This window comes from Miniopterus schreibersii (assembly GCF_964146895.1).
Source record: "Miniopterus schreibersii genome assembly, chromosome: X".
In the NCBI taxonomy this organism is placed as follows: Eukaryota; Metazoa; Chordata; class Mammalia; order Chiroptera; family Miniopteridae; genus Miniopterus; species Miniopterus schreibersii.
The window spans coordinates 8,273,932-8,418,110 of record NC_138104.1 but is presented as its reverse complement, the minus strand read 5'-3'; the positions used below and the strand labels follow the sequence as shown (position 1 = coordinate 8,418,110).

Sequence of the window (144,179 nt, the reverse complement as noted above, 5' to 3'; positions counted from 1 at the left end):
TTCCCTCACACAACAGAGGACATCTTTCTCAGGTAGATATTTACCATCCAAGCAGCTTTTGCCTGGGGTTGAAGCAATTGCCCCACATTATTAGAAAACCCCTTGCCCCACCCTGTGGAGTTTCTACAGCCTGAAGCTCATTAAGAGACTGAATAACAATCAGCCTCTGGGTGCTTTGAGTCTTTGCCTGATTTGCTTCTGGACCCAGGACTTGGAAAAGCAGACCTTGGTGGGAATGTACCCAGCCCCAGCAGAGGGAACCACAAGCTGTGGAGGGCAGAAACCTTCAAAGGGGTACTCAAGGCCAGTCACAAACAGTGTCTGACATTGGCCAGCACCAGAGACCATCCAAAAGACTGAGAGTCCTAGCAGATCTACCTACTACATAGAAACAAATCTGTTACCTACAAACGAGCTCTCATCAGAAACTCTACAGGCCAGAAAGAAGAGAATGGCATGAAGTATTCAAGGCAATGAAAAGCAAAGATCTGAAACCAAGACTACTCTATCCAGCAAGGCTATCATTCAAAACAGACGGTGAAATAAAGAGCTTCCCAGACAAAAAAAGGGTAAATGAGTTTATCACCACCAAACCAGTATTGCAGAAATGTTAAAGGGACTGCTGTAATAAGTTGAAATAAAGAGAATGAGAAACATAGGAATAAAGAAATAAAATGGCAATAGATAATTACTTATCAATAATAACCTTAAATATAAATGGATTAAATGTTCCAATCAAAAGACATAGGGTAGCTGAATGGATAAGAAAACAAGACCCAAATATATGCTGTCTAGATATCCACCAGAGAACAAAAGATTCATACAGGCTGGAAAAAAACCCAAAATAATTTCTGGAGGACTTTAAGAGAGAGATGACAGCAATATAGTCACAGTAGGGAACTTTAACACCCCACTGACTTTACTGGATAGATTGTACAGACCAAAAAAAAAAAAAATCAGCAAGGAAACAGTGACTCTAAATGACACACTAGATCAGATGGATTTAATTGACATTTACAGAACATTTCACCCCAAAGCTGCAGAATAGGCATTCTCCTCAAGTGCACATAGGACATTCTAAAGATAGAGCACATGTGAAAATACAATACAAGTCTCTACAAGTTCAAGAAGACTGAAATCATATCAAGCATCTTCTCGGACATTTACACCATGGAATACTATGCAGCTGTAAAAACAAAGGATCCCTTACCCTTTGAGACAGCATGGTGGGACCTGGAGAATATTATGCTAAGTGTAATAAGGCAGTCAGAGAAAGACAACTTTCACATGATTTTACTCATATGTGGAATCTAATGTACAAAATAAACCCATGAACAAAATAGACCAGAGACATAGAAGCACGGAACAGACTGATGGATCTCAGAGGGAAGGCAGGAGTGGGTGCGTGGGTAGGTGGGGAGAGAATAACCTAAGAACCTATATGCATATATATAAACCCATGGACACAGACAATAGTGTGGTGAAGACCTGGAGGGGGCGTGCAGGGTGGAGGAGATCAATGGGAGAACAAAAGGGGACATTTGTAATACTTTCAACAATAAAGATCAATTAAAACATAAAAAAAAATACATAAATAAAATAAAATGCCTATTAAATTCTGTGTGTGGGGTGTGTGTGTTTGAAATCCTCTTCTGTAGAAATTACCATGATTTATAACAAAAACTGACTGATACAAATTTGCACATTAAAGTGGGTTGAAAAGAGATCTTGTGTGCAGATTTCCTTTGAGGAAACAAGAGTGAGAGACTTAAAATATGCCAAAAATATAGGTGAGGAAACACTTCTAACTACAGGGTGGGAGGGCAGCCATTTCGGTTCATGCTGGCATAATCTGTATAACTGCCCAGGTCTTGCTGCCTCTGCTCAAAGTCAGAAGATAGTAGAAGTGCAATCTGGGTTCTCCCTCTCCTGCTTGGAATAATGATACTGAGTATGACATGTCCTCCAAAGTGCCTTCCCATTTGATCTGCTCCTCCATAAAACCCCTTGTAATTCCCATTTTATACATGAGGACACAGAGGCTCAGCTGAAGTTAGAGAGGTCACACAGCCACAAACTCATGTTGCCTGGCACCTGACCCTTATCTCTATGAAGACTGGACCTGAATGTCTTGGTTATTTACTGCAGGCCCTCTAACTAGGCATGAGGTTTCAAGCTATTTCAGTCTAGCCTTCAACTATGACAAGACAGGTCTCCTTAACAAGCCTGACTCTGGTTCTTAAAAATTATACCTGGAATGTGCCACTCTCCACCACTCGAAGTACCAACAACCTTTACCTCTGCTTTTACCAGCTTGTTGCCTGACTGGAAAGGGGAAAGCCATTGCTACCGGGCTGGGAACTGTGTGTGTTTTAAGACTTTAAACCACTAGAAGGCTAGAGAGCCCCTTAAAGAGGTCACACTCTAATAATTGGTACCTGGTAGTCCAATAATGTCTTTGTGTGGTGGCGCTTTGCTTACTCTAGTTTCCTGATTTGCTAAGCAAAAGAGAGAGAGTATGGTATTGTCAGAAGTAATTGAGTAGGCGACCTGTATGTCCTGTAGGTGCTCCCTATGTTTTTATTCTCGGCATTATGGAAAAGATATTCATTACTCTTTCTAGAGCTGAACACAAGGAAGCAAACATGTCGGGAATGTCAAAATGTCAGGGAAAATCCTGCCTTTTTAACCAAAAGGATGTTTGGAGAAGAGTGAACAGAGTCTGCTTTGTTTCTCCCCATCCCCTGCCCCCTTGGCTGGTTTCATAAAGGAAAAGAGGGAAGAGACAAGTCTGTTAGGATTTCTCAAATGAAAAACATGTCCACACTGACAGAAATAGACTGTTTTCTATTAAGAAATCTGGTCATGGTAACAATTATATTTTTGAATTTATCATTGTGTTTATAATATGATACTCAAGAAAAGATTAGAAGACAAGATTTTGTGAACGAATCCCTCCAGCCCAGTTCTCTTTGGGAATGCTTCAATAAGCAACATTAGCCACACAGCTGATGTTTTTGTTGAACTTTGATAGGGAGATTTTACAATTGCTGGAAATAGAAAAAAAAGGAGGGGGGTCATCCTCTATTTTCCAATTTGTGATATCAGTGTTTTCTATTTATTAAGTTATCCATGCCACCTAGTGTTTATCTAAAGAAATAACCAGATTCTTAGCAAGTACCCCCAATCCTGCACAGGACTTCAAGTTCATATTGTAACTCTGTTTCACATAATACATAGACATGCCGTGTGAGACATCCTAATTGAATGAAAACTTTGCAATAATCTTCAGAATTTCACAGTTCAATATTAACACAAATGATGAAATTCTTCTTTCTAAAGAAAACATTGACTTTTTTTGTTCTATGGGATACACTGAAATAATAATAATTTAAAAATCCTAGAATGGTCATGTTGGAAGAGACTTTACAGACCTCTAATCTACACCCACCACACTCTTGTACCAGGGAGCCCTTGTCTAGAATGCAGTGTTTCACAAAAGCTTCTCCATAACTTCAACTTTAAAGGAAATGACATGGCAAAAAAGCCAGGAGGGGCCTGAAAACCACTCAGAATCTCTGTGTTTGCCTCCATGTGGTGGCAGTGGGCACCAGGAAGTAGTGGGCAAAGAAAGCCCAAGAAAGAAAGGGACTGCCTTTGCTCTGGCAGATGTTGGCCCAGCCCCAGAATCCAGATCTTGTGGCTGGAAGGGCTTGATCAAATTTCTCCTCGTTCTTCCTATTCCCATCCAAAAACAACAAGCTCTAGCAAACAATGCCCATAATGTTGGCAACAACAAAGCTGTCCTTTTCAAAATCTGTGTTCTATCATTTGCTTTCAGTGATTACAAAGGCTTTCTAAATGCTACCAAAAGTTGAGTGAGGACTGGAGAGGTATGGAGATGGGGAACAGAGCTGTTGGAACTAAAACCAGGTTTCCAAGAGACCCTGGAAATCCTGCAGAGGCTCTTCTCTAGGTTCACAGAAAATAGTGGTTGTCATAATTTTGGCAAACACATGTCCTGTATTTTATACAACAGTCCCAATTTCAAATATTCCCTCTTGTCGTACATGTAAGCACATTTGGCCTGGTCACATCATGGGTCCTGCTTTCTTTCTTTTTTAAAATTTATCTTTATTGTTGAAAGTATTACAGATGTCCCCTTTTCTCCCCACATTGACCCCCTCCACCCCGCATTTGACCCCTCCCCCAGGCCTTCACTGCACTATTGTCTGTGTCCATGGGTTATGCATATATGCACACAAGTTCTTTGGTTAATCTCTTCCTGCCCCCTTTTCCTTTGAGAATCCTCAGTCTGTTGCATGTTTCCATGTCTCTGGATCTATTTTGACGGTTTATTTTGTTCATTAGATTTCACATATAAGTGAGATCATGCCATATGTGCCTTTTTATGACTGGCTTATTTCACTTAGCATAATACTCTACAGGCCCTTCCATGTTGTCTCAAAGGGTAAAAGATCCTTCTTTTTTATAGCTGCATAGTATTCCATGGTGTAAATGTCCCACAGCTTTTTATCCACTCATCTACTTATGGGCACTTAGGGTGTTTTCAAATATTACCTATTGTAAATAATGTGGCTATGAACATAAGGGTGCATATATTCTTTCTGATTGGTGTTTCAGGCTTCTTAGGATATATTCTTAGAAGTGGGATCACTGGGTCAAATGTCAGTTTCATTTTTAATTTTTTGAGGAAACCCCACACTATTTTCCATAGTGGCTGCACCACTCTGCACTCTCACCAGCAGTGTACTAGGGTGCCCTTTTCTCCACACCCTCGCCAGCACTTGCTTATTGATGGTAGCCATTCTGACAGGTGTGAGGTGGTACCTCTTGTAGTTTCAATTTGCATCTCTCTAATGATTAGTGACTTTGAGCATTTTTTATATGTCTCTTGGCCATTTGTATGTCCTCTTTGGAGAAGTGTCTATTTAGGACCTCTGCCCATTTTGTAATTGGATTGTTTGTCTTCCTGATGTTGAGTTGTATAAGGTTTTTATATATTTTGGAAATTAACCCCTTATCAGATGTATCATTGGCAAATATGTTCTCCCGTTCAGTGGGTTCCCTTTTCATTTTGATGCTGGTTTCTTTTGCTGTGCAGAAGCTTTTTAGTTTGATGTAGTCTCATTTGTTAATTTTTTCCTTTGTTTTTCTTGCCCTACGTGACAGGCATGTACACAAAGCAGGTGCTAGGCAGTGTGATGAGTGCTGTAAGAGAAGGCAGGCAGTGAGCAGGCAGCCCATTCCTCTTGGACAATCATAGGAGGTGTGGCCATTGGGTGGCTGACTCAAAGACAGGCAGGTATTTGTCTGGGGAAAGGCCAGTCTAGGCCTTCGAGACCACACCATTCAAAACCTGCCACCTAGCTCAAATAATACCATGAAATATAAGTGAGGGGGAGTCCTTTAAAGACCCTTTGAAAACAGTTGTTAAAATAACTAAACATCAGGGAATGCTAAAGCCCTAAAGCTTATTATATGCATAGACAAAGTGATCTAAAGCAGAGATGGGGTATGCCAAGCCCCACAAGCTGGCTCCAAGGTTTTCATACAGTTGTTAGGTTTAGCTTAACACAATCATTACATAAAACTCCTTGGAGGATCTGCTGAATGAGTAAGAATGATTTTTAATCAGCATATTATTTCTTTATGTCAGTGTATAGGTCTTCAGTGCTTGAAGGGGGTTGAGACATTTGTTTTCTTTAATTCATCCAGGCATGTGGGTTTATACTATTAATTTGTTCAGTAAACCATTTACTTATAGCTAGAGCAAAAGAAGCCTAAACTGCACCTTTGTCTGAAATTCAAATGGATGGGGTTTAGAGGGTCGAGCATTCAGTCAAGATATTTATCTAGTCAACTCTTCATTAGCCCTCTAAGAAGGGAAGTGTTCACAGAGTGCTAAAAGTACTTTGCTTTCTTTCAGGGATACAGTCAGTCAGTGAATTTTTCTCATAATTATTTCATTTGCCTTTCCTCCTCATTTGTTTTTACGTAAAAAAGAAAACCAGTTTGCAGTCCCAGAGTTCCTTGGTGGCTAGAACAAGATGAAAATAGCCCAGTTCCAAAGCCTAACATTTCCCAGGGGCTACAATGCAGCTACTATTGCTCACAGAAACCCTGGGATCTCCTTGCTGCCTCAGACACTTCCAGGTCTGGCAAGAGAACACCAGCTCCCAAGCTACAGTGCAACATTATTTCCAAGAACAAATTGTTCAGGGACTCTGAAGTCAGGGGCAGCTCTACTTCAGTGTGGAGCTCTACCTCAGTAATTCCAGGCCCCTGGGAGTTGGCCCCCAGCATCTTGATTTAGGAAGTATTGTAACGTTGTGAGAAGCATGATCTTTGAGCCAGTCCTTCTGGATCCAGCTCTGCCATTTGCCAGTTGTGTGACCTGGGATAAGTCACTTAACTCCTCTGTGCCTGAGTCTCCTCATCTGTGAAATGGGCATAATGATTATTATGTGGATTTAATGAATTCATATATGTAAAGTGTTAGGCTAATTTTAAAGTGCTCCATGTATGTTAGTTCTTTATTAGCTCGTTCCATTGAATCAGCTCAGCACCTCCAGGCCTCCCCAAGAGCTTCATGGACAGTTAAACCCTCTGGAGGCTATGCAGCCATGGAGACACTTGTTACATGGGATTGCACTATTAATCTGTCTGCCTTCCCCTCTAGATTGTGGGCGTCTTGATGGCAGGTCCACTTCTTATTTAAAGCTATATGCTTAACACCTAGTATAGTCCTTGGGGGGGAAAAAAAGCATTTCAGTGAAAGTCTTTTAATTAAGTTCTTTTGAGGTTCTGTTAATTCTGAGCTCAGCAGCAGCCTAAGCAGGGTCCCCAATTGGCTGATTTCTGAAGTCAATGACCATGTCTCACTGTCAGGGTCCTCTGTGAGCAGTAAGGGAGAGTCATGGAGAATAGCACTATTGTCTCATATGATATTTCCACTAGAGGTTCACCAAGTACCAAGAAGAAAACATAAATAGTTACAGATGGTGAACATCCATTTTTCTGTAAGGTACTTGAGAAAGAGATGGTTTAATGGAGACCAGGCATGAAAGGCTACATAATGCCCCCTCCAAAGATGCCCATTTCCTGATCCCCAGAGCCTGTTACCTTATACAACACAAGGGATGTGGTTAGGGATCCTGAGTTGGGGAGATTATCATAGATTATACAGGTAGACCCAATGTCATCACAAGCTCCTATAAGTGGAAGGCATGAGGATCAGAGTCAGAGAAGGGGATATGACAAGGGAAGCAGAGGTCAGAGAAAGGCTTGAAAATGGTGCACTTCCAACTTTGAAGGTAGAGGAAGGTGCTGTCCATTAAAACATGCAAGCAGCCTCTAGAAGCTGGAAAAGGAAATAGATTCTTCAGTGAAGCCTCCAGAAGGAACACAGCCTTGTTTTACCCAGCCTCTCCTACGCTCTTCCTTAAATAGCATAGCTCATCTCGTCATTCTCTCGTTCTCCTCCTCAAAATCGCTCAATGGTTCCCCATCACCTACAACTTTCCATTCAAACAGCTGGACCTAAATTGCCTTTTTGGTTTCATCTTTCACTGTTTCAATCCTCCACACCCTATGTTCCAATTGCACAGAGCTTCCTGCTCTTCCATGCTCTTGCTCTGTGTGGTTTTATGTACCACCACCATCACCACACCCTGCTGCCATTGTTGCTTAGGCTATTTCCAGGCAGGGGAGGGGGGATTATTATCTCTCCACTTTCTCACATTAAGCTGAGGCACTGGATCCTCCAGTAGGTTGCCAATACCTCCCTTGAGCCCCTTTACATTCTAGCTCTTTCCATATTTACCCATTTGCCTATCACCCTAGAGCATAAACACAATGAGGGCAGGGACAATATCATAAATTTTTTGAATATCTCTTCTCTTTTACCTCTCACCACCACCATTTCCCCTACACACACACACACACACACACACACACACACACACACACACACACAGAACCATACACATAGTAGGCATACACAGTCATACATATAGTAATCACTCAGTAAATGCTGAAAGAATGAATGTGTTTTGGGGTTAAACATGACAGGGCTGCAATAGATCAGTATCTACATTTCTCAAATGTTCTTCCACTCTGCTAAGGAGGAAAGGTGACAGGAGCCATGATTAGGAGTTGGACAGGTCTGCACTCAAATACATGTTCTGACACATACTAGCTGTATGACTTTAGGCAAGGTACTAGACATCTCTTTGCTACAGTTTCCTCATTTATAAAATGGGAAGAAGAATACCTTCCCTCATAGGACTGTGGTTAGTGTAATGACAAAATATGTTCAAAGCCCTTCGCACTATATGTGTCAGATATTATTGGTAATAGATGATGATGATGATGATGATGATGATGATGATGATGATAAAATGATGAGCGTATTATTAACACCATATTTACTATATAAATCTTGTCAGGTAAAGTGTCTAATCTCTTCACCTTCTAGTGGCCTTAGTTTCCTCATCTCACCATCATAACAGCCCATACCTCTCATGTTACTTCCAGGGTTACACTTTATTTAAATATGTAAAAAATTACTCTAAAGTGTTTATAGACTGTAAAGTATTAGGCAAATGTTAGGCAGTCCCACTCTAGTTCTGATATTACTTTACCTCATGCCTCTCCCCAGTACACACACTCCCCCATCACCAATATGGGATCTCCTCAAGTTAATAAAAATTTATGATGACAATTTCTAAATAAAAATAAATTTCTAAATAAAAACTTTCTAAATAATAATTTCTAAATATTTTTCTTACACTGTGTATCCTTATAAGAATACTCATTTTGTAGCATAGGAAATATAGTCAATAATATTGTGATAACTATGTATGGTGCCAGTTGAGGGAATGGAAATATGGAGAACACTGTGTAAAGTATATGATTGTCTAACCACTAAGCTGTACACCCAAAAACAATGCATAAAAAATAAATAAAAAGAATACCCATTTTGTGAAGAGCCCACGAGTTGCTGGTTTTTTAAAACATGGGATTTGATATCAGGCTCAAAATTGAGACAGGGTGGAAACGTTGTCAAGTTCAAGTCATCTCTGCAGCACCACTGCTTTGCTCCATTTTTAATGAGCTGATGTCCTCCTTTGGAGACAGACTGAAGTGAACTTGGATTAGACCCTTAGTCCTGAAACAATGTGCTCTACCTTTGTTGAAGCCCAAAGAGCTTTTCTGTGCAAAGGCCAGATTGTCTTAACAAATGGCATTCCACACATTTTCTCGGGCAGCGGCTCCAGCCTCAGCGGGATTCCACTGCATTCTTGGCAGTCCAGCTCCTCTCCTCTGGCAGGGGGTCAGCCTGGGGTCACTGGGGTCAAGGAACCTCCACAGGCTGCCCATGCTTCCAAGGCAGACAATGCAAGCCCCCACCGCAGTGCTTCCTGCTTCAGCAGCTTGGGCTCATGTGCACAACTGCCCAGAGAGAGGGGCTCCCAGCCTGCAGAGAAAGGGCCAGCCTCAGGCTGCACTGGCTATGGCAAGAAGGAAGCAGAGTGGGACAGTCTCAATTTGATTTCATGTGTTTACGGGCGGGATCCTGTGGGAAAGGGCTGGGAGGGTTACACTTGCAAGAACCTGTGCTGTGGGAAATGCACTGAAGGAGCATTACTGGGCCCAATCACAGCTGGACCTCCTTGCAAGTGTATGTAGCCCATCAAAAGGCCTCCAGCAGGAAGGAAATACTAGGAGCAGTGCCTATGTTTAGGTAGAGGGATTGTGGGTGAGTTTCCTTTTCTTCCTTATAGTCAGTGTATGTTCTCATTTACTTTAACAATGACTATTCATGCTCCTGTAATAGCGTTTAACAACCGCACCCTTAAGGCAGCTTCCCACTGCCCAAGCCCCCAGTGTGTAAAATTTCCCACAGTCAAGAGCTGGGATAAGCTCTGATTTCCAGAAAGCCTGTTAAAATGCATGAGTGTATGTGGAGCGAGCTGCAGTAGATATGTAGGGGGTTCACATGTGAACCCATTACCACCCATTAACAGCTGACCAGGGGTTGGATTGTCTGGTCTGTAAGTCTGGAAGCCTGAACCCTGGGAAACTGGCCACAGGATAGAGTATTTTGGTTTGTGTGGGGCTTGGAAGGTGGTGGTGAAGAGTATGGAAAGTAAGAGGCAAAGCATATGAGCAAATGCTACATGTGTGCCTGTAATACATGAGTGTACCTGTCTGTCTGCCTGCCTGCCTGACTCTCAAAGTAAGAGAACAGTCATATCATAAAGGAAGAGATAAGAGCTAGGAGAAGAATCCCAAGTTTTTTGGGGAAAGTTTAGGTAGGCAGGCCAGAAACTGTAACCTCAGAGCATGGCCTTATTTCCTCATTTGAAAAGTGCCAAGGTGAGAGCAGCACAGCCCAATAGAATTCCCACTGGCCACATGTGGCTATTGAAAACTGGAAATGTAGCTAGTCTGGATGGAGATGTGTGGTGAGTATAAAATACACCTCAGATTTCAGAGACTTAATATGAAAAAAAAAATGCAAACTATCTCACTTGTAAGTTTTTTAAAATACTGATTACATGTTGAAATGATAACATTTTGGCCTATATTGTGTTAAAGAAAATGTACTACTAAAATTAAGTTCACCTATTCCTTTTTCTTCTTTTTTTATGTGACTACTAGATAATTTCAATTACACATGTGGTGCACATTGTGTTTCTATCAGACAGCACTGGGTTGCACAGTTTTCTTAGAGTTTCGTAAATCTTCCCATTGAAATATCACTCAAAGCTTATACAAGTGCCACTGAAGTGAGTGGGGGAGGCTGGTCAGAGCAGAATCTGAAGCAGCCTGCCATAAACAGGGACTTTCTTTGAAATCTCATGTTTTCAGTTGTAAAGTGCAGATGTGCTTGCTTGAACATAAAAATAACAGGTCTAAAAGAAAAAGAGTTCTCTCCCTGACTCCATACTCTAATCAATATCTTTTTAAAAATTGATTTTTAGAGAGAGAGGGAGAGGGAGAGAGAGATAGAAACATCAAGATGAGAGTCATTGATTGGCTGCCTCCTGCATGCCCCCTACTGGGGATCGAGCCCACAACCTGGGCTTGTGCCCTGACCCAGAATCGAAATCAGTGAAATCAGTGACTTCTTGGTTCCTAGGTTGATGCTCAATCACTAAGCCACACCAGCCGGGCTCTAATCAATATCTTTTAGTAAAAAGACAATGTTTGCCCTGTGGTTTCAAGCCCCACCCCAGCCCAGCACACTGTCTTGGAGTCCTGGGGGGGTCTGTGGACCTCAGTTTGGGAAGCACAGGTAGTGGTCTCTAAAAGGGTCTCTTCATCTTTCAGTGTCTATAGGAGGCTCCTGAGTTCCTAACTGCCACCTGTATCCCTTCCTTCTGAGGTTCTTACCTTTGCTCCCCACCCTTTAAAGTTCCAGAGGCCCTGGAAGTAGATTTGGCCAAGTGGAAAGGACAGGGACAACTCTTGTTTGTCACCCCACAGAGCTATGCACACAGGTGCCCATAAATATATGTTGTATTGAATAGTTCAGTAACAAGAATTGGGGGTCCTGTCCTTTTTCCACAGCAGGGTTGGCTCCTATGGCTGCTAGCAGCATGAAAATGTCTTACAACATGGTCCTGCTTGGAAACTTAACTAGGGAAGAAGTTGCCTCTAGTCCTTTGGGAGAAGCAGATGGGGTAGAAACCAGAAATAAGCAAATGAAGAAATCAATTTGGAACCAGCACAATTCAGAAAATCATGTGATGTTCCATCATCAAACTCGAAGGTAACCTGTGTCTACATTACTCCCCAATCAGTGGGGTAAGGTAGGATTGATGGCTTGCTGAGCAGATTTCACATTTTCTCTCTCTTAACTCCAGATGAGCTCTCCAATGAACTTGGCCACCTCAGTGTGAAACCTTTTTCCTCTTTACTATTCCCTCCTTAGACTATTGATTCTAACTGCCCTTCACTCTCAAAGATACAGCAGAGTCCAGCTGTGGGCCACTTGCCAGACTGCAGCCTCCCCAGGCCTTGGTGCAGGGGGATCCCATAACACATCCTCAAACCAAACCCTTGAAAGTTACAAATATATTTTTCTGAATGACTTGATGACTGGTCTGAATAAGCCTCCACATAGGGTGCAGTTAAACCACCAGCACCAAACGGTGTCCTTGTACCCTCAAGGAATCTGCTTAGATCACTGTGCCCTCCTCCACCTCCCAGCCAAGGAAAAAATCGGGGCTGGGAGCTGGTGCCTGGCTTGGGGGAAGAGTCCAGGACTGCTTGTCCTGTGTATGTCACAGGCCTTTATGGTCCTCACTCTTCCTTGGGAGTTCCAGGGAGCTAGTGCTGAATACAGAGTTGGACTTAACTTGAGGCTCGGATAAGGAAACCCCTGTGAGCATGCTCCCTGGGTCAGAAAAAACCTGCTCAGCTGCTCATCAGTTCTGGAAACTGTGATGGGCTGCCCTTTGGTTTAATGAGCTCTAGCCAGCTCACACTGCCTGAGCAGGTAGGAGTTCAACATTCACTCAGCTGGCTCCCTTGGGGAACACAAACTGAAATGACTCTTGGTTGATGTTGTCCCTTTCCTTTGAACAGAAAGAAAACTTGCAATTCACAAGGAAACCCAAGTTCTATCAATGCACAATGATTGGACAAAGGCAGTTGCCTTTCTCTTGCAGTCAAGGAAGATTATTTAATAGTATAATGTAGGAAGTGTCATAGCATTCCCGTAACAAATAATTTCCATGAATCTATCTAAGGTTACTCTTGGTCAAATTTCTGGGAAATTGAGTGCTTCTTCTCTAAACACAGAATATGTGAACTGGAAGGGGATTTTGTTAGCAAAAGGCCTAATCCCTTCATTGCATGTGTTAAGAAATAGCAGCTTAGAAACAGAAATACTTTGCGTCTCTCACAGCGAGTTAGTGGCACAGGCAGGGTGAGAATCCAGCTCTCTCAGCTCAGCAAATATTTTAGAGCACTTGGGGTATGTGCTTCCCACTGTTCATAGGCATTGGGGAGATAGCAGTGAATATGGTAGATGTGTTCTCTGCTCTCTTGTACCTTCCCATCTATTTATTACAGCTTTGAAATGGAGCATATACTAATTCCATCAAGCCTGGCAGAATAGTCAGAGCCCTATTTCACTAGCAGGTGGGAACTAAAATTAGTCTTGCTACCCTGTGGCTTGGACCAGTCCCTGAGCATAGGCATGCCTGCTGAGGTGCAGCTTCCATTCAACTTCCCACCATTGATAATCAATATTATTTTTTAAAAAACAAAAACATTTTAAACAATTTATTTGTTCAAATCATAATCAAACTAAAATTCATTCATCATAACTAGTCAATACATTTCTTAAGCCATTTTAAATCTAGAGGTCCCCCTTTCCTCTTTCTTTCTCTCCTTTTCCCCTCTTGTGTGTATCTTGTCCAGTTGTCCACTGTCTGGATTTTAATAAATGGGCATATGCCCTTTTTCCCTAGATTTCCTGTCTATTGGAAGTTAGAATTAGAAGCTTGACCAAGTTCAGGTTCAATGATTTTGGCCAAATTACTTCATAGGTGGTGGTGTGTAAGGTCATCAGGAAGCACACATTGTGTGACTGTCACTCTTCTTATGATATTAATACGACTGATGATCAATGCTTAGATCCACTGATTTATATGAGGGGATGCGAAATGTTGGCATCCCAATCCTTCAGTCTTTCTGCATTTATTAGCTAGAATGCTTTCAATAAAATGAATCTTCCCCTCTTAATATATTTGGTTCCCCTCCGGGTATGGTTTATATAGCAAAGAAAGATAAATGCTTGGTTCTCTCCTTTTATTCACCACTTTTCAAATGAGTTTCTTCAAAGTGACCAATTATTTTATTAATTTTTCATTCTTGTTTTGTTCTTTAAGTAATGTTATAATACTGTTTATTGTCATGGATTTAAACAAATAATTCTGGATCTCCTACTCTGTGTAAGGCATTGTTCTAGGCACTTGGGGCCACAATCATGAACAAAACAGACATGGGCCATTCCCTCCTGGAGTTTACAATTCAGGGCTCATTCCACACAACTCTCTACTATGCTGCTTAAACAGGAGATATTGCATCAGATGCTAACATATCACCGTCCACATGCAGAACTCTGTAAATAAGCCAATTCCACTGTCATAGGGATATCCTCAGGCTTTTTTCACCACACTCCCCTGAGCCTGAAGCTGGTAGGTACAAGACCCTTAGGCACCCAAAAGCCATTGGCTAACTTGCTGCCCATCAGACATTTAGGAGAGTAGCTTTTCCTCTCTTTAGTAGGCCTGGCTTGGGTCGCAACCTTAGCTGAGATGAAATAGGTTGAAGGGGTTGCTGACTGCAGTGAACAGGTGATCATTTAATTATTTATTTTGGGTCCCATGTATGCTCAGTGCTTCACTGCAAGGTCAAAGCAAAAGCCCACACAAAAGTTGGCTAAACATGCAAGAGATGGAAAATGTTGATGGTGGTAACTAAATATAGATGCACATATGGGTGGATTCCGGAAACTGCAAAGCAGTAAACCTGACACTGAGTCCCAACAATATTCTGGACCACATTATCAAACAGGTGGCTTTTGCATATTTAGAAAAGAATGTGGAGCCCACACTATTGGGCTTAGAAAGGTTAAAGAGGAAATGTCTGAGCAACTCCAGTCAAGGAGAGATTTTTGATGATGGGAAACAAGAAGGGTCATAGTATTCTTATTTCTATGGCAATACCTGGAAGTATTGTCATAAAGATATAATGGAAACCACTGAGAATGACTGAACCTACAGCACAGATTAGATTTTGCAACACTATAAACAAAAATACAAACGACATCTTAGAATAGCTTATGGTGCATTTCTGATACTGATCTCTAATCCCTTCCTTACTTACAAAACAGTGAAGCCCTTTCTCCAAATGTTTTGGTCCAGTAAGTACCCTTATTTACCTGCCTGTTCTAATTTGTGCTGATCTTTTGTGTGTTCTAAACAATATTGTTTTTGATGATAGTCTCATCAATAAAATGATGATGAGTGGGCTGGTTGATAATGCTTAAGGAAGTTTGCACCTGGTAAACAAAGTATTCCTAGGGCATTGATTAATGGAGGCTCCAGAACTTCAGAGCCCCAGCCCTGTGCTGATGAACATTGTTTGGCAAGGGAAGATGCAAGACAGTCTCTGGATCTAATTTGTTCCTGACCCCAAGTAGAGAGGGCAGGCTTGTCCAATTCTATACACTTTAATACACACAAACGCTTACCCCAAACCCTAAAACACTGGAGTATCAAGAACTGGGAGAATTGACCTACTCACATTCCTGCTCTGAAGGGGAGTCCCTCCTGGTTGAAGATTCCTCACTCTTATCTGGTTGACCTCTCCTCTAAAGAAAAAGCACACACTTCTATAGCCCCTCTGTTCTCCCTCCAGTTAAGCCCTGGGAGAAAACAATAGTGGACAGGTATCCATTTCACTCAAAGCTCCTGGGAAAATGAAATTCTTCATAGAGATCATTACATATTAAAGTTGTACATACCATACATTAGGTCTGAAGGAAGTCAGTGTAACAAAATACAATTTGAGCACAAATCTTACCATTCCTACTAATTATTTGTTCAATAACAAGGTGTTTCTCTCAGGAAATTCTTTGGCTCAATCCTGTCATTGATAAATCCAGGTAAAGGAGGCAGGTAAAGGAAGACAAAGGAACTATAATGCAAAATGCTGGCTTCTATAAAAAGGCCTCTCCTTCAGGGATGATCCAACCCAAATGCTCTAGGTTTAGACAATTTAGATATTACATTCCTCCTTTGTTTTAGCTACTTCAATGCCATCGATAAATATCCTTGAAGCTTTGGCCTGCTTAGCACTTATCAGAGAACATTCAGGCAACTCATTCACTTTACTTTTGCAAACCAGTCCATGAACAATGCCCACCCAAACCAAGGAGAATTGGCCAGTGCTTGGTAGCAACCTCTAGCTAAAAAAGCAGCAAATGTTATGAATATATTGAATGGGACTCACCCATTTTTAGTAACTTAGGTCATTTGGACTAGGAAAGTTCTTGGGTTGAATACACAGGAACACACACATTCTCCTCTCTTCTTCCTCCCCTCTGCAACTCCTTATTGAACAGGTGGTTATATTTTTGTTCCTGTATCTTATCAGCACCTTATTTGCCATGGAATGAAGGCAGCATTTGTTCATACATTTTTTGTATATACTGATCAGTTACAAGGAAAGTTGTGCCTTAAAATACTCTGCCAGGAAAACACTTTCTAAGTCCAAAATGAGATTGGCCTCAATTTAAATTCTAGCTTAAAATTGGGAAGGAAAAAACCAGTGTATCCTGTTTTGAAAGAAGAAAATCTAATAAACTTGGTAAATGCAGATCTTCATTTCTCTTTTCAATTCAGGAAAAAAACTGAAACACATGTACTGTGCCTATAGCTGATGTTTTTTCTACCCTTTCTTTTTACTCTTTATTTCTGGAAATTTTCACCTACAAAGATGATTAATTTCTCCTGGATTTAAAAATGAATGACTAAGTATATGGGAATTTCAACAAACCATATTATAAACCAGGAAATGTTTCAAGTTGTCTTTATTTAGTTCCTTACTTAGGTTACTTTTCTGAGTTCATGGTAGAGAATGCAAATCCACAGTACGTATTATTTTTACACACACTAAAAGGTAGATGAAGCTCCTCCCACCCCAATTTTCCTCCCTCTGGTCACATATAGTGTACACTAACTTCAGATCTTTGGTCCTCCCTTAATCAGGAGTTGTCCTCTAAGAACCATTGTGGGTGTGTTTCACATGAGAGTCCATTGAAAGATTTATGACAGTGGTCAAAATCCCCCCTCCATCAGTCACTGATGAGGAGTGGGACATTTCAGTTAATGGGTATCAGAGAACATGGCCAAAGAATCATCCCCTAGGGGAAACTGGATAGCACCTTTGCAGTATTCAAGTGAGAAAATCAAGTACAGCCCTCAAGAAACATCTATAAGAGCATGAGTCCTCAGCTAGAACAAAGTGGAATTTGAAGCAATTACCCAACTAACTCAGCAACAAAATTAAAAACACCCATTCAGGCAGTGCCCTCGGCGGTCCCGGATCTGTCTCTTGCTTCAACAGTGTTTGGACAAAACAGACCCAGGGATGCCACTTCTTCCAGCCTCCGACCACCCTCCAACATCTTCTCCAGTCACCACCTTTGGAACCACCTCAGCCATCCTCAGGCTCCGAGACCAGCCAACACCGTTTTTTAACCTTAACTCCTAACTGCTGAGCAATGAGCTCCCAAATTCATCAGAATTACACCACTGAGGTGGAGGCTGCCGCCAACCGCCTGGCCAACCTGCATCTGCAGGCCTCCTACACTTACCTCTCTCTGGGCTTCTATTTCGACTGCGACAATGTGGCTCTGGGGGGCTCGGGCCACTTCTTCCCCAAGTTGGCGGAGAAGAAGCGCGAGGGCGCTGAGCATCTCTTAAGGATGCAAAACCAGCTCAGTGGCCGCATTATCTTCCAGGAGCTGCTGAAGCCTTCCCAGGATGAGTTGGGTAAACTCAGGACTTTATGGAAGCCGCCATGGCCTTGGAGAGGAACCTGAACCAGGCCCTTTTGGACCTGCAGGCCCTGGGTTCTACACACACACACCCTCATCTCTGTGACTTCCTGGAGAACCACTTCCTGGATGAGGAGGTGAAACTCATCAAGAAGATGGGCGACCTCCTGACTCACCTCCGCAGGCTGGCTGCCGGCTGGCTGGGCTGGGCGAGTATCTCTTCGAAAGGCTCACCCTCAAGCACGACTAGCAGCATTGGAGCCCAGAGGCCTCTCAGGGCCCCTCTGCAATCCCCTGGTGTCTAGCTTTAACCTGAGCCCCTCCCAGAAACCCAAAGCCATTCTTTTAACCACCCTGGAGCCCTCTCGGATGCACTGGACCAAATAAAAACAATAAAGCTTTTAGCAGCCAAAAAAAAAAAAAAAAGACCCATTCAGTTTCAAGAGTGTTTAAGACCACAAAATGGTCATAAATTAAACAGCCTCTAATCTCAGATCAACGTTAGCTAAATAGCTATGCTCTACAACTTTAGGCTCAGACCCACAGACTGCAGAGAGACAGAGAGGCTGCTGGGCATTTTATATATATCTTTATTGATTTCAGAGAGAGGAAGGGAGAGGGAGAGAGAGAGAAACATCGATGATGAGAGAGTCATCGATCAGCTGCCTCCTGCATGCCCCCGACTGGGGATCAAGCCCGCAATCCTGGGCATGTGCCCTGACCGGGAATCGAACCATGATCTCCTGGATCCTAGGCCAATGCTCAACCACTGAGCCACGCCTGGCCGGGCTGCTGGGCATTTTGATGGAAACCAGAAAGCCACAGCATGTTCCTCCTATTTTTACATGAATCAAAGTACTAAGTTTGAACTACACAGATTTGGAATTGAATTCAGAGAACTGCCTACCTGGCTGCTGGATACCCAGCAAATACCCGTAAATTCACCAGGATTTGTACATGTCAATGATTCTGTATTTGTTGCATTCAAGTAAGTATTTGAGACCAATTAACTACATAAAATCTTACAGGCAATTTTGCTAGTAATTCCATTCATCCCAACAGATAGCCAAATGTGGCCCAACACACTGAAAAATTTTGTGGTAAATTTATTTTCTTCATTATACTCAAAGCCTTTTAAAATAACCATAATCAAAAGCGATGCTAACAGTAAGGATTACTCAAATTTTTAAAAATTAAAGTGTAGCTGGCATACATTATTGTATTAGTTTCAGATGTACAACACAGTGGTTCGACATTTATATACCTTACAATGTGATCACCATGATACGTCTAATAACCATTTGTCACTGTGCAAATTTATTATGATATTGACATATTCTCTGTGCTGTATACTACATACCCATGGCTTATGTATTTTATATCTGGAAGTTCGTACCTCAATAAGGTCCACTCAAGCTCTTGGCCATCCTCTCCCAACTATGCAGAAGTGTAATTCATTGAGTTGTCTTCAAATCACTATAATTTAGGGCAGGTAGAAACTTTAGAAATCATATTAAAACACTCAAACATGCCCAGCCGGGCGTGGCTCAGCAGTTGAGCATCGACCTAGGATCCAGGAGATCGTGGTTTGATTCCCGGTCAGGGCACATGCCTGGGTTGTGGGCTCGATCCCCAGTCAGGGCGTGCAGGAGGCAGCCGATCAATGACTCTCTCATCATTGATGTTTCTATCTCTCTCTCTCTCTCCTTCTCCCTTCCTCTCTCTGAAATCAATAAAGACATATTTTTAAAAACAAACAAAAACACTCAAGCATTACCTAAAACTAACTGTCCTTTTGATCCAAGTGAGATTTCCAGAGTGAGTTGGTGACCTGTCTGAGCCCTACCTCCACATTCATGGAACCAGCACATCCCCTTATGTTGACCAGTTGCAATCCATATACAAAGGTGAGTGTTGTTTCTTCAAAGAAAATAAGATATTAAAAAATTAGGTCACTTAGGCTAGCAGAGGGTATTATGACTTATTTGGAAATAGAGATGAAATAAACTTTCTGTTTATAAGTAGCAACACTTGGACAGATCGCTTTCTGACTTATTCTGGATACATTTGAAAGTAAATACACTACAGAATAAAGATGAGAGTAGGGTCTGTAGAGAAAAAACAAAGGAAATGCATTATTTAAATAATAACCAGCCCTGCCCTGGTTGGTGTAGCTCAGTTGGTTGAGTGTTGTCCTGTGAAGTGAGGGGTCAGGGCACATGCCCAGGTTGCGGGCTCAATCTCTGATAGGCTTGCAGGAGGTAGCCAATAGATGACTCTCTCACATCAATGTTTCTCTCTCTCTCCTTTCCTCTCTTTCTAAAATCAATAAAAACATATTTAATTTAAAAATTTAAATAATAATTAGCCCTCACTTAAAAAAATAACCCCTACTCTTATCTGATTGACATCTCTCTCCATGGAAGAAGAGTTTATAAAAGGAATGAATAAATACACCAAGGAATGCATCATTTCCAAATGAATCAATCCTATTTGGAAAACACCCCCATTACACTATAGCAAGCTTCCAGAGAACTGTCTGAGAAAACCTACTTGGTATCATTTGTTTGGCAGTTGTGTTACCTTCTACTGTTATCACTTGCAGTACATCTTAAGTCTTCCATTAGCATGTAAGATCCAGCTTTATCTCTCCCCCATGCCAACACTATGCCTGGCATACAGTTGGGGCTCAAAGTAATTTTTGCAGCTTCTTAGTAACTTGCCCCGAGCAACCTGGGGTCACACGAGTTGACTGACAAGGCAGAACTTGAGCTTCCTGCTGCTCCTAAAGGCAGTCCCCATTTCTTTTCCTGCTCTTCACCATTATGCAAGGACTGCAATTCGACATCATATCCTTGGTGACCTTCATGGAGTCCCTTCGGAACAGAGGCTGAAACAGGCCTTGTCCTTAGTGGAGATCCCACAGCAGGCTGAGACTTTGGATCCAGAAATGCATTGTGGGCCTCAGATGATCCATTTCAGAGAGTAGGCAAAAGCCCAAACACCACCTGTTTTCAATATGAATGTCTCCATTACCAAACACACATTTTTACTTAGGCCTCAAATTAGGTCAAATGCTGAACCAGCCTCCAATTCCACAGCAGCCCAGCCCTCCCCAGAGCAGGGTTCTGCCTGTATAATCAGCTTGCCTGAGCCCTGGTGGCCTGGCTGGCATCCACTCATGATGCCCTCCAATCTTAGTGCTCACTCAGCTTATCTGCTATCCACATAACCACCATACAAGTCTTGCCATGTCACCAGACAGGCTCCTGCTTGTTATTAAAGCAGCGAATGGGACAAGCCATGCCTTCCCTCAGGGGAAGAGCCAAAAGTGTAGACTAAATGGAAACCATCTTCCCCTTAGCCAGTCATGACAAGGTTCTGGAGACCATCTTGGTGGCACGTTCTCTTGAGGATGTGAAACAGTCCAGCAGCTGGTGTTTTTCAGAGCTAATGAGTGATTTGGGAAACTTGGAAGCAGCCTCCCGCACCCTGCCCTTCCTCTCTACCCTTGCCTCAAATCCCTAAATGACAATGTCATTACTTTGGCTGAAAACTTTGCTTCCCGTAAAAAAAAAAACACAACAACTGCAGATGATCCAGAGGGAAAGCATACCATAAGCCTCTGGGCCTCAGGGAGTAGATCATAGGAAGAGTCTCATATCTGGGAGGCTGAGGGAACGGGGAACAAACCACGCGGCTTTCCTCACATTTTCCCCCCCACAGTTTTAGAATCTGTCAGTGGGAGATCACAGGTTGTGGCTCTGATTGGTCTGAACATGCCAGTTTTGACTGCTGGAGAAGCATGTCATGGGTGATAGTATGACAGAGCCCAACCTTTAAAGGAAGCTGGATAAGAGCTGATGAGGATTGCCACTAGGCTGATAGGACTTCCCAATACAGCCTGGCATCAGCCACTATGCGTTCATACAGTCACGAAGCTGATGGCTTTTAACAAAAGAGCAGAACTTGCCCTTCCAAACAGTGCTGGCTCCTTCCAAGTTCACAGGTTCCTTGGGAAGCCATCAGCTAGCTCCAGCAATATTGTCACACTCTTGTGATGTGACGCACTGTACACATGACCTGCCTTTGGAACCCATTCCTAAGCCATGTGAGAAAATTCCTCTCCTTTCATATCGCATCTCATTTCTGAGCAAAATTACTTACCTTGAGGCTGAGGGAATCCCATGAGAACTTGGCTTCTTGGAAACTACATTACATGCAAAAGGATATGGTTGGTGACAGAACCCTTTGGCAGGTGCCTCAGATGTAGCCTTTACTAATGTTTATCTACTTAAAAAATTATTTTCATCAGAGGCAAGAGATATGTCCCAAAGTGGTGGTGACTCCAAGTGTGCTGCAAGCCCAGAAGGCATTTCCTACTGAGTTGCAGGGGCAGTGACTAACCTCTTGAGGGAACCACCTAAACAGACACCATCGTAAAATGAGGGCAAATCTGTTAAAGGAGAAGAAAGGTAAAGTGTGACTATTGGGAAGTGGAAGCAATTTTCTGAAGGGTGATTCTACAGGCTATGTCAAGCACTTGGCCACTACTAGAAAAGTATGCATCTGCATTAACCATAGTCCTACAAAGCCAAAACCAAATCCAAAGTCCATGTCTAAATATGGTTTAGCCAGGCCCAAAGAAGGGAGATGGAGGGGGGTGAAGCTGCCTCAAGGATAGTGTCTTCAGAATTGGTGACAGAGGAAGGGAAGATGAATCAGGAAAGTGGTGAAAGGAGGGAGTGGCATTATAGGTGAAATCAACCTTGAAATAAAAAGTAATATGTTTCTGACGATGCAAAAAATGATCCGCCAATGCAGGCATACTTATAGGCACTCCTTCCAGCTGGTAATAGAAAAAAAAAATTTTTTTCTTCCATAGCATCATACTGAGATTTGAACACAATTGACTAGTATCTATGATTCTGGTGAACCTGGGCAACTCATTTTGGTCTTGTCAGGCAGTGGAGATCCACATAGTCACAGAAAAGTAGAGTCACTGGGACACAAATGGTCCCTTGATCTCTACCCTATGTCCTTGCTGGGATACTGCCCCCAATCCCCACCTACTGCAACACAGCACACAATGCTACCAAGCCCCGGAACTGTCTCTGCCATGGTGGGGAGCCAGTGGTACCCCTCATTCATCTGGATTCATATGAACACACCAAATACACCATCCTACTCTCACTGTGTGAGGTGGCACCATGGGAAATGATCCCCTCCTCCCACAGAGACAAGCAGGAATTCAGCTAGGCTTCCCTAATCTAACTGAAGGAGCAACATGGGGCCCGTATACAATGACTACTTTCAAAGTTAATACCACAAGGCATTTCCTTAAAACATCTCCCCCCAAAATGTTAGTTATTAGGTTATGCTATGGTCTAATATCTTGCTAAAATTTAAATCTTTCAAGCCAAAAGCGAGTTTATGAAAAATATCTAAAGATCTTAACACAGACAAGCCAAAATTTCCCAGTTATTTGGTTGTGTGTTTTCTGTTGTTGTTTTTTTAAGTATCTCTTGGCAACACATATAAATCTACAAGGAAATTTTAGTTAGAAACATCTGAAAACTTCCATTTCCAGTGGAAACACTGACAGCGACTTCAAAGGCTCTGCCACCTAATCACTGAGCAAACAGTACATGTGTGTACACTTTGGAGTTGGCAGAGAATCCTTTCTAATATTTAGAGCTGCCTAGAGATAGAAAACCGTAAGTAGTGAGATCCTTGTCACTGGAGGTGTTTAAGAAGTGGTTAGGCAACCATTTGGCAGGACTATTGCCGACGATAATCAATTACCAAGACTCAAGATTGACCTGGATGACTTTTAAGGGGGACTGTGGGGATTGAGTTGGTTTATGTCTAGAAGGCGATGAATTGGTTTTTGGGTGGCTCTACATTCTGTAATCCCTGAAGCTCAATGAAGTTTCCTATCCTTGCCGAAGTTTCTGATGGCTAATGCACTAATATAGTGCTCCACTTCTCCCTCCCAGATGTAGCAAGAGTGCCCTATATTCTTTACTAGTGTTTATGCTCAGGTACCACACAGGGATAGCCAACCTAGTTGTTTGTATACCCAATAGACGTTCCTCCCTTCTTCCTTGTCTATCACCCTCTAATTTGTTCAGTGTCCATCCTCCTCTTTGCAGTCACATCTTTCAGATAGCTGCACTGGTAGAGAAGAGTTAAAAGAGGTGTGTGTTAGAAATGGAGGACAGTGAAAAGGCAGGCAGGTCAAGACCATTTGGAGCTTCTCCAGTTTTGAACCCTTCAATCAGAATATGTCATTATTAGAGATTTAGAATCTTTTCTTGCCAGGAAGAACCCAGCTTTACACTCCCATCGACTTGTTCTCTATGAAACCTTAGACATAATGCTTTGATCTAAGAGCAGCCTTCCTGATATCACTTGGCAAAGGCAGGTGTAGAGGCAAGCTCTACTCTAAGTGTGTAGCCCACAGGGAGGGCATCAAGGGTGCAGATGGAGCCCCGGCCAGTGTGACTCAGTGGTTGAGTGACGTCCCGTGCACCAAAAGGTCGCCAATTCAATTCCTGGTCAGGGCACATGTCCAGGTTATGGGTTCAGTCCCTGAACCCATACAGGAGTCAACCAATTGATGTCTCTCTCCATCTCCCTCTTTCTCTCCCTCTAAAATCAATAAAAACACATATTTTTAAAAAAGAATGCAGATGGGGGCAGGTTCCATCTCAGAGTGCCTGAAGCGAGAGTTTCTTTCCACCCAGGCTCCAACCTGTGCCCACTACCAGAGGTGGGGCTCAATGGCCAGGCCTGAGAAATAAAATCACCCCTCATCCAGGGGCCTAAGTGAACACGGTGCCCGGTGAGAAAAGCTCTGTGATGGAGCGCTCACAGCATCCTCGTCCCCTAGAAGGGCGCTACTTACCTTGGAGCACCATTGTGCTTTCCAGATCCCAGAGTCCTGGTGTCTGCATCTTCCCACTATTTCCTCAGAACCACTTTTTGCAGTAGACAGAGCAGGGAGTGCTTTCTTAAGAGAAAAGCTCAGGAAGAAGTCAAGCAGCTGCTTTGTAGTTTTCAAAATGTGATGTAGGTAACATGACCTAAGTCACCTGGGCTGACAGTAGACACACAGATAGAGGTTCTGCTCCTTCCAACCCCCTCGTCACAGTAGCTCCTTCTTGATATGTATTTGGCCCACTCATCTCACTAACTGGCTGCCTAATGCTTGAAGAGGTTTTTCAACACCCCTGTAATCCCAGGTCCCTGTAGAATGGTGTCTAGGAAAGCAGACTCCAGGGATCCTTCTCTGAGTTTCTCTCCAGAGTCAGGAGGCCAGAGCAGAAGAGTGGCCTAAGATGCCTGAGAGCTCTGGAATGCCTTTGGGGGCAGGACTGTGGAGGTGACCTGGAAGCAATGCTTGAAGAAATTTGGAGAAGATATGTGCATGTGGCTGGTCAGAATTTAAGGGTGTGATGGGGAGGGAGGCTGGGATGACCACTTTTAATGTGGCTGACTACATGATGAGCATGGATGTCCAAAATGTACCCCTTGTGTGGAATTGGGCTGTGATCACCAGAAAGCTCCAAATCAAGATCGTGTAAAGGAGGCCAGAGTGTATAGAATGTAAAAGGAGCTGAATCCCTTCAGTTTGCACAGTGCAGTGAACTTTATCAACCCAAGGGCAACCCCATACAATCCATGCTACATACTTTTACTTAGTTCGTCTTCTTTATACACCCTGGGCATCATGTCAATTCCTATTCAAGAATTTGCATTAGATAGTGCCAACTTGAATTTTAAATTGCTCTGCCTGGCTTTTGAGGGCTTCATACACTGATCCTGCCCTTCCCTAATCCTGTAGTAGCTAACCCATCTCCTCTACTTTTTTGACAGACCACTGAGGGGATAGGAAATCAAAAGGACTGAGAGGTGCTCACCTCAGTGTTCTGCTTTTTTCCACATTTCCTTCCTGCCGCTTCACTATCCACACTTACCCCACTACCATCCTCAGACATTTTATCCCACCTCCCTGCCTACTCCTGAGGCAACCTATAGCACCCAAACAGTACAAAGAACCAATGATGAGTCCTGCCCACAAGGGGCTCACAAGAGAACTCTCTCCCCTCCCCTCCTAGCAAACCTGGGTAGAGCCCTGCCTCCTCCGGGAAGTCACCCTAATCACTGAAGCATGCACTGCTCTCCTCTGATGTCCAGATCAGCTAAGACTTATATATTCACTGGCATGTTTCTTGGTTAAGCCTTGTCTCCTCAGTGGAATTATGGGCTTCCTGAGGTTGAGGACACCATCTTACTTACACCCTCACTCATCTTCCCATGCAGAGACCAAGGTCAGATGTGTCATAAATCATATTATTGCCTCCAATTCCAAGTGGTTTTGGAGGCCCACAGATCCAGAGCCAGCACAATTGCTGTTAGAGGTGTCTGAGAACCAAGGGCTGGCCTTTCTAGGTACTTCATCTTTTGGAGTGTGTTTCAATAAAATAAGGGCTTTCAAATTCTTTGGTTGGCCTCAAATTACAGTTCTCCAAAAGGGAATTTAGTAGACAAATTATGCAATATTGGGCACACATGGGTCCATCCTGCCCTGACTTGTGTGGGGGCCAATGGCCAAAGGGGCAGGTTGAAGAATAATGCATACCTCCAGCAGCCACCTCAGATGCTACTTCACCCCCCACACCACTCTGATCCACCTCTTGAGTCCAGGGATTTTGTTCATCATCAGCTGGCCACCATCAGCCTATAGCACCTTTGGTTTAAGTCATTACCCTTTGAGTAACGTAGAACTCCTGCTTGCTCAGAATGGATCATTTACTAATTCCAAGTGCAGTTAGCCTTCAGTTCTGGGAATTCACCTTTCCCATAGCCCTCGTTACACAGTTTGTTATGTTGCTTCAGCTTCGATCTTTGCAGACTAGTAAAGCATCATTTGTCTTCCACTTTGGAGCAGAGCCTTCAGTCCCTGCTGGTCTTAGATGTTTCTCACTGGACCTTGTATCAAGGTTATGTATCAAGGTCAGACCCCAGAGTTGGAGTACCCTTAGATCAAGACCTTTCCTTTTTTCTCCCCAGCACACACTGCCTGATGGGCATGCTGGGACATGTGTTCAGGAAACAACCAACAAAAGCTCCCAGGTTTCCTTCTTAGGTAGAAAATGTCAAAATCTCTTTTCCCTAAAGCACAGGTTTTTATCTTTAGATGTTGTCTTTTCAAATGTGCAATAAGACCAGTCCAGCTGGAGAAAACTATTGTTATATACCTTATTCACAGCAGTACCTGTTATCTGGGTTCTGTGTGTACAATCTCTGACCCAGGTATAACTTTTAAGGTGGAATCTTGTCCAGGACTCTTTAAGGCGCCCACACTGTATTCACTGGGTCCCACCTCCTCACAAAGCTCCAAGTGATTAAGCAGGTATGAATTTTCCCTATGTAAACCGTGATGTTTTTCTTAACAGATTGTATTTGCTAAAGTATTCAGCAAGTTGACTCTTCCCAACAACGCAGCTGTCAGGGCACCCCCAGAGCCCTTTCACACAGGGCCATATTGGGCTGTCCAGGAGAGGAAGAACAAGATCACTTAATATCAGCTCTTCCAGAACTAGCGGTTGTCACATGGTCCCCAAGCACAACCATCTGAGCTCTTTCTGAATTAAAGTACACTGAGCAAGGAGCCACTGTGTGAGATTAGATCTTTGCATCAAGATTTATCTCCAGGTGGTCCTTGACTCCTTCCCCTATAATCAGGTGGGCCAAGTCAACCAGTGTCTGCCATGACCCTTAACCTGGCCATTCTGCAGGGCCAGGGCAGCTGACATGTGGCACGCCTGACAAGTTTGTCCCTTCCTGATGATTCAGGAAACACAAAGGGGAAAAAAGGAATTGAAGAAAAAGTGGCACCTGAAATAAATAGGCTCTGGTGGCAGATCAACCTCTGTTCCAAATCTGCTTCTTATTTTTCTTACCTGTCACCCCTTGGGCAAATAACCTAACTTCAAGTCCTTTCAGGCATACAGGTAAACAAACCACAAATAAATATTTTTCATTTTACAGTAAATAGCATGTCCAAATAACTGTTTGTTGCTGCTGCCAGAGCTTGTTGCAAAGTGTTCAGAACTGAAACTGCCAAGTAGTACCTTTTCGTTATATTTTAAAAGAAAAGTGAGAGCAAGGGCACTGAGGACCTTCAAAGGCAAATGCCGTGAAAGAGGGTTGAGATCCTGTGTGTTCGGAAAATCACTCACTGACCATGATTATTTCTTTGTGTCCAAGCTGGTGCCAATTGCCCTGAACAATGAGTCATCAAGAACAGCATGCTACCATCAGTTTTAGGTTATCTATGGTGATGAAGAAAAGAAATCCCAGGCAGTAGTAAATCTAAAAACTTCTATCTGGAATGCGTTTTATATGTGCATGTGTGTATTTTTTCTTGGCAGACTTACCTTCCTAATTATGTTTCCTTAGGCTATCATTACAATTAGCCTGCATTCCCCAAGCACACACCACTGACAGCAAGGGGAAGGCAGCCCGTCAGTGACAGGGTAAAGTCTTCCTGTCTACCTGGGATTAAGTGTTTGAAAATACACAAATAAATATGTTTGTGGATACGATTGTGTACACACATACACTTCCAATCCTGTCGTGTAAGAAACACAGTATCACAGAGTGGCAAGGAAGGTGTTGCAAAATTTCCCCAAAGCCCAGAGAACGAGGCCATAAAACCCCTTAGAAAAGGACCTGGGGTCATCACTCCCAGGCTTTATCTTCATTCTTTAACCACACCATCAGCTTTTACCTGGTAGGACTGACGCATGGAAACCTTTTTCTTTCCAACAATTATGTGCTCGTTCCAGAATTCCTAACATTTCTTTAAGAAATGTCAAAAGCAGAGTAAAATGTACATTTAATTCCACACGTGGACACTCATGCTGAGAAACTGATTTTTGTAGATTTCGCTGATTATGGCTGAACTTAAAAGTCTCTTAAAACATTGATGAGTAAAACTTCAACCTCACTAGAAAACTTAACTTGTACAGTTATTTATATATTCTAATGACTCCTGTACCACTGGACAGATAATTCATGCAGTGACCAAGATCTAGTTGCAAAATTTCCTAATGCTAATTTCATCTTTATCCTGTGTGACAGCTGATGCTGCTTCAAGGCATCTGGGATTGAGAAAACATTAAAAGTACTTCATTCTAATTAAATGAGGAAATTCCAAGGCACATTTCCTTTGAACCCAAAGCATTATCACTGATATTAATATACTGTGATCTAAGAGGATCTGCCCCATTGTTTTGGCCAATGTCTTTTTCACTGGGGACAATATGGAAACAAACTTCCAAAAATTAACCTTAACATGAAGAGAGAGCATCCTAGCTGTGTACTCCTGGATTATTGAACTATGAAGCCAACCTGCTCCTAGTTCAATTCAATGGTTGTTTCTTGAAAAATTACCAAATCTGAGCAAAATGCAGTAAAAATCCAAAATGTGATACCATGGAGAAGCCTTTTAAATAGACATCTGTATCTTTAGGGACCCCTCCTCTAAATACTTTTTAAAGTTAAAATTAAAATTAAAACATTATAGGGCATAATATACTACATTTCATGTAAAAAAGCTAAAAAAGAAAAATATTCATATTTGCTTATATATGTATAAAGAAACTTTGGAAGAAGATGTATATAAACAACTAATAACCTTATCTAGGGTATGAGGATAACTGGTCGGATGGGCAGAACCAAAAGGGAAATGTTCACTCTACACCATATACGTGTGTGTGTGTGTGTGTATGTTTTTAACCCTGGCAATATATTACCTACTTAAAATCTAAATTAGACAAGTAAATATTATATAGCGTTTGCCTTACTGGTGGACTTGAATTCCTATATTACCATATGTCATCTTTCAGATATTTTGTACATACATAAAAAAGAATTTTTAAAAGAAAATATTAGGAGTTTAAAAGTAGAAACTGAATTTGTCAACTGTAGCATGGAATGCTGAATTATGTTTTCTCCACTAAGTTCTAAGTTGGAAGAATTTCCTCAGTGCTTTTTTTTCATATTTCAAGAAAGATAGAAAGTTGTATTTGGTAATTTGGCATTTGCTTGAGTGATAACACACACAGGCCTCCTGTAGCAGATACTGTTACTAACATACTACCCTTTAGCTATGTAAATAGACATATTCTGCCAACACACACGGAAAAGTAGAAATTTGTGCAGCACCATCTACACTTATTTTTATTTTGGGTCTATAATCACAAATGATAAGTTCTACTTCATGTATAAACTGTTCGATTTCTAATAGGAATTAAAGTTAAAAGATGCAAGTCAATTCTTTGCACTTTTTTCCTCAAAATAATAGGTGCTAATTACTATTTTTCAAAGAAAATATAAATCTAAGAGTCACAAAACCTTTTTTCTTAAGGTAGAGAGCGGGTGAAGCGTTTGAAAGAAAAATAATTTAAAAGTGACTTTGTAAAACACAAACCCTTCACATGCTATTAACTGAGGCTTTGGAAAAGTCAGTTCTCCTAACACAGCTTTTATTCTACCTCATACTGTGAACTCTTCAGGTTTTAAAATATTCAACTTGCCTTTATTCTTTTTGAGGGGGGGAAAGGGGTGAGCCTGCCAGCTGGTTAGAAGCCAAGAGTTATCCAGTCAGACCTGAATGGAAAAATCTACGATTTGTTTATTTCATAGTTCAAGTTCAAAAGCAAGAGACAATTTAAATAATAAAAGAGTAACAGGAAAAAAAAATACAAAGAAAGAAAACAAATCAGTAAGAGTCCAGAAGAACCTTCAAGAACATTTAATTCGGAAAATGTTATTGGTTTAGAGAACTTGACTGAAAGAAAACAGCTGGGCAGAGTTCAAGGTTTTAAATTAAAAACAATCTAACAAGGTCTATGGGGATAACTATTTGAGCCACATTTTGGAGACCAGATTCATTTTTACCAAGTAAAAGTAATAGCAGTCTAAGCTAAAAAGGAAATTCCTCACAACTGAGGTAGTTACTAAGTATCAGCACATTTTCCAAGTTCTCACAAGGCAGCTTAGCTATTTACAATCCATTTTTCCTCATACATAAATGGAGTGCCTTTTCAATTTTATGTCTTCTGTGATTTGTTTTAAAGAAACCACTTATACACACCAGCCAGAATATGCCTATTTTATTAACATCATGCTTTAATAAATAACTGGCTACTTCTAATAAAATTAAGCCTCTGTTTACAACAGCCCCCAATATTCCATTTTGACCATTCTTCAGAATTTGGTGTAGAAAGTTGAATGAAATGTAGACCCTGAGCTATCAAGTCATTATGCTTCAATATAAAAATAGAGAATCACTCTTGCAACTGAAGATTGAACAATAACACAAACAGCCTCTCTGTGGGTTTTCACTTCTGTAGAATTGGTTGGGATCTCAATGGCTGTCTAAAGCAGGAAGAGACTTGCAGAATTTTCTTCTTTCTGAGGACTTTGGGGAACTCTTTTTAAAGTGATTTGTTATAGTCTCATAGTTTTATGAGCTGTCACTTGGTAAGGACACAAGAAAAAGGTTCCTAAGGGGCCAAGGCAGTCGTTAGTCTTTGGCCTGGGACAACAGATATGGCCTTTGCCAGTTCACCCACATGGCTAAGGGTCACCACTAAGATGTAGTCTTCTCAGCTCTACTCCATCCCCGCCCCTCCCCAAACAACAAGAAAACATGAAAAAAATCTGGACTCCCAGATCTTCCCCAAGTGGGCTTTTTGGTTGATGGGGTATCACATAGCTACGAACTCTGAAAGTCCTTTGCCCTTCCTTGCTCAGGGGGCTGAGCAAGGAAAACACATAAGATACCTTAGAATTTCTTTTACAAACTAGGATCCCAAAATGAATGCAAACACAAACACACAAAAACTTTGCTCAAGTGTTAATGCTGTTCCCTGAGCACAGGTTGTACCCACCCCAATTCTAGCGAGCCCCAACGCAGCTCCCACCATGCAGTATGGCCGGGTTTGACAGCTGGACCACTATAAAACCTGAGGGACCAAATGAGATAGTTGGTCACTTATTTCTGCCATTGGGCTATCAACTCAAAGAGAGTCAAGTGTGGACACGAAGACCAGCACACAGCGACTTGCTGACTTGCCTGGCTAAAATAGCAAAAGAAAACAAAACAAAACCCGCCCCCTAAACAAAGTGTGAACATGTGATAACTGGGACACCTTGTATGGCCTTATATCTTTCCAGGGAAAATATATCAAGGATCTTCTAAATGGGTTACACTTTAAGTGGGTTCAAGAAATGAACCTATATGTGATCTTAGTTTATGCAATGCAACTCAACCAAAATGGGTAGTCTGCAGTCTCTTCCAGTCACCAGCTATAAATGAAATATAATATTCTTCTTATATTGATGCTGGATGAAACCTGGAAAGTGGATTAGAAACCCCCTTGTGCCTTCACATTCTGTCCTAACTTAGTAATAACAAATCACCTCCTCTCCTCTCCTCTCCTGATAAGGCAACTAAAACAACAGGGATAAATGGAAATTTTACTGCTTGTTGGGCTTTTTCTTTTAATAAGATAACATGATAAATAAAACCTGCTTCTGTACAGCTATTTAATATTTCAGAAATACGTACATGTTACATGCCAAGAAAGGACCCTGGTTTTCTTGTAAGAAACAAGGTGAGATCATAATTGAAGAAAAAAAACCCACAAACAAAAACAAACAATAAGGAAAAACAAGAGTGATAAAATCACAAATGCACAACTAACTACAGTTCTGTACCTACACCGCTAGCCACGTTTAACATGATTCTGGGGAAGCAGGAACTGACTTTATGTACAAGTCCCTTTTTCCCACAAAACTGAATGAAAAAACAAGGTCAGAATTTTTTAAACCAGTGGCCACATAGTAAAAACTGTACATTGTCGTCCATTCATTTGAAAAGCAAAGTCAGTAGGATGGTATAAAAGTGATAACCGGCGCCTTTTAGCTTTCTGCTGACGAACACATTTCCTCTAACATTGAGAATTATCTCCACTCTCTCTGCACAACCAGAAACAAGATGCAGAGGACAGTGAGGAGGTAGGGCTGTGCCCCAACACGCGCACCGGCGTGGTTGGCTTTATCATTGGCATTCCTCCCAGAGTGGTCAGTTGTGTTATACTCAAGCTCCGAAGGGCACTGCTGATACTCACATCCACTTCCACTTCCTTCTCCGCTGCTTTCATCACCTATTAAAAAAAACAGAATACAGATTTCACTCCACTTGTTCTCATCACAAGGTGCGCAAGAACAATCTGTACCTTAGAACCACAAGTGCTTACTGATATCAAAGAAGTCCACATCATTCCCATTGTAAGCATTCTTCATTTTATTGGTCATAACCCGCAGAGCCATGATTTGACGAAGGATCAGTATGTCCTGTTTGCTGGTGTCCACCTGGACCTCAGGATTACTGATTTGGTTGGCTAATCCATTTCCTGTCACTGCAAACAGGTACCTGAGATGAGAAACGACCCCATTGAGATGATCAGTAAGACAAAAAGTGGCAGAAGATAAAAGATTTATGCCTAGATTCTAATATTTTCACTGAATACAATTAACTTCCACTTCTAAATGAACTCAAATTTCTCCTTTTCCTGGGTCTATATCTTATTTCTCCAACTTGACCATGGCCCTCTTGAAAGCTACCCATTTTGCAGAGGTCGGTGGGTCAGAATAAAGTGCTGAAATGTGGGTACTTATTTAAGTTACTGAGTGTGTACGGGAGGGACACAGGGCACCATCAAGTAAGAGAATGGATCTAGAGCTTTTTGAGGCCAGGTCATTGGGCAAAGAACCGCAGGTATTAAATATTTTTTGTATGACACTGTTGAAACAGCTTGATCCCTGGTTGGAGCCCTAATGCCAGTACGTGACCACTATCACAAAGTTTTGCTCCAGTAAAAGTACCTGGGTACCTTCCCAATCCTTCTATGGTAAAACCCATTCCTAAGAAATTCTAGAAGCGTTCCATGTTGTTTCTACCAATCCTGAATTTTTTCTCAATTGACAATGGAGAAAACCCTCTCTGAAGGTTACCCAGGAATTTAGGAAGAGAAAGACTGTAAATCCATGCAACAAAAGCTAACCTGCTTTTGCCTTTCCCATTCCAGCAGTCGTCCTCATTGCCATTTCCCGCAGCCATCCTCTCATCATTGCAAACGTTGCTAGGAAGAGAGGACCAGAACTTCTTGGCCTGTTTCAGTTTCTCCTTGACATCAGTAACCTAAGTGAGAAAAACAACAGGGAGGCCTCTATAAAGCAACACAAAACAACCTCATAGATGTGCCTTTTGATCATTTCTAAAGTATCTCCAGAATGATATGCAATTCATTTTCAACTTTAGTCACTAGAGAAAAACGAAGATCAAATTTATACTAAGAACTAGAAAGTCACTCAAATAAATTAAGTTGAAATATTCTGAAGGAGTTGCCTGGATCCACTGTCTTCTCTGCCTCTTAATTGGAACTACTATCACCCGGGGCCCAGCAGGTTCCATACCCTATAGATACAATATGACACAGTCTCTTCTCACAAGCCTGTTATGCTTAGGATCAAGCTCATATATTGTCCACTCTGTGAAATTTGCCTTTCCCTGCACGCCGTCCCCTCCTCTATGTCCCTTTCTACTACTATATTTGAAGCATATTGCTGTGTTTAAAGCAGTTTGCTTACATTTTCTTACCCTTCTCCCAACCTATCATTTACTACATATACCCTTAGTTATAAGGTGGGATGTCTATATTTCCCTCTCTGTGGGGGCTTTTTCAGTACAAGGACCTGTCTTATTCCTCTGAGCCACCCTGTAAGTAGCACGGTCACGGGCTTATAGTAGATGTTTAGTAAATACATGGTGAAACAACAGGAGAGTTTTGAGATACGACTTATTGCATCCCATTTCCAAGACTACGTCTGAACTTTCTCAGCTAGAAAATGAGGGAGGCAGATTTACTGACACATTCAATTTGCTTGAAAAGTCTGGCCTGAAAGACCCACACTTATAAGCCTTTCAAGTAAAAATGTATTTTGAGCAAATGCTTTCAGTTTTTTGTCATTAAACATGGCCATTCCTGACAAAGTGCTTACCAGTTGGTCCAAACTAGTGCCAGCTGCTGTGGTCGGGCGCTCCTCGGGGTGATAGGGTCTGAAGCGAGCACTGAAGGCACTTTCCGAGATGGAGCGGGAAATCCGTCCGGCTGGGAGTGGCTTGGGAGGTCCACATCCCTGAAAAACCTGTGTGGGAGCAAGCGTGATCATATTAGGGAAGTCGCATCACAAGCTGGAGGGGGCCTCTGGCTCTCCTTTCAATATCCTCCTTCCATTACCTTCTGAGACACTTGCACACTGTTGTCCTGCATGTTCATAATGGCATCGGAAATCTTCACATCAATGGGATCCATGACGGATTCAATGTTGAAAGGGCCCTCTAGCCTCTCTGCCACCATCAGCATAGCATCTAACATATGAGGTTTGGGAAAGAACAATACAGCATAAAAAGTAAATCATTAGTTCATCCTTAAGTAATAAATCTGATTATTTTACTGTCTTTGCTTCCTGTGGGGGTAGGGGGAAGGCACGCATCATAATTAATTCGTGGTTTTATATCTGTTTTTATTACGCCAAACTGCACTAAGTTGCTATGTATGGTCAGCTCTCTAAAGTGTAAAGTGGCCAGATGAAGGCCTCATTCTGCAGCAAGGCAACCCAATCAGGAATCTTCTACTAGGCTGATTATTCACTGCCTCCTGTGTCAGTGGCTGTCACTGTAAGGCTCTCAGCTACCTCCCAGCTGACAAGCCTAAGGCTGGAGGCAGGATAACATGCCAGTTCTCCCAGACTTCCTAGGATCTTTTTGTTTCGGGTTCCATTTACAAGAGTCAAAAATACACATCAGTTAAAATCCTGGCATACCAACTCTTAATTTTTTTCATGAAACCCTTCCAGATGCCTGAGTGCACAGTTAGAAAATACAAACAGAAGTATTCCTAGGAATCCTAACGACTTTAAATAATGAAATTCTTGAAAAATGCCATTTTGGGAATAAGAAAAGCTTCCCATTTCAAATTAGAAGGGCCTTGATTTATTTTAAAGCAAAAGATGTACCTCCTTGAGTGAAAAAACAACACAAGAAGCAGTGCACACAAGCCATGCGCTCACAGTGTATCTTCAGGGACTACGCTGCAAGTCCCTTCTACGTGTTGGGGGAGTCTGGAAAGTTTTAGCACACATTGAATCTCTTAAACAAAATATGCTGGACTTGCTCCCTTGCCATGCATGTTTGTTGGGATTATGAGATTTAGTATTTTGGCCTGATACTTATTGTGCGAAATTAGATGAAATTGGAAACGTAATCATGTTCTCTCCACTTTATACTCTAGTGCTTCAGGCATGGCAGGAAAGGATAGTCAGGCCCACGTTACCCAAAGGCTTCAGGTAGTCCGAGGGCGGCTGGAAAGAAAGGTTATTTTCCAGAAGATTGTGAGTGTCCGCAAAGAACACTGCAGGCCACAGCCGAACCTCTACCTAAGCTTTCTAGTGAAAAGGCTTTTCAGCATCAGCATATCAATGAAGCCAAATTTGGTCATCAACCTTTCACCTTCAACCTAAAACAAATGCAAGGCAGCATTTTAAAGCACAGAGTCATTTCTCTAAACTACAATTCCAATGTCACAAACCACAAATAGATTTCTGTGAAATGCAATTTTTTTTACAAGTAATAACAAATGAAGTTTCAGATTGCATTGTGGTAAGTACCAATAAAGTGATGCTCCCAACCTCTAAGTAAAGGCTGCCAGCGTGAATATACCATTGTGCGAGAAGAGAGAGAAAAATGCTTTTGATGTGCTAGCAAAAGGAGACTTTTGTAAACAAGTGGAGCACAACTTAAATGTGTTCATCATTGTCAAAGCAGCAGGCTGCCACGTACAGAAAGCACATTCCTTCATAGCTGAGAAGTCAGCCCTTGCTCCACAGAAAAATATTATGAATAGAGAGATAATAAACATCCAAAAATGCACAATTTAAACAACAGAAAACAGCGTATTTTGTAACTACTTATTCCCCTAGTGGTGAGGAAAGGCCAGATCACTAATGTGTTTGTGAAAGACTGAAAGGAAACATAAACCCCAATTCACTGGCTGTTTGGTGTCTTTGTAAACTCTGAGCGGGCCGGCCATACACAGGGCCTGGGAATGGAGCGCGAGGCCGCGCCTTTGTTGGGGCCGGTGCCATGGCGTTGCGTGCTGCGCGGCTGAAGAATGCGAATGAGGGGCGTTCTGCTTGTGGCCTGCAGCCCAGGAGCCGAAGCTGCCCCTAACCCCTGAGGAAAGTCATGATTGGCTATCAACCGGGCTCTTCCTTGCAGCAGCCAGCTCTGATTAGAAGCGCCAAAGATGGCTGGTTTAGAGTTTTGGTTTTCTTCTGGTTGATCTAGGCCACAGGTCTCATTCAGAGGATGTTTGATTGTCTGCCTCCTGCCAGGAACTGGCTGGTATCTCTACCAGCAATCCCAATACCCTAATACTAAATCCTTGCTGGCAGCAACATGTGACAATAAGGTTGGCTAGAGGTCCAACAACGTTAACACTACTACAGTACATATTGGACAAGAAGTGGCATGTAAGTATAGTTTATGACTCTCCAGAAAGTGGCTTTTTTGGTCGGGGGCGGAGGGCAGGAAGAGTATTCAAAGTGAAGGTTTCACAAAATGAAAATCTTAAAAACCAAGTCCAAGGTGTTTTCAAAAATTTGGATCCACCTTCATGAAGGCTGACAATACTGTAATAGATGCAGTTAAAGAGAGGAAAGGGAAGGCATAGCAATCAGAAGGCAGATTTGAAAAACTCCTCCCTAGTCTCTTAAAGGGCCTAGTCCAACTTCAGGGTTTCAGTGCTCAGGGCCTCAGCACTGAGTCGCTTGCTCCCTGCCCAGCAACAAAGCCATCCCTTCTCACTAGGGCAAGTGATTCCTTCTGCACTGAGCCTCAGGGTCGACTGGAAGAACAAAAGGGACTTTCCTCAACTTAACCCCAAGATCTGATTTAAAGTGGGAGGGGAAAAAAACCTTTGACTATTTATTAACTGGAATCATATAAAGGGGAAAGAAAAATTCCTTGCAAAGAAAAAAAACCCACAAAAACCTTATACCACATAGAGCAGAGGCATGTAAATTGGGACTGAATTCTGCAACCACAGAGCAAATTAATTAGAGCCTTGTGAAAATTCATGAAAAAGCGCCAGAGATTAACAATGTCTGTTATTCCTGGCCTTTTATATCAGCTTATTAAAAATAAAGAGTAAAATACTCATTAAACATAAAGTTTAGATACAATTATACACCTCATTCATCCACAAAGTATCACTGAAAATAACTGAGGAAAATTAATTCAGAAATTCTATCCATTTCTCCTTGGGTTTAATTTTATTTCTTGAAAGATAACAAACGTAACTTTTAAAACATATAACATGAACAAAAACAGCAACTTAAGCCCTCCATGTTTTAGGGTACCCTGTTGAAAATACTTGTTAAGCAAGCCAAGTATGGTTTTGATTTGATATGGACCTGCAAACTCTTGAAAATATATGTGCAAGAATTTGTATTTTAATACAGGATATGAGTTATAGTTTTGACTAGAATATTAGAATAATAGAATAGTGCAAGGGGCAAGCCCTTCTGCACCTTATTCCGGATGTATCTAGAAAAGTTAGCAAAACTAGATCACGGTCAGCATACATTTTTTGTACCATGTGGCAAATTCTACTTCTTTGCCCAGATAACTAGTGCACTAGAAATTATAGGGGAAAGCGAAAAGGCTAACCAACTTAAAAAAAATAAATTTAGCAAAAATAAACTGCAAACTTGACATCTGGGTGTAGGGGTGAGAGTGGGATTCAAAAAGAGAAAGAAAAAATCATCAACTTTAGGTCTGCAAGTGCCATGGGCTTTTAGTTCCATTTGAAATATTTCAAAGCAACATTCTCTCCATGGCTTCATTCGGGGCATGATGTGTCATTTGTGCGTGTATGTCTTTGCTGGTCTTTCGCCTTCCCTTTCATGGGATTCTGCTTTTCTGTGTGTAGAAGATTTTTTTTTTCAGGTCTTCTAGCTTTGAGCTATTTAGGCTACAATTGTGCTGAAGTGCTTAATATTCACATCTTTTTTTTTCTTCTGTGTCAGTGTTCGCAAGAATCTGTTGGAGCCAATTTACTGATGCACTTTCAGAGTTAAAATGGTAATTAGCTCTCATGCAGACTAAAAAGCATTCCCCACCACCAAACTCCCCCCCACCATCACCACCACCGAAAGGGAAAAAAAGCAAGCAAATTGCATACATGTTCCCATGATGTGGACAAATAAGTGAAAAATAGATGCTTACAAAGACACTCGAATTCTGCAATTATGCAAATGTGACTGGGGGATGGGAAAAAATCTGAGTTTATTTGTATGAGCTATTAGTATGTGTGCATGGCCCCACTAGACTTTTGGCATTAGCAGCTTCAAGGTTCATGTCTCAGGACTAACATGTACCTTGGGTAGGCATCAAGGGAGTCGATGAGTGGACATTTAAATCATCCTTAACTTGTCCTTCCCCACAATTCGTAAGTAACCTTCTCAGAAACTGGCCACTTCACTTACATTGCTGTCTGGGTTCTAGTAATGGTTTTTGTAGATTTTAAGTAGATGTGAGAATATTTACCTCTAAACTTATCAAGGATAAAAGTTTTTCCATTCCCACCAGAACAGTCTGTTATTGTTAAATCCTCTATAAAAAGAGAACCCTCTAAATTTTTACAGTTGATTTTCGCCTGATCCAAATATCCAATGGGTATCTGGCCAATTTGCAGAGATTCAGTTGTAGTGTAACAGATATAATGTTTCCAAATCCAATTTTGCAGCACAGCGATGACTGTACACCACCATTTACATGGATAGAAGCCGATGATGCATAACTAAAACAGACCTTTAGGACGGAAATGTCAAAAAGTCACTTTCTCATTATTAAAACTTGGTATTCACTGTGTCAAATGTCTTCAGAAATGCCACCATTACTTCAAGGCAACATTTACCTGTAGAATGTTATGAACTTTGAGTAGAGTTAGAATTGGCAAACATTAAATAATGAACAGAAATTTCATAGCTGACAATTGTAATATTCCTTGAGGCAGGAAGCTGAGCTATTACCAGTGACACAAATACATTCGTTGCTTACTCACCTATGAAATTGTTCCACTCAGAATCAAGATCTCCTTGGTTGGCCAAACAGCCTCTCATGATGTTGGAGCAGTAGTTGTAACATGGCTTCACAGTCACCAGACCCTGGCAGTGGGAGCAGTAAATCATCTTCAACAAGGCGTGGGTACACTGGGCTGTGGGAGTTACCTAAATTGGGAGAAGAAAGAGACAGTGTTGGGGGCAAAGATAGACACAGAAATTGCAAGTCTATCAATTTGACCTTGAAGGCTTGGCCATGAATTTAACTTCAGAATGAGTAGTGATGGATCATATTTAGCAGACCTGGCCTGTTTCCTGAAGAGGTGAACTAGAGCAGGATTAGATAAAAAGGTGTGCACTTGGAAGAAGGGAGAGGAGAGGTAGATAGGGATGAACACTGCATTACCTTAAATAACCAAGCCCCATTAATCTCCCACCCTGTAAACTCTCACTTCTCCTTCCTGTCTCTCAGTGTCTGCCTCTCTCTTACATACACAGTCACTCTCTCATGTTAAATGACTCAATTATTTCAAAGTCCTTCTACAAGTAACTTTCCAGGATCATCCATAGCTGTAGTAGTAGACGCTACCTTTACCTGCCCACCGTGCATGGCCTGCTATGGCCTCTACCATCACTGTGTTTGCCTTGCCAGACTAGAACACAAGCACATCTTTCTTTTCAAAAACTGCCTCTGAGCCTGGCTGGAATGGCTCAGTGGTTGAGCATCGATCTAGGATCCAGGAGATCGCGGTTCATTTCCTGGTCAGGGCACACGCCCAGGTTTTGGGCTCAGTCCCTGGCAGGGGGCATGTAGGAGGCAGCCGATCAATGGCTCTCTCATCACTGATGTTTCTATCTTTCTCTCTCCTTCTCCCTTCCTCTCTCTGAAATCAATAAAGACATATTTTTTAAAACCTGCCTCTGAAACTTAACCCCCAATAATCCAGGTTTAGAAGGGTACCTAGTATGTACTCCTTTCTATGCCTACAGCTGTGAAGAAGGAAAAATTAATGTATTTTACAGGGAAGAATATGAGTAAATGTAAACTTGGGGTTATGTGAGGGCCTTCCAAGGATTGGGAGCAATAAAGCAGAGTCCTCAGGGAATACCTGATGAAAGAGGTGGGATTTTGAAGAAAGGGTTGGGTTTAAGTGATCAGGAAGCACATACAGTTCAAAAGAATTCAATCAACAAGAGCTGCAAGTGAACGTACCAAGCATATTGTGGCATCTTAGATTGAAGAATTGTGGGAAATAAGGTTGGATGCATAGTAAGGAGTACGTGGGTGGACAGAATTTAAAGGGGCTTCAACATCAGGCCTAAACAAGACAACATATGACAGGGCTACTAAAAGTTCATGAGGAAGGGAAGCAGTCAGGGTGAAAGCAGTATTAAAGCAGATTGGACTGGCCGAACTCTGCAGAGAAATGAAACTTACTTTCATCTTCCCATTTTCACAGGTGAAATTGTTTTGGGCACAGAATTGCTGATACCATCCCGTCACTCATTTCCATCAATGCCTTAGAAAGGATCATGGCTAGGTATACACACTGGCTGTTAACCAAATGTTCCCTCTTCTAATTCTCTCTGCCACACCCTCCTCTTTTGGAGTCAGTATCAAAGGATTAGCGCATTCCTCTCTATCAGTAGGAACCAGTTCCGCAAACACAGACTTGAAACCAGATACCACTGCAGGGAACAGATGCTGGGATGCAGGGCCGTCCAGCAGTGCACTTCACCTGCTCTGGGTGTGACGTGAGATACCACTTATCAAGAGTACCCTGAGGACCAGAAGAAGAACTTAACCCTGTTAAGGCTCCTATGCGATGCACAAACACAACCCCTCTTATCGCAAACAGAACTCAGCCTGGAAGGGGGGATGGGGGTGGAAGTGGGGAACATCCAAGAAGATGGTAATTTATATATACTAAAGTCAACATTCCCTATGAATAATCGGGATTTTTTCCAGTTTTTACCTGTCCCAAATGTTTTCCTAGGCACTAAATTAGTCCTTTTGACTACATATTTGCTACACAGTAAAATCTTGGCTAACCAATACCCTGGAGGAATGGCCATTCTAGATGGCTAGATTTTCTGGACAGCTTTAAGTTCATCCCTTTAAATAAGTCAGGTATAGGAAGAGACAACAGGATGGCGGCGTAGGTAACTACAGTACCCACCGCCTCCCGCAACCACATCAAAATTACAACTAAAATACAGAACCACCACCATTCAGAACCTCCTGAAATCTAGCTGAACAGAAGTCCTACAACTAGGGAACTGAAGAAGCACATCCAGATGGGCAGGAGGGGCGGAGTTCAGGGCTGAATCTGGGCTGAATTGTGGAGAGGCAGCCACGGTTTGTAACCGGGAGGGATATCTCGGTTGGTAGAGGTTTCCCAGAGGAGCAAGGGGTCCCAGCCCTACGTGAGGCCCCCCAGCCCAGGGTTCTAGTGCGAGGAAGAGAAGTCCCCACAGCTCTGAGCTGTAAAAACCAGTGGGATTGTGGCTGAGGGACTCGGACGCTGCCAGAGTCCCAGGCAGCTCCTCATAGAGGGAACAAGCATGGACTTACTCAGACGCGCTCCCTCTGAGCCCCAGCGCTGGGCAGCAGCTTGAAAGGAACCTGGGACACTTGGGGAGGAACTAACTTGCCTGGAATCAGGAAAAGAGCTGGAGGGGCAGCTTTCTAGCCCTGGCAGAAGAGCTGGCAGAGGCCATGGCTCCTTTGACAAGCTCTCCCCCCACACAGCCAGCAGGCAGGCGCCTTCTCTAAATATCCATCAACCTGACTCACACACACACACACACCCCGCTGTGATTCCCAGAGACCCCACCACTCCCTACCTGCAAGCTCATCCAAGCCATTTCCAGTGGCTTTTCTATGCAAGTGGCCTCTCTAGCCTCATGCTTAGGACTTTCCTAAAATCTCTCAAACAAGCAGCAGCTGGCTGCACCATGCCCTATACCTCTTGATAAGTGGACCCAGGCCTGGCACTAGTGACAGCCTGCATTGGATCATAGCTTGGCCTCTCCTGGACACCTCCAAGCCGAGCACAAGTGGCAGCCATCTACAGTTTGCTATGTAGTTCATGCTGGGTGGCCCTGGGCAGGGCACAGGCAGAGGCTGACTTTGCACCTCCTGGGAGGCCCCAGAGACAGTGCACCCAATGGTCAGCTTCAGACCATGCTGGATTACAACCCTACCACATCCACAAGTGACATACTCAAGGGGCAGACTCAGTGAACACCAAAGCTCCACTGAAGTAAATCCTGATCCATAGGGGAGTCTCCAGCACAGCAGCTCTTCAGCTATAGTTGCAGCTGGTCCTCACAGCTTAGTGGCTGGGGGTCAGTTCCTCCCAGTGATGCCAACAGCAACCAAGGCTCAGCTACAACAGGACAGTGCACACAGCCCACACAGGGGAGGCCCAGCTCACATGACTAGGAAGACTGAGCCAATGGGCCCTACAGGATGCCTACTACACAAAGCCACTCTACCAATTCCAGGAGACATACCAGCTCTACCGAATACATCAAAACAAACACCAGGAAGCAGCCAAAATGTGGAGGCAAAGAAATATGTGACAAAGGAAAGAACAGAAGAAATCTCCAGAAAAAGAACTAAATGAAATGGTAAGCAAGTTACTAGATATAGAGTTCAAAACAATGGTTATAAGGATGCTCAAGGATCTTAGTAAGACTATCAAGGAAACGAATGAGATCATCAATGACATAATAAAGAACCAGTCAGAAAAGAAGGCTACACTAACCGATAGGGACAATAATTTATAGGGAATCAACAGTAGAGGATGCTGAGAATCAAATCAGCAATTTGGAACATGAGGAAGCAGAAAACACCCAATCAGAAAAGCAAAAAGAAAGGAGAATCCAGAAATATGAAGATAGTGTAGGGAGCCTCTAGAACAACTTCAAGAGGCCCAACATTTCCATTATGGGGATGCCAGAAAGAGAAGAAAGAGAGCAAGAAATTGAAAACCTATTTGAAAAAATGACAGAAAACTTCCCCTACCTGGGGAAAGAAATACACTTACAAGTCCAGGAAACACAGGGAGTCCCAAACAAGAGGAACCCAAAGAGGCCCACAACAAGACACATAATAATTAAAATGCCAAAGGTTAAAGATGAAGAGAGAATCTTAAAAGCAGCAAGAGAAAAGCAGTTAGTTACCTATAAGGGAGCACCCATAGGGCTGTTAGTTGATTTCTCAACAGAAACTCTGCAGGCCAGAAGGGAGTGGCAAGAAATATTCAAAGTGATTAAAAGCAAGAACCTACCACCAAGATGACTCTACCCAGCAAAGCTATCATTTAGAACTGAAGTTCAGATAAAGATCCTCACAGATAAGAAAAAGCTAAAGGAGTTCATCACCACCAAACCAGAATTACATGAAATGTTGAAGGGTCTTCTTTAAGAAGAAGCTAATGAACAAAAGAATCTGACAAACAAAATAGACCCAAGGACATTGAAGCATGCAGCAGAGGGTCGTGTCTCAGAGGGAAGAGGGGTGAGGGGTAGGGGGTGGGATGAGATTAAACAAAGAAGTTATATGCATATATGCATAACCCATGGACACAGGCAATAATGGGCTGAAGGCTGGGGGAGGGGGTGGGAGCAGGGTAGAGGGGATTAATGGGGGGGAAATGCGACACCTATAATACTTTCAACAATAAAGATATATTAAAAACAAATAAGTCACATATAGTAAGGATTTTGATACTTGTCCACCCTCTCTTTTTCCAGATGAGCAAAAAGGCCTGGAAAGGGGAGGTGGCTAGAGAAGCATAGAAGTCTTAGGGTTGGAATGGGCCTTAGGGGTCACTGAGTATAGCTCTCACATTTAAGAGATAAGAAAACCAAAGCCAGAGATGATTCGGCTTGCTGACAGCCACCCTGATACATTTGATTCTAGTACTGCACCTTATCAAACCTTTGCGATGGAAAGATTTCCCATATGTATCATGTTTCCCTGCTTTTTTAAAGAAAATATATTAAACGCTAATAGTAGGCATCAGTTGTTTTCTTCTTTATTTTAGTTAGGTTCCACATTGGTAAATGGCTGGATTTTAGAGAGGTAGAGTTATTATGTAAATGCCTAAGAAAAAATCACACCATAGCACATGACATTTGTTGAATATTATGCTTAAGAGGAAACAATGCCCTAGTAAGAAGAAATGTAGAAGGCTAAAGTGTCAAGAAATAGTTACTGAGCACCTACTATGTGCTAGAGATTATTCTGGAATGTATTTGTGATTAGGTAACAAGGCAAGTAGGAATTTCTATTTTAGAAACTATTATATGAACCTGTTCTAGAAAACACAAAGAAATTCCAAAATAGTATAGGCCTTTAGGAAACATTTTTTTCAAATAAGTCCTTTCCCATTCTTTTTCTTTCTTAACCCTAGAAAGTGGTCCACTGTATTCTTAGTTCAACTGTACGTCCAAATCACTTATGCAGTAGACTTTATAGTACCGTTTCCTAAAACAGGTTGATGGTTCAAGTTTTAAAAACAGAGACCACACTAAATGACACAGTAGAGTTTTATTAAAAAAGAGGTTATGAAGCTGGGTTTGGCAGAGTTTTTCCATTTCATTCTTTGACAAAGTACTGGCTCATGCTCTACATATTATTTGTTGTGGAACTACTCAAAATGATCACAAGGAACTCGGCTCTAACATGCTATGGGAACACTAAATAATACCAGAACTGAGAAATGGGTAAGTTATAAGAAAACTGGGACGAGAAAAGACATATGAAATACCAAAGTTGGAGAAAATCTGCCTTTTGTCTCGCAAGCATTAATCAGATCACCATGCAGTATTTTACATGGAGGGAGTTCAGAACCTGGGAAATAAACCCCTTGTGTGGGATGAGGCCCTACTATAAGAGAAGAGCTGTGCAACAGTTATGAGACCTAAAGAAAGAAGGGTCCTCTGCAATGCACATACTGAGAGAAAAGGCCAATAATGTGACCACTCCCCAGGCCTTGGGTCCCTATTCTTGCTGACCCGCTCAAGCTCAAGAGTGCCAAAGACCAGCTCTACCATCTGATATAGACATAGATATAGATGATATAGACATATCGCATCACTCACCAGCTCCTGCTCACAAAGAAGTCAAAGGCACAAGTAAACACTGCTGAACATGAAGCAAAAAGATTTCACTTAATAAAACAAAACAAAAATACAACACATTTACCAAAATTTTACCGTTTTGAATTTCAGCTAAATGTAGCAGCAGTTATCAATTTCTACTAGGAAGTGGGGTATTATTTATGGAAGAAAAAGGTTTTAACATTATTTATATAAGAATAAAGTGGGCAGGGGCTGGGAGGAGGGGAGTAGAGTGGGGAGAATTGGGGGACACCTGTAATACTGTCAACAATAAAATAAAATTAAAAAAAAAAAAAAATCCCGGCCGGCATTATTCAGTGTTCCAGCATCAACCCATGAGCCACGAGGTCAGGGTTCAAATTCCCAGTCAGGGCGCATGCCCGGGTTGCGGGCTCAATCCCCACCCAGTAGGGAGTGTGTGCAGGAGACAGCCGATCAATGACTCTCTCATCATCGATGTTTCTATCCCTCTCTCCCTCTCCCTTCCTCTCTCTGAAATAAATAAAAACATATTTAAAAAATAAAAAATATAAAAAAAAGAATGCAGTAGTTTGATTTGTTTACTTTGTGGGGAGGGGAGCAGTATGATGGAAGGAGACTATCATCTGGGCTCAATACTTCTTTATTAACAAATCAAAATCGATCTGAGTTATTGACTCATAATGACAATTCACTAATGGCTAATTTTCAAGCCTTATAAAACCCATCAAGACTTACCAAGGTCTTGCTAAATGTTAAGGTAACTCTAGGAGGTGCCTTAGAATTTAGATTTTAGAAGTTGGTCTATGTTTCATGGTAAAAGTCAGTGGGGGAAAGAATCCTCATTTACTTTTTTTTAAAATATATCTTTATTTTATTGATTTCGGAGAGAGGAAGGGAAGGGGGAAGGAGACAGATAGAAACATCAATGATGAGCGTCATTGCCAGGCTGTTTCCTGCACGCCCCCCCCCCCCCACTGAGGATGGAGCCCACAACCTGGGCATGTGCCCTGACCAGGAATCGAACCACAACCTCCTGGATCATAGGTCAATGCTCAGCCACTGAGCCACACCGGCCATGCTACTTTTTAACTTATTAAGACTCTTTTTTTAAAAAGTCATTTGTGCCCAGCTGGTGTTATTAGTGAATGAGCGTCGACCCAGGAACCAAGAGGTCACTGGTTCAATTCCAAGTCAGGGCACATGCCCGGGTTGCTGGCTCAGTTCCCAGTAGGGGACATGCAGGAGGCAGCCGATCAATGACTCTCATCTTGATGTTTCTATCTCTCTTTCCCTCTCCCTTCCTCTCTCTTTAAAAATCAATTAAAACATATTTAAAAAACAAACAAAAAACTCATTTGTGCCTCTGCACGCCATTTCTGCTATAAAAAGCCTTTGCAGAAAAGTCCTTTTCTCACAAAGACTCTTCTAATATGAATTGAAACTTTCTACAAAATAATCTCCATTTTCTAAACACCACATTAAAAACTACTGCAAGAATCCTGAAAAAAGAAAAAACACTGAAGTAATAGTCTTCATGCAGCCTGGATTTCATTTCAGTAATTCAGAATGAGCCTTAAGCCACATTACACATTGATGGCAGTCAACACGCCGCACTGAAGTTAAAAACACATTTCCTTTTAGTTTATTCCTGTTCCAAACATACATTCGCTTCAACATTTTTTTTCCTGCACAGCCAATGGTACCAAACAAACAGAAAAGGTCTAGATTTTATCTACTGCTTGGTAACATAAGCACCCAATAAAAATAACAGGAAATATTTCCCAAAATTATGCTAAAAGAAAGAGATAGGGTACCCAAACATGTGGTGAGATGTGATGAGTTTATTCAACAACTTCCTCACTAGTTTTGAAGTCAGTATACACACAAAGAAAGGAGGATGTGATGTTCCTATTTCCCTGATAACAGAATTTTAAAGACATAATGAAATATATGGAATTAGCTAGAATCCATTAAAGAATGTTTGTAGATACATTGTAGTTAAAACTGAAGCTGCATAAATACTTGAAAGTATGTATTATTTTGTTTTAAATTATTAGACTCAGTTATGACTTAGAAGTCAAAGCATCATTGCATTAACCCCTCCTTGTAAAACTCTCTACTTATTTTGAGAGTATGTAATCTCAATTTATTCCTTCCTTAACACTTTCTACACTCCTAACATCACCATCTCCATCCCCACTATAGCCAGAGTCCCATCTTCCTTCTGCAATCCCAGTTCTTAGGCTGGGAGTAAAAAATAATATTAAGGATTAAATAAATGTTTACACCTTGCTTCTTAAAAGATTTTTTATATTGACCATTTATAAAACTTATAAAATTTGTGTTTCTAAGGATTCAGGGAAGTAGCAAAATAACTCATGTAGCACCCTTGTAGGTGCTGGGCATTGTGAATAGAAAGAAATGAAGGGGGAGCAATGGAAATTGTTTTCAAGGCAGGACAGTCATTAAAACATCACAATGGTAAGGTAGCTATTTCTAATTATAGTCCCTGTAGCTTGGGGTGGGGGTGTAGACATAGCCCCATTATGTCAGTGTTAATTGAAACCATGAGAATGCAACTCTCTTTGGCATAGGAGCTATTAATTTTCATGGTGCATGTAACCACTTGTGCATTTTTTAAAGACCACAACAGACTTCACCCTTCCAGGCAAAACGGCTACTACAAGCAGGTAAATAAGAAATGTATCATGAACCATGACAAGTAAAGATGGAATAAGTAATATAAAGATGTGTAGCACCAGGGTATTCTTGAAACATCTGTTACTAATTAGGGGGTCTTTTCTGTAGTTTGAATTGTACAACTCAATGGAGTAAGCGGAAATCACTGGATATCTGGGGCCCAGAAAAACTGAAGCAAGACAAGTGTACTTCAACTAAGAAGTGGCTTTTTCTTGAAGCAAGTTAAGCTTGCTGGTGCTAATGGCCTTTAAATAGCTTAGCGATAATCAAACCATTGCTCAACGTATAACCGCAACCCCTTTTGTTGCAAGAGTAAACTGGAAAAGCAGGGCATCCACTCATGAACAGAAAGTGGGAACATCTTAAGTATGCAATAACTAGCCGCAAATCCGAGATGCTTTCCATATTTGAAATTAAAGGCCTTTTTATAGATGAAGTAGGTGAGGCGGCCCTCTTTAATTAGGAAATACATTCTCCACTCTGAAAGGTCTTTTCAGGCCCAAGGTAATTCATTCTATTGGACAGCAAAAGAAGGAATGTTTATCTCTTAGGTTGCTCTACTAGTTTCACCTGAAAACTACATTTGGGAAAGCAGTTGGCAGGAGTGGGAGCTCATGTGGAAAAACATTGCTTGGGTGCCCAAACGGGTAGAAAAGCTTACTTATTTTATTAATTAAATGTAGATTTGTTTCTTTCCTTTTTTTTCCCATCAGCCCCATCAGCACACAAGCAAAGCTGACATCTATCTGGAGCTTTTTGTTCCTTCCCAAGACAGGCATCACCGTTGTCTGCTTCTTAATTAGACAAACGATTTAAATAATCCACTTATTAATTATCCATGTCCAATTTGAATATGTTTTTGACAGCAAAATCATTTATTGTCTTCCCCATACCACTGTACTTTAAATTAAAAACCAACAACAACTCAGACACGAACAGCAGTTTAGTGATTACCAGAGGAAAAGGGGGGCGGGGGAGGTAGAACAGGGTAAAGTGGGGATAAGTGGGGATAAGTGGTGACGGAAAGAGACTTGACTTGGGGTGGTGAACACACAATACAGTGTACAGATGATGTATTACAGACTTGTATCCCTGAAACCTATATAATTTTATTAACCAATGTCACCTCAATAAATTCAATTTTAAAAAATCAGTTTAACTGGTAGGCATACTCCAAAAATTAATATAAGAAATATTTCTCAAATGTGCTAATTGAAACCATGTGCAAATGTGCAAGTATTCCTTATATGCCTCTTCTAAGCAGAAATATTACATAGATGATAGGCTTTTATATAATTTGTGTTTTAGCACCTTTAAAAGCTGATGTGATTCTTGAGTGTATTATTGTATAATTTTGATAACTTAGCCCAACTTAGTTGAAGGAGCTAATTTCAAGTCAGTTCTTAAGTCTAGAAGAAACTCAGTAGTGAAGCAAAATATTTTTAAAAGTTTCCCATTATAACACTTAACATAGTCATAAAACAGTGCTGTCAACCAAACAATTAGCAAATAATATTTATTCAAAATAAATTAAGCACTATAGCTTGTATCCATTGTATTGTTATATAATTATGCAAATATCTCTTTGGCAGATATGAAAATACCATGAATATAGAATAGAAATCAAAAGCTGTGGTACAGCCCGGCTGGGCGTGGCTCAGCGGTTGAGCGTCGACCTAGGATCCAGGCGATGAGGGTTCGATTCCCGGTCAGGGCACAGGCCCGGGTTGCGGGCTGCAGCCGATCAATGACTCTCTCATCATTGATGTTTCTCTCTCTCTCTCTCTCTCCCCCTCCTTTCCTCTCTCTGAAATCAATAAAGATATATATTTTTTAAAAAGCCGTGGGACATTTACACGATGGAATACTATGCAGCTGTATAAAAGAAGGATCCCTTACCCTTTGAGACAGCATGGAGGGACCTGGAGAGTATTATGCTAAGCGAAGTAAACCAGTTAGAGAAAGACAAATATCACATGATCTCACTCATATGTTGAATCTAATGAACAAAATAAACTGACAAATAAAACAGAACCAGAGATGTAGAACAGAATAACACACCTCGGGGAGGGGTTGGGGGGGGCAGGGAAGAGATTAACGAAAGAACATATATGACATATATGACATATATGCATAACACATGGACACAGACAATTGCATGGGGAAGACCTGAAATGGGGCAGGGGTTGGGTGGAGAGGGGCAAAAAGGGAGAAAATGGGAGACATCTGTAATACTGTCAACAATTTAAAAAAGGAAAAAAAAAATTATATTTAGAAAGTAACTTTCTCAAGCAATTTAATAATACAAAGTTATACATGAAATCTGTTTCCCGCTTTTAAAAAAATCATACCAAAAGGACCATCAGAAATTGATTATGACTATTCCATTTTGGGTTACATACTCTTTATTGCATAGATAAGGGTGTTTGCAACTAAAATACAAAAGTCAATCTTATTGACTTCCCACAGTTAATTTTGAGAACCACGTCAAGAAGAATGCAGTTCAGGGAAGCCACATCTGCCTACGTCTCCCTAACCTTTGGGAGGTGGGATAATGGGGACATTGGCCAGCTTTCCGCCACTCAATCTTCTAACGTGCACTGAGTTGTATCTAAACTACTTCCTTGTTTCACCAACAGCTGTCTACTCCAACTTGGGTTTTCTGGAATCTCAGTTCCCAAGGGGCTTCCAAACTTGCAAAGTGAGGCTAACAAGAAAACAGGCTTGAGCCAGCTCCCTGGTCCTTCCTAAGAATCAACTCAAAGGAAGGTGGGTGGTTAATGTAAATAAACCACAAATAATCAAACACTTGCAAGGGCTTGCTCCTCCTCGCCTTTCCTTTCGGCACGTGACACACACGCAGACATGCAAACCACACAGCAGCACCTTTCTGCTGTTTCAGTTTCGGATGAACAAAAGGAATTGTTGAAGGAGGGCAAATATGTTAGGTGAACTATACTATAAATAACTTTGATCTGGATAAATTGTGCCTTGTTGAGGGACTCTGATGTGAGTATTTCCAAGCTTCATAATGGTTGCTGAAATTGGCAGAAGTTCAGGAATTAGATTATTCCTTCAATTATAAGTCATTTCCCCACTTGTTCCCACCCACCCTCATATGTCCCAACAATGTTTTGCAATTTACAATGAAAATATCAGGAAGAAAAAGAGCAACAAAGATGCTGGAAAGAATTGTTTCCTAACAGTTTCTGCCCCAGAGATGAGAGAACAAATAGAACTATAATAATCAAAGCAATCAATCAACAAATCCTTTTCATCACCCAATTCTAATATAAAATATCCTATAAGCTCCTATTTTTAAATAACTCATAATTCTTTAGAATCTCTATTTTCACTTTGGTGAATGCTAGTTTCATCTCTACCTAGGGTGACCATACATCCTGGTCTGTCCAGGAAAGTCCTGGTTCCATATTAAAAATTAGTGGCAAATGTTGTCTGGGTAGGATTGTTAATAAGCACCTCCTGATCTAGACAATAAGCATCCCAGTTTAGGCAATAAATTACATGATCACCTTAAGTCTAAATGAACTCTCTGACAGGCAATTAGTTTGATATTCTACTGTTTGTACTGCTGTCCAGTTTTTATTGACCATTCCTCCAATCCTAAAAAATAATTAAATGACATAAGGAGAAGCTGTTGTCCTTCTGTGTCCAGACTTTTTAGAAATGGACTAAACAGGACCAAAAGGTAATAATAGCACTAAGATAAATCTTGCAAAGATAATTTTGGCCCAATATAGTCTATTTCTTCACTGGTATTGAGTGATGAAAGGGTAGAAGTGGAAAGGCCTTCAGGAAGTTTTCAAATTTTATCTTGGGGGGAGTGAAGAAACCACTGAACCTTTCTTCCCTTCAAATCTTGCTCAAAACCCTACAGCATAAAACTGAGGAAAGCAAAGCTTCTCTGGGGAAGCCAGGAGGTAAGGTCACAGATGCACAGTCTCACCCACTAGAAGACACCCACATCCCTTGCCTCTCTCCTTAAGGAGGCCTCTGAAGTAACTCCTTAGCTGTCTCCAAAGAACACAGTCTGAAAAATAAGGGTCTAGTCCAATTCCTTTATTTTACAAATGAGGAAACTGTACCTCATTTCATCGGCTTTTTCCCACATACTGCAATTTCATTTTCTCTACTGGCAATTTTATAAACAAAGCCATAAATCAAGAATGAGTAGTCCACGTTGTCATTGAAAGCTGTCTTCTTAAGGACTCTGTATATACCTTATAACAAGGAAACATACAGTAATGGATGTTAAATGCTTTTCTAGACTGTAACTGGTAGGCTCAAACATAGTCCCTCAAAACAACCTAATGTGGAGCCTGTCTGTGTATGTTTCTTCCTCTGGAGGGGAAATGGAATAGGAGCTGAAAAAGAGTATGGAGGTATCAAACCCATTTTAAATTAAACTAAGGTTCCAAAGTGAACATATATCCTACTTCTAAGAATAGCTACCAAAAAAGCCACTGAAAAGAATGATGCTGCTATATGAAGATGTTCATCATAGTATGGTTTATAACTATATAAGGCACATGTAAAAACAAAGTGTAGGAGAAAAGAGGCAAAAGAAAGGATTGAAAAGGAAAGAAGAGTTATTGAGCCAATGGAATTCTACTGATTTCTTTTTCTGTCTCTCCTAAACTTTCTTTTAAAATGAAACAAAACAAAACAAAACAAAACCACAGAATGCAAATAGCACTTACCACAGAGACTTTGCTTACTACATCTCTTGCAACTGCTAAGCCTTGAGCAAAAGTACGGGCTGCTACAAATGCACGAGTAATCTGTAGTTTCAATTTCCGAGGGACATCTCCAAAGGGCTTCAGCTGCTCGGTGTACTTGCTCACACACTCCAGGTACTCATCTGTGAAGTGGTACTGGGAGTTCACCAGGCGGAACATCCGCTCCAGAAGGCGAGCCCAGAAATCATTGAGCATTTCTTCCAGGTTCACATTTCCCACCACATAGTAGCGCTTCAACTCTTCGAAGAGATCTTTAAATAGCTCAGAATTTTGCATGTATAAGTGACCATATGTCTTCACAAACATGTCATTCAAGGATTTCTCTGCATTTTCAAGTAGTTCTTTAAAGAATTCTAAAAACAAAAAAGAAAGAAAAGGGGTTTTCAGTAATTAAATAACCAAGTGCTTTTTAGGTAAGTTTGAAAACAACAACAACAACAAAATCATGAAATTAAATCAGAAAACATGCTTGGATGTAGGGTGGATTTCTTTTGGCGAATTTGGCATCTCTGATCATTTGTCAATGAAAAGAAACCTACATCACAAAATCACACGTCAGAGGTGGAAAAATGAAAATTTAAACTAATTTATCAGGAGTCAATACAAAACAAACATACACACATGCACACACTCGCTTTTCTCTCCTTCAGTCACAAGGTAAATAAAGAACTGGAAAAAATGGGCACATGAAGTCTATCGCATGAGGCTTCCCAGAACTTTATGCTGTAAGACTCTAAACCAATGTTTATAATGCCTTCTAATTGTAGCCTGACACCAAGACAGATGTTTTCAAAAGGTATTGTTTCACTTGGACACATTTTTTTCTTTTCTCCTCCTTATATCTACATGAAAAATTATTGAAGCCAAGAAAAATAATGAAACACCCCAAGAAGCAAGCATATTACGTTTCCTGAAAATCAGTTCTCAGGTGTTCCCTGTGTCACTGGTACAAACTGGGGTACCCAAGTTGACCTTGAGTTGCTATTGGACTCACACAAAATGAGTTTTTTCTTCCAGTGGTATATTTATAAGATAACATAGAAAAATAACTTAAAAATATATAAGAATACCATGTTATTTCAGATTTACTTTTTGCCCACCACATACCCACAGCATAAACATTGAAGATTTTAATCTCTTAAGTACAAACTGCAAATTAGTTTCTCCTCAAACTTTTCTCAGGATGTTCAATGAAGAGAGGAGCTAACAGTGTGTATCTGTACCATTAATCATTCTTAAAGAATCTATGCCTGGTATAAAAATAAAGACCTCATGATATTAAGTTTTTAAGTAGGAAATGTAAAAAATACCAGAGCAAAATATAAAGACCACATCAAATAAGAAACTGCGGGAGATCCAAGATGGCAGTCGGCTTAGTGGAAGCTACACTGACACTCTCCCGGGACAAATCTGGATTTACAACTAAAACATAGAAAAACCATCCTGAAAACCAACTGAAGACGAGCTGGAGAGCACACTCATAACCAAAGAGGAAAAGTGGAGACAGCACAGAGACTGGGAGGAAGTGCAAATGCGAGAGGGCTGGCTGGGCTCCCACAGGCAGCAACTGAAGGTCCAGAGGGAGCTCTCAGCTGTGGGGGGCTCCCACTGAGCACTCTGGGGCCTAAACCCCAGGCTGGGCTTCCCAGCCCAGAGCACCAGAACTGAGAAAGATGCCCACATAACATCTGGCTGCGAAAAGCAGTAGGGTTTCTGTCTGCCAGGGAGAGGCAGCTGGAACTGCAGGCGCCCTCTTAAAAAGCCAACCCACAACGTTTCATGTGCAGCCACTCACCTTGGGCTCCAGCAGACAGAGGGCAGAGTGGACTGGAGCTGTGTGGGGAGAGTCTCCCCCAGACTGTGGGGGGCATCTTTCTCGGGAGGTGAATTTTCGGCTTTTGCCTGAGGGGGGAAGCAATTGCCCCACCCTGCTGGAGAGCCTCACCCTGCCCACAGGAGTTTCTACAGCCTGAGCCTTATTAAGAGACAGTTAACAACCAGCCACCCCACCCTGTGGAGCTTCTACAGCCTGAGGCTCATTAAGAAAATCAGATTAATCAGTCTGCAGGCAGAGGCAGACCTCAGGGTGCTTTGAGTCTTTGCCCGATCTGCTCTGGGACCCAGGCCTTAGAAAAGCAGACTTTGGTGTGCATCTTGGTCCTGTCCAAACGCACCCAGCCCCAGCAGTGGAGACCTCAAACCTGGGGTTGTTGATAGCTCCAAATAGGGTACTCAGGGCCAGTCACAAACTGCATCTGACATTGGCCTTTACCAGAGACCTCCAAAAAGACTGAGAGTCCTAGCAGATCTACCTAACACTTAAACACAAACCCAAAAAAGTAGCTAAAATCGGAAGACCAAAAAACAAGCCCCAAATGAAAGAACAAGAGAAGTCTCCAGAAAAAGAGCCAAGTGAAATGGAGATAAGCAATCTCTCAGATATAGAGTTCAGAATACTGACTGTAAGGAAGTTCAACAGCATGAAAAAAGATATGGACACTGAAAAATGACCAGTCAGAGATGAAAAATGACAAAGCAGAAATAAAGAATACATTGGAAGGAATAAACAGCAGATTAGAGGAAGCTGAGGATCGGATCAGTGAATTAGAAAACAGGGTAGAAAAAAAATCACTCAATCAGAGACCCAAAAACAAAACAAAAAAAAAAACAGGACAGTCTAAGGCAGCTGTAGGACAGCATGAAACATAATAATATTCATATTATAGGAGTGCGAGAGGAGGTCGAAAGTAAGCAGGGGTTAGAGAACCTGTTTGATGAAATAATGGCAGAAAACTTCCCTAACCTGGTTAAGGAAAAAGGCACACAAATTCAGGAGGCACAGAGAGTCCCAAGCAAGAAGAATCCAAAGAGGCCCATGCCCAGACACATCATAATTAAAATGCCAAGAATCCAAGACAAAGAGAATCTTAAAGGAAGCTAGAGAAAAGCAATCTGTTACCTACAAAGGAGCCCCGATAAGGCTGTCATCTGACTTCTCATCAGAAACTCTACAGGCCAGAGGGAATGGCATGAAGTATTCAAGGTAATGCAAAAGAAGGATCTGAAACCAAGACTACTCTATCCAGCAAGATTATCAAGCTGAATGGTGAAATAAAGAGCTTCCCAGACAAAAAAGGCTAAAAGACTTTATCACTACAAAACCAGCATTACAGGAAATGTTAAAGGGGCTGCTATAATTAAAAGTAGAAATAAAGAGAATGAGAAACATAGACATAAAGAAACAAAATGGCAGTAGATAAGTATCTTTCAATAATAACCTTAAATGTAAAGGGATTAAATACCCCAACAAAAAGATATAGGGTGGCTGAATGGATAAGAAAACATGACCCAAATATATGCTGTCTACAAGAGACCCACCTCAGAACAAAACACTCACACAGAATGAGAGTGAAGAGATGGAAAAAAATTTTCCATGCAAATGAAAATGAAAAAAAAAAGCTGGGGTAGCATTACTCATGTCTGACAAAATAGACTTCAAAATGAAGACCGTCAAGAAAGGTCATTACATAATACTAAAGGGATCAATCCAACATGTGGATATAACCCTGATAAACATATATGCACCCAATATAAGAGCACCTAAATTTATATAAAAAAACTTCTAGAGGACTTTGAGAGATGGACAGCAATACAGTCATACTAGGGGATTTTAACACCCTACTGACTTCACTGGCCAGGTCTTCCAGACAAAAAAATCAAGGAAAAAGTGATCCTAAATGACACACTAGATCAGATAGATTTAATTGACATTTACAGAACATTCTACCCCAAAGCTGCAGATTATACATTCTTCTTAAGTGCACATGGGATATTCTCAAAGATAGACCACATGTTAGGACACAAAACAAGTCTACAAATTCAAGAAGACTGAAATCATATCAAGCATCTTCTCGGATCACAGTGCATGAAATTAGAAATCAACTACAGTAAAAACACTAAAAGACATTTAAACACTTGGAGGTCGAAAAGCATGTTTTAAAACAATAAATGGTTACCAAAGAGATCAAGAAAGAAAGAAAAACTTCCTGCCTGGGCGGGCGTGGCTCAGAGGTTGAGCGTCGACCTAGGATCCAGGCGATCGGGGTTCGATTCCCGGTCAGGGCACATGCTCGGGTTGCAGGCTCGATCTCCAGCAGGGGGCGTGCAGGAGGCAGCCGATCAATGACTCTATCATCATTGATGTTTCTATCTCTCTCTCCCCCTCTCCTTTCCTCTCTCTGAAATCAATAAAGACTTTTTTTTTTTTTTTAAAAAAGAAAAAACATCCTGGAAACAAATGAAAATGGACACAAAACAACTCCAAATCTATGGGACACAATGAAAGCAGTCCTGAGAGGGAAGTTCATAGCACTACAAGCCTACCTAAAAAACAAGAAAAACTTCTAATAGACTCTCTAACCCTACAACTTAAAAACTTAGAAAGAGAACAACAAGAAAAGCCCAGAGTAAGTAGAAGGAAAGAAATAAAGATCAGAGCAGAAATTAATGACATAGAGACTAAAAAAACAATACAAGAGATCAATGAAACCAAGAGCTGGTTCTTTGAAAAGATAAACAAGATTGATGAACCTTTATCCAGACCCATCAAGAAACAAAGAGAGAGTACCCAAATAAACAAAATCAGAAACGAAAGAGGTGAAATAACAACCGACCCAACAGAAATACAAAGGATTGTAAGAAAATACTATGAACAACTATATGCCACCAAGTTGGACAACCTGGGTGAAATGGATAAATTCCTAAAAAAATACAACCTCCCAAAACTCAATCAGGAAGAGTTCGAAAGTCTAAATAGGCCGATAACTGCTGATGAAGTTGAAGCAGTAATCAAAGGGCTCCCAGCACACAAAAGCCCTGGCCCGGATGGCTTCACAGGGGAGTTTTACCAAACATTCAAAGAAGAATTAACACCTATCCTCCTCAAACTATTTCAAAACACCCAAGAGGAAGGAACACTTCCAAACTCTTTTTATGAGGCCAGCATTAGCCTAATTTCAAAACCAGAAAAGACACTACAAAGAAAGAGAATTACAGGCCAATATCCCTGATGAACACCGATGCTAAAATCCTCAACAAAATATTAGCAAATTGGATCCAGCAATATATTAAAAAGATCATACACCACGACCAGGTGGGATTTATTCCAGGGATGCAAGGCTGGTACGATATTTGCAAATCAATGCACGTGATACATCATATAAACAAACTGAAAGACAAAAATCACATAATCATATCAAAGATGGAGAAAAAGCATTCAATACAACCCAACACCCATTTTTGATAAAAACTCTCAGCAAAGTGGGAATAGAGGGATCATACCTCAACACAATAAAGGCCATATATGACAAACCTACAGCCAACATCATACTCAGTGGGCAAAAACTAAAACCATTTCCCCTAAGAACAGGAACAAGACAGTTGTCCACTTTCACCACTCTTATTCAACATAGTACTGGAAGTCCTAGCCACAGTGATCAGAAAAGAAGAAAACATAAAAGGCATCCAAATTGGAACAGAAAAAATAAAACTGTCATTATTCGCAGATGACATGATATTGTACATAGAGAATCCTAAAGACTCCACCAAAAAATGACTAGATTTAATAAATGAATTCATAAAGGTAGTAGGATACAAAATTAACACCCAGAAATCGATGGCATTTTTATACACCAATAATGAAGTCTTAGAAAGAAAAACTAAAAAAAAAAATAATCCCACTTACCACTGCAACTAAAAAATTAAGATACCTAGGAATAAACTTAACCAAAGATGTAAAAGACTTTTCCTCGGAAAACTACAGGACACTGAAAAAAGAAATAGAGGAAGATATAAACAAATGGAAAAATATAGCATGTTCACAGATTGGAAGAATTGACATCATTAAAATGTCCATACTACCCAAAGCAATCTATAAATTTAATGCAATCCCTATTAAAATACCAACAGCATATTTCACAGAGCTAGAACAAACACTTCAAAAATTTATATGGAACCAAAAAACACCCCGAATAGCCACGGCAATCTTGAGAAAGAAGAACAAAGTTGGAGGGATCACGCTACCAGATACCAAGTTATACTACAAAGCCACTGTAGTCAAAAAAGCCTGTTACTGGCACAAGAACAGACATATAGACATATTGATCAGTGGAACAGAACAGAGAACCCAGAAATTGATCCATGCCACTATGTTCAATTAATATTTGACAAAGGAGGCAAGAACATATAATGGAGTAAAGACAGTCTCTTCAATAAATGGTGTTGGGAAAATTGGACACGTACATGCAAAATAAGGAAACTAGACCACCAACTTACACCATAGACAAAAGTAAATTCAAAATGGAAAAAAGATTTAAATGTAAAAAAATGAAACCATAAAAATCCTAGAAGTAAACATAGGCAGCAAAATCTCATGCATCTCTCATAGCAATATGTTTGCTGATACATCTCCTAGGGCAGGAGGAAACTAAGGAGAAAATAAACAAATGGGACTGCATCAAAATAAAAAGCTTCTGCACAGCAAAAGAAACCATCAAGAAAACAAAAAGGGAAAACATATTTCCCACTGTATGGGAAAACATATTTGCCAATGACGCATCGGATAAAGGGTTAATATCCAAAATATATAAGGAACTCATACAACTTAACAAAAGAAGACAAACAATCCAATTAAAAAATGGGCAAAGGACCTAAATAGACACTTCTCCAAAGAGGACATACAGATGGCCAAGAGGCATATGAAAAAATGCTCAATGTTGCTAATCATCAGAGAGATGCAAATTAAAACCACAATGAGGTATCACTTCACACCTTTCAGAGTGGCTCCATCAACAAATCAACAAACTACAAGTGCTGGGGAGGGTGTGGAGAAAAGGGGACCCTAGTACACTGCTGGTGGGAATGCAGACTAGGGCAGCCACTATGGAAAGCAGTATGGAGTTTCCTCAAAAGATTAAAAATTGACCTGCCATTTGACCCAGTGACCCCTCTTCTAGGAATATATCCTAAGGAACCCAAAACAATATTCACAAAGAACTTATGCACCCCTATGCTCGTAGCAGCGCAATTCACAAAAGCGAAGATCTGAATACAGCCCAAGTGCCCATCAGTAGATGAGTGGATACAAAAGCTGTGGCACATTTACACCATGGAATACTATGCAGCTGTAAAGAGGAAGGATCTTTTATCCTTTGGCACAGCATGCAGGAAACTAGAAAGTATTATGGTAAGGAAACAAGCCTGTCAGAGAAAGACAAGTACCACATGATCTCACTTATACGTGGAATATAATAAACAAAATAAACTGTTGAACAAAGTGGATCCAGAGACATAGAAGCATGGAACAGACTGAGGGTTCTCAGAGGGAAGGGGGGGGGGGTGAGTGGGGAGAGATTAATCAAAGAACTTACAAGTTTATAATCATAACCCATGGACACAGACATTGGTATGGGAAAATCCTGGAGGTGGGATGGATGTGGTGTGGAGGGGATCAATTGGGATAAAAAGGGGACACCTGTAATATTCTCAACAATAAAGATAAAGAAAGTTAAGAAAAAGAAGAAAAAAGAAACTGCCTCCAAGTGAACATGGAGCAGAAAAGAAAATATGATGCCTCCATCAAAGCCAGGAGAACATTAGAGAGCTCATCAAAATGCAATAGTGAGAAAAAATCATGCTTTTTTCATGTTGGGTAGGCAAACTGGAGGCTCAAAACTTATTCCAAATAGTCTCATAAAACCTGGATTGAAAACACTGAAGCCTTTCCGAGGGAATGTGTGTGACTTTCCTCACTTTCAAGAGATTCCATACCTATGCCCCTGTCTCATCACCATGTGGTTTCATGAGACCTGGGGCTAAAATCATAGTCCTTTAGGTCCAGCTTTTCAAACTATGTGTGTTTGTTTGGCTTTTCTTTCTTCTACCACTTGCCTTTTATTTCCTGGGCTGTCTTCAGAGAGAGAAAGAGAAATAGATTTCCTCTGAAGATTAAAAAACGGGCAAATCAACTACCCCATCATCCCCATTACAAGTGTACAGCCTGGCATGTGACCAATGTTCTCTCCCTGGAAGAAGGCCAGAAAGTACAGAAGGAGCTAGGGGAACCATATGAAAAGCATTACTCAAATAGGGTACCTGGGAAGGCCTCTGATTCTCTCCAAAATCCCAACTGGTTCTCAAGTGTGGTGCCATGATGGGCATGCATCAACATCACAAACACAATAGTCGAAAATGAAAGTTCTTAGGCTTCAGCCTAAACCGACTGGGAATCAGAAACCCTGGGGGTTGGCCCCAGCCATCTGTGACTCTGCTGTACCCTGAAGTTTGAGAACCACTCAATGAGACTTCTCCCACTTTACTTCTCAGTAGCAATGACCACCAGCTCAGGGACTGTGCTGAATGTAAAGCATTGAGGTAAGAGTTCATGTTTTAATAAGTGTAAAATGTATTTTCAATGAATTGGGGTTTTAAATTTTTTTGATTACAATCTTGGGAGTGATTTCTTTATGTTTTGGGGGCAAATTTTCTCGTGTGGAAGTGTCTCTCAACTAAGTGTCAAATGCAAGTGGCACTTCACTGGAATTCAAAGTTGGGGAGTCTTAGGGTGAGAAGAGACCATAAAAGTCATCTGGTCTACTTTCCACCCCTTGCTTGAATCACCAGCATCCTTATTAAATGGGGCTGACTCATTGGGGACATAAAAGAAAGCACAGTGATGTGTGTTATTACATGCCCAGTGTGTTGCATAGATAGATAGCTCTCACATAATGGGAAAATAGAGTGTGGTGGTCACTGAGGTCAATGTGCAAGCCTTGTGTCAATCCAGTGTGATAAATACTTTACAATCCAAACACCAGATTCCAAGGGCAACCATAGGTACTTCCACATACAGTTGGTCCCTGACGTGTGATGGTTAAACTTGCAATTGACTTTATGGGCTGCGAAAGCAATACACATTCAGTAGAAACTGCACTTCGAATTTTGATCTTTTCCCATGATAGTGACATGAAGTACAATGCTCTCTGGTGATGCTGGGTAGCAGCAGCGAAATGATTTTACCCAACTTTAGGCTAATGTAAGTGTTCTGAGCACATCTGCGGTAGACTAGGCTTAGCAATGCTGTTTCAAAGGTGTACACAATACATTTTTGACTTACAAGATTTTCAACTTACAATGGATTTTTTGGGACATAAGTTACGCCCCTGTAAGTCAAGGAGCATCTGTATTAAATTTTTATATATTATATTATTATATTAAAAATGGTACACACCATTTAGTGTAGAAACGAGATGTTGAGAATTATTTGACTTGTGCTTTCATGCTCATTTAATAATAATTCTGAAGACTCACCTGCGTTTCTAATGAATGGCACATACAGCCATACTGACTTTGAGGGTGGGGCAGAGTGGCATGTCAAGCTTACTGTGAACTTAAAACTTCTATAAATGTCAGAGTTCAAAGTGCTCCAGGTCAAAGAAACACTGAGGCACTGAACATTTTATGGAAAAAATAAAGTATTCTTAGTGTTCCTCATTCAGGTCAAGAGCCTACGAAGTACAAGAGAAATGATCTAATTAAGAGGATTGATTTCAAATTGCCTTGCCCTCTGTGCAACACCACCATGGACTTTACCTTGTTTCCCATGACTCAAATTCTGTCTAGAAAGGGTATAAGTGTGTGTGTGTGTGTGTGTGTGTGAGAGAGAGAGAGAGAGAGAGGAGGGGGAGGGGGAGAGAAAGAGGAGAGAGGAGAGATTAGCTTATATTTTAAGAGATTAGCTTGATGCTATATACTTACTAAATTCTAATTCATTTAATCAATTCAGAAAATCGATTTACTTTCCTTCACATTTTTAAAGGCTCTTTAGTATAGCCATATAAATTACAAATACAAAAGATCATTTGAATGGACTACATATAGAAGTTCTGTAAAACTGACTGAACAAGTTAAAATCTGATCATTTGATCTCTCCACACGGCTAAGCAATGACTAAGTATGTACTGAGTGGCTATTAATGGCTCAAATCAAAGCACAGTTTTGCTGTGCATCTAAACCTTCCTCCCCATTCATACTGTAATGAAAATTTCTAGAAAGATAAATTTCTTCCATCCAATTCACCTTTACTATACTGCCACTCTCCACACATGGTTTTATGAGTACACCAGAAAATTTAAAGCACCTATAAAATCCTTAATCCTTCACTTCAAGGAGCAGGTTTTAAATATTCATCTACAGCACCTATGGACATCAACAGAACAAAAGGCAAAGGATCCAAGGGACTCAAACTCATTTCTCCTTAGACTTATCCTTACTGGCCTTGTTAAATGGGACTATTCTACCTGGGCTTTTTGCCTCAGAGACATTTTAAAGTTGGCAAACTTAACTTAAATTCTAAAATCCATACCAGTTAGGTACAATTATCAACCAAAGCATAATTTGCTATAAGGAAAATACAAACTTTTGCATCTGTTCCTTCTAACAAACAAGCAGCTCTCCAACGTTCTTGTATACTTCTTTCACATCATGATCCCCCATTTTTTCCTATGACATTTCCTTCTACAATGAGGACCTGAACACAAATTAGACATTCAGGTCACAGTCCACAGCCATCAATAGCAACTTCACTAATTGCTATAATGCTCATCTCCACTCTGTTCCCCATTATTCAGAATTCAGGATTAGAGTCAGATCTTAACCGCTGAAGAAAAACTGTATAGTCCTGAAACACCTAGCAATCATCCCTTCATAATCATTATGCCTGAAGCCAATTATAACACACATGGTGGCTAAGAGAGAACTCAGCCAGGAGCAGTGTAAACCAGAGTTCCACAACGATCAGAAGCTGAGTTAATTGGAAATTAGATCTCCCTTGCAGCAACTGCTTGTAGTCATGAAAAATGCTGCTCAGGGAGTCTGTTTTAAGTGACGCTATTGGTGTCTGAAAAGAGTCAGAAAGGAGATAGTTTACAAGCATTTGAAATATGGTGTATGTGATCAGGGTTTATTTTCCTTTCAATTTCAGTTTGGAGGCTTAAGAATTTATGTTCTAAGGATCAAGCAACCGCTACTCCTAGGGCTCATGAACGAGCACTTAATGTAGAGATGGAAATAAACACTGTAACATGCTACATATCTAAAGCAGCAACGACACAGTGGGAAAAGCATGGGATTTCTCATTTATGAGCTATACGATCTTGATTGGACAAAAGATTTCACCTCTCTGACTCTCTGATGCCTGATCCATAAAATGGAGCTATTACTAACTAACCTTATATGGATAGTGCCTGGCATACAATAGATGCTCAATAAATGGACAGTATTCATAATATGTGAGGTATATTGTCACCTTCAGAGTTTCTTTATATCTACAATCACTTAAGAAATCTTTGAAGGCTGGTTTTTAATCTTTCCTGGCAGAGTCAAATATTATCCATCTGGGGGGAACATAAATTAAGCCAAAGCTGCTGGAGATCAGTTAAGAAGACCCAGGGCCTTATAAAATTGGGAGCAATTTAGCTAAAGGAAATGCTTAATGGCTCTTGCTTCCAATGCTATGAAATGTCCCAGACATCTATGAGGGTGGGAGTGACTATTGAGTGAAAAATATGGAATGGAGAAATGTAAAATCTCTTCTCTGGGTTGACATTATATTAAAAGAGACGATATTAAACACATCTCACACACACACACACACACACACACACACACACAGATATGAATGAATGATCAGGGCAAAGGATTAGGCAAAAAAAATAAGGAAAGGAAAATTAATAATTTAACAGCAGGCCAATCCCCAATCCTCTCCACATAGTTCATTTGCATACCTGCCTTCTTTGCCCAAAGTCAGCCCAGTACAAGGGTTGAGCTAGGGGATTGTAAGTATTTTCCAGTTCTAAAAGGTGATTATTCTTAATGTCAACAGTACCAATTTAACATGAGAAAAACTAAAGTGAGAAGGCAAAACTTTTCCATATAAAAGTTGTTTAAATATCCTGTCTTTTAAAAAAAAGAACATCATGTACTTCTGAAACTTCTATCCCCAGCCACTTGTCTTGCATCAAATAAACAACCAAAATTCTTGAAGCAGGTCAAAAGGCCCTCAGTTCTGCTATTAAATGCCATCAGTTACTCCTTTATAAACAATCGACTGGCCATTGATTAATGAGCTAGAATGCATTCTAGAATTAACCCATGACCTTAAGAGATTGGAAGTTCTTTCTATTCAATTCTTTTGCTTGGTGCTATAAATTACCGCCTTGTATTTATATTATTAGGAAGCCGTTTTTACATATAAAGATTAATTTCCTCTTTACTTACTGTAAAGGCTGTATTTCACAGCCCTGGTGTGGCGTACAAACATTACGTTACCACATCAACAAAATTCCTGAGAAAAGCAGCCTCCTTGTAAATGCTACAAATCATACTTTTCACACTGTTAAGAAAACTCAAAGAGTTATGCCCATCCATTCTTTCACCCAAGATCAAGTACTTAATGAAGAACAGCTAACATAAACATCTACAAATGTCTTGCTTTTCTGGTGAAGTCTGTATATGTTTTTAACACGCACTTTCCTTTATTTGGGCATAATCTCAATCCTCAAAAGTGCCTGCTAGGGCAGGGAGTAGGGAGTACTAAAGGAACACGTAGTTGACTACTGTTCATCAACTGATAGCACATCAATAGGACTTTCCCAGGATGAGAAGACAGTTGCCAGCTGCAGTGCTTATTAGGGGCTGTTAACATATCAGAAGGCACTAGGGGATCCTGCCAAAGTAGGAACAGCCCTTACTTCCCAAAGTTAATTTTTTTAGTTAACGCACTTTTCATGTTAAAGCTTCTAGTGAGTAAATACAATGTCTATCTCCCATGGCTCCAGTCTCCTGCTAACTTGAACAGGGACACAGGCTTAGTACCATAAGGTCCCTTCCACTGGACCCCATTCCATTTCCAAGAAGGGCACTACTTCCTGCACCAGCAAACCAACTCACTTTAGCACACCCATATCCTCTCACATTCAGAAATGCCCAGAGAAGGCTGGGGGCATGCATAAGTAAGCTAGGAGGCTGAAGCAACCAAAGCAAGTGTTCCGCACACTAACCTGTACGTGGATCTATTATATGGCCTGAAACACAAACCTCATAATACACAGTCTATCTCCTCATGATCTAATATTAAGAGAAAATCAGGCCTGGCCGGGCGTGGCTCAGCAGTTGAGCGCCAACCTAGGATCCAGGCGATCAGGGTTCGATTCCCGGTCAGGGCACATGCCCGGTTGTGGGCTTGATCAATGACTCTCTCATCATTGATGTTTCTGCCTCTCTCCCTCTCCTTTCCTCTCTCTGAAATCAATAAAGATATATAAAATAAAAAAGAGAGAGAGAGAGAAAATCAGGACACAAAATAGCATAATGTTATGATGCCAATTTGCATGTATGTATATGTATCACCTACCTGCGCAAAAAACTGTTGTAAATACAGTGGTGACCGGTTCAGTGTTAGGGACCAGGGGTAATTTGTTTTCAATATATTTTTCAATTTTGTTCACCCTAATTTTTGAGTAATATTTTGTAGTAAAAAAAATATATACCTTGCTTTCAAAAGTAACTTTATTTCTCTTTATTCTATTCATTCAACTTAATTGCTGGAGGCTTCAGTGCATTTTCAATACTTTTTCCAAATTGTCTACAATGAACATTCTGATACTTAAAGGAAAAATTTCAAACTTTTTTTTAAACCAAAGCAGTTTTTACATTTTATTTTAAAAATACAATTTTTCCTATTAAGTATTCCTTTCAAATTGTAGCAATTTGAAAAATATGGAAAGGTATGAAAAAAATATAAATTACCCCAAATCCCACTATTAAAAGAGAGCAACAATGGTTCACCAAAATTTCTTCCTTTTTCCTATGAATGTATGTACTGCTTTTATCTACTTTGTTGGTTCTGTATGTCACATGTTTGAGATCAGTGTATGTATTGTATGTCACATGGTTGAGATCGTACTGTACTGATACCCTTTACTCATATGACACTGCATGTTTAGCATTTCCCGTGTGATTAAAAATTCTTCAAAAACATTTTTAACAACTGTACACTATGACACCATCGGGACAGATAATAATGTAATCATCATAAGACGTACAGGCTGATTTCCTATTTTCCTTATTATAAACACTGCTGTTTTGATAAACAACCTTGTACATAAATCTGTACGGAGACCTTTCTTTTCTTGAGATAAATACCTAGAAGTAGAATTACTAAATCAAAGGTTATGAACATACTCAAATCTTCTGGCATGTTGTCGAAGTGACTTCCAGAAAAGGTGGGCGCATGTATCACTCTCCCTGTTTGAGTAATATTTATTATAAGAGTTTCAATTGCTCTGCTAATTCTTTCAAGAGAGAAGTGATGGGGATGGGCTTGGGAATCTCTCCGTCAATCAGCTGGAGCCAGTGCGAGATCAAATAAGCCCTTTTCTTTGCTTGGACAGATAGACACATGGAAAGAGGGTGGGCAGAGATGAACAACAGTTTCAGCTCCCAGGCTCAAAGTGCAATGAACCAACAAAGTAGATAAAAGCAGTTCGGCCGAAGCTCTTCTATTTATTTACTTGCTTCCACACAGATCAGCTCCTTCTTGCTGATGCCATGTCTTTTTAAGAAGTCACAGCTAATAGCACTGGCCCAAAGTGAAAGTGCTCAGGGCTCCCTGGAAGCTGCACAAGCATTTTCCATCCAATGAAATAGCCAATACTAGAGCCACAATTGGTCACACTTCAGATAACAACTCAAAAGGCAGAAAACCTTTGTCAATACAGAGATGTGTGTGTTTCGTCTGAGCTCTTGATTTGATTACAGTAAGCTGGCATTGGCTCATTTTCATCAAGTTTCACAGAGAGATTATAAAAAGAATTAGCAAAAATACCCAGCAGTTTAGTCGTCTTCACATGGAAGGAAAAGAAAATAGAATTGTAAAGGAAAGAGTAGCAGTGCTTTCCAACTAAATCAAAGAACATTAGCATGATCTGGAAAGAACACTGCCTTTGGTGGAAGGCCAGAAGGCCTCATGTCTTTTTCTGTACTTTCTTAGCTACTCATCCTGTGAAATGTTGCCTGCTGCACTGTAGCAGAGGTTTCAAGAAAAGCAACAAATTTTAAAAGGATGTCTTAATGAGTGAAATCTGAGGTGCGGATTAAAAACCAATCCTTTGTGTGTGCTATACGTTTCTATGACACGTTTATTTTATGACTTTTTTTCAACGTGAAAATCTCCCAGGAGGTCTTAGTCAGTCAGTATGGCTGTGCAAAGGACAATGATAAAACCATGTTTCTACAAAATAGTTAAGATCAGGGGTCAGAAAAATTCCACACATTTTAGCCTAGCAAATGGCCATAAAACTTAGTTGGATACATTTGTCTTTGAAGGTGAGTGGCCGATTCACTCCCAGTGATGTCATTACTTTCATGGGCATGTGAATTCTAATGCCTTCAACTCACTGAGTGAGCCTCCATGCTGGTTTTCCTACTGGACTAATGAAGTAATGGCCATTAAGAACTACGGAAAAATTTTAGTCAGTGATTAAAACACAGATTTGGCTAAATCTGAAGAGAGCTTCATGTCCCGCCTTTGTGAAATGAGAGAAAACAAGAGGGCTTTAAGGAAAGGGTGGCCACTGTGATTTATACTTGGCCCATGCAGATAGATGGAACACAATTATTTCTTTTATGTGCATTGTAAGCTAATTCAGAAAAATTCTACTATTATGCAAGTTAACAAGCTTCAGGCTCATGGGAGGGTTTTCAAAGGCCTGGTGAAAGTAGTGGAGAGTTCAGAAATGATAGGAGGAAAATAGAGGCTACCGTGCAGACGGCTAATTAACATCTTGTAAGACCTTTCATTAAAGCAGCTGGTGTAGTCACATGTTCAGAAGATTCACAGAATTTTTAGAATTGAAAGGGTCTTTAGAGAGCATCTAGCTCAACCCCCTCATTTTATGGATGGGAAAACTGAGACCAATTAATTGCCTCAGGTCACTGTGGGTTCGCAGGAGAACCAGGCTGACAATTCAGTGTTTTCTGCCTCCAGTTCAAAGTGGCAACATTTGCTTCTAAAATCACAAAGTTTTTCCAGTGGACTAGCATCAGACAACATCTCTATTTCCTTAAGATGTTTTTTTAAGATGTGAAATATCTAGCAAACAATTTGATCGGGGAGTTGTTAAGCAATAATGTATCTTTGTAGTTGTTATATAACTATGCTTCCTTTAAAAACAAGTCTCACAAAATGTGACATTTTTGGGGTGGGTGTTTACATTGTGGTCCCAAAAAACGAATTATGCCCCCACTTTTATTATTTCTATTCCCTTTGCCAAGCAATTCTTTCAAAGGCCCCTGAACTGAGTATTGATTAGCATATTCATGAGACAATTGATTCAGCTATGTTAATTAGTAGTTCTACCTCAAAAAAATTAAAAATACATCCCAGAACTGGCCAAGAGGGGGAGCAGCTAGCTCTGTCACTAGCATTTTCAGGCTCTATGTCTCTAGCCTAGGATGGTAGATTTCTGGTATTAAACATCTAAGTTAAAGTGTAGATGGAGAAGATGACTGCGTAGGAAAAAGGTGAGTCCTTAAACTCAGAGGTACAAGTTTAAAATTGGGAAACCTGAGAATTTTGTTGCTACCTAAAGAAGTGTTCTCTACTTCACTCAGGTCTGAAAATGCATGTGCAGGGGCATGTGCGCATGGGCACCCACACCCAGTTTACAACTTAAAAACTAATAATTATAGTCTCTTTAGGTGTGCAAACAACAGAAAATTAAACCTGCAGAACAACAACAACAACAAAATACCTTAGAGATAAGGGATACAAGGTATCTGGCTCCAAAATGCCAGAGCTGACTGAAGCTCATGGAGGCAGAATTATGAAAAACTGGAAATATGGGATAATTTCTGGTTAAAGAAGGTTAATCCCCTAAAAGTCTTATTTTATGAAAGAGTTTTATAAAAATTAATTCTTCCTGCCTTAGGGAAAAGTGGTATCTCATAAAGATGACTAAAATTTTGATGACAGAGGAAGCTGCCTGGGCTCAGGGTCAACACTTTGGATTTATACTGCAATCTTGGAGATGGCAGAATATGCCCCTTGGAAGTTGCTTGACCTTACAGGTTTCCACGTGTCCCCTTCGCTATTCCATCATTACTTGTCTTCAGGCTTCTCTGTGGTGCCTCTCTGCCCCCACCTTGGTTCTCCAGCTGCCATCTGGTTACTCTGCCCTACTTCCTCTTTTCATTCACAGCAGTAACCCAGAGTTTTGCTTTTTTAATGGCTTGGTCAATTCTTTAACCAAAGCACCCTACCCTTGAATTTCTGAGAGTCAACATCCCCTATACAATTTTATTCAACATCTTCTTTAGGCCTTGAGAATTAAAAGTCAATCAATCAATCAATGCAGAACTCACTTGAGGATTATGGTTTGCTGGATACCAGTCAACTGAGGTTTTACCACAAAAGTATTTGTCTTAGAAAACCTAATATGGAAGAATTATACAGCATATCCCAGCTCTGTTCTGATCTCCAGAACAAACACATTTCAGCAACTACTTCAAAAAATTAATCTATGCTTACTATCTTTATTGTCTATGTCATGTTTTAAATTAAAAGTCTGAAGAAACAAACTGGCATTTCATAATCATTTTTGTGACCAGTTTTGAAACTGATAATCAGTGTTAATACATATATTGAATGTGAAGCCTGAAAGGAAAAGGCAAGAGAAACAGTTTTCTGTCCTTTTTTCAAAAACATATGTTAACACTTACTGTATGGCTTTTTAAAACTACACATTGGAATCATACAAGTAATGCTATAAAACCATGGGGAGCAAAAAGGGGAAAGAAAGCTAAACCAGCAGGCTCACGGACAAGAGAGGTCACTGTCTGTGGGCTGCATACTAGCAGATATGTCTAATAAGAAATGGGGTGACTCGGAGGAGGCGGCTTTGGAACCTGGAAATAGCTTTATCTGTATCCCATCATGCTACCAACAGGCTGGCCATTTCTAAAGAGCAGGATTTTTTTTTTTTCCTTCTAAATTCCATCTTAATTTCTAATTTCCTTCTTAATTCCCCAAGTAGTCATTTTTAAGTATCAGCATCTCCAGTTTTCAAAGATGACCATCGGATTACCTTTCTAAGTTTTCCCCTCAAAGTAAAGGAAAATGCTTTGATCACTGTCTTGAGTGAGAAATGTCACAGTTAAGAGAATACCACTCTTTTCAATAATAATACTAATTATTTAGTGACCAAGAGAGAAAGATGATGTCTTCTGCCAATAACACCAATCTTCTTGTGGTGCTAACATATTGTTAAATATACTTTATGGTCATGTGTGTTGGGAGGTATGGGAAAATCATCTCCATCCATCCCGGGAAAGGAAAAGATAAAATTAAGACTAAACATAACTTTGCATACAATCTGCATACAAAGTATTAGAAAAAATGGGTACAATATATGGTATGTTAGGTAGAAAAAATTAGTTCAACTACGATTATTTGCAACTACATTACAAATAAAATATGCTTTCATGGTCTAGCCCGGGAACCCAACTAACACTTATTAAACTGGCTATAAGTTTCAAATAACAAATCTCAAAGCCAATATTTGAAATACAACCTGTTCTTTAGCCGAGGACTGCCTTCTATATCAAATCTAATTTAGTCCAGGTTCTCACCATGGTAACGAGCCCTTTGCAGAAATACTCAAAGACATTTCACATCTCAAAAATTTGCCTTGTACTTCTTCACCACGTATAATGTCAAGAAAAGCATGCTTCAAAGGTACTATGTAATTAGAATGGCCTTTAAAACGAGCACAAAGAAAATCATTCCTATTAAAATTAAATCGACTTCATAACAATCTTCACATTGAGTGAACAGCACCAAAGAAAAGGATCCTGATGTGTTTTTGGACTCCATACTCTCATTTTTAAAATCTTTTATCTGTAACATTGCTTCAGATATGATTATGATTGAAGTGCTACTCAGTTGGCTCATATTGACTATTTCTTTACTATTAAATAAAGTGTGCATATGAGAATCCATGTTTGGCACAGAGAACTGAAATGGGTTTGGTCGTCGCTTTACATGGAGAGACCAAGCCAGAGCATCGCTAAAATGAGGCCCGGGAAGGAGGCCAGCTTAATGAAGACTATAGTATACTAGCTACCTCTGGGTTGCTGCTGCATGGAAACTCAAGAACTCAGTTTTGATCCTGCCTGTGTTCTACAGAGCTTCTAGGAATTCTAGTTGTCTTTGGGGAATCCATTTTGAAATTTAATTTGAAGTCCAGCATCTGTAGAATCTCTACATTTCATATGCCTGCTTTTTATTAGGAAGACTTTTTTTAAGTGATGTGCGTCAACAACACTATTCTATGTTCACCAAAGAAAAGAAATAAAAGCATTTAAATTAAACTACTTTAATCTATTTTTTGGCTCCTTGTGACCGTATTTCCATAATGCCTACCATACAGATTTTACTGCATCCAGAAGGATTCAAGCAATAAAGCTGAAGGGCTAACTTGCCCCTAGGATCCAACAAGAAGGAACATCTTGGGAGAAAACTTGAACGCTGAGAGAACAGAGGAACTCTGAAAAAGTAATTGTACAAACTTAACTATCAACTTTTAAATGTGACTTGAATAAAAGGTGTAAAACAAATTCAGGAACAAAGCAAATGTGGATGCTTACTTGGACCAAAGTTCCAATACATACCATCAAACTTCTTGTAACGGGAAGCAAAGACGGCTTGCAAATGATTGCACTGTTCGGTGACCACACTTTTGAACTCATCTTTACTTTGCAGGCTGTACTTCTCCTCCATCTCTTGAGAGCAGCAGGTATAACCCTGGGGACAGATCTTCAAATGATCACCTGAAAGATAAAATATAGGACACTCAATTTCCATCATCATTCATCAAGTTCAAGAGGGAAGAATTTGATTTAGGTGCACAAACTCTGCTTCATTTCCGTCAGTGAGGTTCTAGCAAAGGCTTAGGCATCTTATGTATGGAAACTTTCATTAAACCGAAAACATGTATTTCCCTGCTTGGAAAAATAAAATAATAAAGCCACCCCCAAAAGACAAAAGAACTATCCAACCAGGATATCTGCTATATAACAGGAAAACCAGTGTGGCCAGTAAACAGAATATCATTCAATATCAACCCAAGTCTCTTTTCTAATTCTTTAAGACTCTATGCAAGTCACACAAATGAAACATAGGTTTTTTTTTTAGCTTTGAGAGTTTACACTCCAAGAAAGGGTACCCTTAATGAAGAATGATTTATAAAATGTAACAACCAAAAACTGAAGAAATATTATAAGCAATAGTTAGACTGGGAGGAAGCAATGGGGTAAGTGCATTTCAAGGAGTTGTCAGCCAATTTGAGTCTATGGTAAGTCAAGGAGTGATATTAAATGGTCCTTCATTTTAAGATTTTCTCATCCAGCATCTTCTGGGTAGATGTTAGACACTGTATTGACCTTAGGAATCTGTGCGGTGTAGCCACTCATTCCAATATAGACTAATGGTTTCCAATAAACGTAATCTTTATGTAGTGAAGGAATCCTAATCATCAAGAGAAATGTCAAAGACATCTCACTCCACAGCAGCTCATCCCACAAGGAGTCTCCCCTTCCCCCAATCCAAATGATTTTTGCTTTTGATTTAGCCATGATGGTTTGGAGGGTTGTTTTTTGTAAAAAAAAAAAAATAATAGTAATAATAGATCCCAAAGTTCACCTATACCTTACTCCTAACACAGGACAAAAATTGTGCTTTCAAGAGGCCATATTTCTCCTTCATAATGACCAAGAGATGCAGAGCCACTCAAAAATAAATCCCACTAGGTACTCTAGTCACTCCAATAATAACTGGTGTGGTATAGGCACCCTAGTATAATTTTGTACAGATGTTTACAAGGATTCACTTTCACTGTTCCTTTTGCTGTTGCTATCCATGTTCCATGTAAGACAAATGAGTTCTGAAAGGAATCAAGATTTCAAGAACTCAGGAATGAGTATATGGGAGACATCTGAGCCTGTCAATGGTAATTGTGTACAATAAATAAAGGAACGGAGAATCAAGAGCAAAGCTTTCTAACAACATCAATAATCATGGGAATTGAACTAGGCCATGAGCTGGCCTTTCCTGCTTTTTGGCTGTGTGTGCTTAGAGGATAGAAGTCTTCACCTAAGATAGATACCAAAGTGGCAGGATAGGGGGCTACTTCAGATAAAATTGAGTTGGCAACTTATTTGACTAATACTAGGACTGTCATCTGCACATATGCAAATAATGATATATATACTCCCGATCATTCTTCCTTCCTGGCAATTAAAAAGTGGGGAGTGCCAGATAAAACAGGGTATGCAGCATTAAAAGACTATTTAAGGAAGGGGGAAAGGGAAACAATCTTCAAATAACTCCTTCATGCAGAACTTCTCAAAGTCATTTTGGCATTTTTGAAACCCTAGGTCAATAGATAATTCAAACAAAAAAAGGAGGGGGAAGGTTGTGTAGAAGAGCTTAGGAGCTGTGAAGTTTCAAAGTATCTTTTTTTTTTTTTAAAATATATGTTTATTGATTTCAGAGAGGAAAGGAAAGGGAGAAAGAGAGAGAGATAGAAACATCAATGATGAGAGAGTTGTCATTGATTGGCTGCCTCCTGCATGCCCCCTACTGGTGATTGAGCCCGCAACCCGGGCCTGTGCCCTGACAGGGAATCAAACCGGGATCTCCTGGATCCTAGGTCCATGCTCAACCGCTGAGCCACGCCCAGCTGGGCTCAGAATATCTTAGATCTCATTAGTGAAAGAAGAAGGGCTGCCCTGGCTAGAGTGGCTCAGTTGGTTGGAGTGTCGTCCCATGCACCAAAAGGTGGCACGTTTGATTCCCGGTCAGGGCACATACCCAGGTTGCGGGTTCCATCCCTGGTCGTGACATATGCAAGAAGCAACCAATCGATGTTTCTCTCACTTCAATGTTTCTCTCTCCCTTCCTCTCTCTCTCAAATAAATAAGTCTTTTTAAAAAGAAAAAGAAGAAATAAAAGAAAGAAGAAGGGTTGCTAAGGCTCAGTTTTCTGGAAACACCTTTTTTACAACCAAAAACAAAACTCCCTCTTCACTGGCTTAACAAGTTCGCAGCAGGCCTTTGTTATTGGCACATATAATTAACAGAGAGATATCCAGTTGTCTCCTGGTTTCAAGGTTGAGGATTTCCCCAAATACAGTCTGAATACATAAAATAATACAAAAGACCCCAACTAGGTACAGTACTTGCTGCAGCTGTATTAAATAACCCATATAATTCACACCCCACATAGAATATTAATATTAATTGGAATGCTCAGAATAAGAACTTAAGACACACAGGGCTATTTAAATGAATTATAATAAGGGAGGAACTACTTTTTCAGGTTATCACAGGCTAAAATTCATCACAAGCTGATTTCCAAGCCCCTGCAAAGATTCTATTGTGAAGTGCATTTAATTTCCAAGGCAATACAATCCAGTAATTTGGAAAATAACCTGTTCACCTAGTCTTGGCGGCGTTCAAACATATAATAAACTAAAGGGTCACTTATTTGATCTTATGAAAACAGGCTTCTAAGTCCAAGAAAAAGCATCCCTTTTTCCCACCCCCAATGCATACATACAGACACACACACAACCTGAAGCCAGCAAATTCTAACAGTTAGCAGGAAAGAATAATGTTCTGCATTTAAGAAGGTGCTAGACACTGAGGGGTTTAAACTTATCCACAAGAATTTTACATCCAGGAGACAATCTTCAAAAACAGGTAACAACAATAAAAGTTTTACTGGGAACCTGCTGAAAGTACACAGTACCATTTACACTGGCACATATAAAGAGCTCAGCAGAGCCCATGTACCGCACCCTCTACGTATCCACCCTAGGCCTCAGCAGGACCTCACGGAGACCTTCTTCTTTCTGAACACTGGAATATATATCACTGTTCTGGCAATAGCTAATAAAAAAGAAAAAAAATAGCCCACTTTCATTTTAGAGAGAAGAATTTTCCAGGGCAAATATGTCTAATGGTAAAAGGCTTGCCCTGTGTAAAGGATGACCACAGGGTAGATACTTGGCTAATGTTTCTTCTGGCAAAGTCGTCTTCTCCTCAGTGCAAACAAGCTGACTCCAACACTCCACTTTTGCCCATATAGCCTTGAATGCACCACTTATTTTGTCTGCATTTCTAAAAAGTATTACTTGAAAATGTAATTTGACATTCTTGCCAAAAGCTTTGCTGGGACACATTCAGCACAAGACACACTTGTGAATTAAACCCCAGGACACATTTAGGCTACCTGGATTCAGTGCCATGACCAGTCTCTCTGCTCTTAAGAAGCACAAGGAGGGGAAAAGGGGACAGTCTTGGTACACCTGAAAATGGAATTATAGCTCCACATTTTGGTAAGAACTCGAGCAAGTCATCTGATTTTTAAAGTAACTATTTCTATTTTTATTTTTTAATCCTCACCCAAGCATATTTTTTTCCTTTAAGAGAGAGTGGGGGGGCATCGACGTGAGGGACACATCAATTGGTTGCCTCCCACATGTGCCCAGACTTGGGCTGGGGAATCAAACCTGCAACCCAGGTACATGCCCTTGACTGGGAATCAAACCCGAAACCCTTCAGTCCACAGGCACACTGGCCAGGGCAACAACTATTTCTATTTTAAGCACCTAAAATGTTGATATTAAAAGACAGGGCGCCCAGCCGGGCATGGCTCAGCGGTTGAGCATCGGCCTAGGAGCCAGGCGATCGGGGTTCGAGTCCCGGTCAGGGCACAGGCCCGGGTTGCGGGCTCAATCAATGACTTTCTCATCATTGATGTTTCTATCTCTCTCTCCCTCTCCTTTCCTCTCTCTGAAATCAATAAAGATATATTTTTTTAAAAATTAAAAATAAAAGACAGGGCATACCTTATTTAAGACATAATAATACATATGTTTGAGACTGCTTCTAAAATGCTGTGCTTAAATGAGAAATGTCTTGTCTTTCTGGAGATCTTTTCTAAACCTGGTGATCCTGTATACTTCTCATTTAAGAAAGATTTCACTTTGTTTTCTTTAGGGCTGAGAGGGTTAAGCACAGGGACAACGGAATCCCATATAGGACAAGTAGAGAGCCACTGCAGAGGTGACACTGAGTACAATTATTTTTTAAGGCCCTAGGTGATTCTGATACATACCCTTCCATAAGAATTATACCTTGAAAGGCTTAAGCATTAGAGCCACAGAAGAGCAGGGAATATTAACCTGCTCTTCTGTGAGCAGTTATTCCAACAGCTGAAGTGAACAGTGGGTCACGATCCACACCTAGCATTTGTCTCCTCTATGTCCCTAAATGGACCCCCTGCTTCCATGCTCATTGCTACGTGTAGGCTCCCCATGTATCTCTTCTACTCCCTTAAAACTCCTGTCTGGTTTCCTCTTTCTTTCACTCTAACTAGATTGTTCTTTCTTAACCTACTACATCCACCTCTTTTAACTTCACATAACATGAAACCAAAGGATTTTTAAAAATTTGTTGTACTTGTTGAGAATTCCCTGTTCTAAATTTATTTAAAAGCAGGTGAACTTAATGTTTTTATGGTTTTCTAAGGAAGCACCTAAATTAAGTTGTTTTTAGTACAGGCTCTTGATTAGTTTTTTTTTTTTTTCTTTGTGGGTCAGTGGCCCTCAAAAGAAAACTGGTCCCCTAGCCCTGTACTAGGAGGCTTGGATGAGATTCAATGAAGCGTGCTATTTAAAAGCTTAACTCTATGGCATTAAAAACAAACCCCCCTCCAAAAAAAAAAAAAAAAATCACTCGAAAGAACCACACTTTTTTCAATCACACCAGCTTTATGTAATTTCTCTTTAGTCTTAATATCAAGGCCTCAGTTTTCAAAGCTGAACAAAGACAATCACAATAAATTACTACTCAATCCTGCTGAGTGTGTATTGGTTCTTTTTTTTTTGCAGCACTTCAAATCAATGGGTAAAGAAGTAGGCATTGAATATGAGGAATCCATTCTATCCTTTAACAGGACTCTGTGGTGAACAATCTGTGGAACTGTGCTTTGTCATCTTATCTCATTTAATCGTCTCACCAAAGGCTTGCTCTGATGTATAAATGGGATGCAGCCAATGTCCATTAGTTTCCAGTTGCTCATAACCCACCTTCCTGTAGAAACTGTTGTAAATGGTGTTAGTTCTCAGGCCAGCCCTCAGCTTATTTACTATCAACTTGACAATTTTAACTATCACTTACAACCATTTCTACAGCTCTCTCAGAAAATTCATTTTAAAGTCCAACTAGATGCCAAGAAAAAAATGTCTCTCAGATTCTTACACATTTTCGGGGGGTTGGTGATAAAGGAATACTTGTAGTTTTCACTAAGGTGTTAGCTTTCTGGACCTGTACAAGATAAAGTAAATCTCTAGAGATTACTCCCTCAGAGTCCAAAATTGAGGAAATAGCAGCCAAAAACCTTTATGGGGCACAGTGGCAGAGAAACCAGGCTGGCCTGCACCAGCATGATTTGTAAGGCACACCCCAAACGATTTCACCAATAAAGCAACCAAATGCCTCTGGTGAATGATAGAGACACAAACTGCACCCTAAGGGTAAGAGCAGCAGGGAGGAACATCTGAGAACACACTGGAAAGCACTTTGTAAAGTGCAACTGCAAGAGACTGATTTTGCATTGACCTTCCTTGCAGAAACTGAGTGCCTCACTTGGGTTTTGAAGAAAACTTCGCTCTTTACCAGGGGTTTTCAAGAAGTTAATTTAAAAGCTTCCAAATACTTAACACTATCTGGATATTTCATCGGCAAGGCGAATGGTCGTCTAGGGATAAGAAGACTGATCTGGGGAATCAAGAATAGGGGTGTGAGTCCCAGCTCTACGTGGCTCTTGATTAGTGGGAAAGTCACTTACCCAATGGAGCCTAAAAAGTCTATGTAAACAAGGAAGCATTATGTAAATGTAAAACACTGCAATTGCAAAACAAAGACAGAAATGAAGGCCATTATACTCCGATAAGCTACTGAAGTTCTCCCCGAAGAGACTTTTCTGACAGCTTGTACTGAGAGAGAAGGCCAGGAGAGCAGAATCTTCTCTCTTCCAGCAATTTCAGGAACATATCTAATTGGAGGTAGAAATTAGGGGAGTGAAGATAGCCAGAAAAGAAAACATGATCTATTAGTTGCCGAGCAGCATGCATAAGTGATGGTGAATTGATGACAACTAAACTGAGACATTGATCTAAAGAGCCAATGGCCATCAGAAGAAAAGCCTTGGGAGCCTCAGGAGACACGCCGACAAAATATAATGTGGGATCCTAGAACAGAAAAAGACATTACAGGAAAACTAACTAAGGAAATCATACCAACACTTACATGCAAATGTTCATAGCAGCATTATTCATACTAGCCAAATGTCCAACAATGGACAGATGAACAAAATTTGGTACACTGGAATAGTATTCAGCCATAAGAAAGAATGAAGTCCTGATAGAGGTTGCAACACAGCTGAATCTTGAAAACACCATGTTAAGTAAAAGAGCCCGTCACTAAATCCCCACATATTATAGGATTTTATAGGATTCCTTTTATTTAAAGGCCCAGCACAGGTCAATCTGCAGAAACAGAAAGTGGATTAGTGGTTGCCTAGGGCTGAGGGGGGAGGGCGGGAGTGGGGGGAATGGGAAGTAAGGGGGGATGGTTACAGTTAAAAGGTATGGGATTTCTTTCTGGAATGATTAATATGTTAAAAAATTGATTTTGGTGAGTATGCACAATTCTGTGAGTACATTAAAAGCCACTGTACACTGTAAATGGGTGAATTTGGGGGAGTATGAATTATATCTCAATAAAACTGTACTAAGGCTAAGGAAATCAGAATAAGGTCTAGACTTTAGTACACAATAATGCATCAATATTGGTTTATTCACTGCGACAAAGTACCACACTAATGTCAGAAGTTAATAATAGGGAAAACTGGGTGTGGGGTATGGGAAAACTCTGCTGTCCTTCCTTTTTCTATAAACCTAACTCTTCTAGAATAAAGTTTGTTTTTTAAAAAACAGTTTTCAAAGTAAAAGGAATATGTGGGGGAAACTTTCATCAGTCTTATAAAAAAATAAATATTGATGTAATTCAAATATTGGGGAGCTACATTAAGCTATTAATTGTGGGGGTAATTTTCCCAATCCCTCAATTTTTACTTTACTCTTTTTCTATTTTTATTTGTTCTGAGAGTAAAACAATTCTTTGCCATTGGTCTAAAGAATCAGAAAACTAGTTTCTGTTCACTTTCTAGATCTAAATTCATGTGGCCACAAAGTGAGCTAAAAGGCAGGTTGTTGTAGAACTCCAGCTCCTCCAAGTTACCTACAAAGAAAGAAAATCTCTAAAGGTTTTTCATAATATCAGGGGAGTGGGGGGCCATATGCATTAATCTATCCTCCCCTTTGCAAAAAGGAGTGAAACTATTTTACATAATGCGCTATGCACATCGAAAGCCTAAAGTCATTTGGCCTAAACTTTAATAATAAGGCACATAAATTACAGTCATCATGCAGATGTATGATTTGAGATCACCTACCAATCAGTAGGAGAAATACAGCTAGTTAGCATTTTGTAAAACCTTGCCAAAATATAGCTCTGCAGGGCTTAAGACTATCCATTATTTCGAGGTGCACTGTTCCTGCAAGGTAAGACAGAGAAGGGCAATCAGAAGCACACATTTTGAAAATCGGTTTCATTATATTTTTCTAAGAATACCCTTCATGTTAAGTGTAGTTGGAAGAGTTAGGGTTGCTACTTTAATTTTTTTTTTTTTTTAATCCTCACCCAAGGATATTTTTTCCATTGCTTTTCAGAGAGAGTAGAAGTAGGGAGAAGAGGAAGACGATCCGAGGGGGGGGGGAGGGAGAGAGGGAAACATAGATGAGAGAGACACATGGACTGGCTGCCTCCCACACGCCAGGGCCTAGGTCCCGGGCCTGGTGATCGAGCCTGGCAACCAAGGTATGTGCCCCTTGACCGGAATCAAACCAAGATCCTTCAGTCTTTGGTCTGATGCTCTAACCACTGAGCCTAACCAAACTTCATTTTAGTGAGTTTGCAACAGCTTTAAAATCCACTCCAAATAGAAATCAAGCTAGGCTTTACATTGATGTTTAAATAAGCAAATTATGGACCAAAGTTTATGTCTGGCAATCTTAGAAACTTATGTGAACTGTACCCAAGGTTTACTAAAGTAAGGCACATCAACCAACGTGAGTGGCCCAAAATGTATACATTGACCTACTTTACCAACACATTAGAGCAGCTAGAACAACTGCATCTATTTTGCACGTTTTCAACCACTTCATCCAGGTCCAGGCTCAACAGGAATAATAATATTGGTGAATAACCCAAAACTCTTCAAGTCTGAGGACCCAATAAATACTACCTCAGGAGTCAGTGCTAATAAAAGGCTCCTGGAAATGTTTTGGGGGACCTTAGAGGGTAGGCTAGGGACAGATAGGAAAAGATGGGGTACTCCTGCTTTACAACTAATAAAGAAGGACTTTCCTGTCAATGACTCAAATATGGTACATGCCACGGTTGTATCATTCGAGAGATTCTCTCAAATACTAATTTGTGATTTTCATTACACTCACAATTTAACAGAATGCCAGGGGATAAATAAAAGATTCCAAATACCTCAGTTACACATTTACCTACAAATAAAAAGTAGCCTAGAGAGGAAACACCACTGACTACAACATGTTTTTCTTTGGTGCCCAATAGTACTTCTAGAACCTGTGTACCAAGCTGTGGATCAAAACCCTGGAAAACCAAAGCACTGGTAGGACCATCTCTAAGACAGCTAATCAGACCAGCTTTGGAGGGTCACAGAGATCAGGCTGGGAGAATGCTGGCCACCAGCAGCATCTTGCCCTTTCTCTACACCCCTAGTGTGCTGAAGTCTCATGACTGCCCCTGTGAGCAGTCAGTCTCCTGTGGGTAACCACATAAGACCTTAGAGAAAGTGAAAGCAGGAAGGTATCCTTAGAAAAACATTGGAGACATGCCTTTCCTTCTCCCCCCAGGGGGCTAACTGAAAAAAAAAAAACGAGGACTTCCAACAGGGAGTGATTTTCCTTATTATTTCTCCAAATAATCTCTAAAGAACCCTCCAGGAATCCAATTCTCAGATAACTTGACATAGCCATTTAGGTTTCACAGCAAGATCAGGAAGGGTCAGCAGGTTTATTGCAGATGTCGAAGAAAATGCAGTCCGGGGTGGAGAGACTCACAGATACCAGACACTCGCTCTAATACAAATATTAAAACCTTTCTTTTTAAATTTATCTTTATTGTTGAAAGTATTACATAAGAATACCTTCCTTTTTATGTACATTTCATGGGTTGTGTGGGTTGTGAAGATTTTTAACATTTTTTTGTAATTGTTTTCATCTTGGCTAACTAGGAAAATAAAAACCCTCAAGCTCTCTTTACTCTCCCTTTCATGACATACCTCAAATTCCTCCCTCCAAAGTACAGTATGAGAATAGGTTTCCAGTTAATCTATGAGAATAGGTTTTCAGTTAATCTACTTTCTAGGAAAAATATACCTAAAGAACAACATAACCATTCATCGTGAGTTCTTCCAAAGATATTTCTCCAAACAGTTATCTAGAAAAGCTTTTACACTAAAGCGATAGCAAAGTCAGCTGCCTCACATAAAGAAAAATGGCTCTCTATCATCGGATTTCAGGCCACACAAACCATTCTTTCACATTCTAGCCAAACATCAATGAAATGGCAAGGGGAAAAGAAACACACACATTCTCAATGTTTGTACTTAATTACATCCCTTAAAATCCACATCCACAAAATTCCTGTTAAGGTCACAGTAAGTTACAGCTTATTCTAATACAGATCTGCACTGAAGGATTCTTAATTAGTCTCAGTTCCAATGGACATGGCCATGAGCGAGAGTTGAACAGGAGGTAATTTTGATAACATGCGAGAAAAATTCTTCTGAACTTTAGCACAGGCAGGTGGAGGGGCAGCGTCCCCATTTTTGTACCCTAACACGGGCCTACCACCCTTGAAGCATATACTCTAGAATTTATTCCCATTTAATGGGCACTTTGCTGTTTAGAAAACTTTTGTTGACAAAGTAAATTTTTCAATGTGTACTTCCTTTTCCAGGTCATTGACTGGAGCTTTAAGTAAAATTTGTCTCAGTGCTAATTTTGGAAAGAATGCCACTGTTAATGTTGCTATCTAGAGAATTAGCTCATTTATACCTACCCTTTGCTTCCTGTCTCAAAGCCAATCATCATATTTGATGGAACAGACCCACAGTTCTGTGGTGATGCCAGTTAAGTTTCCTTGGCTTGGTAAGTGAGGTATCCCAGGTCTGACTGGGATTTATCCTAATGGCAATCTACTAGCTCCTTGGCACCATTCAATTTTCAAATCTGACCTTTTAGAATATTTCCTTCAGGGTCAAGACCTGTTGATTAATTACAGTTGATTTGTTCCTTAGGATTTGAAAATCCAGTATATTTACCACTTCTTGACCTAGTTACTTCAACAAGTCCACCTCAAGAGATTATCTGGGAAGAGTGCCCTGCCCGAAAATTTTCCCCTAGTTTAAATCAAAGAATCGATTCACTTCTACCAAACTAACCTTTGACCCAATTTGGCAACATAAGAAAAACATTGTTGGTGCTTAATGCAGTATTTATCAAGTGCCGCTTATCTGCCAGATGCCATCCATCAGTGCAGAAAGAGAAAAGGCTTGGATTCTGCCCTCCTGAAATTATAAGATGAATAGACATGGATTTTATTGTTGCTCTATAGGCTTTTTCTCTCTCCTCCCTATTCTACAATCTGTATTTCGAGGCACACACCACAAGATATCTGAGGTCATCTGACCTTATCTTGGATCAACTTGAGTGGATTTGTCTGGTGATTTCTCAAAAGATTAAGAATAGTTACCATATGGCCATGCAATCCCTCTCCTGGATATATACCTGAAAACCTCAAAAACATATATTCGCAAAGATATATGCACCCCTATGTTCACTGCAGCATTATTCACGGATAAAGAAGATGTGGTACATATATACTATGGAATACTATTCGGCCATAAGAAAGGCTGAAAGCCCAGCCGGGCATGGCTCAGCGTCGACCTAGGATCTAGGAGATCGCGGTTCGATTCCCAGTCAGGGCACATGCCCGGGTTGTGGGCTCCATCCCCAGCTGGGGGCCTGCAGGAGGCAGCAGATCAATGACTCTCTCATCATTGATGTTTCTATCTATCTCTCTCCTTCTCCCTTCCTCTCTCTGAAATCAATAGAGATATATTTGGGGGGGGGGGGCTGAAATACTGCCATTTGCAGTAACATGGATGGACCTTGAGAATATTATGTTAAGTGAAATAAGTCAGGCAGAAAAAGCTAAGAACCATATGATTTCACTCATATGTGGGATATAAAACTGAAACTCGCGGTCACAAACAGCAGTGTGGTGGTTGCCAGAGGGAAGGGGGTGAGGGTAAAGGAGGCCTAATATATGGTTATGGAAGATGATTTGACTTTGGGTGGTGGGCACACAGTGTAATATACAGATCATGTTAACAGAAATCCACACTGAAACCTATATGATCCTATTAACCAATGTCACCCCAATATATTTAATAAATAAAAAAGACAAGAGGAAAGGTGATACTATCTCAGGCAAATCCAACCCAACCCATGCTTCCCACACTGGGACTTCAACAGATGTGCCTTAGGAGGTGCCTTTGGACAAAGTAGGATTCACACACTCAAATATAACCTATGCATTGTAAGACATGCCATATCCATAAATAAGGAAGATATTAGCTTGGATTCAAAGAAGAATCTTGTAACGAGGGGAAGAAGCAAACTCCTTGGGGACCTAGTTCTGCTACCTGGTCAACAAAGCAAAATCCACAAAGCAACAACTTCTTACACAAATGCTGTAGTTATTTGTCTTGACAAATCAGGTCACTAAACATTCAAATAAAATTTTTTAAAAGCCACTTCTCAGATGATGTCTATGCTTTGCTTTCTTAAAGTCTCTAAGTATGGTCACTTGATGACAAGATTCCTTAAACTTATATTCCAATAGTCAATAAATCACTGGCATGGTTCCATTCAATGTTTGCAGCTGAGGTCTCAGGGATGGAGCTTCTAAGTCCTCCAGTGACTGACACACCACACAATGAAGGAATTGAGATACAACACAATTCCTCTCTATCACACTAGGAATAATCCCTGTTTGTTTGGGGCTCTGAAACTCCAATAAAAAGATGTTTGAAGTTAAATGTAAGGCATCACTTAGGGAATTCTTCAGCTGGGCTGTGATGCCAGCCACCTACTATTTTCCTCTGCTTTCTTTAGTGTCACAGATAAGAGAAAATAGAGGCAGATCTTGGGCACTAAATTAAAGTATTAATGTAATAAATTATTTATGGCACACAAAAATTTGCTTCCTTACAAAAGATGGAAAAATGATTGCCTCTTTGCCAGCAAGTGACAAGGAAAAGAGGGAAACCAGTCATTTGCTCTGCACTCAAGTCTCTACAGGCCTATGCAACTCCTGACTATCTTCAGATACAGATCTGCCAGATCAGAGGCCTCTGAGTCACCCCAGGGCCACATAGATAGATATGAATATTCCAGAAAGCAACTAGTGCATTGGGGGTAGCCTCACCCTCTTTACTGTAGAAATGTCAGAGAACCAAGAATGCAGGGGCTGCCTGTTACCATTTTTGATTTGGGAACGGATGAAAGGAGAGAGGCCATTCTAATTTGAGCCTTTAAGAAGAAATGAAGTTTGTTGCCTTAGGGCTAACAATGGAGTCACTGCAGAATAGTGTTGTCTGTCATAGAACCTAAGAGAGGTCCCAGAGCTTCGGAAGTCTGTCCAAAAGACAAGCTCGAGACCTGATGTTCAAAATTCAAAGTATTAGACAGCTTTCCATGGCCCACAGTAACTGGGTAAGTAGGTGCTAATTTCAATATCCAACTTGCCTCCCATAAATCTTTGGGTCATGAGCCAACTGCTCATTTATAAAGAAATTAATTTGGTCAAAATATCTGATTCCCCAAGAAGTTCCAATTAGTGCTCCAGTGCCAGAATGTGACACCCCATGAAGGTCCATCAGCTACTTTAGAATGAACAAAAACCGCGGGAGGTGAGGGGCAGTTCAGAACTGGAGCCATTAAGGGGCAGGAGAAAGAACTGAAGAGAAATGGGCCAAGGGAGAGAGAAATACAAGATGGCATATGACCCAGGGCTGAGTAGTGGGAGGGCCACCTAAAACCGATGCGAGTAGCAATCTGGCACCAGGGCCTTAGGTTCCATGGTAACTCCCATCAAGCAAAGGGACATGTTTTTCTCTCTAGTTTCCGTTACACAGAGCCTGGCGATGGCACGCAGCATTACTACTGCAATTATTGACTATAATTATCATGAAAAGTCTTTGATGTGATAGCAAAAATTATTAAAATGGCCCTTCTTTAAAAGGAAGGGCAATAAATACAGCCTCCTTTGGAAAATTTAAGGACCCAATTTCATACCAGGACTTTCTGCCAGAAAAGAAGTCATTTTAATATACTTGTTTCTTGCTCCTCCCCTTGAAGATGTTTTAATCCTATGTGGAAAATGAATAATCATATGTGATTCAGCATATATTTTAAGAGTATATTTAAATGTACTTCAAAGAAAATAAAAAATAAAATAACCTTGCAGACACACATATATTTGCACAAGTCCTAGTGTTTCCTGATCCCATAGTAGCCAACAAGAGATGATTTTAAAAAATTTTTTATAACATATAGTTGGCATGCAATATTATGTTAGTTTCAGGTGTACAACATAATGATCCAACATTCATACACCTTACAATATGATCACCACACTAACTCTAGTAACCATCTGTCACTATGCAGAGTTATCACACTATTATTGACTATATTCCCCTTCACCATTTCTACCCATCCCCCCACCCCACCCCTCTGGCAACCAATTTTTAAACTGTCTTTAGGATGAGAAATAATGACAATTAACATCAAATATGTCAGTCTTGTTTTAAAGATAATATTTGGCTGCGCTGTGCTTATCCGTTTGAATTAGCAAACATTTTAGTGTACTTAAATAAGCATTGGTAATTAGGCATATGAAAGAATAGAGAATAGCTCGCTTAATTCTCTTTCTTTCATGGGATAATAAACAGTGCAAGGTCACTTTTTTTTTTTTTAATCTACCTAATCTTATGTTTTAACTCTGAGATAAAATAGCATAATCCCAAATTATATCCAATGTTACAGGAGCACATACATTACCACAGAGCAAGACTTTAAACCATTTTCTGGAATCAGTTTCAATGGGGGGGGGGGTTGAAAAGCTGAAGTAAAACTAAAGTCTATTATTAAAAACCCTAATTTCTGCAAATGAACTACCTAAATCAGAATGAATCCAACCAGGTTATCTGGAAAATAATACTTAATTTTTTGCCCATGGGTGTTACTATTTTTAATGTGACAATGAACACAGCCCAATACAAAAAGGCAAACTACCTAACCCAAGCTTAATTCTACTATGGTCAATTCAACCATATAGAATGACAACTCTACAATTCAATTAACTTAGAAAAGAACCATAGTTCTCTCAATTTTGAACATGTACTTGAAGAGGTGCTTGGTAGCACAAGCACAAGTCTGAGCTTCCATTTGGTCTAATGGCCAGTGGGGATGGGTAAGTGTATGGAGCATGCTCTTATTTTAAAAAATGCATTGTTTCATTATTGTGAGATGAAACTTCATGACTTGTAGCTGCAAACGTAAACAGAAATAACGTTGAGAATTATTACACAATGCATGCATGTTAAGAAAAAAATCATGATGCATTTTGCTTATTGGTTAAAACATAATAGCATAGACAAACTTGGTAGCCCTGGGATAGCATACAGAACTCAAGCTTCTTTTTATCCCACCAGTGAATAGCAATTCAGAAAGGAAGAAGGGTCGGGCTCTTCAAGAACCAAGAGCTTCAGATTACTCAGCATCAGCAGGGTTCCTTAGTCAGACCAGCTCAATACAAACAAAATTGCAGAAAACTCAATAAAGAGAAAAGAAAAGCTTACAACACTCAGTACTTGTGTTAAATCTTTGAGGCAGGGAGGCACCATGTTATAAGGAAAGCATAAGGGCTTTGGGGTTAAATAGGCCTGGGTTTGAACTCAGTTCTGTTCCTTACTAGCTGTGTGACTTTGGGTCTCTTCACTTCTGAGACTACTTCATCTTTGGTAAAATGGAGACAAAAACAAGACCTACCTCAAAGTCGCTGGAAGCATTAAATGTATATAGTGTCTCACTCAATAGTGGCTATTATAATGAATGCTGATGTCTGAAGATGCTATATATTGTTCAGAAGGAGGATCCTTTCCATGCTTCAGAGTTCAGCTATATTTAAACAAAGGAAAAGTGTTTTTGTTTTCTTATTGTTATTACTGCTACTACTACTACTATCAGTCTTAGGAAGCATTCATGTCTAAAAATTACAGACCAAATGTCAATTTAGCATTATTTAGCCAAAACACAAAACAGAAACTGCCCTTTGGTAAAAATTCAGGCCATAGCAATATCATTCTGGGGTTTGTCTAGAGAATTCTTTCCTTCATTCTGAAACGGCTCTGTTAACACTTTGGAGATTAATAAAAAACAAAGTACTAAGTAAAGGCTGATTCATATGAAATTGCCATTATCTTAAGTAAAAGAAAAGGTCAAGTATCAGCAATTTCACATAGTCCAGGCTAATATTTTGAAGAATCAATTTTGCATCAACATCCAAATATTTCTACATATAAACTAGGAATAATTTGTATTCTAGAATTCTTGCACTCATGAGCACAATTCAAAAGATTAAAATAAGACACTATTTTACTTAAATAGGTACCTTACCTTCTTTAAAAGTTAGTGTGCCTACAGTATGCAGTGTTGTCAACTGCACAATCCTGACAAATGAGCAGTTCCTTCCTAACAGCCAATCATTTTTTTGAAAGAATACTCTGCTCTATAAAATAAAGGTGGATGATTCAGAAATTATTAGTATATCTGAGGATAAAGTTATGTAAAAAAAAAAAAAAAAAAAAAAAACACACAACCAAAACCCATCCTGAGATGAAGGGAGTTTGTTCCCTACCACATCAAAGAAAGGAAGAACAAAGATGGAAATGACAGCTCCCTACACAATTGTGATGCATTTAAGTGCTGATTTTTTTGATGTTGCTGATGAGAGTATATGGACTTCAGATCAGTTCAGTTCATCACCTGATCACCTCCTCGTAGTTTGTTTCTAAGTATTTCTGTCAAATAGGTCTTCCTCTACTAGGTTTTAGACTGGTACCATGCATTTCCCTCCATTACTCCCCTTACAATTGTACATAAGATTCACAGACATGAATGAGAAAAAGGAAATTCATCAACATAATACTTACCTGCCAAGGTGTGCAGGCAAGGTCTGAAGAGATGAAAAACGGCTGCTTCCTAAACTAGTGTGCCTGGGGGGGAGAGGGGAACGACTATGCAGGAAGGGAGGGAAGAACAGGTGCCCTGGGAGATACCCTGGCCTTGATCCTGAGTGGTATATGTGACTTAAGGCAACAAGTAACTAGATAAAAGTATCAAATGGTGATCAGAGCACTGTTAAATTGAACATGATACGAGAGAAAAAGGAAAGTTGAAAACCCATCACGTGTTTGTTTTCTATTTTAGAGTAAGACACTAAAAATAGACAAAATGACAAAACTAGGCATTACTGAGGGAGAAAGAGTTCAAAAAGTAAACAACATGCAAAGTGCCAAGAGACTGATTTAAAAACAGAGAGAAAGAAAAAAACAACCTTACCTATTGTTACCTAAAAGTAAGCGCTCCCAAGTACTTAGATTTTGAGGGGAGGGCTGGAGAGACAGAAGAGAACCTTCAGTGTGGCTAAAAGGCAGAATGAAAAGAAGTGAAGGTATCTTTGATGAAATAAAAAGCTAGTGCAGACTGGGAATAGTAAAAAGCCCTAAGCCATGGCAAGTTAGACACAAAATAAAAATTAGGCAGGAGCAACTTGTAAGAGATTGCAAAGCCAACAGACTAAGAGGCTCTTTGGCTCTATCAAAGGGAGGAAGCCATTTACAGCATCCACGGACCCACTTAATCACAGTCACAGGGCTAAAAAGGAGATGGTCCACAGACTGAATGAATCCTTTGTCTTCTAAAGAGATTCGCATTCCCAAACCAGAACTCTGAAGTCGGCAGGTCAGAGGTACTAGATCCAATAGTGGTAAACAAGATGCTCTGCATCTAATCAACAAACCAGGAGTAGATAAATCACTGGGACCAGATGGTATCCACCAGCCAGTTTTGAAGTAACTCAAGGGTGAAATTGTTTTGGACAACATGTGTAGGCTGTCTTTACAAACAGCCACTGTGCCTGAGAGACTGGTGCTTGTCAATGTGATTCCTATTCATAAGAAGGGTTCCAGAAGGGACCCTGGGAAATAAAAACAAGTACAACTCATTTCCATATCAAATAGGCTGGCCAACTTTATAATAAAGGTGAAATAACTGCACATTCACACAAATGAAGCCTATGGGGAAGGGAGAAAAACCAAATATTGTGGCCAAGGAGAAAAGTCACATTCATGTAATAAACCAGAGCTTGTGGGGTGGTCACTGCAAGGAGAAAATGCATTTGAATAAAGAGGATCCTGAGGATAAATTTTATGGAGGTGCGTAAAAACACAACAGAAAGTATTATCATGTACCTATGCTACTGTGTACTGGCAATATGTCTTAAAAGATGCAAAGGAGATATGCAAAATTCAGAAGTTAGATAAAAAGATCAAGGTAATTATTTGAGAGAGGTGGGGGAGCCAGGAAACTAAATTAAGGTTCAGTGTGGAAACATGGGAATATTATTTCTTTTAATCAAACATATAGAAAGGCATTCAAAGTATCCTTTTTATAAGCCTCCCGATATACTGAACTTATTCAATAGACAACCTTAGAAGTATAGCAATGGCTCACTTATACTTTGCTTCAACTTTCAGGACAACCCAGTAAGCAAGAGAAGCCTCGGGTCTAACAAAAAAGAAACAAACATTTAAAGCCTGTGAAATTTACTGTAGAATTTTGGAGCCACCCTCTGGGACATAGCCTTTATTTTGCACACAAATACTCCAGTTGCATATTTAACCAACTCTTCTGTCTGACTTCTAGACATTCAATTCTGCCCTGGGTTAAAAAGGACAAAGAGTGAACCCAAATCAATGACAGCAGAAGTGACAGCTGAAAAGGGAAGCTGAAGCAACAGCAGCAGAACAGTCTGGGGCCATTTAGTTTAGGGGCAAATAGTTCCTCCTACTTCAAAGAGCCCTAAGGACATTACTGTGTTAGAGCACCATTTATTAAAATAATTTTCATGATGATGATCCTGGCTCCTCTTTAACTGATTATGTTTTTTATCCTTCTGTTTAATAAGGCCAGGGTATAAAAATTTCAGAAATTATTTCCACTGAAATGTTTAGAACATTTTTAAAACTTTGCCTGCTATGGCAAAGGACAATTATCTCAAAAAGCCTCTTACTCAAAATATTTCTTCATCATATGAAGCAAGGTAACTAAAACATTATTTTAAAGTCACAAGTATAAGGTCAACAGTTGTTACAAGTTGTAACTCAAGTGCTTCACCAAAGTTCTACATGTATTAAGAGAGAGCAGATCAACGAAGTGATATATTAAGGATAACTGGCTTGTTTTATATACATTTAGGTCCTTTGGATTTGTGTTCCAAAAAAAGAACATTCATTTCCCTTCCACCTAAATTGTGATGTCCTTGCCTGAGACACAACTGGGCAGAGAGCTGACCCATGGAGCAAGGCTATTTTTCCTTTCAAAAGACATCAAACAGATGATTCATATTGCCAAAAATAATCCCAGGAGATCTGGAAGACAAGTGTTAAGTAAACATAAAAATAAGTTTTATTTCTCAAAATGGCCTTATTTATTTCTTCAAACACATATTTTCCCATTTGGGAAGAGACTCTACTAACTGTGCTTCACACCATTCTTTATTTCTCTCAAGACAACTTGTGCTTCGTACAGGAAACAGATATGAAACATCCAGAGAGAAAGCCATGCCTTAGAACACGCCACTGCACACACCAGAGACATCATTGCTGGTCCTACAGTACTCCAGGAAAATGGAATAGGACAAACCCTGAATACCAGTGAAGGCCAAAATAACAAAGTTTTCTGTTAAACAAAACTGCATAAATTATATCATTCATTCTCCTGTACATTAGAGGACCCAAATGTAAAATTTCCTCATCTCTTGCAAAGAGAACAAGAGACAATATAGAATTCTGAGTAAGGAAAATAGCCCAACACAAACTACATAAAATGATGGAAACAAAAAACTTGAATGAAATGAACAGGGAAGAAGTAGGAAAAAACAGTGGCTTACTTTTTCATTCCAAAAACGCCATCGTATCAAACGTCACATGCCATCTCTCTACCATATATGAAACCCAAACACAATACAAATGTTCTACATGAGCAGTTTTACAATCTTAATGGCCTTGGTTTGGAGATTGATCTTCGATATAAACCCATCACTGCTTCCAGTCTCACAGGACATATGTGTAGTCACAGATGGCGCTTAGCACTGATATTCGGAGATCATTTCTTTAGAACAATGTCCTATTAACATTTCCTACTTCTTAGCAGGATCAGACACTAAAAGCACCAGAGTAATGCCTTGCTAAAGAAGGGATAAAAAGCTTACACTATTGCAAGCATTTCTGAGAGGAACAAACATCCTCTGTGAGGACTGTCCTGAAAACAGCCCTCTGTGATGGCTCAGACAATCTTTATTTCATGAAAACTGACACAATGATGACTTTTCAGTGAAAGCTTGTAAACTCCTTGTTTCCTCTCAGAGTGATGAATGAGTGCTGCTGTGGTTCTGGACCCCCTCAAACTCCTGCCCATTGGATAGCTGTCTACTACTACAAAGAGCAGATAAGTCAAGTCAGGGTAACCAGGCTAAGGGCACAGTGGGAGGGGGTGGAGATCATTCTTTTCAGTGAAACAAATGGTGGTGATGGTTTGCTATTCTGACAGAAATCTGGGACATGGGTGCCAAAAATGCCAAGATACAAAGGCCAAGGGGTGTCTGAGTAAGTCCCAGTCTGGTTCAGGAATAGGAATTAACCATACATATATGCTCTCACCCAATGGTTTAAGAAATAATGTTTTCTTTAAACATATAGCTTTGCTATAGACTGAATGTTTGTGTCCCCCTCAAAATTCGTATGTTGAAACCTAATCCCCAATGTGATGGTACTTGAAGGTGGGGCCTTTGGGAGGTGATTAGGTCATGAGTTTGAAACCCTCATGAATGGAATGAGTGCCTTTATCAAAGAGGCTCCAGAGGACCTCACCAAACACGGAATATGCCAGCACCTTGATCTTGGACTTCCCAACATTCTCAACTGGAAAAATAATCTTCTGTTGTTTTAACTACCTGGTGGTCCATGGTATCTGTCATGGCCCAAACTGACTAAGACAAGCTCCTTTTTCTCTTAGCCTTCCCCAAATACCCTCAATACTTTTATTATGAAAGGGATATGCCCTTTTCCCACTCCTCACCCCCCAACATCACCCCTCCATTCTCCGGGCATGGAAAACACTGAAAAAAAAGATACATGTAAGTAAACCTTGTAAGTTGCATGGAAGCAAACGCTATCAAAGATTCCGAGCACCAAGGACTGTAAGGAACCTATGATCCTGAGATCTAATTTCCTTAGTCTACACAAGATGAGATGAAGTTCCTTGCACATGTGGGTGAACTTGTCCAAGATAGCACAGAAGTGACTTATTAGGTCAGGACTAGCACTCTGGCCTCCTGTGGTCCAGTTTATGATTTTTCTATCCCTTATCACTGAGGTAAACCCTGATATTAGCCCTTAGGGAACTGTGAATTGGAAATTCATGAGACCAAGATGCTGCTTGCCCTCCCATAGGTGTTTTCCCCAACTTTTTAAAAATCAAAATATAATTCACATACCATACGATTCATCCATTTAACGTATACAGTTCATTGGGTTTTAGTATATTCGACGAGTTGGGAAGAGTTGTGCAACTATCACCAGTATCTACTTTCAGAACATTTCATCACCCCCTAAAGAAATTTCTTATCCATTGGCAGCCACTGTCACTCCCTCCCCTCCACTCACCCACACACGTCAGCCCAGGCAACTATTAATCTATTTTCTGTCTCTATTAATTGGCCTATTCTGGACATCTCACATAAAAGGAACCATACAACATGTAGTCTTTCTGTACTGGCTTTTTTCATGAAGCATAAAAGTTTTCAAGGTTCATCCACGTTGCTGTATGTATCAGTGCTCCATTCTTCTTTGTGGCTGTATAATATTCCATTGTATGGATATACTATATTCTGCTTATCCATTGATCAGATGGTGGACATTTAGGTTGTTTCCACCTTTTGGCAACTGTGCATAATGCTGCTATGCACATACTTAAATTATATATTGTTTGAATCTTGATGCTGGATACAAATATTGATAGGAAACCCTCCTTACAACACGAAAATCTTCATCATCTCCAAATTTAGTTTTCTTTTTTCTTTTTTTTACTCAAATGGTTTTGATTTTCTTATGCATATATCTAGGAGTGGAATTGTTGGGTAATATAGGCCAAAAAGTGTATGTTGAACTTTTTCTTTTTTTTAAAATTTATCTTCATTGTTGTAAGATTTACAGATGTCCCCTTTTTCCCCCCATTGATCCTCTCCACTCCACATCTACCCCACCCCCAGGCCTTCCCCATATCAATGTCTGTGTCCATAGGTTATGCATATAAGCATATAAGGTCTTGAATTAATCTCTCCCCACCTACTCCCCCACCCCCGCCTTCCATCTGAGATCCCTCAGTCTGTTCCATACTTCCATGTCTCTGGATCTATTTTATTCATCAGTTTATTTTGTTCATTATATTCCACATATGAGTGAGATCATGTGGTACTTGTCTTTCTCTGACTGGCTTATTTCGCTTAGTATAATACTCTCCAGTTCCATCCATGGTGTCTCAAAGGGTAAGCGATCCTTCATTTTTACAGCTACATAGTATTACATGGTGTAAATGTGCCACAGCTTTTTCATCCACTCATCTACTGATGGGCACTTGGGCTGTTTCCAGATCTTAGCTATTTAAATTGCGCTGCTATGAACATAGGGGGGCATAAGTTCTTTCTGATTGGTGTTTTGGGTTCCTTAGGATATATTCCTAGAAGTGGGATCACTGGGTCAAATGGCAGGTCAATTTTTAATTTTTTGAGGAAGCTCCATACTGCTTTCCATAGTGGCTGCCCCAGTCTTCATTCCCACCAGCAGTGTACTAGGGTCCCCCTTTCTCCACACCCTCGCCAGCACTTATAGTTTGTTGATTTGTTGATGGAGCCATTCTGACAGGTGTAAAGTGATGCCTCATTGTGGTTCTAATTTGCATCTCTCTGATAATAGTGACTTTGAGCATTTTTTCATATATCTCTTGGCCATCTGTATGTCCTCTTTGGAGAAGTGTCTATTGAGGTCCTTTGCCCATTTTTTAATTGGGTTGTTTGTCTTCCTTTTGTTAAGTTGTGTGAGTTCCTTACATATTTTGGATATTAACCCTTTATCAGATGTGTCATTGACAAATATGTTCTCCCACACAGTGGGCTCCCTTTTCGTTTTGTTGATCGTTTCTTTTGCTGTGCAAAAGCTTTTTATTTTGATACATTCAACTTTTTGAGAATCTCCTACCCATAGACATTTTGGAGTTAAAATTCCATCTGACAGGACTCAGATTAAGCTTACTTAACACAAGTTATTGGTCTCCACAAGCTGTTCCAGCCGTGAGAAACAACAATGACAGTTAAATTGGGAGTGATGACCAAAACAAAACAAACTCCAAAACATGGGTTTTAATTCCTCAAATAAGAAAACACTTAAATTTAGTCACTACTTCCTGTTTTCATCCTAAAATTTAGACAAGGCATTCCAAACTTCAATACACACACATAATTATAAAAGGGGAATAAAATAGTAAATAAGAATCAGATACTCCCTTTTCTTTAATAACTCTCATGCAAATTACATCTTTCAGAAATGGTTAAAGGAATACTTTAATCAACTTTAACCAATAATCAACTTTCTGGATCAGAAAACAAATTACCCCAAAGATATCTAGATATGAATGTTGCTGAAAATCTAAGAATACCCACTGTTTCTAACAGAGCTAAAATAAAAAATAGGTGCTTCCTAGAGTAATTTAGACATTAAGACAGTCTCATTCTCTATCAAGAGATCCTACTAATGCAAACATTATCAACTCATTTTTAAGAGAATTGTCTGGGTGGGTAAAATGTCATTCTTGTCAAAGATGGTAGGAGGCAGCAACTGGCCTTTCTGTAGAAAGTCAAAGAGTTTGTTGATTTCTCTTTATTCTGAAAATTATTTTTATTCATTACTCAGGCTGCTGGGCCGAGAATTTTCCCTGACCACAGCTGCAAAATTTTAGCCCCAAAGCCAAGTAAGAAATTTTTTGCAACTTCCCCAAATTTCTTTTTTCTTAATGTTTTATTCTATTTCACTTGTAGTTTTGGTGACTGCCCGCAGATAAACCCTGTGGCTTCCACCTAATTTTTAAAACCTTTTTATCCCGATTTCATTAACCTTTTGCCACTACCCATGTTTGCTTTACCTATATCCACATCAGTTAATTCTCTTTCTCTAGCCACTCAAAGAAGATTTATTGGGTACCTAGTATATGTCAGGCATGGTGCTGCTGAAGATAAAAAATAAGCAGGGCATTTGGCATTTTTCTCCCTATTGCTGGGCTACAGGGTTCTTTCAGGGCTACTCTGTAACAATTTGAGAGTTTTGAGCACCACCTTCTGCCAGAACCCTAGGAGGAGCATCAGGCTGACTAGACCTTTCAATGGACTCACCAAAGAAGCTTAGCCCACCCTCGACCCCAGAGTCTTCTCTGAAGCTCCATGAGGAAATTCAGCGGGCACTCAAGCTGTCTCAGAAGTACTTACAAACAACCTTAGCAACTTGACTCTGAACCCTAGTCCCAAATTCCGTTCTCTTCCACCAAAACGTTCACCCCAACAGCTGGACGAAGAAAAAAAGGCACAGGGGCTTGGACTGGAGCTGGGTCAAGGCCTGCTCTACAGGAGGCGTTGAGGAGTGAAGACATTGGCATCTGTCCAGATAGAAAGGCTGCTAAGGCCCTTACAACTTGTTAGATGCCACACCCAATCTCTGCTTAAAAAAAGACCCAGAGGAGAAGAAACGGAGCTTGAAGAAAGAGCCAGAAGATTTCGATGTAGCTGTCGTTATTGCCTATTTCATGGAGATCCTTCTGATGATATTATCCTAGAGAATTACGGCATGGAGTTGATTTAGCTATAAACCTCATTGTACTTTATTTCTTGCTAGTAATTTTAAGGTCATTGTGCAGCAACGTAGATAGCTTATAAGAAAAATTTGAGCTGTAACAAATGTTTTGATGCGATTTCAATTTTTAGTAGCAAATGTGTGTATAAAAATCTTAATAAAATTTGAGGCATATTTGAGACCTTTAAAAAAAAATAAGCACCCTTTCTGCCCTCGACGAACTCAGAGACTAGTATGGATTATTCCAACAACCCACCCCTTCCCATTTCCATTTCCACCCCAGTATGATAGTATCTTGCCAAACTTCCAGGTCAAAACTATCTATTCAAGAGCCTGTTGAGTTTGAGACCTGGCTATATTAACCTTCTCTGTCCCCAGGAGACCATCTGACTAACAGCTCTATCATATTCAAGATATGCAATTTTTATTCTCATGCTGGACACAAACACTGATAGGAAAATCTCTTAGAACAAGAAAATCTTAAGAATCTTCACCCTCAATAAACCAGAGGTAGGATGATTTTATTTTCAAAGGTATTCCAAACCTACAGACTGTGATTTTCTTTCTTTCGTTTTTGGGTAGAAAAGAAAACAAGACTATTAAAACCTGCAAATATGCACCATTTTCTGCATTACTCATCCTTCCTAAATAGTTGCAGCTGTTGCATATGCTTTTTCTGCAAAGATGGAGCAACATCCTATACTGGATGCTAGGTTAGATGGCATACTTTTTAGATAGTAAGATCAGAGATGGCAAATGACTGAATAATGAAATGTTAATAAGCAATCCCTCAAGAGCTGGACAGAAAGAATATAATGCTGTATAGCAGAACATTCATCAGCCCTCCAAGTGTTTACATGCTATCAGTACAGCCTTCTCAAGTCCTTATCAGCATCATGGATTTCAGGTCAAAGGTATGTAATAAAAGTACGAATCAGGTATGCACTGAGATGATTCAAGTTTAAAAGCATTTCAGACAATAACATCAAGTTCTAAGACCAAAGCTCCAAATGTTATCATTAGATAAAAGCACACACATATGTTTTCAATGGTTCAGTTCAGTGGTTCCCAACCTAGAGGTACTTCCAAAAGTCTATGGATTTATAGTCTGCCGAGGACTTTCTGAACACTGAATACTGTCTCACTTATAGAACGCAGCACAGTTTTCTCAGGCTGCAAAAAGTTGGGATCCACTGCAGCCAACACTAAGCACTACTGTGTGGGCAGAAAAAGTCCAGGTAAACCTCAGTGAGCTGGTTCACACTTAAGACAGATTATCAAAATTATTTGTAAAAGGATGGTGAACGCTTTTCACTTATGTACTCAGCAAATGCTTCCTTGGGGCCAAAAAGAGAGAGAGCAACAGTGCAGAACATCATTTAAAAGCAGTGATGAGCCCAGCCAGGCGTGGCTCAGCAGCTGAGCATCGACCTAGGATCCAGGAGATCGTGGTTCGATTCCCAGTCAGGGCACATGCCCGGGTCGTGGGCTCGATCCCCAGTCAGGAGCATGCAGGAGGCAGCCGATCAATGACGATTCTCTCACCATTGATGTTTCTCTCTCTCTCTTTCTCTCTCTCCCTTCCTCTCTCTGAAATCAATAAAGATTAAAAAAAAAAAAAAAAAAGCAATGATGCCCGGACAGGCGTGGCTCAGTGGTTGAGCGTTGACCTAGGATCCAGGAGATCGTGGTTCGATTCCCGGTCAGGGCACAGGCCCGGGTTGCGGGCTCGATTCCCAGTAGGGGGTGTGCAGGAGGCAGTCGATCAATGGGTCTCTCATCACTGATGTTTCCCTCTATCCCTCTCCTTTCCTCTCTCTGAAATCAATAAAGATATATTTAAATTTAAAAAAAAAGCAATGAAAAAGATCAGAAACCTGGCTCTCAAAGTGACTCTCCCACAAAGCAGCTGAATGATTTGAGGCAAGTATCCCCTTCTCTGAGTCTCAAAGACCTCCTTGTGTAAAATGACGTCTGACCTCCACTCTGGCTCCAACATTCATAGGAGCCACAGTACCTGGTTGAGTTGCTCTCAGTAAATACTTGTCAGATGAATGTGAGGACTGGAAAGGTCCTTTGGAGCAACAGATGTAGAACAAACTTCTCATTTCTTACTCAACTGAGGTCCATAGAGGTTCTTAAGGAAGATCCTCTGATCATTTCTGAATACTTCTGGAGTGTACTTTCTCTTCCCTAACCCTGCCTCTCTGAGTTCAAAGGTGATTCTCACATTCTGCACTGAGCAGCAGGCCAAAGAGTAAAAAGTATTTTTACAAATTATGAGATCAACACTGTTTACCTCTGTAGAGTTTGTACAGTCCACTCTATGAATGCCAAAGCTGGGGACCAGCAGAGTTTTCAGTCCATTACGTCTGTAGGGCTGAAAGCCTGCCAAAGCTAATGGGGGGTTATGTAGAGAAAATAAACAGGGCCCCTTTGCAGATTTTGCTTTAGAAGCCAACCTAAACTTCCACCACTGAGAAACAGACTATATGACTCCCCTTCTAGGAAAAGGTGAAGGACTGAAAAACAGTAATGAATTAAACAGTAATGAATGAAAGCAAAACATTTATCCCATGGCCACTGCCAGACTCATCTACCATCAGTGCAGGCCTGGCAGGACAGAAGTCCATAGGAACAGCCTCATAAATTGTATTCAAGCAAAGCACTTACCTTTTGGGGTCTCAGTTTGCCTTATCAAGATGAATGTCTTGTAGACTACTTCCAGCTCCAATGTATTACGGTCTTTTCCTATTTAATTTTTCACTTAAAATAATCCACAGGAAATCACTTGCAATGATTAAGGTAATAAAACCCTAAGAAGTAAGTGTTCTAATAGCCACTGAAAGTCAGCAAGACTAACGTAACTGTTCACACTACCATAAAGGTCCACACTTGAAGCCCTGTTACCAAGAACTGCAAGGGCTCCATGAAAAGCATGCTGAGATGATCCAGAAACTTCTGGATACTGAATCTGGACCTTATGAGCTAAGGTACTTTCAAAAAATAGGGGACCTGTGGTTCTATCCTTGGTACTTGCCCTATTCTCCCCTCTATCATTGTCTCTGAACCAGACTGCTTAAGAAGCACTTACCAACTGCTACAAGGTAATCCAGTTATCTCAACTGAGATATTCTACTGGTAAGTAACTTTTAACTGTCCTACCCACTAATGCCCAAATAACTAAGTTTTACTACAAGGTTGGACTGTCCCAATTTAAAGCATCACCTCAAGGCTCCACTTGAAAACACTGCCCTGGGACTGGGAACTGACCTACCCTATTGGCCCAAGCGGGCCTGGGGGCTGGCAAGATCCAGAGAGGAAGAGCAAGTGTTCAGGCCTTCTTACCTCCCACTTAGGTTGCACGTTTTGTCAAGAACTCTCCACATTCTGAATCTTATTATGCTTAGAGCAGGGACTGCAGCTGAAGGCACTTAGAAAGCCCTCCATGACCTCTCCTATTTTAGCAAGTGAGACACAAGGCTGAGTGAGTGAATATATCTCTTAGAAGCAAGCAATTCGCTTCTTTAACCCCGGAAGAGGATTTCTGTAATCTTGTTAAGCCTCAGAAAGTAGAAAAGGGACCTGAGGCACAGATGGATTAAATGACTTATCCAAGGTCATTCAATATAGCTGAGGAATCAGTCTCCTAGTTCCAAGTCCATTAAACCACATGCCATAATAATAAACACATAAATCTGATTCCAAAACACCTATTCTACACTAGTTGGACATTTCTGTACAACTCAGGTATTATGGTATTCCCTAGGCTGACGATATTTGATCACTGGGCACAAAACCATAATTCATACTTTAGCCTATAGCATTGCAACCAGTTTAAAAAACAAAATGCACAAATAAAACAGAAAAGAGCATTTCTTTGCTGATCTTTGTTGCTCCCTGGGAAGAGGTTCAGGAAGAATAAAAGATTCACTTTATTGGTCATTTCAAAAACAAAATCACTGGCAGGCCCTGGAGGAATCCAGTTCAATTTTCTGCATTCAGCTTTCACGCAGAAGCTCTATGAAGGGAGGCAGCTAACTCTTAGGGAGTGAGCCCTGACTCTTAAACTGTATTTGCATGTTTAGCCAAGATAATGAGAAGTGATGTTCACAAAGATGGCCCCAAGGTGCCAGCAGAATCAGACTCAATTCTATTCTGTGATTATTTTTAGACATTGGTATATATATATGGCTTTCTTGCCTGTTTGAAAAGTGCTCTTCTAACCTATGCAGAACCTGCTTAGCCAGGAGATCAACCTGATGGTGCTTCATCACTCAACCTTAGGCTAAGTTATATCTAGCAAGGAATTTCAAGTTCACTTAAGATTCTTTTCAAGCAAAACTATTTTAAATCATTTTTAATTATCAAGTTCTTTTTGTGAATATACTGTTTCCTGTCCTTAGGGTGACCATAAATTATACTACACAGGAGGACACATCTGAGAGTGAAAGGAGGTGCTATGAACAATTATGCTGGGACAACAGGTGTGAACCTGGACTGTGCTGGGCAAACTGGAACAATGAGCCTCTCCCTCACCTACAATCTTTCAAGAAAGGTATCTATTTGCCAAGATTCTTTTGAATAAAAGAGTTCAAAAAAATGTGTAATCTTAAACTCCATGCCATTTATCTTCCAAATATGAATCATCTTGAAACAGTACTGGAGATAAGATATAAATTGGATGTGCTATATTTTTTTCTGGCAGCATATGCAGTCTTAGTTTAATCTCAATTATCCAGGCTCCACAATTAGGATGCAGGAGACCTCCATGAACAAGACATCCTGGAGATGGCAATGTAGCACACTTTACAGTCCTCCAAACATCCCAACTGACTGCAGACCTCATTCTTTCCACCCTCCACACCGAAGTCTAATGGGTTGTTTAAATTCATAAAAGCAATGTTAATAAAAATTAACCATCTTTCAGTATGTTTTGTACTCTCGTGACTTATCATCTAAAAGACTGTTGATTCATTTAGAGCTTCACTCTCTTAAGATTTTGAAGAGCCTGGTCATTTTTCTACCTAAGAAAACACTGAGAAAATTACTTCAATATAAATGAATATAATATTAGGTAATAAATACTTTTTTATACTTTGACATGGCTTCTTTATTCTGTTCATATATCCAAGTATAGATCCTACCTTAGATGTGTATATGGAAGATGTCATAAATTAGAGTACCCTACAATATGCAAAACCAGGAAATGAATTTTATCCTACACAATTAATTTTATATAAAACCACATCCATTAATTCTCCCCCCAAGCAGGTCATACAATTAATTTAATCCTTATTAGTGTTATATGTTTGCTTTCAATCCTGTTACTGCATTTCTTTATGCAATCGAGTGCTTTTTAAAAACTTTAAAACAAAAGGCAGGAGGAGAGAAGTGGGTGCTGATATGGGTGAAATAATATTGCCCATGAGTTAACTGTTGCAGCTGGGTGATGGATGTATGGGATTCATTATGGTATTTTTTCTTCTATTTTGTGTGTGTTTAAAAATTTCCATAAAATTTAAATGAAAAAGGGAAAAAACTAGTAAATCAGTTAAGTTTGCTTCCTCTGAGAAAGATTATGACCCTTTTATACCCTGTGGGGCTTTTGACCTTAGTTGCTGTTTTTCTTATATTTCTGTTAAGTTATAGTTCTCACAGAAGCATGGCCACTTACATGAGATAACCAGAGTCTGCCTAAAATGATATTAAACTTGTACCCATTAGACAGTGTGAGTTAAACAAAGAAAACTAATATAGTATCACAACACAGTTGATAAAGAATAACATGAAAACCTAGTCAAGAATGTCAAAATATTCTTTAAATGATTTGTTTGCATGGTGAATTATAATGCAGTTACTTAACCCATGGTTAAATTAATTCTCTTTGAAATTAATTTAAATTGAATTAAACACTCCAGTATTTACAAAGCTTCCTGTCCAGGATAAATAATACCTTCTGCATATGAACATTTAAATGAGGATTCCTGAACAGCAAGTAACTAGTTAGAGGTACAGTATTGGGCATTTAATTATCCTAAGGGATTGGTGGGGGGCAGAGGTCGAGAATTAGGGTTTAAATAAATCATTTTCATCAGAAAATTGTTTAGTGACCTATGAAACATTCAACCAAGGAATCTGGAGGCAAGCACTCACAGCCCAGCTGTGACTAATATTACTATTAACAACCCACCATTCAAAAGGCAGATCAAAATAATTAACACTCAACTTAATAATAAAAAAAAGGCCAAATTATTCCCATATGATTGCTTTTACAATAAGCAAGTTTTGTCAACTAGTTGAGTACTTAGTTAAAAATGAAAGTTGACAAGTTAGATTGAGTGGAAGTGGGAGGTCAGGTTTCTCAGGCCAGTCCATATGAAAATAAAATTTCAAACAAGTGTCTTTTTACCAAATGCTTTAAAACAAAAACAGAAGAGCTCCTCACAACCCACCCACATTGCTCCAAAAATAAATTGTTGTCCTGAGAATAGATGATATGCAATCTGAGGTTTCTGTTCACCTCAGCAGCCGCGGCAGCAAAATCTGTCCCCAGAATTTTCTGGTAAAGTCAACAATCTGTTTTGTCTTTTACTGTCAACCCAAAACAAAACATGGTTGGAAGGGAGGGAGGAGGTAGTTATTTTGCAAGAGATGGTTAGGAGTTCCGGGGTTGTTTCATTTGATGGGGGAAAAAAGCAATTTTCTAGAGAACCACTTGAAATAAAAAAGCAAACAACTAGGTGCAGAACACTGTGAAAGTTCATCATTTCAGCTAATCTGAGTCAACTGACAGTTCCTATATCTATAAAAGTTCTTCAGATTTTTTATAGATTAGGGAATATTTTTTTCATATCTTCACTGTTCCAGGGGGACAGTTCCATCATCTCTACTTTTCAACCTGGATCACATTTCCAGGCTTACAAGAGATGCTTTAAATGTTCCAGTTGTGTAATAAGCCTTATTTCTCCTTGGATGTTCTTCAGCCTCTAGAAGCCACTTACAGATTTAACTAATTTCCCTTCCAAGGATTGAATGACCACCAGCTCAGTAACTATTTGAGGACCTAGTTCTACATTCAGAAAAATGCCGTCGACTCACTAACCAAAGAGATGTTCTTTTAAGACTGTAGCTCTTGGGAGGGGGTAAAAAAGCTCGAAGCAAAAAGGAAGTTTCAATTACTTTGTGAAGTGAAGCAGAAAAATTAAGTGAGATCCAAGCAAACTTTATTAGCTATGACAAGCAATCCTTAATGCTTTTGTTTCATTAGTGCTCTGAAACCTCTGCTAAAATATTTGAAAAATTCGTCAAACCAAGGCATCCCATTATAGTTGCTATGTGTCTGGATGTGGGTATATGTATACTCACATATGAAATTAATTTTTAGGCAAATTTCCATTCAGTGTTTTATGAGCACCATTAGGAAATTAAGAAAAGTCTTAAGCTTTCTTCCTGTTCAAATATAAAGGTAATTGGAAACTATGGCAAATTAAAAAACTGTTCATTAAAAGCCTACTTTAATCCTTGACTTCTAGGCCTAGACTAACCTTAGCATCTCCTCTTAGAGTCTGCCATAACCCCTGGAACAAACAAGACAGGGTATAACTACAAATTGCTAAGAAACAACGTGTATTCGGTTACATTCCTAAAGCATATATGCAGTCCTTTGAATCGCAGTGTTCATTATTTAAACAACTTTCAGTTTCAGGATTAAAAACTCAAAGACACATATATTACCACAAACTCTTTTGCTTTATTCAAACCATTCTTGTCTTTTGGGAGAAGTCAGTAGCCTCCATGCCCCAATGCTGAAATATAGTTTTGTTATCTAAACAAACTTATCAAATAAAAGCCTGCAGCCATCAGTTCTAAATATAAATAAAGCCACCTTTATACATGAACCTTGTCCTTAATGGGCATAACATTTCTTTGACAGAAAAAAAAAAATATGCTTGAGTTGATTTCTCTTTTCCAAATTGGTTAATATAACTATAATAAACCTTAGGCCATTATCCCTCTATGTTTCTCACAGGGAGAGGCAATTAACCTATCCAACAGAAACGGAGGCCCTCAAGATAAGCAATTTACTTTCCAGAACATTCTAAAAGTCATTCTAAAATTGAGCCAGGGGCTGCAGGTGATTTCATAGAAATGAGTCCTGCTCCTACCATAAATGAACACATTCATTCCTTCAACACCCTGCCCAAACACCAAGCCACCCCACCAACCCCGGCTCAACAGTTTGAAAGAGGTTACTTAAGACCCAAATTTTGCTCTTAAATTTCAGAAAGTCTTTGTTTTGCAAGGAGGCCCCAAGGGTATAAATTAAGGGTAATCATAACATGCTGATGTTCATTTTCCAGAAAGAAATCTCCTGCCCCCCTCCCAAAGCTTAACACTTTGAGCCCTCTCTCGACTCATCTACAACTGCTTGTGACCAAGGACCCCCTCCAGCCAATCGGCTTCAGGGTTACTCCTGACAATCACAACTCAGATGTTCACAGAGAACACCAGAAAATGTAGTTTCTCCTTCAATAAGAACATCGACTTACTAGCTAGCTCCTTCAGAATTCTTCCAGGTTTTAACATTTTCTGAAAATGATTAAAAATCGAGACTCATGGCATAAAGGGGAATGTACGCTCGCTCAGTCTCTCTCTCTCTCTCTCTCTGTTTTCCTAAATGCCAAAATATAGTAAAAGATTTTTACTCCATTGCCCCATATTAGAGAAAAACAACCGTGGTCTCAATTTACTGATAAAGAAACCACTATCTCTTCATCTTTCCTGAAGAAGATTGCATTATTTTAAAATCCTGGTTGCTCTTTTATTAATGAATGTCACCCCAATAAAATCAACTTAAAAAAAATCCTGGTTGCTGAAAGTTACATTTAGAAAGTTAGATACTTTGCATCTCCTAAAATATTTCTCTCACCCTCTTTTTCACAAGGGATAGCTGCATTTTAGAGCTTCTCAAGTAACACAGATCCTAATTCCAGGAAAATGAGTTATTACTTAAAGGTCACAGACGCCAAGATATGTGTCACTTATTGTCCTAATATGGAGTTTGTCCTCTGGACTGCTAAAAAAAATCTTTGTAAGAATGAATAAAAGCAATTTTTATAAAAATCTTGATTCCTAGTTTTATATAGCTAAATGGGCCCTGAGGGTTGGAACAGTGAAAATTCAAAGCTTAACGTGAAGCCAATTTTCACTGGCGGTGTTAACATTTTTATTACAAACTCTCGTGTCTACACTGCACAGTATGGAGAGTATTCTTAGAGGAAAAGGCATGCCAGCTCCAAAAAGAGGATCCTCTCAAATTCCCACCCTTTTCTTTTACTGCTGGCCCACTGTGCACTCTTAGAAGAGTCCACCTGCCTTGAAAGTAGAATGAAATGATAATTCCCCACTCCCCAACCCAGCACTCAGAGGTTAAGCTCAACTAATACTCATAATTGCCGAACTGGAAGTTTTGCAAAACCCTTTGATAAGGTCTCTGTTACAAATTAGAAGCATTTTAGGCGTTTACTTAAGAGCAAGCACATGTCCTACCAACTGCTGCACTTCCTGCTTATCAATTTTTGAAATTTGCTGGGATATTTTAGATAGCAAGCTTTGATCATGCAGAGCAGTTGTCAATATTGCGTTCCTTAATGTATAGTTTTTAATATCCTATTATTGGACATTAAAACCAAATGACTCTTACAGGTTTCACTTTTGAATTTTTAAACCAATTCCAGAGGGATGTGCACACACTCTATGCTTCTTTGAGTATCTCCATTAACATTTTATTGGCACTTTTAAAACTTCTACACCAGGCCCACTGTTGGGGCAATCAAAGGAATTTGAGATAGAATCTCTACACTCCCATTTATGTTCTGACTATAACAGGCATGTCCTGGATTGCAAGGAAAAGCATTCCTTACTAGATGCTCATCCTCAGATAAGGAAAAAAGAGCTAAAAATAATCAGAGCAGCTACCTGGAGTATTGATTTCTAGAGCATTAGTAGGAAAGAATAAACATAACTATGTCCACTAAACCTTTTATTTCTCCCCCTTAAAACAGGGCATCATGGTATGTTGTTTTCTCCTTGATAGGACCAGATTCACAAGACAAGGAACAAAAGGTAGAGAGAAAAGCATACATTTCTAGTTAGTTCACAAAATGGAGTATAACCTGAACACCCAGAATTCATTCTGACATCAGCTTTACATGCTATTTTTTGAAAATGATTCTACAGTTGAATTATTTTTTAAAAAACTACAGCAGCATGAATGAGCTCAAGTAGTTAACAGTTACGGGTATGTGTCACAGGGCTAGGGTAATTTAACCCTCAATATCAGTGCATGAGTTCATTCATTCAGTGAAGAGTCAGTGTTTACCATGTGGCAGGCAGGCATTGGGCTTTGAGCTGTGGTTACAAAGTCCCTGCTTTGAGAAGGCTTCTAGCCATGGGGTTTCCCATCAACTGGGCTCAGGGGCAAAGGATAAGTGATCATCTGGCAAAAATGAGGCTGCAGAACCTCAGAAAGGGAGTTCACATAGAGGTTTTCCAAGGTCCCATTTTGGAGTCTATGGAATAGGAATGGTAAACAGAGTACACTCATTTCCAAGTTTACTTGACTCTTAAGTAGTTAGTGACATGTTAAGCTAATGAGAGGAAGTGGGCAAAAATCAGGAAGGCCACAGATAGACATGACCAGCCAAATGACTCCTTTTATTACAGGGAAGTGATGGTAGACTGGGCCCTCGCCACATCAATCTCTACACAGGAATCAGATTAGTGGTTGCCTAGGGCTATTAGATGAGGAGAGAATAACTGCTGAAAGGTACAGGGTTTCTTCTTTTGAAGGTAAAAACAATGTTCTAAAACAGATGATGATAGTTGCACAACTCTGTGAATATACCAAAACCCACTGGAATATACACTTTACAAGGTGAGTTTTATAGTATATGACTTTTATCTCAACAAATATGGGGGGAAATGATCCCAATTAATGATACAGCTGTGGCTGCAAGTGTTTGGCATCACGTGGAAAAACAAACACCCCGCCTCCCCCAGACACCAAAGAAAAAGGCAGCCCCATTCTTTATACAAAAGGGCAATTCATTTGTGCCTAGAATACCATATGCTATTCTAAATCTCATGAACACTACACCAAGAGACTTTCTGGAAAAGGGTAGCAAATAAATGAAAGGAACAGGAAGGGAGAAGCCCAGTGGGAGAAACAGACTAAAGGGGGAAGGTAGATGGAATAAAGAAAAGGAAAATATGCAAAGTCACAAAGAGTATGGCCAGGGTTGGCGAGAATTTCTTTGATTATGGAAACCTTCAAAAACTTAAAAGAATCCAAATGGGAGAGTGGGGGGGAAAGGGCAAAAACAACCTACGGTCTGTTACACATGTTGAGAGGAAACAAGGCCTAGTGAGACAATCTGACTCTATGACCTTGAGAATAAATCAGTGACCCTTCTTGGGCTTCCACTTCCAGTCTTCAAACGCAATGTGATTCCTAATTATGCTCAAATCCTCTCTCATTAATCAAGTGGAGCCCCCCCCCTTTAAGAACCAGAAGCTCCTCATAGCAGGGCTATCACATTCTACTCCAAGTTCACAATACAGAAATTTACTAATAAAGTCATTCAACAGGTATGTGGATGACATAAATGGACGAGAATTTCGCGAGGTATCAAAACCCTCTCAGTACCCACAGGCAAACCTTGTTGGTTTAGGCTGTAAAAACTCACCAGGAACCTTCTCGTTTGTTATGAAATTGTTGCAGCCTATTTTTTGCTGCCTGGTTGGCCAATATAGTCTAAAACAAGTAATATAAACACTTCCACCACCACATACTGCATAATAAAGCATCTTCAAAGCTTCTGACCATTTCAGACCTCAATTTGTAAATACCATCTATCATGCATGACAAAGTATCTCACAGGATTAATGCAATCAGTGAAATCCTGCCAACATTTGTGTATTGTGGGATTACAGAAACTGAACTATGCACCCCTGGTATGAGTATATGTAGTAGTCTTTTGATTTGTTAATGTGTCCTCAAGGAAATAATTCTAATGGAAGCAGTTCACAGTAAAGTTTTCCCCAATTACCAAAAGAAACATGGCAACAAGATGGATAGAGGGATTTTCTAGATTTACACCAAAGGGTGGTATATGGAAAATGTAAAGTATCTGTCCATCTATTGTAATATAATCAGATTTCCAAAAACGATGTATTCATAATCCTGGAATAAATAGTACTTTTTAAAGGTAAATGCCACTGACACTAAAAAACAAACAACAACCAAAAATAAAGAAAGAAAAAGAAAGCTGAATAGGAAACCACTTTACTACTGAGGCAATTTCCATTTCTTATAAACTGGAGAAACTACAAGTAGTTACACACACTTGAAAATGGCCCACTTGTACTTGGGAATACCATAGCCTTTGGCCGTTTAGCAATCTAATTCTCAAACTCAGTTCAGGGGAGCAAAGCCTCCCTTCTTTCTTTTTCTTTCCAGCCACTGAAAAGCAGCCTTTAAAAAAAGAAAACGAAATAGAATAAGAAATGTTAACCAAGGAAAGCAAGTAGTGGCTCTAACTGGTGCAACTATTAAAAACAAGTGCCTACATTGGAACTTTCCTTCTTATTGTCCATTTGAAGGTTCCTTAAAATGTTTTATGGGTCCAGATACTGGTCTAATCCCCTCCATAGCTGCAGAATCACAAAAGTACACTAGGGGATTATGCCTTAGGGTTTGCAACAGTAAAAACTCGTTTAGGAAGGGAGAGAAGAATGTAACTTGAAATAAGACAGAGAGAAATGGCCTCTCTTCAAATTTCCCAGCACAGCTTTGAGAGCTGTCCTATAGCCAAGTCTCCCCAGGGTTCTCCTAATCCTCGGCAGCCACTGAAGAGAGCCAGGATGAAACTTTTTTCTGAACAAAGAGAACTGAAAAGGGCCAAGTCTCAAAGTCAGAGGCTCCCAGTTCGCCACTGGCTGGAAGCCAAGGAGCAGCCCTGTGTGCTCAGGCCCATGGCCCTGCAGCTGATGGACAGACAGGAGGCTGGGGAGGGGTGGGTGGGCGGAGAGAAGCTACACATCTGGCCCCAGGCTCTCTCCTGCTGCCCAAAAAAACCTCCCCAGGGCAACAGGGCTGCCCACTCGGGCCCTCAGTTCTTGCCAATGACATTGCACATTCGTCAGACTTCTGGCAATGAAATTCCTCTATCTGCCATGATTGCCCAGGCATGTGTTGGGCATGGTGTGTGCGTGTGCAGCTTCAACTGACATAAGCATTCCTACCTCCACAAAGGAATCCAACACAAATATCCTCGCAGAAGCAGATATCAAGGGTGAATGTTCCCTGCGACAAATTATTTAATATGTCGGTAGCTCAGCTGTAAAACAGAATCAGTCCACGCATTGCACCGGGTTGCTGCAATGAGGCACAGAGACGGCAGAAAAGCACTCTGTGAAAAGAAACCATGACCCCTATTGCCTCGGCCCTTCACACACGTGGTTTACAGCCCGTTCACTTGCACTTTCGGGCTTGTTCTCTGGAAGTGTTTGCTTTGGGTCTGCCTCCTCAAGTAGCTGTGGGGAGGGAACCGATCATCTTTGCTTTTGTCTGCCCCTCAAACGGGACATTGACTGGGAGGCCCTGGGCAGATGCTGAGTGCCTGGAGCCAGCGTGTAGGGACACAGACCACAGTGAGGATGCTTTTTCTGGAGTGCCTTCAACCTGAGAGCAACTGGACCAGCAGAGCAGCTCAGTGTTTAATTCTGCTTTCCTTTCACTCATAGACCCATGCCTCATAGGCTCCTGCCTTCCATCCCATCCCATATTTTTCCTCCATTTTTCTTGAAAAGCTACTGGTTTCTTCACTAGCATGAGCACCTACGTCCAGGGTCCTGGAGACACTAAGGATGGGAGGCATTACAAAAAGAGAGAGGAAAACATACCCAAGAAGTTAATCTACACCAGGACTCCTCCAACTGTGGGATCGTGACCTCCAAAGGAACCAGAGAGAATTTCAAGGGGGTCAGAAGCCCTGGAGCCCAGAGCCCACGACCTCCCAACATCTGTTGTCAGTGAGGGCAGAGCAATCTTTTTAATACAATTTCCTCTCCCACATAAGCACCAATATTCTTTTTCTAGCCCGTAGGTCTACCACATGATCTCATCTCCCATTACTATCCAAATTATTGCCTCATTACATTGTCCCATATTGCTCATTTCCCTCAGCATCAGGGTTGTACTAAGAATTTAAATTTTAAGAGGAATTCTACCTATTTCCTGTCTTCATTGCCCTATCATGATTGCCTGTCAGTTGAATCTTCAAAAAATATTTTATGATGCTAATATTAATAGTTAGCAACATGCATTGAGCACTTATTATATGTCAGGCACCATGTGAAGTACTGTATTATCTGTATTAGCTCCTTTGATCTTCACAACTCAGTGAAGTAGGTACGGAACTATTATTTTACCCCCTTTTACATATATGAACACTGGAGCAGAGTCACTAAGGAACCTGTCCAAGGTCAGAGCTACTAAGTGGCAGTAAGGCTCCAGAGCCTACACTATTTCCTTAATGTTTTAAATGAGATATCATTCACATGCCATACAATTCACTCATTTAAAGTGTACCACACAATGTTTTTTGGTACATTCTGAGTTATGCAACCATCACCACAATCAATATTAGAATATTTTCATAACCCCATATCTTAGTCATCACTCCCTAAGTCCTAGGCAGCCACTGATCCTCCTCTCTCCCTCTCTCTCTTTCTCTGGATTTGTCTATTTTGGACATTTCTTGGAATTAGAATCATACAAATTATAGTACTAGAAGCTATACTCTTAACCAGTACCTGACACTGAGGAATAGGAGGATGTCCACTGACAAATCTCAAACACCTGTTATTTCCCCAAGCCAAGGTTATATTACCAACAACTTCCCCTTGCAACATGAGACACCCTGCAACATGCTTCTGTTGCTGGCTGGAGGTGAGATTTGGCAAGGGGTTGCTGGAGCCTTTGGGGAGTTATTAGGAGACAGTATAGCCTAAGAAAATGAGCACAGTCCCTGGAGTCAAAAAGACCTGTGTTCACCTTACATACTGCTGATGGGAATGTAATAATGGTGTACCCACGGTGGAAAACAGTTTGGCAGTTCCTCAAAAAGTTAAACATAGAATTACCATATGACCCAGCAACTCCACTCATTATATATTTTTTGTCAAGAAAATTGAAAATAAGTGTTCAAACAAAAACTTGTACAAGAATGTTCACAGCAGCACTATTCACAATAGCCAAAAGGTAGAAACAACCCAAATGGCCATCAAATGACAAATGGATAAAAAATATGGTATGTCCATACAAGGGAATATTATTCAGCCATTAAAAGGTACCAATATATGCAATAATGGGGATGAATGTTTAAAATATTATATTAAGTGAAAGAAGCCAGACACAAAGGGTCAGGTATTATAGAACTCCACTTACATGAAATACCTAAAATAGGCCAAATCCAGAGACAAAGCAAATTAGTGCTCACTAAGGACTAGGCAAGATGAAAAGTGGTCACTTGATGGATATAAGATTTTACTTTTATGGTGATGAAAAGGTTCTACAATTAGAGTGCTGATGGTTGCATGATATTGTAAATGTACTAAATACCACTGGATTTTACACTTTAAAATGGTTAAAATGAGGGATTTTCTGTTATGTGAAATTCACCTCAATAAAAAAAATAAAACAGAAGAGTTAAAAATTTTTTTCTGGGTTCAAATTGCATGCTGCTTAACCCTATGTAAGTGACTCAGAGAAGTTTCGCGTGGAAAATGGGGGAGGAGGGAGTAATTTTACAATGTTTTGCAAGGATTAAAGAAGATAACACATGAAAATCAGTGCTGGTGCATAGAAGTTCTCAAGTAAGAGAAGCGATCAGTAAGCCAAGGATTGAAACCACTGCCCTCTCTCTAAGCAAAGACACCAACTCCTATTCTCCACCTGAACCAATGAGGCTTCTATATACAACAGAGTGGTCCTAAATAGGAAATGATAGAGAAATCTGGGGCTCCATAAAACTGGACTGCTTTGACCTGGAGATTAGGGATGCCTGAATTTTCTTTACAAAACCTTTTTAAAAATGCAAGCAAAGCCCATTCCCAACCAAACCCAGAAGCCCTACAAATGTGGCAAGAATTTTTAAGGTTAAGGATCTAAGTCAGTCAATCTACAGAAAAACCTAAAGCTTTCCAAGGATAATAGTGCCACTCTTGAGTCCAAAGCATCTTTTGGGGGGGGGGGGGGGCGCATAGGAAATACACAGAAAGCAGAGCAGTTCTATTTTATGAAGAATCCTTCCCTCCAAACTGAAAATAAGGTACTTATTTCCTAGAACAGAAGAGCAGCATTTTGTTGCTATTGGAGCACTTGTCTGTATATTTATATGCAATGTGAATGTCTATTTTTAAAAATAATTTCCTCTCTAAGGTGTTGTTTCCCTTTGAAACCAGTCTTTAACATGGCCGGGGGGAAACTCATAGGCACAGACAACAGTGGGGAGATTCCCAGAGGGAAAGGGGTGGGGGGAGTAGAAGAGGGTAAAGGGGGATAAATGGTGATGGAAGGAGACCTGACTTGGGGTGATGAACACACAATACAATATGCAGATGATGTTTTATAGAATTGTACACCTGAAGCCTATATAATTTTATTAACCAATGTCACCCCAATAAATTCAATAATTTTTTTTTTTAAAGTTTCCACAGCAAGGGACAGATTTTGTAATCCATAAGGGGGAAAGTGCACAGAAAAGAGATGCAGGCACAACTGAATACTATTAAGATCCAAGGCCAGAGACTGGGAAGAAGACCTGCTTCCAATATGCTTTTAATTACCCTATGAAGACAGTCCACCTGAGGGCTCATAAATATGCAGCCAGCCCTAGTTCAACTGGCTCTAGGGAAGCCCTCTCGCCACCTAGCCCTGGCCAATGCTTCATCCACACCAGCAATTCTGAGTAAGCATTAGGTCTTAAACAGCCTAAATCTAAAACCAGAAGTCAACTCTTTGCATTCTAACTGGCCCTCCGAAGCAGCACAAGAGAGCCTTGGTGCAAGGACAGACTGGTGATAAGAGCCTTGGTCCCGGCCGGACTTGGCTCGGGGGTTGAGCAGCGGTCGAGCGTCATCCTGGGATCCAGGAGGTCTCAGTTTGATTCCCAGTCAGGGCACATGCCTGGGTTGTGGGCCCGATCCCTGGTGGGGGGCATGCAAGAGGCAGCCAATCAATGACGACTCTATCATCCTTGATGTTTCTATCTCTCTCTCCCTCATCCTTCCTCTCTGAGAACAATAAAAAATATATTTTTAAAAAAGAGGGGGAAAAAAGAGCCTTGGTCCCTGGGCCCTCAATGGCAGCATTTCTGAGTAGCACATACAAAGCAGGCCATATGTAAGCAGCAACTACATGGATAAAAGGAACCTACGTTCAAGAATGCAACTAAGGTATTATAATCTATGCTATAACACTTATTTTGAAAATGGGAACTTGTTCCAATGCAATTGATATATTAAGAAACAATTTGAGCATAATGTGAATCTCATGTTCCCTTACTCGTGATTTCATCCAGAAACACTAGGTAACCCCTAGCCGGTTTGGCTCAGTGATGAGAGTGTCAGCCCACAGACTGAAGGGTCCCAGGTAGATTCCCGGTCAAGGACACATTCCTCAGTCGCAGGCCCGATCCCCGGCCCACATGCAGGAGGCAATCAATGTGTCTCTCCCACATTGATGTTTCTCTCTCTCTCTCTCTCACCCTCTCCCTTCCCTCCCTCCTTCCACTCTCTCTGAAAAGCATTGGAAAAAATATCCTCGGGTGAGGATTTAAGAAAAAAACAAAACACTAGGTAAAAGCAGAAAAGTTCAACCAGCTGGAACAAACCATGTATGAACACACAAAACACACACACATCAAGTATCCGTCAGCTCCCTTAGTTCATTGTGCTATGAGTCAGTCACACCCATTCACATTTGGTATTAACAATTTTCCATCTGATTTCAGATCACCTTCCTTCTACCGCTTCACAACTCGCAAGCTGCAATCTTTTCACCCTCATGTCCACAAGCAAACTGCAAGTGTTTTTAAAGGTAAAGTACCATCTTTATTGTAATATTTATTTATTTCTTAATCACTTAGCATGTGCAAAACTGTGTTTTTACTAGGTTCCTTAATTTTCCAATGTGCCACTGGCAAAGTGTTTCAGTGTAGCGCCCTAACCCCAACTTTCCCATAAGGCCTGAGGTTTTACTTCATGATTTAGCATAGCACAGAGATTTTTTAGGAAGGAGTATGTTGTCTAATAGAAGTGACTATACTTTCCTTCAGTGTTTGCACATTTAATAAGTTAACTGGCGGTGCACACCTAGTTGATCACTATTTGCCCTTTCACCAGAAACCTGTTAATAAAAGTGAATCCTCCACCACGCCCAGGGGAACATATACCAGGCATGATCTGCCTTAAACCCTACATATCTAAACGGAAAATGTACCAAAATCAAAATGTCCAGCTGCCAGTTAGTACATTTGTCATAGGACAAAAAATATTAATAATAACAAAACAAGCTCAATTTAAAATGGGGTTAAGAGCCCTGGCCAGTGTGGCTCATTTGGTTGGGCTTCATCTCGTGCACCAGGAGGTTGCCAGTTCAATTCCTGGTCAGGGCACATGCCCGGGTTGCAGGCTTGATCCCCAGTAGGGGGCGTGCAGGAGGCAGCCAATCAATGTAACATCTCTCATTGCTGTTTCTAGCTCTCTATCCCTCTCCCTTCCTCTTTCTCTAAAAATCAATGAAAACATTTTTTTAAAAAGTGAATCCTAATGCAATGATGGGCATTAGGTGACAATGATGTGACAATGTAGGTTCACCAACCATAACAAATGTACCACTCTGGGGCAGGATGTTGACAATGGGGGAGACTGTACATGTGTGGGGAGGCGGGAAGCATGTGGAAACTCTGTACTTTCTGTTCAAATTTGCTGTGAACCTAAAATTGCTCTAAAAATAGTCTATTGTAACATATTAAGGGTAGCTCTTAAGTTTAAAAGCCCTTTCAAAAACATTTATGCTTATTATTGTCACATAGGAAGATGAGAACATTTCTAAGAGAACCAAAAATGCACAAAGAATCACACTTTAATGTGTCCGAATGAACCTACTACCCAGAGCAAACGGTAATGCACAAGATAAAAATTTTAAAGCCCTAGCTAATTGTGACGGTTTTTACTCCTTTCTAATAGAAAGGAGCCATACACTCTTTTCCTGAAAGGAACAGTGCTATCAATTTTTTTCAAAGTTAACAAGTCTCAAGGATCTCTGTCAAACAAAGCCATGTCCTTCAGCTAAAGACGGGAGTGCAGCCTACCCTGTTGTTAAATCTGCAGTGAATTAAAGTCATTTCTTTCTTTTTAAAAAGTTTTTTTTTTTTCCCTGAGGATTTCAAAGTCCAAACTTTGAAAGAAGAAAGAGTGAGGAGAGGAGATGAGAGGAACTTTAGGGTTGCTATAAATGTCTCCGTCTTCAGTTGGAAAGGTTACTTAAGGATGCACAATTACCTGAGTAGGAGTGAGAGCCCAAGCCAAAAGCAGGCTCTGGGCATTGTCTTTGGCATAAGCATTTCTGGAGGGCTTCAGACTTCGGGCTATCGAACTACATGAACTACACATACAAATAGGGACCTGGAAAGGTCAGGTATTCCTTCCCAGGGGTGTCAAAAACCTTAAGAGTAGCAGGAGCCTTAAGAAGCTACCAGTACAGATGTCTGGTCCCAGACACACTCATCCCCGCACCCCTGCAAATCTCTTACTAGCCAGCATTCCCCTTTCTGTCCCACTCCCCACTCCCAACAAAACAGAAAGAAGAACTGTACTACCTGTCAAGCTGAACTCTGCTTGAAAACTAAGGCCCTCTCTGCATAGTCTCTAACCCTGCCGGGAAGCATTGTCCTTCAGGATCCCTGTAGAAGTCTCCTTTTGGATTCAGAGGCCTCGGATCAGAGCCACAGAACCCTCAGCCAGGACTCACAATAATAGTACATCTGTTTGCATAAAAATATTTAAATACATCTTAATAGAATTAATGCCTCCAAGAGCCTAGTATTATCTCCTTACCATTTCCCTGCACCTTTCCAACTTGTGGCTGAATAAAGTAAATGTATTTATGCGCCACACAGCCTCTGCCTCACAGGAACATGTCCAGTTTGACTTTGTAGTACAGCATTTAGTTCAAGGACTCAGTATTTCTTGCAAACTGGGTGACTTAGAGTGACACTTTCAAATCAATTTTTATGGGGTGGCAGGTCCGGGAAAAAGAAGCATAAAAATGTTTGTAATTGAAACTGTCTTAGGAGAAATGTCAGAAACACTAAAGAATTCATTTGTTAATCAAAAACAGTTAAAATATTAGGCTCATTCATTTGGTTTTGATTGTTACTTGCAAGTATTTAGAATCAGAAAAGAACTGTCCTAAAGGCAACACGAGCTCTCCTTCATATGGTGCTTAAAGCATCTTCACATGCTATTTTGTCTTCACCATAAGCCCTGAAGGTATTATCCCATTTTACAGTTATAGAAACTGAGGCTCAGTCTTGATCAGAAAAATAAAGGTAAAAATCCTATTCTGAGATGCTTGTGAAAGCAATACAAGATTCATTGAAATAAGTACACAAAGTGCCTAGATCCAAGCTTAACTCAGAATAGGCACTCCAGTACTAGTTAAAATGCAGGCCATCTAACTGCTAAGCTTTCTCTTGTCCCACATCTACATCCTGAAAAATGAGGCAGCCAAAACTAATGTTTGATTTGTAGATAGATTATATATGTGTACGTATTATTAAGCCAATGCTAAAAGTAAAGGACATTCCTAAAAGAGTATCAACGTTGCACAGGGAGAGGACTGGGATTCTGGTTTTGTTGAGAACACTGACACTTGTTCTTTGTGCATCAGCTTTCCCATGTGGGGGCCTTGTGGGTGGGGGCTGGAGGGGAGGCTGATAAATAGCAGTAAGGGCACTAGAGTCCATTTTACTTCGGTTTTTCATTTGGGGTTTTTGTGTTTTTCTTTTCATCTAAGCAATTCTTTCAGAGGATTCTATCAGGGACACAGATGGAATTGGAAAATGTTTAAATGAAGAATTCATATTTGCTTGTTTAGATTAAAATTACTTCTAGGCACTTCATCAAGAAACTTTGTCTGGAAAGTAATTGGGCAGAGCACAAGGGCTCTTAATTTTAACATGTAACATTTCAAAGAGAATGAAAGGGACATGATTTTATTCCCTTTCAAAGAACAGCAATGAAGACCCTGATGATCCTGTATTATACACAATAAGCAGCCCTTAATGATATTAATGGAAATGGGAGGCAGGTGCATATACTCAGAAACTAAAGAACAACCTGAGAAGTGGCTATTAAGTCAGAGATCTGTCTATTCAGATCCCCCCTTGCCTCCCTTGTTTCAAGGACTGGCTCAATAACTAGCAGAGTTATTAAAGTATTAATAGTCCTAATTCGCTCTGACACACTTGAAGTAAAAGTACCTATTCTCTGAGTACAAAGGACTAGCCCCCCTTCCCGCTTCAGCTTCAGTTTCTAGTCCCTTTAGTCTGTTTTGGACACTAAAGCTAATTTTATGCAGAATTAGATTTTAGCAGGAAAAAAATCACTCATGTTAATCCACTCAGTACTTCAGGACCCCGAGCTAATTCTCATGGCCATTAGAGGCCAGATCTGTCTTAATACTTGAGGGGGGCAGCAGCCAGAAGCCCCCAGTCTCTCCCTCTGAGAGTTCAATCAGGGAATTTCGTGCAGCTTCACGTGGTGGTGGTGGTGGTGGTAGAAGCTGGGACCTGCAGTACAGAGGAAGAATACCTGCACCTCTGATGAAAAGGCTGTTTAAATCCACTCAGTGATCAGCTGTATCCTGACAGGATCCTGTTTATACATATGTCCACTAAATCTTACCTGTTCCTAACACTTCAGCCTCAGTGCACAAAAGCAAAGTGGCTTTATATACAAGGGCCTACAGTTATCCTTGCGGTGGAATGAAAGTCTCTCCTTTGGTCTCCCAGTGTTCCCTGCTATTGTAGTAATGATGCATGGAAGAGAGCAGTGGGTTTCAATTATATGCTGCAAATAACTGTCCCGAAGCATTTTGTAGGGATATTAATTCCTTGTTATTTATGGTTGTCTGCGAGAGTGAAAACAGCAGAGAATTGGAAGCAATTCTGGTGAGCAAAGGTTAACTTTTGAACATCAAATAAATAAGTAAATAAGTAAATAAATAAATAAACCTTTAAGAGTGCATAGAAGACAATGAAATTTCCACCTTGTTAGTGAATTACAGCTTATGGGGTTAAAATATTATTCTCAAATTCTTTCCTGAAAGGTTTAGGAATAATTATATACCACTTAAAGGGCAGGTATTGCCAGATACAACTAATAAGTCCATAATTTGTTCTAGAGGCAGGGTTTCCTGTACGTTAGAGCTGGATTTAACTTTATCATTGTACTTCAAAATGTTTGTTGATTACTAACCACATGGTATGTTGACCTTGAGAGGTTGCAGACCTTCATTTTCCTAACTAGTGCAGCACTGATACATAAGAGCTCAAATGCTTGAATTGAGTCCCCCCTGTAAGTTCTTTCATTTCTAACTTTGAAAATCCATTTACTCAATGTATATTATTCCTAGCTATGTTATTTTCACGTTAGATTTAAGTTCAAGAACTATTTTATCAGAAAACTGTTTTCCTCAGCATCTCTGTTATCCAAAAGCCTTATTCTTCCTGGGACAATTCTTCTGCTGGGCTATCCTACAGCTGAATAGATGGCATCCAGTCTTTTCAATTGATACACAAGTTTGTAGCTAAAGACACATTAGCAACTCTGGGCATAACAAGATAGGGGGCAGACTGAAATGTGCACTTACCTGCACCTTATTAGCACAAATGGTCAGAAGTCCTTACTTTTGAGGCTTCGCAGTGAAAAGATGACCCCTGCTGTATTTGGCAGTCTTAACCCCCTGTGTTTTTAGTCCACTGCATGTGGAGGAAAGAATATGTTTTCAAAGTCAAACACTCCCACTGTTGTTAGATCAAAGTGCTACACCAAAAGGTGATGCTTTGGAAAAAGGGTTTCTGGGAACATATGCCCTGTTTTTTCATGGGAAAGAAGTTGGATGTTTTTTGAATCAAACTAATACACATTTACTGAGCCCCTATACTGTGTGCAAAACATGATGGGAGATTATAAAGCCGAGCAAGACACGACACCTGACTTCAGGGAGCTTACAACCCTGTAGAGGTAACAAAATCTACAGCCAATTTTAAAAGAAGGTGGTTATTATTTCCTTCAGGACTGAGACTATGTCTTATTTTTATAGCCCTAGTAACTGACACTTAGCTGAGCACAAAGAAGATGTTAATAAATACTTAACAGGATAAATGAATACACAACTCACTATTCTAATGTCTATTCATTTGTCTACTTTCATTCACTCATAGTAAAATGCTATATGGAAGAAGGAGAGATGTCCAGCCACGGATGTCAGACAAAACAGATGCAAAGGCCTATGAGAAATGAGCAGAATTTTTAATCAGCAGAAGCAGAAAGGGAAAAATTTAAGCAGAAGGAAGGACTTGGGGGGCACAGCAGTCGGAGCTATTCTTGGGGAATGAGTAGTGTGCTTTGGCTACATAATGATGGGGTACAGGGTGTGAAAAAGAGGAGACATAAGGCCAGGAAGGGTAGAAAGGTTGGGGGGTAGCGGGCGGGTAAAGGGCCTCTATCCCAGATGACTGTTGTGACCACAAAATATACATGTGGCCAGTGCTGCAAATTGAAGGTATGTACTGCTATCAGTCTGATGGCCAGAAAGACTATAGTTGACACCTGAATAATAGTTTTGAACTGTGCGGGTCCATTTATATGTGGGTATTTTTTTCAATCAATGCTGTAAATATACTTGTCTTCCTTATGGTTTTATTAATAACATTTTCTTTCCTCTAGCTTACTTTATTGTGCAAAAACAGTATATAATACATGTAACATGGAAAATATGTGTTAATCAACTATCTGTGTTACTGATAAGGCTTCCAGTCAACAGTAGGCTATCAGTAGTTAAGTTTTTGGGGAGTCAAAAATTATACCTGCCCAGCCGGGCGTGGCTCAGTGGCTGAGCATCGACCTAGGATCCAGGAGATTGGGGTTCGATCCCCGGTCAGGGCACATGTCCGGGTTGCGGGCTGCAGCCGATCAATGACTCTCTCATCATTGATGTTTCTATCTTTCTCTCTCCCTCTCCATTCCTCTCTCTGAAATCAATAAAGATATATTAAAAAATAATTATTAAAAAAATGTTTTAAAAAAAATTATACCTGGATTTTCAACAGCATGAGGATTCAGTGTCCCATTCCTCCATGTTGTTCAGGGTCAACTATATTTTGAACATAATAATTGATCCTTTGAGTTATATTTTGTGCAGAAGCAATTTAAAGAAAATTTGGAATAAATAAGTATATTTGGGTATTAATGCCTTGCCATTTAACTTTCTGAAAGAATAACTTGGTTCGGATTCCCACTCTGGGACTGTGCGCTGAGGCATGGGGAGCAGAGTCTCTGTGGCCTTTCAGAAGTTCATGTGCAACATTCCAGGCACCAGCCAGACAAGCAAACCATAAGCATACACACCCTGGCGGAGGCAGCTTGGACTTCCCAGAAACCTACCTCAAAGCAGAGGCACAACCAATCCAACTTTTTCTTTAGAATCCAAGCAACAAGGGTGATCCCAGCTTTCTCAAAAAGCTCCTTAGCCTAGCTTTTCACCTAAAACTGCTTTTTTTTCTTAAATGAAATGAGGTTTCCTTTGATACATGTCTAGCTATTTGGCTAGGCCCTGGGCTATACATGCTGTCTCCCTGGACCCCTCCCTAGTCTAAGTGCTTCCCTACCTCTTCTCACCCACCTACTCTTCCTTCTTAATTAACACAGAGAAGAAATGTGCTTATTAACTTCACTAATGTTTAGCTTAAGACAAATGGGGATATAGTGACATATCACCTATCTGGAACCTAAAACTAAACCCCAAAAGTCTCTAATCAGTCGAAGTCCATGGGATGGAGAGGCCCTCACTCACAACTTACGTAGGCTTAGTTAGAGAAGAGTTCGGGTGAGCTTAATGCTACGGTTTCTAAGACCACAAGAGAAGCAGCCAAGAAGGAAGGACAGTAGCTGCTAAAAGCAGGCATGCTGATAGCAGTACAGAATGACAGCTGACAGCAAGGAAGGAAACAAAAACCATTCAGAAAGCTCAGTTACCCAGAACTGCTCATTTCAATGTTTTATTGTATTCAAAAATACATATGCAATGAGGAAAGGGCTTTTCTCATATTCCTCTTATCTTTCCAGATCATCTCATCAGCTCTCAACACATTTGCGGTGAAACAGAATATCAGAGCGGGAAAGGATCTTAGTGATAATCTAGTTCAACGCCCTCGTTTTATCAACACCAGGAACAAGGCCCTGATATACTCACTTAGTGAATGCCCACCACCCAAATGGCCAGTGGCAGAGCAGGGGGCGGCATCCTAGGCTTTCTCCTGCCTAGCAGTCATATGTTTCTGTGCTTATGTTATAGCTTCTGTCAACTTACAGAACAACAAGCTAAACTAAAGCAAACAATCGGCTTAGAGTCTAATATAAACATTGAAGTTTAATAACATCAAACTGGAAAGTAAGTAGCGGGACCGTACAAGGAATTAACAGCTATGTATATTGTCAACTTTCTAGAAACTCCTCCCTAATCAGATTTTATTGATATTATTGTTGTTGCTATCACCTACCTTCACTTATGAGGCTGAGACATCATCTTTACTAGCAGGACTCTCTATGTTACAGTGAATTCCTCAAGCGCCATGCAACAAGCATCCCTTCATGACAGCAAGTTTTCTCTGCCTCAGCAGATGGCCCTCTTTCCAAGCAGTCTTTGTTACAACAGAGTTCTAGTACAAAAAGGCAATGTGGACTGCTTTCTGCTCCCTGTTTTTACCCTTACAGATCACTCGTTTCCTCCCAAAAGGCCACTTGTGATCCAGGATTGGAACAGCACAAGAAAAGGGGGCCTGGAAAATAATAGTCTGGACCCCAAATTCTTTTAGCTATGTACTATTGCAGCTTCAGTTGTTTCTACTGTGAATTCATTAAGTCATTTTCAACCTTACACCTTGTTTTTAATTATTAACAGGCTTTAATATGCTAAATGTACTATAGTTGATGATACCAAAAATAAAAATAAAAAATACTCTCCTACCTTTTTTCAAACCACCTGGAATATTATTGTAGAATGTTGACATGTGCATGAAGCAAGACATAAATTGAAGATTCAGGAGAGGGCAGCTAAAATGATGGAGAATCAGGGGATAGGGTGGGATGAGAAGTGAGGGGAGTCTTATATAGTAGAGAAGATTTAAAGGCATACATACATAGTTCTAACTCTTAAGATATCATCCACAAAGGCCCATTAACCCTAGAAGGGACAATCTCAGGAAGCTACCAACAACCAAAGGTTCAAAGAGGTGGGAAGTGATCTCAGTTATACCAAAGAAGCACTAGCTTACCCATGAGGCAGTCAACAGTCAATGTGGTATCCCCAGTAATAAACTAAAGAAAGCATGGCTAAAGCAAATCGGGGCTATTGGGAAATATCCCTGAACACCAGGGTCCCTGGGACCATCTGAGGCATTGTGCTGGCCTGGATCTCTGTAGTCGACCCAAGGGACAGTTCCTTCTGAGGATACCTAAGCTTGTGAATGATTTATCACTCCTGTTCATCACAGGAAATTAATCTACACAGTTACATCTTCTATACTCTAATTCTGTTCCCATAGAGGGTACCCCAGTAAAAGGCAGAGATCTAGAAATGGTGGTGAAAAGGGTACAGCTGTCTTCCAACTGCAGGCCTTATTGGCAAACTGCTCTTTCAAGGCCCCACTGAGGAAAAAGAGCAGAATAATCACTCACCATTTGTCAGACAGCCCCCAAAGAAGTAGCTAACCTCTTTCCTCTTCTTCCACTTACATGCCCCCCCCTCCTTTACCCCACCCTTTAAGCACCTCTTTCACGAGCCACCTGTCAAAATAAAACGAGCCACAGATCTTTCAAAAACTGACACTGGAAATAAGCCGTTGGATGATTTCTTTCCAGGATCTGTTGAAAGATAAAAGATGAAGCAGACAATTTAAAAGGCGAGACTGTACCCTCCCGATCACAAAGCTGAAAGCAGACAAACCGTGGAAGCCAATGACACAGGAAACGCCCTTTGACCAGAGGCAGACATTAGGCATAGCAAAGTTATTTTCCATAAAGAATAAGAAGCTGAATTAAGCCATTTCACAACTAATAGTCATAAAATCATCTCATTGTAAAAAAGTGGGAGAGGAGGGAGAATGGAGGGTTATTAGGAGCCTCTCCTTTTAGAAACAATGACACTGCTTTCTAGGAAGTTCTGTTCAGATGACAAACGCTTTAGGAAGGGTTTTGTTTTGTTTTGTTTTGTTTTTTAAAGTGAGAAACAGACATGTGGGAAACTCTCCTCCAATCAAAGGGCACACAAACCACAGAAGAAGGCACTGCCCTTCTAGCAACTAATTTGTGCTGCCTTCAGGTTTAAAATCCACTCCCACCAGCCAATATTTTAGCTGTTTCTGGGAATATTGCTGAAGTCGGTTTTTAGACGCAGGTTCCTGGCAAGGACTGAGAGAGGGCGCATCTGGGAAATGCTGGGGGGAAAAAACAAACTGAACTCTTAGAACTGACCAACTCCCTGGGTTAAACCTAAGATTTCTTCCCATTTCCCTTCCCTGCATACCTGGAACAGGGAAGCTTGGTGTATGGTGCAGTTAAACTGGGCTTTAGGCACAAGGAGGATGAATGTTTCCTTCTTTTAAATCTTTGTGAAAGATAAAAAAACAAAACAAGAAACTTATCATAACATTTAACTTAAGGAAGTTATTCAATAGAAGCCAAACCCATTAGGAATGAAGATGATCATTGTTGTGCTCAATATAAAACAAAATACACACACACATGCCTACAAACCACCAGAAATAATCTAACTGTCCATATGGGGTACGTAAAATACATTATGGCACATCAACTCCAGGGAATATTATGCAGCCATTTGAAAAACCTAACTATGGAACCATAGAAACATTTTCATAATTTCATGTTAAATTAAAAATAGCAGATATACCAAGTAGTATATACTACAATTTAAGCCACGTAAAACTGTATGCATGTGAATAGGGATTGGACTATGATATGCAAATGATATAGAAGTTACTCTTTATTATTGTTGTTACATCATCTTTTCAATTGGAGGGGGGGAATTAAGCTACCATAAACCGGTATCTCTGGAAGCTAAATGATGCTGTGACAGCTCTTAGTGCGAGGTACGAAGTCCTGAGAGCAGAGTTAAGGCAGAGAGGATAAAGTGGCTGACGCGGCCCAGCCGCCTTCCAGAGCCCCAAACTGGTCTCGGTGCCCCCATCTGTCAGCCCATGGCTCGCTCTGCACTGGTCCGTAAGTCCGCCTGGTTTTCTCGCCAGTGCACATAGCTGTATTTGCTGTTATGGTGTTTTTAGCTACTTATCAGGAGAGCTCTTAATCAGAGGCCAAGTGATATGAATTCATACACAAAAAGGAAGCAGTTATCGATAAAGATAGGAGGGGTTTGATTCTTTAGGCTGAAGACAATCCCATGGACCTAAAAGTATGAGTGAATTTCTTAAATGTTATTTCTTTGGGTTTTATGGGAGAACGGTACAAGAAATGAAATCATGTTGACAACACTCTTACACTGTTTAGTAATGTCTTTTACATAAGAACCTATATAATAAATTCTTTCCAGATTTAGCAACAAGAAAATGTCTCGCCCGAAGAACTGTTGTTTCTTTTTATCAGATAAGTGAGAAATGCATAACCAAACCAGTTTGGTATCCTGTTTTATCTGTTATCTGGAAGTCTACTGGTCAATGATGGCCCATTCACTGTAATAGCCTTGCTTTTTAAAATTCTTTATCCCATCCTTCTTCCATGAGCCTTTTTCTTTTCTGATTATATATATGGGTTAATCTACATAATGCATTAAAAAAAAAAGTCCCATAGTGAGTGCTCAATAAAGGCTATCTATTGTTATTAAAATAATAATTAGTAACAATTATTTCTATGATTGTAGAGACATTATTGAATATGGATTAAATACTTTTAAGTAAGTAGGGTTTATATTACAATTAAATTTTTAAAACCTTGGAAGAAAATGATGTGAATTCTTAAAGTTTCAGGATTAAAAATTCAAGACATACGGCTGAAAAATTGGTCCCTAGTTCCTTTTAAAACTGCAGCCTTGATGTTTAAGGGAGCAACAGATTTCCATTAATAAAGCAATTAGAGGGCTGAAGAAATGACCAGGTTAGTCTCTTCATGGTTGTTTCTTTTTTAATGAAAAAAATATCAATATTGACTAATTAAACAAAACAAATATTACGAAAGAGAAGAGAGGAGATGAGAAAGGTCTGGTCAAGGTCACAATAAATTGTTTAAAAAGAAACATGAGCATAAAGTCCACTGCTTCAATGGATAAAATTCAATACAACTAAGAAACATACTGAAGGTATGTGGTATTTAAAGAAATCTCCAACATTTTACCTGAGTAAAATACCCTCCTATTATTCCTTATTTAAATTAATGATCAACATTTACCTTCATTGTGCAAAGAATGACTATCACAATTAAAATACTTTAAGTACATTGTAATGGTCCCTTGAAAATGATCTGCACTTGAGGTTACACTTTCTTCAAGAGCCTATACTACTAAACATACAATACTATGAACTTTAAAGTTTGACATAACTCTGATCACTCATCAAATAACTGTTGGAAATGATGGAAAACTCCTTTGCTACCAATTTTTGTTAAGAAAGATACATAATACTTGAGGCAATTAATATTTGGCAAAATGTAGGCTCTAAATCTACATTTCTTAATTCTCACCCCAGGAAGCCACAAAAACACTGGCATAAAACTCAAGCATATAACAGATTCAAAGACATTTCTGAAATTAATAACTGCTCCAAATGCAATCATTCCCCTTCACTCTAAGTAATCAGCTGGCATTCCTCCCACATTAAGAACACATCTCAGTTTTGGGGGGCTGTTTTTCCTTTCTGCAAAATATGAAGATACAATAGCGGCTGGGACTTGAAGGAGGAAAACAAATATCCTATTACTAATGGCATAGCTGCCATTAATTAGTCTCTCATGTTAATATGGTCAATTACAGAAATATCTTGTATAAGTCTGACTTACAGGAAGGAATATGGGCTGAATTATAAAATATTTTTAAAGAAATGCAAACATCACTTTCATACACAAAGTTGACGCCCCCACCCACACACAAACACACCGTAAGTACTGTAAACTAAATCAATTTAGAGACCTACTTTAATAAATATATACATTTGTAATTTACACAATGGTTTGAATTAATATGGCTGTCCCTGAGGTGTTTGAAAATACTCTCTCCTCCTATGTAGGTGTTAAGTTATCTCCTAATATTTTATTTACACCACTCATTTGCTCAGCAAAACCTTTTACCACGGAACTAACACAGATAAACAAGATCAGCCTCAGCCTCGGCCTCCATTACCCCAGGATTTCCTTATATTTTACTTTATTCTTGAGTTTAGTAGCAACCAAGAAAATGTCAGGGCTCCGAAAGAAACATTAAGAGGTTACTGGTGAAAATGGTAAGTGCTGTGTCTGTTTTAAAAACAAAAGCAGAGACAAATTAATCACTTCCCCCTAAACTTAAAGCTATGTTTAGATACCTAAGAACTGGTTTGTCCTTTCGTGAACTCACCCATCTTAGTCCACACCATGAGTATTTCATAGCATACGGACCATTCGATCGATTAGACAACAAGAAACAAAATGCTTATTTCTATTCTAAACTGGGCAATTTATCCGTATAAGGGTATTTAAAACAGGGCATATGCCATAATCTTCATACTTAAATTAATATTTATAACAGGCAGACCTTAATCAGCATATCTAAGTAAGACTTGGTCCCAGCATACAAACATATGCACCCATTTCGCTACCAAAGCAGTCAGTTCACTGCATTCAATGGAGAACTTGGTGCTTCAGCCTCCGCCGTTGCCGTGTAATGTAGCGTGCCCTTGGTGTAGCACAAGGGGTCTGAATTAGAAGGCAGCTAAAAACACTGGGCTATACCCAGGGAACACTGGGAATACTGGGATCCATGACTACTCGTGTACTTCTAGGTAAAACTGCCAGGCATGCAAGGTGGTGCTATATATACAGCACCCTCAGAGTCCCTCATCAGAGCTTTGAATTTCTGAACAAATTAACAAAAATATGGCCCTATTTTTATCGGCAGTATTCATCTAAAATTCTGGAAATCATCAATTATATTTCCATTAACAATAAAATAAAATTCTAAAAACCAATCTTACTTGAAATGGGGAACCCCGTTCTCAGAGCCTCAGTGTATTGCAAGGAAGGCTCCTTCACATCCTTTTATGATAACTGCTGAATACTTATCACTCAGGCTGCCTTTGCTCACAATCCTATCTCCCTGGCCAGCTTCTGCACTTGCTCCCCACAGCCAGGGTCCTCCTTTCCTCTTGGCAACCTGCACACTTGGTCATTAATAAAGGTTTGGGGAAGAGAAGGGATCCTGCTACCAATTGACAGATGTATCTGGTCCATATGTTGCTGAACCAAACTTCTACTGTATAACAATCATCGCTGGGCTAGAGGGCTTTGTTTTGAGCCATTCACCATTGGGGGAAAAAAGTCTCTATGGGAATGAGAGTAGATGCTTATCTTTCACAAAAGCCAGAAGGCTTTTTTTTTAATTAATTTTTAATTTTTTAAAAATATATCTTTATTAATTTCAGAGAGGGAGAGAGAGAGATAGAAGCATCAATGATGAGAGAGTCTGATCAGCTGCCTCCTGCACACTCCCGACTGGGGATGGAGCCCGCAACCCGGGCAGGTGCCCTGACAGGGAATCGAATCGGGATCTCCTGGATCCTAGCTCAATGCTCAACCACTGAGCCATGCCTGCCCGGGCAATTTTTTTATTTACTGATGTTAGAGAGAGAAAGGAAGGAAGGGAGAGAGAGACAAACATCAATGTGTTGTTCCACTTATTTGTGCATTCATTGATTGCTTCTTGTATATGCCCTGACCAGGGATAGAGCCTGCAACCTTGGCGTATCAGAGTGATGCCCTAACCAACTGGAATACTGGGCCAGGGCAAGCCAGAAGGCTTTTATACTCATAGTACTGTGGTGGTTCCTCTGCAGACCACTCAGAAAACAATAGTGCAAAGTGGCAAAACAATTCACTTTACATTTTCTGGTGTAAGCCCAATTCCTAAAATGAGGCCAAGGTCTATAACCAGAGAAGAGTACTCCATGTAAACCTCACTAACTTAGGCCCATCTCCCCCAAACTGCTCCACCAAGAACTCTAGAATTAACCTCAGGACCCACTGTGAGAAACAGATGCTGGCCAGTCAAGTGTCGTGTAAAAAGCACTACCCCTAGGAAATGAGAAGAGCAGCATGGGCCTATATGTGCACTCTACATGTTCAAGAACACTGCTCTGCACCCTGATTATCACTCCCCAAGTGCTGCTCCTTGGAAGTAGTTATCACAACTGTAACTAAGTACTTATTTGAAGAATTCCTGAGTCAGTATCTGTCTCGCTCTTTAGACTATGAGCTCCCTGAGTGTGAGGCCTGGCCTATTGTCCTTTTTGACCACTGCATTATCCCCAGTGCCTAGGCACAATGCCTGTCAATTAGTAGGCACTCTGTAAATAGTTGCTAAATGAATGAATTCAGCAACTATTTACTAGGCATGCCCTTTCTACAGATGGAGGTTTAAATGTGTAGCCTCAAGCTCACAAGTCCTAAAGTGTCAACTGTGCCCTCTGAGAGCTTCTTCCTAACTAAGAGCATCCTATTTGCAAGGAGTACTGTTTCATGCATTCATTCAACAAACATTTTTGAGTGCCAGCCAGTAGGAATAGGGCAGTGAATAAAAGAGGGAAAGTCCCTGCCCCTTAAGTCGGATGGTGAGAGCTGCAAAGAATAAAGCAGAGAAGGAGAGGGGCAAAGTGTATGTGTGGGGTGTTCAACTTCATACAGAGGTAAGGAAAGGCTTCTCCATTAAGGTGATAGGTAAGCAAAGCCCTGAAACATGTGATGAAGAGAGACATGCTGCTTGCTTTCTGGGAGCAGAGTATTCTAGGTACTGAGAAGTGCAAAGGCCCCTCTGAGTGTGCCTGGTGTGCTTGAGGAACAGAGACCTGGGGAGAATGCCAGGGGACATAGTGTTGTAAACTGGCATGGGAGGGGGCAATGGGCAGATCATGTAAGGCCTCATCAGCTTTGGTTTTCACTCTGGGTGGCAAGAGGAGCCACTGGAGCATTTTAAGCAGAGAAGTTGTATGATCTTAGATTTAACAGAGTAAGATTTAACAGAGTAGGATTGTACTGGCTGGTGTGCTAATGGAGTGGGGGGAGCAAGAGCCAGAGCAGAGACTAGCTAGAGGCAACTGCAATAATCCAGGCAAGAGGTTCTAGGGAATGAGATGGGGCTAGTAATTGTTGAGGTGGGAAGAGGAAGACAGATTCTGGATACATCTTGAAAGCAGAGCCCAAAGGTAGAGATTATGAGAGAACACCTAATCGGAACATTTCCCACCCAGTCACCTAAATCTTTGTTCAGATCACAAGAACACTGACATAGTCCCTTACTTTGGAAGGCAGTGATTTCTTCATTTGCCCTCCAACTTTAAAGATACAAAACCATCTTCCAAAATTGCCATACTGCTTAATAATCAATCCACCTTCCACCAGTAGAACTTTCTCCCCAGAGTGTGTCCAGGCACACAGGACCCAAAGGGGCAGGGGGGGAAAAAGTTAATTCCAAACTGAGGATAAACAAGGCAGAATATTAACCATCCAACCATCTGGAGACATTTAGTTCAAATTCAGTTTAAAGTGAATCCACTGCACACCTCCTCTTTAAAAAAATTATCCCCATAAACACACACACAAACTATTCCTCACCATAGCCTTCAATATCCTAGGCAGGGAGTGATTTTTAAGAACTATTTCTACAGTACACCAGTGAAAAGCTGTCCTGTTTTGCTTTTTAAAATCTTAGCATGGGGAAATATTCTATAATTAAGGCAATTTTAACAATAGTAGATAATAATTTGACTATAAATTGTAAGGAATGTAATGACTGCTTATTCTGGCACCAAAGAAGCAGGACTTGCTGTGAAGTGACTGCCAAGAAAAATGATACTCCCACTCAGACTGGACCACTGCAAGTAGTAACTGTTAACCACATGCTTTACACTGCAGTTTGCAAGGACACAGTGCTTTGTTTTCATCTTTACCCAAACACCAGACTGAAAACTCAATGGAGACAAACCGTGTGGTGGAAAGAAACAATAACTGAAGGGAAAAAATATTCTGTGGCTTAATGCTTGCTGGAATGCCTACGTCAAGGGTTTGGAGAACTAAGAAAACCTCTGCAGTCCAAAAGAAACCACTTCCAGTCTGCTTCTGTAGACAGAAACCCAACATATAAGAATGAAGCCGGGCTGAAAGAGGCTTTAGAAAGTCAACTGACAAAGTAGCTGTGAGAAGAAAGGACTGGAATGAAAAGAATGGCTGGGATGAAGTTGAGACCAGGTGACCTTGAGCTAGACTAGACAAAGACAGCAGGAATCTTGCCTGGGGCCTGTCCTGAGCTTCCTGGAGAAGAGGGAAGTGAGCACCTGGTAGAAAGGCTGAAGCAAGGAACAAGAGCCAATGCAGCCTCTCTTTTCTAGAAGCACCTCTGCAGGTACAGCTAAGTTCCTGTTAATGTCTGGAATAGACAATGTAAGAAGAAACCATGTCTACCAGGATTAAAACAAACCACATGAAATAATCATATCCTACCTCTAAGCAAGCCAAGAAATAAATAACACTATATTCTAGGTTTTGAAAAATGATTCCTGCCCAGCCAGGCGTGGCTCAGTGGTTAAGCATCAACCTATGATCCAGGAGATCGCGGTTCAATTCCCAGTCAGGGCACATGCCGGGGTCTCGGACTCCATCCCCAGTTGGGGGCGTGCAGGAGGCAGCCAATCAATGACTCATCATTGATGTTTCTATCTTTCTCCCTCTCCCTCCTCTCTCTGAAATCAATAAAGATATATTTAAAAAAAAAAAAAAAAGGATTCCTTTCCCTTCCTTACTTAGGCATCCAGGACTGAATGTATTTGGAAATTTAAAATAAACTATATAACTTAAAATAAATTAATTAAAGGGGATTAAAGAAAAATATCCATTCCTAAAATGAATACGAAAGTCAAAAATCATGCTTGAACTTATTTTTGAATTGAAAACATTTCTCAAACAGCTACCATATCCCATGTCCCGTGATCTAAATTAGAGTTACATGGCCTTTCTGATCAGGCATGATTGGGCAAGGACGGCTTCTTTTTCTTTTTTTAGGGTTCAGATAGCCACAAGGACAGAGACAAGGACCATCGAATGTATCCTCATTTTTAACACAACAGTCTTATCCTTAACTTCTAGTGTTTCTTTAATTATGATTATACATTTACTTAGTTTGGTAAATGTTTAAAGGGGAAACCAATATTCAAATATTTAAACCTGTCAATTCTAACTAAAAACCAACTCTTGCCTCTTGTGACTTCGGGTCAGAATGTCAGTTTCCCAAGGTGAGCACAGCAGATAGTAACAGTATTAGGAACTACATATAACTTAGATGTTCTAGAAGACTTCGAAGAGGGTGCTAAGGAACAAAATCACTAACCACAATCTCTGAAGTGAATAAGCCTCTGAATTAATAATATACAGCCTTTAAAGTGTTTTTTAAAGAAAAGGGCAAAGTGACACATAGAATTCACTCCTTATTGATCCAGCACTGTTGGGAAACTAGGTAAATGTGCTCTAAACAGGTAAATGTGTAAGTTAACTGAACTTTCTCTTTCAAGAGCAATTTTTGTACTTTAAATACATCCCCTCTTTCTAAAGTAAAACTTCTAAACTTTGAAATCAGAATATACCAAACACAATTTTTTAATACTACCCTGAAATGTATAGTGTCCTCAGCATTTACAGAGGTACCTCTGAGCATTCACTCATCCTAAAATGTCTCAAATTACCAAGATCAGTAAGTTCTGGGTCTACTTTTCAGCTTCTGGCCTCCCCACCCTGTTTCACAGTGGCATTGCTCCCTCCTCGCAGACGTCACCTTGCCCACCTCTAAAACCATCTCTTCCTCTTACCCCGCTGCTCCCCAACCAGCACTACTTGTTACTTCCAATCAGCCATGACATGGGAAGCCATATAACCTAACCTTTATCTTCCACTTTTAAACCCTACCTACCTAATTTGAATGCAGGCACCTCCAAAGCTTGATGCCTGTTTTAAACCTTTGAATCCCCAGCACCTAGCATTCTGCAGTTGATGGAAGAGCTCTTCATCCAATGATTGCAGATGATAAATTTCTGAAGGCTCTTTTTCCAAGTAGATAGAATGCATGGGCTTCATGACAGCTGTTTCCATCATTTAGCTTTCCTGCTTACTTCCACATTCCCAGCTGTGTTCTGGATGGCTGTGCCGGCCACAAGCCTAGGGATTTACCGTACTTCTATTTCTTGATAAGATACTTGAAGAGAATAAACACATGGCAAAGAGGACATTAAAGTAAGGGATAAAGAGATTTTTTTTTTATTTTACCAATAAAGAGAAAGGGAAAAAATATCACCCAGCACACTGACACCTAATCAATAGATGACAACAAGGCTGGATTCCTTTCTATCTAATTCTCTCCAAAGCACTTTCAATGCCCTAGTCTTATTTCTCTACCCTCAGCAAAGCATCACTGGCTATAGCATATACTAAATCTTGATTAAAAAATAGTGTTCCAAGTTTAACAAACCTTTCTCTTAAATCCAAGTTAGCTGAAATTAACACAAGCATGCACTGAGTCTAAATTAAAGCTCTATAGTGAGATAACACTTTGTGATGAATTTCATTGGAAAATTTAGAATCACAATCTCAGAGATGGAAGGGACCTCAGAGATCATCTAGGGTAATGGTTCTGAAGTATGGCTGCTCATCAGAACCACTGGGGAGAGCTTTTTAAAAATTACCATGACCTAGTCACACTGCCAGAATGTATGATTTAATTAGTCTGGGGTGGTGCCCAGACATAGGATTTTAAAAGCTCTCCAGGTGGTTCTAATGTGTACCCAAGGGCTGAGAATCCCTGACCTAATTCAGCACTCTAACACCCCACTCACATTTTTCAGACAAAGGACAAAGAACCTCACCAAAGGTATCAGACAACTAATTTGTCACAGACGTAGGCTAGAACTGCTCTTTCCAAGAAACCATATCTTCTCCATGTAAACTACTCTATCTGGGACAGTGGCGTTTCTATCCTCTCTCTATTATTTTTCTCTCAATAAACCAACATCCCCACTTATTCCAAAGTAAAAGCATTTTCTGAATAGTCTTTGCCTTGGAATCCCATTGCATAATTCTTGAAAACCTAAACTATGCATACATGTCTGCTTCCCTCTAGTATCCACTTCTTTTTTCTCAAATAACTCTGGAAGGTTAATCAGCCATGGTTTCCCCTTAAAGTCATATTGCTTTCCCTCTGATAAGTTAGACACTCAGCCCATCCTTGTCACCATTATCATCACATGGCCTTCTTTCAACTCCCTGGCCAGGTTTACCTCCAATTCTCTTTCAGCCCACTTAATTTCTATCACCTCCAATTCTCTTTTGGCTCATTTAATTTCTAGTTTGTACCTGCCCTGCCATACTTTGTGGACTTCCATCTTCTCTTGGCTTAAACTCTTTCCATTTTGTGAAAGATGCCTTTTTCCCTGAAGCAGCCTCTTTTACTCTGCCAGTTAGTCATGCAGGGTTCTTTTTTTCTTCCCCCAAGCAGCTGGTCTTTTTGATGTCTGGCACACATTTATCTGGGCTTCCAATAAGATGTTTTTACATAGTTTCCAGGCTTCCTGGAGGTTATTGACTTTTTTAACTCTTCCATTCAATTTTTTTCCTAATTTCTAACATTTGTTAGAGTTTCTTTTTCAAAAGTTGAATACCTGGCTGATAGATCTCTTTGATTTTTCTCTCCCACCAGATTGCTGAATTAAACGCATCAGAACTTAAATATAATATTTCAAATTACCTCCAGGATGGAATTGCTCCATGAATTTTCTGCACTTTCATGTTCTCTATAGTAAGCAACAGATGTTTAACCAAGTGGAACTGAAAATGCTAGTTCTTACTTGTTCGTGTTTTAGTGTGCTCATATAAAAAATTTCTGATATCCTTAAGCCTGTGTTCCTGTTCAGTAAAGAAAATAAATTCAAAAGTTTTATTTTTAAAAAGTTAATCAATGTGCATTGAACAGTTCTATATCCTGAATCTAATATGTTAAATTACACTTCTAAATCTGTTCTAAATTGCCTAGTCACAGAAGTCTCGATTGTTTGTTACTTAAAGAAGTATATAACTCAAAGCGGGAGGAAAAACTGAATTCTGAGTCTTTCTGAAAAATTTCCTATAACACTCAGTTACTAATGAAGTGGTAACAACAAGTACTCCCCCCAAAGAATTAAAACATTCTCCACATTATACCAACATATCGTGGCGATTTAATCCTAAATTTATTTCACTTCAGAAGTTGAGACCCAAAAGATTCCCAGGAGAGCAAAAGACCATGGGATGACAACCTATCAAGGCAGTATAATCCCATCATAGCGCTGGTGTCCTGGAAATGAATGCAACAGAATTGTCTGTCATCCCACCGCTCACTTGTTTTAGCTATTGCACTTGGTACTGTTGAGCACACAAAACATGAGGAGCTGCCATCTCTGACCTCAGGTTGCTTACAACTGAAAAGACACACATGTGCCTGCACACACAATTAACAATAATACAGGACAATTATGTGCAAAGACCATGGACTTGATTCAAGCAGGGAATTAGGAGGAAGAGGGCACATAACCCTAGGGAATTTAGAAGTGACACAATGAAAGAATCATTTGAAATACTTGAAGCCACTGAAGCTCAAAGCAGAGGAATGACTCCATTCAAAACATTGTTGTAAAGGAATGAAGCTGGCAATGTTCGGGATGGAATGGGAGGGTAACAGGCAATGGCAGGTAGAATTATTTAAGCCTGGCCTGTGTTGCTCAGTGGTTGAGTGTCAAGCTATAAACCAGGAGGTCACAGCTCCATTCAAGTTCAGGGCACATGCCCCCTAGCCACTCTGTCCCCAGTAGGGGGCGCGCAGGAAGCAGCCAATCAATGAGTCTCTCTCATCACTGATGTTTCTCTCTCCCTCTCCCTTCCTCTCTCTGAAATCAATTAAAAAAAACATTTTTAAAAAGAATTTTTTAAAACACCCCCCAACAGCTCTCTCTGCCTTTATTTCCCCCCCTCCCCCTTGCCTCAGCCACCCTTAACTAGCAGGGCCACTAGCTACCTTCCTAAAACAGCTTGACTAACAACACCTCCTCAAAAACCATCACTGGTTCCACATGGCCCAGGAATTACAATTTATATTGCTTCTACTGTTAATACTAGATTGTCTCTGCCTGGGTATAACAAGTTGCCTGCAAACAACATGATTGGATCCTCTCTACTACAGCATCACAACAGTGCTGTGATGACGGTGGTTTACTAGTTAACTGGTGATCCTCTCACAGCTTATATTTCTAAAACCAGCCCTCGTGGGAGTTGGGAAGGTACTTTCTTGTCTTACTATCTGTACAACATAGCATAGACTATACTCTGGGTCAGGTAAGACCTGGATTCAAATTCCACCTCTACCTTCACTACCATTCACTAGCTTTGAGACTGAATATATTTATAAATTCCCTTGGATCTCAGTTTCCTTGTCTGTAAAATGGGGATGATGAAGTTAATAATTCTGACTTCATATGGTTGCATTTTAAATAGTCTCATGTAAAGCCCTTAGGGTAGGACTAGGCCCAGAGAAAGCACTCTATAGCTACTAGTCCTTTCCATGAGGCCAAAATGCATTTTTTGTGAACATATATGGAAACAACCTCAGTGGTAAAACAGTTACTGTTACTGGAGAGCCAGAGACTCAGTTCCAACTAATTTAGGTTAGCACTGATGTTGTTTCCCTTGTAAAAGCAAAAATTTCCTTTTTCATTCCTTAGTCTCCAGCTAATCCTGAAATTGCATGCAACCCAACATGAGTCAAATAAAAAAGGAAAACAGTAATTATGCTGAATAAAACATTTTATATTTGTATATTCTAACAAGAGATAGAGCTGCATAAAAGCCAGAATTTTTACTAAGTTTTTTTTATGAGCCTGTCCAGGAGGTAGTTCCTATACTAAGTGGGACAATTTCTATACTGACAGGCCCTGTGGCTCAATTAGACCCTCTTCTCAAGTGAAACACAGGGAGCCACAGTGATGATTCCAACAGAATAGAAAATCACAAGTTGTCTGCAAAATCCAAGCCATCTACTTAAATTAGGGAAGAGAGAATAGAAATCTTAAAGACATGTTCTGTGTCTTACATGTAATAATCAACTAAATATCAGAAAGTACTCCTACCTCTCCCCTCACACACATTTATTCCATGTAATCCTAACATAGCTTATATAATTCCCAGAATCCTTTGGGGTATACATTTGTGTATGTGTGCACATGCATCCACCAGTGTACTCACAGGTGTATTGCTCATGAACACAGATGGGAACAGGAAACAGAAATTCCAAAATCACAACTATGACACAAAGTTCTTGTTGACATCATTCAGTGTCACTATGGAAGGGACATTTGGCAAGCTTAAGAATGTTTCTGTCTCACTCTTAAAGACAATTTCAACAAAGACTGATTCGTAATAAAATGCCAATTGCTGCATATCCTTTATCCTGTCTATATGGATGAAGGCACAAGGAAAACGGTTAGGTTTTAAAGCTTTTTTAACATTATTTTTATTAGTGAACTGGCATTACCTAGCTAATACCTGAGTCCCAAATCCCTTCTCCCTTGGGACTTCCTGGGCGCTCCTTTCTCCTCGTCTGTACCATTCACACACATGGTACTTATTATCACACACCACCCTGTATTCCAACTATGTGTGTGCACGGCTTCTCTCTCTACGACCGGGAAAGGTTTTGGTGGCAGAGGCCCTACTGCCCTTCTTTCCTTCACTATGCCAAGCACAAAGTATTGCACAGAGTAGGCACTCCAAAAAGATTCGCACATTGAAAGCTAAAGAAAGCCTGTCCTTTGTGTTGAAGATCCCTTGCGATCATGGCATCTTGGCTACCCATTACTTGGTAAGTACAGAAGTACATGCAGGATGACTTCAGCTGGAAGCCCTGTCAGCTCGATGTACTCCCTGACACCCTTGAGAGCACATCAAATGATCTTAATTATGATCTAAAAAGACTGAGAGTACTTAAGTACATGTATAGCCTGTTCAAAGCTCTAGAAGGCAAGTACAAGGCCCTTGGGAACAAAACCTTAACCTTGGGCTAGGCCTGAGGGTAGGCACCCAGACATTGTGACCCTGGACTTTTGCATTTAAAAATATATATATACCCCCACCACACACCCGGGAAAGTGCAGGACAATTAATTCATTCAAACAGAAGCTGAATACAAGTCATTATATTGACTATACTCCCCAAAAGGACCAAAATTATCTGAGTGTAGCCCAGGGAAGACAAGGCTAATGTATGCCTCTGGAGAGGCCAGGCGATGGTAAAGATTACCCCCATTTCTATACTGGCCGCCTAAAGGTATTTACTTGGGGCTGTCTGTGTTGTGACAGTGTCCGACGCTCAAATGAATGCCTCTAACACTCCACATTTTTGAGCCATTCAGTCATGCATTTTTGTTATTGTTGAAAGTGGTGCGAAATTGCACTGCATGAGCTAAAATCCTTGGTGGTCTTCCAAGGATTCCAGCTAAAAAGGCACTTCCTTTGTTCCTCAGGAGAATGCAGTCCAGTAGGTCATTCAAAAGGGGAAATAAAAGCAGCAGCCCTGGGAGGGAGATGAAGGACAAGACAAAAAGAATAAAATGTTTTGGGTGTGAGCACATTAGCTTCCATTTCCTGCTGCTGGTCACTAATAACTCTCCTATCTTTGGAGGGAAAATGTCCAGATAGACATTCATGCAAACATATTCCTCAGGTGTTTTCTGGGGATCATGACGATCAAAGGTCACACCTAATACAGTCCTGGAGCACTCATCAAACTTCCTTTTTCCTGAGATGCTGCCTGGGGAAGATGTCCTGCAGCTTCGAGACCGCACAGAGCAAAGTTGGAGAAAGTGGGGAGGGCCATTCCATAACCCACTCCCTGAATACCTCCAGTCCATCTCAAAGGCACATATTGTTTGCATGAGAAGATGAAAACTTGTCACATTCCTATTAAGTGCATCACTGCATCTATCCCTTCAAAATGTGGGAATGACAACTGTAACCTTCACGCCAATCATCTCCACTGGGCCCAGGCCCAAACTGTGCAGGGCACAAAGACCCCAGGTCTGACCTGCGGAGCCCTCAAGCTTCAATGGCTGCTGGTTCACTTCACTTTTTCTGCCTGGGCGGGAGGGAGACTGGAAAGAAAGAGGGCTTTTCAGGGCTCTACCACCAATAAAATCGTGCCGCGGTGAGGACATACTTGAGCTCCCAAAAAGACAGGCAGCTCAAGGGCAAACAGTCTCTAATCAGTAGTGTGCGAGTTATTTGATAACTGCCAAGGTGCAGTGGGCTCCTAGGCTGCTTCAACAACTTCTTGGGTTCTATTTCTAGGCAGATGCTGGTTACACCCGGAAAGTACCCAGAAACTTCCCTCAATTACCTTTGCAATTTATACGTAATTGATGGCTGCACTTAATCTCCAAGGTTATTAATAGCCCTTCCAAAAAACGACCCCCAAGTCCTCCTAAGCCTTTGGAAGCGCCTGGTTGAAATTACAGTCTTTCCTTTGCCATCTGACGGCCCCCTGCCCGCCCCACCCGAGTGACCGAAGCCTCGAGGCAGACACGCGCTCCGCTCACTTCCATGAAAGGTTCGGAACGGAGGCTTGGCCCCCGGACTCGACTCGCTCACTTCTCCGTTAGGTGATTCTGGCCCCCAGCCAGCGAGACTCGAGTTTCTCTCCGAACCCTCCGGGCGAACGGCTACCTGCGCAGCCGCCGGCCCCAGCGCCGCTCGCGGGGCTGCGCGCAACAGTTGGCCCCTCAGAACGAGCGCGCGCGACCGGGAGGGGACCCGCCCGGCCACCTCCGCGGGCCTCGGGAGGGGGGGGTGAAGGGCGCCGGTCCGAAAGCTGCCTCCTGGGCGCTCCAAGAAGGGTTTTCACAAATACGCCCACGAAGCCCCAAGCGCCGAAATCCGAAATCCGGTGAACTTTTTCACAGGCTAAACACTCTCCATTTGCATAACCATCTCCTAGCCGAGATTCAGGTTTCCTGTAATCAGTCCTTTCAAAGGTCTGTAGTAATTCAATGTGCAATTAACCCTTAAAATGAGGTGAGAAAAAAGAAAGGAGGGGAAATACTCTTCTCGTCCAACACCTTCCGGAAAACAGGAGTTCCCAAAAGTCAGGTTTGGAGGGGTGGAAAGTCTTTTGCTTTTTAAAGGCGACTCCTAGAGTCGCTGTAGCTACTAAAACTAACCCCTCAGCGGTGGGAGAGAGGTGGGCAGAGGGTTTTTAAATAACATCAATGAAACATCAATTCAAGTTCCACGTTTCGCGCTCGCCCGTGATCTGGCAACTTCCAGAAGGTTCCCCACCACTAACCCACTGGCGACGTCCACCCCGACCCGGCCTCTCGTCACCCACACAACAAAGCGGGGAGCCCAGGGAGAAGTTCAACCCGGAAAAGGCGAGCGAGCGGGTGACGCGCACTCCGCGGACCAGAGTCCTCTGGGGCTTCCTGGGACTGGGAAGACTACGGGGGACGAAGGGTCAGGGCGCCCGAGTGGCACCGGGCAACTCGGCAGCGCCCCGGAGGCTGCTGCGTCCGCGGGAACCATCTGCGCCCCAGGGCTCGCTCGCGAGCTCTCCCTCTAGGCTACCTGCGTCCGGCGCGGGGGCTTCCGCGGCCCCTTCTCCGGGGCACCCGTCTCTGCGCTCGCCCCCGGGGGCTCCCACCTACCGTTGATCTCGTGCAAGGGGGCATCGTTCTTGTTGAAGCCTTTTGACACGTAGAGACGTCGCACTTCCGAGCAACTTTTCGACTTGAGCTCGGCCCCCAGCAGCGCGGCGCTGAGCACGGCCAGGGTGCAGAGGAGAGCGGGCAAGCCGAGCTGTGCCATGGTGCGGGCAGCGCGGACACGCTCTCACCTTCGGCACGGAATGGAAAAGTGGCGGGCGCGGGCCGAGAGGCGCGGAGTCGGGGCTCGCGAGTGGAGCGAGGGAGTTGGAGTAGGAGTTGGGGGAGGAGGAGAGCGGCAGGAGGAGGAGACGCGGGGCGAAAAGTGGAGCTGGGCCTCGCGCGTCAGGCAACGGTCCCCGGTGCCAGGCGGCCGGCCAGGGAAGGAGGGCGTAGAGGCAGCGCGCGGGCCGGTGACCTCGGCGCTCCGCGAAGGCAGTGAGTGGGGCGAGCTGGCGGGCCGGCGGGACAGGGACGCGGGGGAGGAGTGGAAGGTGGCAGACGCCGCGGGGGGTGTGAGCGGCGGCTGGCGCTGGCTGCGCGCGGCTCGGGCTGCCCGGCGCTGCTCCGCTCTCCCGGCTCCACTCGGCTCGCTCACTCTGCCCTCGGCCGCGCCGCTGTGCCCTCCTCAGCTCCGACGCTGATTGACTGGCCGGCGTGCACGGCGACGCTCGGCAAACTTGGCCCAGCGGGCGGCACACCGGGTGGGGGCGGTGCACGGGGTGGGGGCGGCGCGGGGCGGGGGGGGGGGGGAGCCGGAGACGGGCGGGAGCTGGTAGGGCCGGGCTGGGAGAAAACCTGGAAGCCGGGTTGGATCCGGAGCAGCTAAATCCACTTCCTAGGGGGCCGCACCGGGCGCGCGGCGCTCCCTCCGGAGACACGCCCCGCCGGGCTCCTCCTTCCTCCCCTCCTCCAGGGAGGCGGAGAGCCTGCCCGCCGCCCCCCATCCATCGGGGAACGGCTAACTTCCCCTGGATAAAGGGCCCAAGCCCTGGGAGACGGAGCAGCTGAGGACTTGTCCAAAAGCCCGTGTCCGAGTCCTAGGCCCTGTGGGCGCGGCCACCTGACCCACTACCCGCGGGCCACAGCCAGGCGAAGCCCTCCGGCCTCGATACCTGTCCCCCGGCCCCCGCCCCGGCGCTGCCGCCCCGCAGCCTGGAGGACGCTCCTGACCGCCCAGTGCCTGGGCCAGGAGGGGAAGGCACTGGCATTACTCGCATTGTTTCTCTGCAGCCACCGAGGGGACTTGAGACTCAGAACTGGCCCTAAGGCCTCCTCACCTGGGCCCTTCAGACCTGCTTCCCATCAGCCGGTGTTCATGGCACACTGCCTTGTTCGGAACCCATCTCCACCCCTCTCCACCACGCCTGTCCTGCTACCAGTCTAAACCAAACCTGAAGTGGGGAAGAAAAAAAACTCCAACTCTGAGGCGGTGGCACAGAGTCAGGGTTGGCCTTATAAACCTGGCCTAAGCCCTCCTTCCACACGTAGGGAAACTGAGGCACAGAGAAGGGAAGCGACTTGCCAACAGCATGCAGCTAACGGGGTGGGTCTAGAACCCTGGACTCAATTCCCGGGTTACATGGAATAAAGGTAACCCAAGACACCTAAGTTTTCTCTACCCTCACCTGTCTGGGATGCAGTCTCCCCTTAGCCGACAGAAAACTGGAAATGGGCAAGTCTTCCCTCCTTCCA

The 144,179-nt window shown here is 40.8% G+C and overlaps 1 protein-coding gene and 1 pseudogene across 2 annotated transcripts; one reads left to right on the top strand and one right to left on the bottom strand.

Moving 5' to 3' along the window:
• Window positions 1-17,332: 17,332 nt before the first annotated feature.
• LOC308551496 (ferritin light chain pseudogene) lies at window positions 17,333-17,858 on the top strand (annotated as a pseudogene). The gene has a single exon. The product of its transcript is annotated as a ferritin light chain pseudogene (transcript).
• Window positions 17,859-30,422: 12,564 nt separating this feature from the next.
• On the bottom strand, window positions 30,423-143,134 carry GPC4 (glypican 4). The gene is made up of 9 exons (XM_081125580.1): window positions 142,488-143,134; window positions 73,240-73,398; window positions 53,416-53,807; window positions 39,880-40,045; window positions 34,993-35,123; window positions 34,754-34,900; window positions 33,757-33,893; window positions 32,950-33,125; window positions 30,423-32,856 (listed from the first exon to the last, which is right to left on the bottom strand). The coding sequence occupies exons 1-9, from the start codon at window positions 142,645-142,647 to the stop codon at window positions 32,654-32,656; spliced, it is 1,671 nt and encodes a 556-aa protein (XP_080981706.1). The 5' UTR covers window positions 142,648-143,134; the 3' UTR covers window positions 30,423-32,653.
• Window positions 143,135-144,179: the final 1,045 nt, after the last annotated feature.

Coding starts and splice junctions, on each gene's coding strand:
- GPC4 (XM_081125580.1), bottom strand. CDS start 142,647: ATGGCACAGCTCGGCTTGCCCGCTCTCCTCTGCACCCTGGCCGTGCTC. Junction 35,124..39,879: donor TGAGTGGAACAATTTCATAG/GTGAGTAAGCAA, acceptor CTCATATGTTAG/ATGCTATGCTGATGGTGGCA. Junction 33,126..33,756: donor AATGGGAAAGGCAAAAGCAG/GTTAGCTTTTGT, acceptor TTCTCATCTCAG/GTACCTGTTTGCAGTGACAG.